Source organism: Falco punctatus, assembly GCF_963210335.1.
Source record: "Falco punctatus genome assembly, chromosome: 8".
In the NCBI taxonomy this organism is placed as follows: domain Eukaryota; kingdom Metazoa; phylum Chordata; class Aves; order Falconiformes; family Falconidae; genus Falco; species Falco punctatus.
Genome location: NC_137588.1, coordinates 61,452,328 through 61,559,294, shown reverse-complemented (window position 1 = coordinate 61,559,294; position 106,967 = coordinate 61,452,328). Strand labels below are relative to the sequence as shown.

The window sequence follows — 106,967 nt, the reverse complement described above, 5'->3', positions numbered from 1 at the left end:
TCGCCCGCTCCTCGCCAGCCATTGTGTGCGGCAGTGCTCGCTCCTAAATCTTCAGCGCTCCTAAATCTGGCAGGGCGGGGAGGACAAAGCGGGGGGTTGATGCCAGGTTCCTCCCGAAAAGAAGTTTCTCGTTCAGGGGGAGAACGAGCGACTGGGTTGGTACCGCTGGTGTGAGGCGTACGTGCTCTGGCTGCTCTCCTCCTAGCTGTACAACAGTGGCATGCTGCCATTTTACAAGGCCCCAGATGGAGCTTTTGGAGGAGTTTCTGCATGGGACACGTGGATGTCCTTGAGCACACCTTGCCGGGTTGGGAGAGAGGGGCTGCGAGGGCCTCGTGCCCACCTGTGCTGCCGGCAAATGGGGGAGTGCACCCCTCACCGCCGCTCCTCACCTGCCTTCTTCCAGTTGCCTTCCCGGCCGGCTGCCCATGGAAGAGGGTGGCTGCTACGGCGGGTCTTGGCTGCAGGACAGACGAGCCATAGCAGATTGGCTCTGTGTGTTTACAATGATGGGACTAGAGGCAGCTGGCATTCTGAACGTCATGGAAGACTCCTGCCTTGCTAACGCTCCCAGACTCTTCTGCTACTCCCACCTGAACGGAGCATCCCCTTTCTTCAGTGCCCAAAGTGTGACGCCAGCCCAGAGCCTCTTCCTTGGTGTCCCTTGCTGTTCTTTCACAGCTAGAGCTATGATGGCTGACAGTGGCACTGTCATGTAATATCGTTGCAACTACCAACAGCTACTAGAGGCAAGGAGTTTCTCTCTGTCCCACTTATCAACCGCCCTGAGCTCCAGCTCTCCTTACTTTGCTCAATATCAGCACATATTCACAGTACCATTGCCATGCACAATAGAAAGAGAGAAAATGGTTTAAAGGAGGAATGAAAAACAGGGGACTGGGGACAGCCTGTATAAAATGTGGGGCTGGTCTGAGAAACATCCCTTCAAAAAGTGTTTCTGAAGTAAGGAGTAAAAAGATGTAGTATGCACATGCAATGCATGTGGCCTACAAAAGCAAGGTCATGTGCCAATTCCACTAGCCAAGCTCAGGCTTTATAATTGTGGTGTTCTCATCCATATAAATGGCCAGGTCTGGTCTGTTTTTTAATGCAGCCAAACTCTGTGTCTCCCAAGACATCTCTCATTATGTTTCTGTGCAGCACAGGGTCAAATGGAACCTTGGCCTGACTGTGCTCCCCGAGTGCTAATTGTAACCTGAATGCTATCCAGACACGCAGTTTTGCCTAACAAAAGACTCCCCAAGTAAAGTACCCTATAGTCCCTGACTGCCCACAACCCGAGGATATGGATACAGTACTTATTAGGCCAGCTGCCATGGCTCGTTTACACAGATGAGGACACACTCTGCTTCCCCTCTGTTCCCATCCACACACACCATCTCCCTCCCACTTCCTCCTCCTCCTTGTTCACAGCACAGCGGAGCTCCGCTCCCTTTTTCCTTGCTGGTAGTGCTACCCACACAGTAACCCTTCCCATGTGCTGTGCAGAGCAGTGAACAGAACCGGTCCTCCAATGCTTGGCTCTTCCCACTCTGTTTTGCTGTCACCCACGCAACTTTTATTTAAAAAAAGCCCAAACCAGCAACCCCCAAATACCTCTGTTGACATGATGAGCTGTAAAGGCCTGTGTGGAATTTAAAAACCCCACATTTTCAGTGGGGTTGATACAAGGCTACAAGGTGAAGGGAGCTGACCTACAAGGGCAGCTGGAAGGAGTCATCTGGGAAAACAGTGTGGGTCACTTCCTATGCTTTTCTACTATCATGTTCATTTTGTCTGGTTTTTAAGAGGAGTCTCTGGATTTTATGCTTACGAAGAAAGCCTTTGAAAGGCAGTTGGTGAGAGTTTCTCAAGTGAGAGCTGCCTGAGTTTGCAGAGGGCCTGAACAATTTTTCTGTGGAATAGGATGCTAGCATGGAGACTGCGGCTGATGATTTTAATGCTAACATTGACTGGCTCACGTCCCGCCAAAGCACAGATTTACCATACCGAACATCTACTGGGTCTGCCAAGAGTGCCCATTTTGAAAGCGCATGGTATGTCACGAAGGTCTAGAAGGGAGCATTGCTACAAAGGTCTGTGAAACTACACTACATAAGCTACCTAAACCAAGCCTTGGCTTAGATTTTATTCCATTTTCCAGTTTAGTGATGTATTTTTTTATATATAGAATGATAAGAAGCACCTTTCCAGAGCTCTGCTGTCTTTATGATTAATATAAACAGTTCATATTTTTACATTCCTGTATTCTTACTTCATTTTGACACCCTGAATGCATCATCAATTTTAGCCACCTCACGGGACTATTTGCAGAAGATAGTTCTGAGTGATTGAGAATATAAACACCTAACTTGTTTATGCAGCATAGGTGGCGGAGAAGGAAATATTACTTGGGAGGGGTCAGAGTGTGGGAAGGGTTATGGCTGATGCTAATCCTCTTAAACTTAGATAAGCGTTTTCACTTTGAGATAGCTATCTTAATTCTGAATGCCTCACCTCATTTGTCATTGGTGTTTATTTGTCATTGCGTGTTTATTGAATATTGAGAATGTATGTCCTAAATTACTTCAGTTTGCTGAAATATCTCTTCAGGATGCAGTATGCCCAGCCAGCAGATGCTTGCTGTTTTCCTTCCACCTTCACATGGTCAAAAGAAAGTACAGATTTCTCAGGTGCAACCTACTTCTCTGAAAGGGGCTATCTGAACATCCTTCAGCTGCTTAGTAACCTCTCTTTTTACAGACTATATGACTAATCCGTGCTTCAGATATGTACCTGTAACGTGCATAATGCTATTGACTTTTGTGCATTCTCCATCAGATGTGCACAGTGACCTTGTACCAAATCCCGTCAGTGTTCATCATGCTCTTAATGCAACCCACCGAGCTAGTACCTGTCCCAGCAGAGTATTAACTGTGATTTCCAGAGGGCTGACACTGGCCTTCCAGCAGATTGCTGTAATCCACTGTGGTTGTTACCATATTGAGAAACTACGCTCTACAGTACTTGAATGTGTGTGGGATAGGTCTTTGCTTTTCTTTCATTTTGCCCTGGTTTCCAGCCACCATAAAGATATGCAGCTTCCCAATTATTCAAAATTATCCCATCAAGATCAGGAGCTTCTGCACGTGAGATCAACCACAAATTGATGCTGGAAACATCGTGTGTTTTGATACCTGCTTTCTACAGGGTTGGAGCTGTTGATCTTAATGATCCCTTTTTATCTTTGTTATCTAGACAAACAGAGAAGTGCAATTTGGTTTCCAGCACACTTCAAAAACCGACAGCTGACTTTGACAAAGTGAGCTGCTGTTTTACACTCAGCCTTTATCTACCACAGGTGAACAGAATTAATTCCATTTTCAGACAGTCACTGTTTGCTTTGACATCCAAGTCATGACAATTGTGAGGATATTCCCCCTCTTCTGAACATGGAAAACAATAATTTGTTCCTGCCGTAATGTTCTCAAGGCACTGTCGACTCTATTAATTGCCAGGCATGTTGCTCTGTAGCAGAAGTGCCAAGTGGTGCTGATATGTTATGGTGAGATTAATACTTCCAGGGCACAAGAAGTGGATGCCTGGGATTCATTTCCCAGGCTGGTAGGCAGAGATAAGTTAGTACAGATAATTTACTACTTCTGTTCTGAATTTTTGTAGGCAGTCTACCTCTTATTTTCTTCCAAAAATGAAATTCGTGCCAGCCAACTTTTTGAAATGTGTATGCTGTTTTAGTAATTCCTTTCTTCTAGAATATCAACTATGGAAATCTTTATCAATTATGTCCCCTATCAAAAAAATGGTCAATTACTTTGAAAATGCTTAAAATAATGTCATTTTTTTAAAAGAAGGCAAACTTCTTCGGTTTTAAATCTCAAAAATGAGAGCCACTATGACAATTGCACTTTTTAACCCAGGTTGTGAAGACATTCATACAGCTAATGGATGCTGCTGTGACTCAAAAAAGTGCCAAAGTCTGTAAAATCGTAATTAATCTGTAAATTAGGGAGACTATTAACCTCCAATATAAAGCATTTCAAAACCTGCTTCTTCCAAATAAAGGCTAAATGCTGTTTATTTTAGGATTGGTAGCCCAATAGCAGGATGACAGTGACATCAGGAAACGTAAACACTTGTTTCCCAGCAATGTGGAAGAAGCGTGATCTAAAATAAGACTGACGCACCCTGGAGCACACAGGGAACAGGCACGCTTGTCTGCCTCTCGTGCAGTCAGCCTTCTGCTCTGAGCATAACCTGATTCCAGGTCGTGCATTAAGCAAGGCAGTTCATTCTCCTCTGGTATTCAAAACAGCTTCTTGCGTGATTGCATTTTTAATGTCAAGTGGCTGGGGAAGGTTCTGTGTTATTGTGCAAAGAAAGTATTAAATCTAAGAGCTATGGTATATATTATTAAGTCAGAGGATTCAAAATTACATCCCATGATGATCTGCTCAATGGTTCCTGGTAGCTGGTGAAAAGCTTGGCCAATAGTCATGTAGTAATAAGTCATATTTCTTATTTTTCGTTATTAAATCCCATTGCTTCCCCAACATTAATTTTCTATGTAAGCAATAACTGGTAGTTGCCAGAGGGATTTTATATAATTGCAGATGGTAGGAGACATAGCTGGTAATTGCAGAAATGTAGAGGGAGATGTCCAGGAGATGATCTTCTATTAAGATGTGGCTGTTGCTATGGAATACTTTACTAACTGCTGTTCTGCATGAGAGTGCTATGATACATCATTTCAAATAAGAGGTTATTTTTAAAGCAGACCCATTTCTTCTCCTGCAGAAGCAAAATCAGATCACCTCTCTGAGGAATATTAATTAAAAAAAACTCCTGTGCTGGACAACAGACATTATATAGAATATAGTTCATGAAGCAGTCAAGAGAATTAGAGTCCACCATAATACCAGTCAGCAATGAAATCAGGGACTTTCATATCCATCTCATAAGACAAACTTGACTCATTAAATTAAACAAAACTTCTCTTGCAGATACGAAGATCACCATCACAGCAAAATAAAGCTTACTAGAGGCTAATGCCCTCAGTTTGAACGGAACTTTGTAAATTCACTCATATCAGGGAGACCATTATTTGTTCTGTTTATTTTGAAGTATGCTTTCTGTGTGAAGAGAGGGGTACAAAATGAAGAAACGATGGTGCTGGATGTTTGTGAGGGACACAGTACGAATTGTACCTGTGTGCTTGTGCCAAAAATAGTGCCAGGTGCCATGGTCAGCCTGGGCTTTGCTGACGGACCCCAGGAGCGCTGGGAACGCAGTAGCTGTCCCATTGCTTCGTAAGAACAGCTTCCATCTCCGCCCCTCCGGGCAATGTTATAAGGATAGGTTAAGAAAACCATGAATTGTTAAGTTGGTAATGCTGGCTCAACAATCAGCAAGTCACTGCTGCTATTCTGTAGCAGTGTAGCTTTAGCTCCTTGTGGAGTAGTAGTCAAAAGAAAAGCTGTCTGTCAGGACAATGGAAAAAAATTAATTCAGTGATAGACACGAATGACAAGTTCTAGTGCAAGCTTTTCTCATCTTAAAATCCACGTGTTGGGAAGTGGCCGTCCAATGACTGGAGCACGTGAAGTTGTTCACATGGCAGGGACAGATGAAAACTTTAAAATCAGGAAGAAACAAAGCAACATCTCCCTCTACGGGAGTCACCTGTACCGCACCCCAGGCTCTGGGCAGCTGAAAGCTCCTGCAGGGCTGGCTGCCTCTCTGGTGGAGCAGGCTGCGTTTTGACTTTTTTTTTGGTTTTCCTAAGGGCTTTGCAATATCATTGTGGTTACATGTGCTGCTTGTGGCGGGGTAACCAGCATGCAACTAACCAGGTGAACAGATCCATCCTTCGGTGCTTTGGCAGTCCAGCCCTTGTGCATAGTCCCTGGAAGAAGAAGAAACCACGTTGGTTTACCTGTTACAGAGGGAGGAAAACATCACTATGCTGAACCCAAGCAAGTCTAGAGGTGTGAGACATCTGTCATCTGAAGATTATGTCACAATAAGAATAACCAGATGCCTGTGACACATAGATACTTCTTTTTTTTTTTTTTTTTTTTTTTTTTTTTTTGTGGACAAATATTCCTTGTTGCTTTTTTTACATAAAGCCCTACAATTCATTTTGGGTTATCTTATTTCCTTGCACTTGCTTCTTCCTAATTCATCTATAACATTTTTGTCCATAAGAAATGGCTTATGGAAAGCATTGAGGTGAATATCAGTGAGAAATATGCCAGGATATTTGTTTGGGGGTGCTTAGAGGGTCATTCTGAATCTTATGGATCAACCAAGCAAGCAATTAGTCTCAAGTGTCAGTTGACCTATACCACAAATTAAACTATGGAAGGTAAAGCATTCTCTGGGTGATAGTTGTGGTGAATACTTTCCAAATGAGTCATACAATAGAAATACTGTCACATAAACTGTTTATTGGATAACAAATGAATATGAAATATGAATATGAAACAAAATGAAAATCTAAATCTTTCTTTGTACTATTTTGAGAAGGAGGTAACTTCCTGAATGTACTGATTACTGTGAATAACCCCCGAATATGCCTCTTAAATTAATTTTTGATTTCCCTCCATGTTATGCACTGAATTCTCAGAGGTTTCTGTCTCATTAATATCATAACATTTCTAAGTTTTGGCCAGTTTTAAGAAAGTGAGAGATGTGTAGTTTTATGCTAAATTACCCTTATCACACATGGAAGCATTTACCAGTGCACAGCATTTCTCCTGAATGCACCTCATACTCTTAAACTGCTCTGTAGATTGTTTTTCCACTGAAGTTCCTTTTTAGGTACTAAAATAGAGAAAACAAAATCCTAATTTTATTTCAATATACAGTTTTGTAAAAACATAGGCATGCAGGAACCCCAACAGAAGTAAATGCCAACTTTCTGCAGCCATCCCATTACCCTTGTTACCATGCATATGCATCATGTTCTGCATGTGTATGTACAATTAGTGAAGTCCGCTGTTATACAATGACTTGAAATGTATCTCTGGAAATTGGATTTGGCAAACAAAGCAATATCTGGCACTCAAACCACTATTTCAGGCCTTCTTCATGAAATGGATTCCACTTTTTTTTAACTGAGGGGACATTTGTTGATTCTCCTTGGAGCCATGTGCATTTCAGATTATTTCTGGGCTGTTGCGACCAATTTTTTCAAACGTGATTAGTGACTTTGCAAATCAGATCATTTAGACATGTCTTTATTAAACAGAGCTATAGAGATCATGGATCACTTTACAAAGTCTTGCCTAGTACTTTTCTTAATGGGATGTATCATGAGGTCTTAAGCCCCTTACCACTGAAAGGGGAGCATCCTTAAGCACTTTCACCATCTGTATGTGAAGACATGATGCCATTAAGGAGCTCAGCCAGCAGGTGGAGTTTAAATTGCATTTAAACAGCAGAACTTTAGACTCTGATTAAGGCTTAGCTGACTGTGCTACTGGAAATGCCTCTTACTGACAGTTCTGGAAGAGCTTTGGGTCGTAAAATCTTCCATTGGCTGTCAGACCATTTATATGTAGACCACATTGCTAGTGCAAAGATAGCACATACAGTTTATTAACTTGCTTGTGTTGACTTTGGAGTAACGTAAAGGAGTGCTAAATAATTGTCACTGTATACATTAATTAAAATTAAAAAAAAGTCAACTGTCAATTTTATAGAAACCTGAACAGACACGAAGGGAGAAGGAGCACTCGGATGAACTGAATTATCAATTTAAGCTTTTTTATTTTTTGCCTCGATGGCAAAAAATAGGATTAGGATAGGATTAGGTTAGGATTTGATGGCAATGCCTCGCTAGAAGCTGCATTAAGCATTGAAAGAGAAGAGAGGGTCAAGAAATATCTGACAAAAATCATAACACTGCATTGGTAGCAATGGGAGGTAGATGAGAGAAGGGTTTATTGCATCTGTCACTAAGCTTTATTACGAACCTAGTGCTGAACAACAGCCAAAGCAAGAGAAACTAGAGCTGGCTGACTGCTCTGTGCAGGATATGGCTATGGCTGGCATCTGCCCGGGAATGAAGCCAAACTCCAAGGCTTATACCTCCATCTTAGAGATGAACTGCGTGGTCTGGCACCACTTTATCTTGCACTATGGGTTCTGGCTTAAGGTTAAAGGCAAAATCTGATTTATACATGCTGCAATGATAAGCTATTCTGCTCTGGAGGCAGTTTCTGCTGTTCTCCAGGAATTGGTGTAAGCGTGTAAGACTGTGAAGAAAAACAATGATGGGATTTGCTTTGGCTAATAGAGATGTAAGCAGTACTGGTATCCAGGGAAGTCCTTATGTCTCAGTTTTCAGGGGGAAAAAAAAAAAGAAAAATAAAAGGTTACAGCATGCTGTGTTGTGTTGAAGCGTGAAATTTTGCACCTTTCTGACAGGAATGCAGAGCCTCATGGAGATTCAGTCTGTAAAATCTAAAGTCATCCTGGACACAAAAACAGGCAGGAACATGTGAAAAGGAAAGGGAAAGTGAACCAGACAGGCAGATCAGGGCCTGCCAGGTTACCCTGACTTCCTCAGAGCTATGCAGGAGAAGAAAGGGAATTGGCAGCTTTTAAAAGCACATGATGACACAACCTGATTGCTGCAGAGACAATGCAAATTACAGGCAAAACACAAGAAAAATATACAGGCTGAAATTTCAATTGTAGAGGCTACAGAAAAACTACTCCTTTACCCTAAACCAGGTCTGTTTCTGAACTGGTGATACTAAACCTGCGATGAAGGACTCAAAGGAGAGATGCAAAGCACCACAAAAAGCATCTTCACAGCAGATGACACAGATTGCAGAAAAAACGCTGGAGAATGCCCAGGCATTTGGAGGACTGAATGTCTTTCAGGTCCTTACACCTGAAAACACACTCGTATACCCAAATCAGTCAGGCACCTGCTCAGCAGAATGCCTGAGAAGGGAGAAGGAAAAAGAGTGAGCTATAAAATGAGCATCTCAGCACCCGTAAGGGATGGATGCAGCAGCCAGGGAGCAGCTGGACAAACTGCGCTCGACCCAAGTAACGTTAAACAAAGCCCTAGCAAGAATTTACTACCAAATACCCTCAGTTCAGTGAATACATTTCACCTGGCAAAAAGGAGAATTTTCTCCATACTAAGCACCAGGAAAAGGAAAGTTGGCAACTGATGCTGGAGAAGGAGAGCTGCCGTGGCCGCGGAGGCTGTCATAAATAATGCTGGGAAGCATTTCAGGAGGCAGGCCATCCCTGCCTGGGTGGTCTCAGACAGCGAGCCCTGGTTTATTCCTGCTGTCTCGCTGGCTGCAAAAATGAACAGCATTGTCATTGCCACCTTAGAAAACCTCAGTAATCTAAAGGCCTGGATGATGTGCTTTCTGCCATAGCAGAAGATTGGCTTTGCTGATCTAAGGATCTGTTCCAGTTCTGGGTCTAGTGTTTCAGTTTCACGTCATCACTCTCTCATAGCTCGCCAGGAGGCAATGCTGAATCAGCAGCTCACTCCACGAAGACTTCTGAAAGAAAGCTACAAAAAGCAAAGAAAATATATGGTGTTCCACTCTTGAAATGATTTGCTATAAACTGCCTTCCAGTCTCCCGGTGCAATGCTTCATGCCTGATGTCAGCATACTTGTGTACTTCGGTGCTTACAGTCCCAACATTATTATACCTGCCAGTTGGAAAGGAGTTGCAGACATAAAGGAAGAAAAATGTGCAAAGGATGAAGGCTGCAACTACTGGCAAGCTATAAACTTCCTTGCATGTATGTGTATATATATATATATATATATAAAAGTGGGAAATTCTGCCAAGATCAGGCTATTTTTTTAATTAAATAAACTTTTCTTTTATTATTTTTTTCTTCAGTTTCTGAACAAAATCTAGCTGCCAGTGTATGGGGTGCGAGGTCAATGGCATGTACCTGAAATCAGATGGGATCTCACTAGTAATGTGCTTCTTGGATTCCCACGTATTAACTGCAATATTTCCAGCACACTGATTTTTATTTCAGACATCAAAAGAAATGAATAGGCATTAAAAAAAGGGAAGAGGGAAGGAATTCAAAGTCAAGCATGGTGATTTGCTGTATAAGATAAAAGAAGGGATGCTGAGGTGATACATGATCTTGCCTTTTGAGTTGCATCTGCACCTCAGTCAATCAGTTCTGTGATGAGCTCCAGTTTTACTCAAATTTGCTGTATATATTCTGTGATCTTGTTCTTTACTCCCAACATAACAGCTGCTGGCAGAGAACTTACTATTAGAGTATTGCAAAACCAGCTCTATTGTAATGTTTTTCAGTGAGAGTCAGACTAAGTTTGAGGGTTTGACATTTGTCAGGGGTCAGGAGTGTTTGGCCAGTCATCTCAAGACTGTCACAGAGTCTGCTAGAAGAGGCCAGTGGCATTTTATGTATGTGCCGAAAAAATGGCAAATTGCAGTGAGGCTAGGGAGAGCGAGCTTTGACTTCATTAGTCAGTAAATTACAACAGATGGTTTTAAAATTACTTCATCAGCAGTGAGTTTTTGTTTTCTGCAGAAATCCATGCCATCACCTCAATCAGAAGACAAAGCAGAGAGTGGATGTTTTATTATTATCACATCTTTGCTGACTTCTACCAGTCAGAGGGAATGAGGAGGGAGGAATGTAAGATGGGGAACTGGTCATGGGAGGGTATTATAGAAGATCATCACCTTTGGTTTCTAGGAAACTCATGGGTTTTTTTGTTAAAGGGCCCTTGTTTCTGTGCAGGAGCTCCTGCTCCTGCATCATATAGCTTTAAGCATGCAGGAGACCTATGGTAGCTCATCACCAAGGGCTATTGGGTTTTTTTAGGTTGTTCTCCTCAACATGTGTTCATGAAATGTTCACCTCCTGCTGCAAAGAGCAGCGTTTGTTACTGTCACTGCGGCATGCATGTGTGCAGTTCCTTTGCAGATGGCTGTGCTGTAGTTGCTGTGAGACAAGCACAGCCCTGCTTTGCAATGCTCCTTTCTTTAAACCCAGGAAAGAGCTCAATGGCCATGAAAGGCAGTTGTTCAAAAAGCAAGAGGAGCCCCCCAGTTTCACTATCTGAAGTTAAAATGAGGATGTTGTGATCAGTTCGCAATGTGTAAGGATTGCCATTGACTGTTTAGAAGAGGGGATTATGATGTGAGAAGCTGATGGATGTAACATTGCAGCTGCAATGAGCAGGTTTAAGCTATTGAGGCTGCAAGAAGATTCATCGGAAAACAGTTTGATGATTTCATCAATTAAAGACCTCTGTCAGATACACATCCTGAAGATGTGTATTTTCTCATTAGGCAGTACTTGCAGTGTACTGTGTGAGGTATTTATTATTTTGCTTTATATTGTTATTTGCCAGTGCTCTGAACTGTGTAAAAGACGCTGGAGTACCATGTTCTCCCTGGCTTCTGGATTCCTGCTACCCAGACAGCATTAGCTTGGCTATAGCTATTCCTCCAGAAGGCATACAGAAGATGGGTACTGTATTAAAACACTTAAATGTACAACCCCAATGACCATATTTTGATTGTCAGACAAGCTAACAGCTATAAAAGCAGAGTTAATGTAATTCAACAAAAAATTCAGTGTTAAAATAATACAGAAACTTGCAGGGAATGCAGCACAATGTGAAGACAACTTCTGCATGGGGAAGTGATGTAATATGATTGTGTCTAGGACTTGGTCTGTACTTCCAAGAAGAAATAAATCCTGAATGTGACTGCAGAGCTGCCAGGGAAGTGGGAACGAAGAGATGCTGAAATGGTTTCTGCAGGGTCCAGCAATAAATAGCAAGAGGGTTACAGAAATTATGAATAAGTACAATATTTTACTGCAAGTTTAAGGGTGCAAGGGGGGGAGAGTGGCATGACAGGAGGTCATGTCCCATGCACAACCAGCATGACAGGAGGTCCCAGGTTTGCTCAAGAGCTTAAAACAGTTGAGTCCTGCTCAGCTCTTTCTCTTTTTCTGCATGAGCACCAAATCCAGAGGCCTCACTGCAGGAGGTTTTGAGTTTCATCCGTTTCATAGTCCAGTTGATGCCCATATAAGAAAATCATGAGGAATGTGAGCTGATGCTGTCCTCATCCAGCTGGTGAGTAACAGAGGTGGGACTTCTATTTCTGGGAAGTATCAGCCTTTCTTCATGAGCCAACTCAATTCCAGCCTGTGTATCTAATGTTTTCATCAGAGGTTCAGATGCAAGATGGATCTAGTGCCTTTGGCATCCCAGAGACACTCATTACGGTTTTAGGCAGCCGACAGCAGGATAATGTGTATGCAGCAAGGATTTTCATATAAGTACGAGGAAAATACAGGGACAAACTGATTTGTTAAAGAAGCAGGTTTAATTTGAGTCTTCTCTTCATAAACCTCTCAGCAGTGCTGTCATTTGGAATGATAGTCTAAAGCAAGTCTTTCTCTGATGCCAGGAGGGAAACTAAACGGCATTTTCCTAATGAGAAAGTCATCTCTTTTGTGAATCTGTGAAGATGTGTTGCAGTTCCACCCTTTGGGAAGCAATGGTTTCAAGACACAGCCTTTTTTTTTTCACTGCGGGTTGACAGTCTTGCCACACATTATTGTTTTTTTTTCCAGTTTGGACTCGGGAAGACTAAAGTAAACCAAAATAAATCTGGAGAACAAGGACATTGTCTTTTTCTTTTTTCTTGGCTCATTCCTTCCTAGAGGCATTTATCATGTTCTGTAGAAACAGCAAGTTGTAGCAGAGAGCTAGCACTGCTTCAACTTCAAACAATTAAAGGCCTTTTTGTGGCAAGCCAGTACCACCATGCTGAGCACTCACACGCAGCAGTTAGCTGCCTCAGAATGCCACTTGAGCATTACCAGAAGAGTTACTTTATGATACATTACTTCAGATCAAATTTGACCCCCCAAGGAGACTATTAAAAAACTTAACCCCAAAACATGCCAAGGTTTACAGTAAATAATGGAAACAACTGAAAAGCAAAGCAGACCAACATGAAGGTTTTCTCTACGTGTCTGTAAATTAATGCCCCCGAATCCAAATGACTGACCAGATGTGCTGTCCAAGAAGTGGATCTCTGCAGTTTGACTCCAAATTTTGAACACATCGAAGTCTAAAGCTGTTGTACAAATGGCGATGAAAACAACTTTGTTTGGTGTGGTCTCATTTTCAGGCTGACAGCAAAGAGAATATATACAAGGAAGAGAAAAGGACAAGTTTTAAACTGTCTTTAATGAATATGAACTGGCTTCAAAAATGCAAGTAAGCAATAGACGCTAATTGGAAATGCATGGCAATGAGTTGTCCCTTTGGGGTAAACCAGCACAGCTCCACCAAAACGATGCTGCTGCACCCTTTGACACCAGAAGACAACATGCCCAAGGTATTTTGCTCCGGTGAAACTCTGAAAGCTTGCAAGCCAGCCATGTTAAGGAGATGTTCTATGCTTAACATGGTGAGATTGCAACTACTCCTATCTTTGCTTCCCATGCCTGACCTACAGACACTGTGGGTTGGGTCCCCTTTCAGTCACGTTTATGAGTCCATCGCTGTGGTATGGAGGTGCTGGCAGTGCTGTACATTAGCTAGTAGGCATCAGTTCTCTGAGAAGAAAATTACAGCTGTGATTTTTATTATCGCTTTACCACAACCTCTTTTTCTATGATTCATATTGCCTTAAGAGATTAGTTTTCTTTACCGTTTAACCTTTCTCAATATTGCTGCCTGAACCAAATTTATGTCTAGGATAAAGCTATGTCCTCTTTTTATTGAATCCAGGTACTTTTCATAATGAAACTAAGGTCATGTGATCTTCGATTGTGGTACTTCGAAAATTCTTTATTGAAAATGTATATTATATATTTTTATGACATTAATTAAATGTCTCAAAATAAATGACAACATAAAAAATAATTAATGTCTCTGTTTGGCTCATTATCTCTTAGGATTTGATTTGTGTTCGGAGAGCTGGAAACTCATCTGACCCGTATAGATTTAGATATTTGGGAGGGCTGCCTCATGGCAAAATTTAGGACTGAAGAGAAAGGGCTCATGTCATGAGTATGGTACTGTATTTTTTTTTATTTGCTTGCAAGTTCCTTGGCTAAATTGCATTCTCATCCATACAGGATGTTATTCCACCTTCATCACCAGAGAGTATCTGAGTGCCTTCCAGCTAAGCATTATGTGATCCAGCTAACATCTGCCATCTCATTCTCTCTTTCATCCTTACCCAAGCGTGTGCATGTTTTGTTGTTGATTTTAGACCTACATGTTGCCATGTGTCAGTGTTACAGAAAGTCATATGTGCATCAAACACTCTTCTAAATAACTTGCATATTGATACTGCAAGACCCCCCTGGTTTATGGCCAGAGATTCAGAAAACTGAAATGAGGGTATAAAGCTGTTGTAATCTTGCAAGACAGAAATAATTATAAAATCCATCAGGATTTCATTATCTTTATGTATATATTTATATTATTCCAGCATCTTGGAGATCTTTAAGCATGAATTAGATGATGTATACTAGAAACTGTACAGTTTGTACTTTCAAGTCATTTACAATCTAATGATAAGACAACAGATCTTGTCTTTTCATACAGTAAACCTTCCTATTATAGAAAAAGGATGCAATTGCCTATTAAATCTCATGGAGAAGTTCTCAATGTCAGCAGAACTAGGCTTCTGTGAAGTCTTACAAGTAATTCCTATATGGTTACTATGGTTAGTACTGGTTTTATTATTCTTAAAAATGATAGTGTGCTGTACAAGCACACAGAACTATGTCCAAAAGGTGTTTAAAAACTCTCTCTGGTGCACGGCAGGGAGTTCAGATTCCAGTTCAAGCCCTGCTTAGGGTTTCATGAAAGAAATGATCTGAGGAGGAGGTATTTGCAGTAGAATATGGAAGTGCTTGAAAGACAAGTCCAGTGTTAGCGGACGATTGACATTTATTGACTTCCTGCACCATCTAGTGGGGATTAAAATTAATTGCTCTCATTTTGTGAAGACTCTAAACTGTTTCAGAATGATCGCGGCTTCCTTTCCCATGCCTTGCAAAGAGCACTGGAGGACCCGGTTCTCATTGTCCTTCACACAGCAGGACCAAGCTTCATTGGCATAATCAGTGTCACCCAAGACAGCATCCAACTGTTACTGGAGCACATTGCAGCCAGCAACACATAGGAGTAAATCTACTTAAATTAAGGCCAAGAGGACCACTGGGAAGGGCAGACCTCAGGGAACATTACTGGGGTGTCATCGAGCCGTGGGTGTATGCAGGACCTTGGAGTCAGGCTGGTCTCCTAGCTGTGGGGAACAGAGTCCAATGAGGACCTAGAGAATGTAGCTGCAAAGGGTTCCGATGGGCTCGTGTTGTGGCTGGGGCAATGGGATGAACTGCAAGAGATCTGAGTGTGATTCTTCCCTCTCTCTCATGACCTGGTTGGAGTTACAGGTCCGAGGGTGTCCTGACTGGCTAGGACTTAGGAGAAACATTTTTCATCAAACATTAAGTTTTTCAGGTTGCTCAGGAAACCACAGAGGAGGAGCCAAGATCGGACTGTGCAGGTGGAAGCAAAACCCACTGCTGTAAGTCAAGGCATTTCCTTGAAAATAATTTGCTTAATTTTCAGTGAACAGGTGATTACACTCCTGATTTTCTCCTCAGGAAACAGCAGCCAGCTTTTTTTCTGTTGCTGGGCAACCCAGTTATGCTTTGAAATTTGGTTAAAGTTATGAGTGATAAACACTTTTAAATAGACATGATAGCACTACAGAGACAATCCTAATTTCAATAAACAGCCAGGAGGCTGGAAAATCCCACCTACAGAATATAGTTGATGAACTAAAAAAATTCCCAGGCTGACTGAAAGGAAGGAATATACAGAAAAGCTTGAAGAAGTGGAGAGAGATCTCCTCCCCTGAGAAAGAGCGCTAATTATTTTCGTATGATTGTGTTTGTTATTTCTGGTACAGTCCTTGTTCAGTCAGCCCATTGCCCTTCCCTTCTCAAGAGTCTGTTTGTTGGACGTGGTCTTCTATGTATACATGTATCATTATAACAGTAATGAAAAGCACACTCTGCCTGGGAAATTGGCATGTCATAGGCTGGAAATTGGTCTGTGGAAAATGTTCTTCACTGCAGATGTTCTCCCCTTCAAGACCAGGGCTTGTCTTGACCTGTCATGTTGGCAGGTTTTGGCCCAAGTAATGGGGACCAAGTGGATTTGAAACGCCACCCTTGTGGTCTGACACATCTTCCTTTGGCTTTGCTTGAACAAGGTCCCAAGGAGTTAACTGACCCATGAGGTGCTGGGCCCTACAGAGGCATCTGCTTGAGACCTTCCTCCTTGTTCAGTGGAGGTGTAATTCAGATGCGATGGTGACATTGACTCTGGGAGGCTTTCCTGGCTGTGGTTAGCTTTGCTGTGGTAGCACGACAGAAATCAGAAAGTATAAAGACCTGAAATGTGGTGTCTGCTTTGTTTTCTCCTTGTAAGTGCAGGATTCCAGTTTTCCAACGTGCATTTCATGCTGGCAGAACATCACTCAGTTGTTGCCGTAATATCTCATACTGTTTCCTGGTTTGCAATGGCAGAATTTCCTATGCCTTTGTTGTAGATTTATTTTTTATCCTTTTTCCTTTTGGTTTGATGCTGCCTGTCACTGCAGGCACTGACGCCTGCTTTGTTGCTTTGTCTCAGGGCTTGGAAAGATCTCAGTTGCCTTGCACTGACCTGGATGTGAGAGGCAACTGGTATGTAAAATTTGTTACTGAATCACTGAAAATAGATGTTCCAGCTGCCACGCTGTTGCTCTTCAAACATAAACAATATCACTGTTTTAAAATAGTGTTTTCTTTCAAAAGCCCACATTGCAACATGTCGGAGCAAATTTCTTCCTTGAAGATGCTACTGCGTTCACATTAATAACAACATTTTTCAGCTCAAAATAATTACAAAGCTGATCAAGCAAAGCTGCATTTCTCTCCTCCCCCAGAAGTCAAAGGGCCTCCCACCACAGAAGTGTGCCCTTACATTTCTTAGTGGTTGGGATGCTGGAGATGCAATACTCCAGCATCAATTAAAAAAAAAAAATATGTCGAAATGCCTGACTCATGGGTCCTGCCAATAAAACCTTACATGGCCTTCGCTGGGGAGGTCTCTCTCCTTTGGTATTGACAGCTGTCTGTTAACACAACCCGTAAGGCTGTTGTCCCCTTGCCTAGTGAGGACAGCAAGCTGCCTGGTCTTAATAGGCTTCAAGTGTTTCAGGAAGCTGTCTAGCAAAGTGTCTTCTTAGGATAAAGAATCTAGTTTTCATAGGCATTTCTGAATATTCATATTTAGATTTATTGAGAAGTAAAAAGGACTGTCAGTAATTTTGGGTGGATCTTCTCTTGAATTCAATTATATTCTTCCTCTTCAGTTTTTGTTTTTTTTTTTTTTTTTTTTGTGGTAGATTTTGCCAAAATATCCTTTAATTGTGTGTGTTACTCTGATGGATGTGGCAGAATTGCAAACAGAAATGACTGCGGATGCTGTGCTGAGCATGTAAAAATGGAAACTCCATGAATATCCCTCTTAAAAATCTGGCTTTAAAGACTTGGTTGACTTTTATTTATTTGATTAATTAATCCAGGTGATGAGAGGCTAAAAGTGCTGGTTTGAAGTGCCCTCCTCTTGCTTTCCTCCAGACAGCTCTGCCCACATGCCTCAGCCCGGATCACCTTTTCCAGTTCACATCTGAGCTTCTTTGAGGAATAATGTCACATGGTTTGAACTCTCAAGATATTTTTGCTGCTAAGACTGTTGACCACAAGGAGAGGTGACAAAGTTCATCTCTAGGCATCCTCGCAGTGAGCACTGTAACCACTTTCTGAGTGAAAAATAAATCAAAGATCCCAAACGTGCCTTGTTTATACTTTGTGTTTGAACTTGGGAGATAATCCTGGCATTTTTGTTGTTCATTGCTTTCCATGGTAAGATTGTCTGTGTAGCCTTAATGTATCTGTCGAGTTAATACCTACAGACATTGCCTTCTTTGCGTCTCATTTTGATTCTGATCACAATCACAGAAAAGTGCCTTTCTGGAACTAGATGGGTGTTAATAACTAATGGGACCCCAACAAATCGCCTGAAATACAAAGGTGGGTCAGATGAATGGTTCATATAAAAGTAACTCCCGGTGAACCATCAGGTGGGAATTAAAATTTAATTTAGAATGTACTATCACTGCTGTGGTGGTGGTGGTGGTGATTTACTTGATTGACTGCTGGTTTCTTTCACCTTTGCAAGCCTTAGGTTTTTACTATCTGAGGAAATTAAGGCTGAATTGCAGCAGGAAATTCCTTGTACCCAGGTGTTTCTGGTTATCCGATGAATAACTCGGCTGGTGGGGAGGCAAGGATTAGGATGGGATGGTTTGGAATCTAAATGATTCTCATTGCTTAGTACCACACATTGACATTCTGGCAGCCGCTGTATTTGTTCTCAGCGAAGGATGGGAAAATCCTACTGAGCTGAGTAACAGGTCCAGCAAGCAGCGATAACTTCATTGTTCTTTTTCAATAGTTAGGGTGAAAAGCTGGTTTTATTAGGTTGTCCTGATTTAAGGCATTGAATTTAAAAAATACTGTTGAATTCTGCTGGGTCGTGATTTGAGTTGCTTTAATAATGCAGCTGGGTACTCTGCTGCTCCCGTTCTCCAGCCTGACTTGTGCTCATTTTCCTTCCCAGACTAAAGCATGAAGGGCCCAACCTCAGTTCCACTGACTTGCTGGGAGATGGATCAGGCTGGAAAGCCTACAAATGGCTGAGCTGCTCTTTTGCAAACAAACACAATCAAAATCAGCTTTAATTCAGTGACTGATAGCCCTGTGCTGGACCTAGATGGTGGTGATAGACTTCATAATTTAACAAAGCAGAGAAACAAATAGCCTGGATGAAAATAGTGCTTTCTGACTTTAATATTCATTACGCAATGGATATGCTGTGCAATGGCAGGCTGTCTTGATTAGCATGGAGAATACACACTACCTTCCTTTCCCTGCAAGGCTCTGGGAATGCAGCTTGTCCAGTGCCGTGGTGATGTGACAGATCTGGTCCGTTAGCTGGTCCCGTGGCTGCTGTGACCTCTAGGTGCCTGTGCACTGCGCGGCCCGTTCCTGCTGTATGCAAAGGTTACCCCAACGCAGGCTTTGCCTTCTGCCCTGGGATCCAGAGCCCTCTGGATTACAAGCCCTTGGTCAAAAGATTCCTCAGCAAGAGTGGCAGATTCAGGAATAAACCTCCTAAAGCCTTGATACATTTCTTGAAATGTAAATTATGCTCCATACCCACTTCAGCTGCTCATGAGAAATAGAGGGATTAAAAGAGACTGAAATGTCCTTTCCTTTGCCCAAAGCTGGGGAAACCATATTTCATTTACTGCAGTGAAGCTAAACAGCTGAATCTGTGGGACTGCTGTGGATGTGCAAGCTGGCAGCCTGGCTTGTAAAAGAAACAGAGAGAGAGAGCAAGCGAGAGAATTATTTCCTCAAGCCTTCAAAGCTCTAATTCCTGCAGACCCCTGGGCTTGGTTGCATTGTCAAAGCTTAGTGGATGAAAACAGGATCATTTCCCTTAAGCAGTCATTAAGAAAAACAACTTCAGATTATTCAGGGTTTCAGGTACTGCTACAGCAGCCTAATGGAGTGATAACCAGTTACATCTTCCTGGACCGTACCAGCAGACACAACCCAGGTTTTACAGTTTTGTAAAACACCAAAGGCATCAGCTCTCCTCCCCGGTGCCACAAACTGCAAATGAAATAGCCCCAGAATAGAGAAATGCTATGCAAACCGCCTTTGGTGCCAAGTGGAAATGTAATTTGCAGGCATGTGTCAGCGGAGAAAGTCCTTTCCTACAGGAGAAGAAATTCAAGCAGCCACATGGAAATACTTTAATTTCAGCATTAACCATCAGAGGAGATGGCTGTTGCAGATCATGGGAGCCAGGTAATTTAGTTCTGAACTTTAAATATGTGCAACGCCAAGAAATATTAGGGGATGTGGAATGTTTAATGCAGCCCTGCACCGTCAGTGCTGCAGAGTCAGGAGGGGAACCGGAGCAAAGCTCTTGCTGAGCTGATTGATACCTTCACTGGAGCCACAGCACAATATTCAAACTGAGAGCTGGCTCTGAAAAGCCTGCACTCTCTGCTGTTTACTTCTTAGTCATGAGATATAAAATGAGCCCGGAAGTTGCCACCTTCTCCGTGGTGTGATTTTGACAGCTGGCAACCTGTGTCTGCCAGTGGGTGAAGGATGGAGCTGATGCCCCTTCCAGCCTTCAGCCCTCCCTCCCTCGCTCCAGCATCCCTACCCCCAAACCTGTGAATCCAAATAGCTCCAGGGTAGGTGGATTTTCCACCCCATTCCAGGTCTAATTTCTCCTTCAAACTAGTACCGTATATCTTTCCCCACCTCCCACTTGTCACTTTATGGCTTGCTGGATCTGTTTCCTTTAATGCTTGAAAATATACAGTTAAAATCACCTTAAAATTTACTAATATGCCTTTTTATTTGAAAGGCTTATTTCCCTGAAAAGCTTTCCCAGTCTTATATGAGGGCATGCTCTCTAATATTAAACATTTTTTTTTAAAAATGGGTGCACATCTGTTTGATATTTAACTCGAAACAAATGGTGAGAGTGGGGAACATGAGCAAAATTACGCTTTAGATAGCTATAAAAGGTCATTTTTGCTTTAAACTACAAAGGATGAATAGGGGCATATGACACACATAATAAAGTCAGAGATAGGTTTAAAATGCCCTCAGGCTACGCTGAGGTCAGCTGCTAGCCTACAAGAAAAGACACATTCTGCCCTCCTTTTTTTTGCCATCCAAAAGTGTGGTGTAGCAAGCTGGGATCTGTGTGCACGGCAGGTCACTCAATCTCTGCTTTAAAACCCATCACATTTTTCTGTATGGTTTTCCTAAGGGATACTGAACTCCTAAGCCTAATAATTAAATAATTGCCTCCAAACTAACCCCTCGTTCTTCCTGGCTGAAAACTGATGAAGGGTTTGGCTTGTCTTGCTGAAGAAGCCATTGCTTGTGCACTGCCCCTTATGATGAGAAATTTCTCACTATAAGACATTTAGGTGATCTGCAAAAAATACATGTGCCCCTTTCTGACATGGACAGAAGGGTTTCTGCCTGAGATGCTGAAAACAAACAGAACTCGGTCTGCCCTGCAGTGCAGCAGCACTGGGCTGCGTAACTGGGTTTTGCTTGTGGTTGCGGATTTAGCCTGTGTTGGGCTTTTTGGTCAGGGCTTCGTTTGAAAACCAGCAAGCACTCCCTGTGAATTTTGAAAGGGAAATGAAGCGGGAAATGGGCCATTTCTCATTTAGAGCTGGCATGGGACCAAACCCATGGGAGCAGATGAGATTTCCAATAAAACCTTCCTGAAAGGCAAAGGAGCGTAGAGACAAGATGCTGGTTGTAATCTGTCTCCAGCCATCTGCTCCAGGAGCACTGGAAATGCAGGGCAGGGTATGACTAGCACCTTGTCGATAAAAGTGAGATGGAAACTTCAGCTCAAATTTGGTCATCAGGTGGCTTTTGCATCTGCCAGAACATCTTTCCTGCTGTTAGATACAGATTAGTGAAGAAATATGGAACAAGAAGGTCAAAACCTTACATGGAGCTCCATCCCTCTAAGGCTTGTTTGAAGCCTTGTTCTCATTTCTGTACTGAAAGGGCAAAATTTGAGTCTTACTGTTTCTTTGCAAAGTAATGCAACTGTTCAGTTGATTTTCCCATTCCTCCCAAAACACAAGCAGGTCCTTTATCCTGGCAGAAGTTATTCAAATCCTTTCCACAAATTATGGGCTATTTCTAATTTCAGACATGAGATATGCATGCACATTTAAAATATTTGGAACAGAAACTCAATGTATTTTCTGAGTATTCATGAGCTTTGTACTCCAGTCTGCAATCACTAGAAAGCAAATTGTCCATAGCTCCATCCCATAACATGTAGGTTATTAATGGGAACCAGGTATCCTCCTTCAAAGGAACAGGAACACCAAGAATCATATCTGTTTCTCGTGTTCTAGAAAGCATTCACAGTTTTAATCATTATTCAAAGAGGTGAAAAAAGCTGGACAATAAATTCAGGAGCTAGCTCGGTTACAGAAAGGTACAAAGACATCCTCTGGCTGAAATGCCTCTTATTAAAGCCTGATATGCCGCCCTTTATCATACCAGGCACACGAGCTTCCAGCTGCCAACATGAGGGCACACTGGCAAACAGCCGACCCAGCTGCCGTGGTTACAGTGCCATTTGTAAACTTTATTTTTTATACTCAGCATGCATTGAGAGTGATCCCTTTGTTCCATATGGCTTCCATATAGTGACACTGCATCCTGTGTAGGAGAGGTCAAGGAGTGGATTATCAGCAAGTGTTTCAAGTCAAGAATGAAGGGAGCTGGCAGGGCAAATCTGCACAAAGCCTGTTCTGTGCTTCTCATCGGTGCAGTGACCTCTGGGTTTCGGTGCCTGTATGTTCCCCCCCTTCTCCCTTCATGTGCTGAGCGCAGCCCTGACTAACGTGTTAGCACAGCATTTCCCTGGCAGGTTTTTGGAAGCAAAGAGAGAACAAAAGCAACCCTGAAAGCCTGGCTGAAATGTTTAGCTACAAGCAGGGAGGCCAGAAGCAGGGAAGGAGCAGTGCAGAGAAGAATCTGCTCCCATCTGCTCCCATCCCCATCTCCATCCTCATCCCCAGCCTACTGTCCCACTGCCCAGCACCCTTGGAACCAGGCATCAAGCTGCAATTGCTGGATACTCCCACAGGCATATTAACCCTGCTGTGGTCAATGGTGAGGAGAGGGAAAGGCTTATAATCCTTCATGATACTTCTTGTCATCCTGCTCTCCTCAGAGCATCCCTGATCCTTGGGGTGGCATCAGGAGTGACCTGTGCTCTGCGAGAAGGTAACTTGGCTCATCTCCCTGCATCTCTTGCTCGAGGTCCAAGCCCCAGCAGAATGTCACAGCAGGGAGAGCATGTGGGGACAGCCAGGCAGGCTCATCCACATCAGCCACAGCGCTGCTTCTGTCCCTGCCCCCGCCCCAGCCAGGGATGGGGGTGAGCATCATCCCAGAGCTCTGTGGTTTCTCTTTCCAGCCCAGCATTGCTGAGACCTTTCTCTGGATCCCGAGAGCAGGTGGCAGGTCCTGGTCCTGCTCTTGTTCTGCTGAAATTAATGTTCCCCACCAAAAATAACTATAGATAGTTTTGGGTCTCTTTCTCCCTGATTTAGAGCATGCCCAGCACCAGCAGGATGTGACTCCATCCCCCGGCTGCCCAGCTGGCTTCTCACCCGGGGACAGCGCCCGGCCCGGCCACCAGCGCCGGTTTCCTCAGGAGATGCTGCGGGAGGCGCTGCCAGAGGCTCTGCTGAAGTCTGGGCAGACATCACCCACAGCCTGGTCCCCCGCCAAGCAGCGGGTCACCCTCTCATGGCAGCAGGTCAGGCTCACGGGGCAGGAGCCGCCTTCCATCACCCCAGGCTGGCGGGGCCCTATCCCCCGGCTGCCCTGCCTGTGCCGCGCGGTGGCACTGGGGGTGAGCTGCTCCGTGGCCCCCCGGCACCGAGGTGGGGCTGGCAGCCTGTAGTGCCCCGGGTCCCTCCAGCCCTGTCTGTAGGTGGGCGTCACGCTGGCTGACCCCCGTCACCGGGACCTCCCCGGTGCACCGGGGCTGCTGGCACGTGATGGAGAGCGCTCGGTGAGCACTTCTGCCAGCCCCCTCGGCACCCTGCGGGGGTCCGGCTGCCCCACGGACTCGCGTGTGTCTCAGCGTAGCAGGTTGCTGACCATTTCCTACATAGGTAGGTATGCAAAATTAATAACTACATTTTAATAACTCATGACCTGTAAGACCTGAGCAGTTACAAACCTCATAGGGTTATTACCCACCAAGTAAAAATTATATTCCATTTAAACATTCCTCATATAATATCCCCACTGCAGTCCGCATTTCAAGAAAAACAGCGTTACCACTGCTGTTTCTCTGGTAGCTAATGAGTTAGCTTTGGCTGGGGATCAGGAGCTTTTGAGGGGTGTAGTTTACATTGACCACTCAAAGGCTTTAGATATTCTGGACCGTACCTTGTTGTTTAATGATACAAAGTTAAATTGGGGCCGGGGGGAGCGTAGTCAGCTGGTTACGGCAATGCTGGAGAAAGTGCAGTGTAACCCTCAGCCCTCCTCTGCAGGAGCAGCATGGGTGCCTGGGGAGGGACGGGGCTGGAGCAGGGTTGGGGACGCAGGACTGTGTCCCTGGCAGTGACAGAAGCCATGGGGCAAGGACCGAACCTCTGCTATGACCCAGGGCGCTGGGGGTTTCAGGGATGTTTGGGGGGGACTGCATGGTGACACCCTCCCTCTTGACTTCCACAACATCTATCAACACGGAAAATAATTTCTCCTTCAGTCTGAAAGTCCTCTGAAGTTTGTAAAAAGGTGTTTATGAAAACGCCTCGCCTCTGGGATGGGAGCCTGGGGACGAAGGGTGAGGAAGGGCTGTTGCACCCATCCTGTTTTAGCAGCAACACCGAGGTGTGGAGGCTGGTAACCCTTCCTGAAGGAGAGATTTCAGACCAGGAATGGTCTTGAGAGCAGTGATCGAGAGAGTTGGGAATATGTCATTGCCACCATAAAAAGAAAGGCTAAACAGAATGGCAGGGGCAAGACAAATGGCGTAGGGAACGATTAGTCCTTTTTGTCCGTGACAAAAGGAGGGAGCAGTCAGTGAAATTACAGGCCAATAGCTTCTGAACAAACAAAAGTACAGCGAAATCCCAGCAGCAGTCCAGCAGCTCGGCCAGCTGGTGGGACCCCCGCTGCCCTGGGCTGGAACCTCAGGTCAGAGAACCGCACACATCAGCTCGCCTGAGCCAGGAGAGGAAGCTGGGGTACATCACACCGCGTCCATCCTCTACCTCGTCGCTTTTGCAAGCCTGAGCACCAGCCACTGTCAGCTAGTTCATCTTTGGTGTGACCCATTGCACACATTCTTACATACTTCTGATTGTTTTTCTATTTTACATTAGTTCTTTGTTCGCCCCTGAAAATGGATTACCATTCTCTGTAATTTTATGTGTCAGGAGGAACAGATGCCAGCAGTGAAAACAAATCCAGAAAGTTCTTCCCTTATGCTCTATTTACACCGGATCGTCTTCTGTCTGATTTGATTTCAGTATCAATATTTTTCCTTTTAGCCTTGTGCCGTGCGAAAAATGGAGATACTAAAAGGGGTGGCATGATTATGTTCCTGTAAATAATGCGTTTGTAAATAATCCCGTAAATAATGTTGTGTTGACTCTGCTGTGTAGGGCAAATACTTAATTTGGGTTAAAAAGAAATATTATTGACCATTTCTGCCTGACAAGTCTGAAGCTCATTTAGAATCATAAAACCCACTTTTCAGCTGAATGTCCTGGAGTATTTAACAGTTCATCTTTAATGGTGTGGCAAATGAATCTCAGAAACTGCGGTTATTCAGTGCCCAGGTGCTACAGAAAACCCTGACAGTGGACTGTGCCTTTCCAAGTGCCTGAGTGCCCAGGTAGCTTACACAGCATTCAGCTTGGCAAGGGAATTAAGAGTAGAGGAAAAATGTCTTTTTCCCCTTGCTGTACCTTCTTTGTTAGCTTCTTTAGAAGGAATTACAGAAAAATCCTTAGCAGGTGGCATTTCACTCTATTGCTAAAATATATCAAGTTGTTCTTCTACCCTGACAGTGTTGGCTCCTTTCCTGTGGACAACAAAACTGAGCTGGCTGAGCTGTCGCGTGTGAGAATATGCAGAACCAGCTCATCCCATTAAAACAAAGGAAAGGTTGGGAACCTTGCACTGCGCGGGGGATTAGTGCCTTACCACCGTGCAAATGCCTAACAGCAAATACGTAAGAGGCATCAGTCCTGCGTAAAGTATTTGATTTGCTTAATTTAAGCAAAGACCTCAGATATTTGATTCAGACTTCCTGGGTGAAACTCTGCATGGATTTTTGTTCGGAGATTCATGGCACTGGAAGCTGGAAGCACATTAGATTAGCTACAATTCATCTATCACGGCCCAATAAATGTTGCCCAGCTCATTTCTGTTTGGAACCTCATAACTTCTCCTTTGCCAAAGTGTATCTTCCCAGGAAGGCATCCTGCCTTCGTTTGAAGACCTCAAGAGACAGAAAATCCAATTCTGCCTTTCGTAATGTGTTAATCATCTTCATCACTCAGCGTGTGTTCTTTGTTTCTGGCTCAATTTAGCTGACGTGCAAACAGCCATTGGGTCTTGTTAGCGCGTTGTAACTAACGGGGTTTTGCTCTGAACACATTTGGACTAGACTCTCATTTTCATGAGTGTTGCCAGTATTTTAGCAACTCAAGTTTGTGACGCTTGTCTGTGTGACCCTAAAATGTTTGCAAACTTCCAAAGAATGGTGAAAATCCGTTGGTTTGTCTGGGAGCACACGATAGTTAATTTTGTTCAGACATACCACTTGTTTCTTGGCCATAGTTTAACAGAATCATGAAAATTTCTGAATTTTTCTGTATCATGTCAACATATTAAAACCTGCAGGATCCAGAGCATTTCTTTATTATTATTTATGGTTATTTGTTATTTAACTTAAAAATGCCATCTGGATTCTGATAATACTCTCACTTGTTGATTCCAAAAGAACTTGATGCTTGCTTGCTATCTAAACCCGTGATTGTAAAACATAAGAATAAAATGGGAGCAATTTATTTTCCAGATCAAATTTTCTCTCAGCAGGATTAAAACTGCCACAGCAGTAAAGAGTTTACAAACTCACTAAAGAACTGTAATAACTTCCCTTCTCACTGCCGGGTCAAGGAAAGGTAATACATGTTTCCAATCAGCTTTGAATTGAACTCAAATTGTAGGTTTTATTTCACTTTAATCCATATGTGAGTTCACGTTAAAGGTAAGAGAAATCACAGGACTGCAAACATGGAGTAGAGTTAATTAAATTCTGCAGCTCCTTTTGGAAGAAGCCCTGGCTTTGCTTATGCGTGAAGGCTTCCAGGGTTCTTCTGAGGGCAAGACCAGGTGGGAAATGGCTCTTTACTGGTGCAGCAAGGACAATGGCAAATGAAGCTGTAGTAACCAAGTGATGTACACCGAGAACAACCTTGAAACACTTGGGAAATATTTCTTTTTGCTGAGCTATTTAAAAAAGAAAAAAAAAACCAAAAAACTTCCTGCTCCCCCCTTCTCCTCCCTTCCCCAGAAAAAACATACAGCCGCACAGCTGACAGGCACCGGGAGGACTCCGAGGAAACACGGCGTGTTCCCGGCTCAGCCCCAGATGAGACCCTTTTCCAAGGCAGTCCCTGCTGCAAACACTGCTTTTAGAAATGATAAATGCTTATTAGTCCTCCTTCTCTGTTTTCCTTTTATTGTGGGAATTGGTCTTTTTTTTTTTTTTTTTCGTTTCTGGTTTTCTGTCCGATCTTTTAAATGTGTTCTGGAAAAGAGCTCTTACTAAGTGGGGGAGACTATTCACATGCTTAAAGTAAAGTCTGCATTTCACTGTCTTGCTGAGCTGGGACCTGAGCTCTGGCCACTTTGCAGAACTAAGTGCACTAAGCCCTTGCTTATCCTTTGGCAGGTCTTGCTCAGAGATGCAGCGTGCAGAACTCAGCCCCTGGCTTCATGCACCTGTGAGGAGATTCATCTTGAAGCAATAAATGCTTATTTAATGTTCTTTTTTTTTTTTTTCTTTTCTCTCCCCAATCTCCAATATTGACAGCAGTGTTTGGTGCAAGTCAAAATGATGGTTAAGGCTCACTCAAGATCTGTTCCTCACTGGAATCTTGTCTGAGGGACACGTCAGATACACACAGCAGCAGGGTCTGGGGATGAGAAATGGCTGGTGATGACAGAGGAGGCAATGCACCTTTAATTCTGCATGTGGACATGAAGCCGTGTCCTTACCAGTGTGCCAGGCTGATCAACAAGGTACAAACCCCAGGGAAAATGGGTTTTGAATGTATTTTGTTGAATGGTGCATTTCATTCTTTGTGAATGGTTTGGAAAGTTGAGCGTTCACCAAACCACCCAACAGAGAGAGCTCCCTTGGTGCTGTGGTTTCTGGTTGTCGACACTTCTATCTAGAGTAACAAAGTGGAAACTGCATCCAGGGAAACAAATTTTTCTTCCCACATGAAGCTGGCACTGAAAGGGTTTTCTGTCTAAAAATGAATCGTGTTCCAGAATGAATTACATGCAATATGCAAGATTCTGGAAAAGCAAGCTTTCCTCAAGCACTAAAATGTGACATTTTAAAATCTGAATTTTAAAATAACGCACCATGCATTCATTTTGCTTCACGTAATAAAAGTCTCCCTTAAACAAATTTATTATTCTTAAGCTTCCCACAGAATATCAATGAGAATACGAGTCACTTAAGCATCAAATGCCACATTCAGTGTCTCCTGAAGTGTTTCTTCGTCTTGGATCAGGCAATGAAAGATCATCTACAGGGATGCCAACAGCAACTGGCCTTTCTGTGTAGGATTGGAGCTTCACCTTCTGCAAAATCTCGTTCACTCGATAAAGGAGTGCTTCAAACCTCTCTGAGAAAAAATGAGTTCCTGCCAATGATTTTTTCAGTTTGTCATAACCATTTTAATAGCAAGTTCTCATTTTCCTGTATTCCTCTGCTCACATACTTGCAAGAGTACTTGAAAGTTATTTGTCCTCAAGGCTACAGATACATGAAGAGGCTGTTTTCATAGACGTGCCTAACAGCCTTTCTGCCGTTTCCCACCCCAGCTACTTAATTTCCCCTCTATACAGAAATGTCCTTGTCTGTTCTGAGGTTCTGTTCCCTGAAGTTCCTTTGTCTGCAAACTCAGATGCTGAAGTGCTCTGTCCTCAGTGTTTAGGGGTGATTTCAAAGTATTTCACTGCAATTCTTGTTTTTATACAAACACTTCAAAATCACTTCAGTAAAACAAGTTTTGATGATGATGAGCTTGTGTTTTGTGCATCCAAGTACCTTTGACTCAGACGGTGTTCTTTTATGCAACAAGCTTTTCTCTCTTAATAATTTCCTGACTGCAAATTCAAGCTTTTCTTTTGGACAAATTTGGAGATATAAACACAGTCCCAATTTCTCTGTTAATACTTGAGTGTGTTAAACAATTCTTTTCTCACAAGCTCTCATCTCAGGATTAGCCCGGTGAGTATTTTATGTTGCTTTGGCCTGTAGAAACAAAACTAATTCAGATCTCGCTAGTCCAGCTTTTATTCACACATATTGATTTTTGATTTTCTATCAGTTGCCTCTGTTTTAGCTGCATTGATCTATCAGTCCAGCTTTGAGGCAAATCAATTAGTTCCAGGTTTGAAGCAAGAAGAGTCTTTTGTGAAAACATCCATAACTACATCCGTCATACCTGGACTCCAGGAACATGCAGTCCACCACCTAATTGCAATGACAGTCTCTCTCTTTATGCTGGTGACTTGCCTTGGTCACATTTCTGAGGTCAAACACCAGGAGAAGGTTAATATCAAAGGGCTCAAGGCAAGTAGGCTGACTCCATATCCTTCAACCTGAAATCGTATGTGCTCTTGCAATGAACACATCATTAAGTTTGCAAGGCAGCTGCTGAGAAATGTCTTGAAATACTTCGGCTCTCCATCAGGGTGATAGCAGCTCATTAAGGCCCAGTATCTGAGCCCTCTGTTCAGAGAGGGTTTGGAGATCGCTGCTGTTTCTTCTTTCTGTTCCATCAGAACCAGGAAGGAAGTAGAGCTCGGCTGGTATTTTATGGCTTTGTGCAGAATGTGGTGACCTCAGAGCTGAAGCACTTGCAAAGACATCCCTGTCCTGTACAAAAGAAATCAGAAAATACATTACCCAGCACAGGAACCTCAGTGCACATTGGGTTAAGCTGGAAATGGACTTACTTTCTGGGAGCTGCATTAGGAAGATAAATCTATGACAGCTATCTGGTATTTTGGTATTCTTTAACAAACTAAGATTCAAATTTAAACTAGCAAAATCCATCCGTTTATTCCCTTCTCCCCCACCACTGCTGCAGCCTCCTGCACCCAAGCCACTGCTCCTGAACACATCACTTCACATTAGTCTCCCCATCCAGGAAAGCCACACAAACAGCTGATGAAATTTCTCTTTATGAGCTGATTATAAGTTTTGTCGTTACCCTGAGCTGAATATGTCCATATTTTTGGCATATGTTTGATCCAGGCTGGACCCAAATCTTTATAGATGAGAGTTAGATGCTGATGTCTGCAGTGCTGGCTCCTGAGCTTCCCCACTGGGAGGAGGAGACTTTCCCCCATCAGTGGTCCCACACTTGTGCACGCAGTGGTTTATCCCTCTTACTGGTTATGAACAACAGAGATTTAGAGGAGATTTGCCTAACGGTCACAATGGGGTTCCTGGAGGCAAAACCTAAGAGAGAAATACAGGCTGTTCCATGAAGAAATATGGCAGGATTGCGTATGTGTCCAATGAGTAAAGGAAAGCCCGTGAATGTGTTTCCCTGGGGCATCTGCAGGAGCTAAATTCAGCCTTGCTCCTTCTCAGGGGTGTATGAATTATCTGGGATGTAGCAGGTACATCTTGGACACAGCTTCCAGTTGCCCGTGCTTGGAGATGTGAGCGTGGTCCTTTGTCTCTGAAGGGTCCATGCTGCCATTCCTGGGGGATGAGGAGCTCCGGGGGTGAGGGCAGCCCTCGCAGCATGCAGCTGCCCCCTCGTTAAGTCAAATTTCACACCCGCAGCCAGTTAGAGCAGAGCTCTGGGATCAGCGTGGCTGCCAACAGGTTTCTGGGTGGAATTCCAGGTCTGGAGCAGAGCCTGCAAAGCCTTAACCATTTTGTGACCTGGGTAGTAAAGAGAGGGAAGGGGAGAGGCAGCTCCTCCTCCAGCAGCAGTGAGCGTGGAGGGGCTCCAGCTGCAATCCGTGGTGAGTGGGGGGAGGAGGTGGCAGGCATCCCCGCTGCAGCCCCCTTTCTGAAACGTGCTTCCTCTCATTTGGTCCACCAGATTTATTAAACTCGCAGGCAAGCTGCAAGGACCATCTGTTTTCCAGGGACTTTAGGGATGAGTGGAGCAGGGAGGAGAAGGTGGTTTAAGGGGTAATTGAAGGTCTTGCAAGTGCGTCTGGTTTTCTTTGAGGGAAGAGTGGTTTTAGGCAGGCTTTTTGTCTACAGCTACAGATTATAAGTGTGGTATATTTTAATGCATTATTGGGTGGTCGGATGACATGGTAAGACCTGACAAAGCTTATTTCACAGATCATGCGAAGATGTAGTGCTCCTCCTGCAGCACGGGTCTGTCAGAAACAAGGGGGAGAAGAACAGCCAGGAGAACAGCACAAGGCTTGGCTGGGCACCAAGGAACTCGCCTTATGGGTTTTTGCCATAAGCAGGATTTTTTCTGACTTTAGATTCCCTCCCTTCCCTGCTCCCAGGCTGACATGTGGTTAGAAGGAAGTAGAGCAAAAACAATTTAAAAGCAAAAGGGGTGACATGATGCTGAATTTGAAGGGCCATAATGGACAGAAGGAACCTAAGAGCCAAAGAAATGATGACTTCAGAGGCTTAAAAAACATTTTTTCTGTCTAGTCTGCTGCCTCCAAAGATGACAGAGGAGCAGAATCTGAGCTGTACCTCTCTGTTTGATGAGACTATTGCCTTATGGAAGGTTGGAAACATATATTGTATCAATTTTCATTTTGTTTTGTCTGAAATGACTTGAAATATGTTTCTGTAACCAACCAAGCTCATTCTTAACTCTGCCTGCTACACATTCAGGAAGAATTTATAGGCAGTGTTAGAGGTATTCATATCCTCGCCTATTGTTCGTGCTGAAAGCCTCTGTCCTGGAAAAAGAATTGCACTTACTAATGCTCACCCACAACGTTGTAAATCAGGAGCCAGGGTGAGCACACACGCATCGTCTCCTGCACTGGCCATAATGTTCTGTGTATGTTTCTTTTTATGAGTAAGAGCTACTTCTCTTATCTTGATCCTTCAATTGTCTGGGGGAAGATTTGGTTTGGTCCCTAGGTGGAAAGATCTGCAGAGCTGAGCAGATGCTGTGGGATGTTTCCAGAGCCAGCAGTGCCCCTAGGCAGAAGCAGCAATCCCAAACCATACCCCCAGCCATGCAGTCAGATACATCCCTGCCACAAACAGGCTGCAGTCACATTGTGAAACTCCATGCAGACACCCTGCATCCAGGACGTGATGCTGAGGGCTGGGAAGCAGCTAGGGACCTGCTCTTGGCATAGTGCAGGAGCGTGGGGAGACACAGCACAGCTCAGAGTCTCTTCTGCAGCCTGACCTTGTGCTTGCGCTGCCTTTTCTTTATTTCCTACAGTACCTGTTATCTCTAGGATGTGAAACTTATCTGATAGGATTGTGGCTAATGAAGCAAACCTTGGGTCAAGTGAGAAGAGAAGGTAATCCAGTCTGTGAGGGCACCATCAGAGCTGCAGTTCCCATCATTTGTGTTCAATTGCACTGGGCAGGGAAAGGACGATTCTGTTCTCAGAGAAACTGGAGCAGCTCCACTGAAATCTGCTCATTCCAGATTTACCTTGATGTATTTGAGTGCAGAAACTGGCCTGAAGTATGTATAAAAATTTATTAAAGCTTTGGGACAGATTGTGCTTTGCTTGAGTATGTGGTAGGGGGAGGGAGCAGGAATTTCCCTCTTCCTTCCCACAGGAAAGTGCTGTAGTCTCTGGCATTAAAAAATGCAGGACTTAGTACATTTATATGCCCAAGATGACGTTATTGAATAGCTCAGTGAAGGTCAATTTGAGCAAGCTGGAAAAGGGATAAAGCAGTGTTCAACCTCTGTTCCCCAGCTGCTGCTTCCATGTGTCTGAGTGTTGTGAAGAACATCTTGCCCAGGCCCAAAAGGTGCAGAGCCTCCACCTCCTCACATGTGGGCATCACATCTCTCCTGGGAAAGCCAACAAGTCGATAGCAAAAATGCACAACTTGCTTATTTGAACATAATTTAGTACATCCAGGATCTGATCCTTCCTCAGCTGCAAGCACAGTTCTTCCAAATCCAGCAAGAGCTACGTCAGGTCCTTGGTCTTCTTTGGCCAGGAGTATGATAAAAACTCATGGTCCTCTGGCCCTAATGGCTCATACCAGTCATCCCACAAGGGGTAAGTGGGAGAATGAATGCTGCTTTTCCAAATACATAGAAAAGAACTTAAGTATCGTTCCAAAAAAAATATATATGAAGACAAGAAAATGATGGAGATGACGAGTAATTCCCCTGACATTGTGGCACCTGGCCTTTTGGCTGATCCTTGTTTGCGCCAGAGTCCCTGGCACTAGAATTACAGCAGCTCTGCTGGCACTCCTCGCTCCCTGGCCCCAGTGGAAACACACCGGGGATGATGCTGGCTTTCTCCAAACCTGTCCCTGGAAGAGATTATGAGTTATGAAGGGGACACCAAGCAGGCAGTGCTGTGGGCATCATGCCTGTCCTCTCTGGGTGTGCAAGTGAGGGCTGCGATGGTGACGTGGGTCCGTGGGGAGTAGGGCTGTGCATCAGCCGGCACAGAAATAGGAATACAGTCACCCGGTCTGTCACCTGCTGGAGGTGTGATGCTGTATTTAGTGTGTTAAATAACTGTTCCCTGCTTTCTGCCTGGAGGCTCTTGCATGGGGAGATGTGGGGAAGTGTCAGCCTGCAGCACCCGTAGGTGCTGCAATGGGATGTGATCCACAGATGCTTCAGGCAGCAGGATCTCCATTTCTGTGCAGCGGGTTTTGAAAGCCCTGAGGATAAGCTGAGCTGTAAGACTGCAAGAAAACATTATCTGTCCATGCAGGAAAGCCATGTGAATTCACACAGAGGTGCCTGCACACTCTGCTTGGTGCTGGGACATAGTATCTGATTAAAAATAGTGACTGAGTTAGTTTTGCTAAGAGATTTAGTATCTTCTTTACGTTGCTGATTTACTTCCTGAGGAGTAACATAACACATGCTACTCTCCTATTTCATGGTAATCCTCACCCTTTGTTGTCAGAATACAAGCCAAAGGTGCATGTTTTTCAAGGAATTGTTTGAATTACTTTCCTCATCCTGATTACTTTTCTTCACTTTTTCCTTCATCAGCCATCCTTTGGGTATTAACCTTGTATTTATGCTCACATTAACCAGGGTCAGCATCAGAAAACGTTCTTGCTCTTGCTTTTGCACAGCCACCTGGAGAAACAGAGAAAGGAGACAGTACCAGACATACACTAATTTCTAACATGTGTTTCCTGCCAGCACTGGCCTCAGCAGCTCAACCACATAAGTCACTGTGGGAATAATTGCCATTTGAGTACAGTCTTTGGATGTGCACGAGCCTGAGAGAGCTCTGCCGTGGAGTGAGCGTCCTGCTGAACATCAGCAGGCTGAAAGCAAGAAGGAAGCCAGCTTTGGTACAGCTAGTACTTGGTGGTGCTCAAAAGATTCAAAGTTTGGCTTCATCTGAGCTACTTACAGAAGCTGGTTGGATAATAAAAGGAAACAGCTGTAAATTGGGTTGAATATTTACATCTGAGGTAAAACCACCCTCTATCTGAATATTATAAGAGAAGCCTGGGAGGCTGGGATTCCTGCTGTCCACACTATTTCCAAAGACAACCAGCAGGATCTGAAATGGTTTGGGTTGCTTTCAGGGTTTTGTTTGCACGGAGAGAACACAGGAGGCTGCACTTGTGGACGCTGGGCTCTTGCTGTGCCCTGGGAGCTGCGGTGTGTCCCTGGCTCTCAGCACACGTGGCTTTTGGTACCAATAGCCTAGTTCAGCTCCAGCGATGAAGGCTTCTGACCCTCGGTAGCTGGCACCCAGTGGCCAGGGGTTTGGTGGCCTGGAAAGGATGCTGTCGAGGCCTGAGATAATTCTGTGACTTATTTAGTTAGCCTTTGTCTGCAAGTGGATAAATGATATCTCGTATGGGAAAACCACAGATCTCTTACCCATTCACTGCACCTCTGTAATTTTCATCGCCATATGTAATAATTCTAATGTTTAGATGGATTGGGGTTTTTCCAAAGTGTTTTGCTTTGGCACAGCTTTTGCCCTTGCTGGAGTGGAGGGGAATTTTGCTGTTGACTTCAATGAGAACAAAGTTTGGGCTTGGAAATCCCAGCAAGTGTCCCGTGACAATTAGGTCACGGCATGTGGTAGAGGCTCTTTTGTGCCTGATGAGGGAGGGACCTGTTTAAGGATGTGCCCAGTTCAAACTTGTTGGAAGTCCTGATGACTTCAGAGACAAGCCTGGCCAGGAACACTGCTCACAAACGAGACCATATTCCTGATAATCTTGGAAAGAATAATGCTGTGGAAACTTTTCTGCCATTTGGAAATGAAGGCAGGGCAGCCCCAAGCCTGTTTTCTCATGGAAGAGAGCTTCCTAACGCTCATGTCCTTCCCCATGCCTGCCCTCTCCCACCTCTCCTGTAACTTGTGAATTTATTGACCGACTTTATCCAAAGTGGACAAACAGTAAGAAAAAAATTCAGTGATAATTAAATTCTTAAAAGGCTGTGAGAGTAGAAAGCAATGTATGTTTATACTGACTGAGAAACACTACGGCACCAGCTTACGCAGAAGATACTTTGGAGTCCCCATGTGTGACCAACCCCAGAAGACTCCTGCTTCACCTTTAAAATCCATTGCGTGAAAAAACAGGGTGGACAGATCCAGGCTCTGTTAGTTTTTCTGTTCACAGACTAAGTTGCTGTGTTAAAACTCACAAAGACATCAATATTCTCATTTCTAGCTTCTTTGGAGGGGAAAGCAAGGTTTTTAGCAGTGGGAATTTGGTTTCTTCTAAAGGCTCTGCCAGGTCACTGGGACTGGAATGCCAGAACCCTTTGCTATTGCCAAGGTAGAAAGCTGCTGGGATCAGATGCGTCCTTTCCAGCAACAACAAAGCCCCCAGACAAGGGATGCAGTACCTGGTGAGTGCCTGCCTGCTCCAAGAGCTTGTCTCACACCCATGTCTCCTTTTGGAAACTTACTGTGTGGACCAGGAAAACCAAGGGCTGAAATTCTGGGGCTCCATAGGGGGAACCAGCCTTGCCAGGTTTTCCGTTATGCTGTTTGTTACATCTTCTCTCATTTCAGTAGATGTGAAACCTTTTTCCAGAGGTAAAAGGATACTGTTGGAAACATGGCATTGGAGGGAAGCCCTTCCCCACCCAGCTCTGCTCCCCAAGCCCTGGAGCAGAGGGGATCACGAATCACTTCTGACTCTATTTCTTCCATGCAGTAATTCCTGAAGAAGTGACTCTTCTTTAAGCTGCCTTTCTTGCTTTTGGAGTTTCACTCCTCCTTGCTTCACTGCAGGGACTATGAAGCCATTTTACGGCTTTTCTTTCTCCTAATTTGAGTTTTGGCCAGCGCTGCTCATGTTGTTTTCCCCAGGCAGCTGAGCTCTGGTGTGAGTTCTGCTGCGGCTCTGTCCCAGCTGCCATAACACCCTTCCTTCACTTGTCACTCTCTTTTTCTGGAATTGTGTATTTGGAGGACTGAAGGAATGAGGAATGTAGACTGGGAGGGGACCTCAAGCCTATCAGGTCTGCTCACTCTTTCCATCAGCTTGCTGGGCTTGCCCGGCCAGTGTGGCTCCCAGAACAGCTTTTTTCTTTCCCCATTTCCATAAGCCGGGAGCTGTAGTCCCAAAGCCGCAGCTTTGGTTTTCCTGCAGTTGTTGTATGTGTTAGGTGCCTCACAGGTGTGTAGCAATCCTGAGGGCTAATTCCTGGGCGGTGGTCTTCACCAGCAGATCTCCATGTGCTTTGCAAAGAGGATTGACGTTGTTGCTCTGGTTCTTGGTGGGGAAACTGAGGCATGGAGCCAGTCTGTGTGAAGCAGAGGCTGACCTGGAGAGTGAAGCAAGGTGTCCTGCATGCCAATGTCATATACCTCTTAAGCCACACTGGACAGAGTGTATGATAAAGTCCCTGCTCAAATGTGCAAACCTCCTCTGTAGGTGGAGTGGAGCTGGTGGGGCTGCTATTAGCCAAGGCTCGCTCTCGATTAACCTTGTGACCAAGGCTTGCTGCCCACTGAAATCCTCGGCCATTTTTTAAATGCTGTCTGTCAGTTATTCTTTATGGGCCACCAAGCAGGGCTTTCCTATGTTGGGTCAATTCTTAATTAGCAAGGTTTAATAGGACCCGGTTTTATCAGCCAGAAATAAAGCTTTGCTTGCAGCAGCAGCAGGCACCCCATCCCTGTCTGCTGCAACAGGGATGCGCAGGGCTACTGCAGGCAGCCATGGCCCGGGACGGCAGCGGGAGGCTGGGCAAAGGTAGAAACATTAAATACACTCAAAATAATTATCTTTTCACCTGCAACCCTATTAACATAGAGCCTGAGCCAGGGCTGTGCTGGCTCCCCGACCTGCGGAAGGGCTGATACAGCCAAACAGCTGCACATTCCTAGCGTGGGTTTAAGCAGTCACTGGTCAGGATTTTAAAGCCCTCATTTCAAGGCATATTCAAACCTACAGTTACTCTTTTATGTCCCAGCATCTGTCTGCGATACGGAAACGTCATTTATCACTTCCACAGCACTCTGGTGCTGCCATAAATGCCCAGCACTTCATCCAAGCCTTTTTCTGGAGAGCAGGTTGCCCAGCCCTGGCTGCCCCTGGGGCAGTGACAGGCTCCCTGGGGCCGCTCCATGCCCTGCGTGTCTCCAGCTCTCCAGCGCTGGGGTTTTATTTCATTGCAATCCTCCTACGACTCAGCCTTTAAAAATCTTCCTTCCTACTGCACTATTAATGAGTGACACGATTACATTTTACTCTAGTTCTCTTTTCATGTTTCAGCCTATTTTGATAACCAAATAAAATATCAAATAAAATATAAAATATGAGCATCCCACTGCCTGCATCTTCTTTAGGGACACTGTGCTGCATCCCCTCAGTGATATCCACACTCATTTCCCTGGGTGTGGACGTACAGCTTTGTTGTCCTGGGCTTTTTCTCACCTCCTCAGGCTGACCCCAGTAATGAGAAGTTAATCATTCCCAGTGGCAAAAGTTAGGTCAAAAGCTGCTGCTCCCCCCAGGCGTGATGCTGCCCCACGACACCCACGGGGCACTGCCCTCAAACAGCTCTGTGTAGGTGCTGCTGCTGCTATTTAGTGATTTGTTTCTCCTAAAATTTATGTATTTTTATTTCTTTATATATATGTATGTTCCTCAGTGTTCACCCAGGAGCAATCAGATTTCCACTGCTGGAAATTCAGCCCATGGATTCCCACTGCAGCAATTTATCGCTGGTCACAGAGGAGTTGGGAGAAGAATGCTTTTTGCTAAAAATAAACGCAGGAAGGCTGGCTATGAAGAACTTTTCTGCCTTTCATTGCCAGATTAGAAGGCTCCACCTCGCATTGTCCTTTCGCCTCCAGGCGCTGCCAGCTGTGGGATGCTGCCCTCCCACCCAAAGACCTGGCCAGGTCGCTGCTTCCCATGGTGCCATCCCTCTTGCCTTCAGTGGTCCCTGATGTCGGGAGGGACTCAGTCCCAGTGTGGCTGCTGGGTTTCTTGGGCAAATGGAGACACAAGAGCGTATGTGTGTGTTTTTCTACTGTGCCGCACGGCTCCGAGATCAGGAGTGCTGAAGTGATGACACAAAACTGGCAGCTGAAACGTTCTCGCTCCAAGGATCCAGGACCTCTACGCGGGCTTTCCGCACAGCCCAGGGATTTTCGTTTCATTTTTACTGTAACTACCTTCTATGGTCCATAAACTATATTGTTTTCATTTAATTCTGGGAACATAATGAATTTCTGTGGGCTTGTTTCCTGTTCAGTGTAATATCTTTGCTAGATGTGAGGTTTATTTCACAAGCTAGTTATAAATTTACTCAAACTCCCAATTGTTTCATCTTGGGAGCAATCAATAAAAAGAAACATGAGGGAGATTTTAGACCCTTCACATCCACTGAAATTCAGGGATGTAAATCTGTCGTCTGACTTTTTTTTTTTTTTCCCTGAGTGCTGAGTAATGTAAGAAAAATGTTAACCCTCATCCGAGTACCTCAGTGTGCCTATGTAATGGCCGAAGTGTGAAATTCTCCCTTCTTTACCCCCAAAAGAGTCTTCAGCATAAAAAAGCGCATCGAGTTTTGTGAAGAGGCAATGAAAAACTGCCAAAAATGGAGGGTGTATCGGGGTCGGGGTCCGTTCCCTGTACGATTGCCCTTCATGTCATGCCCTTACCTCAGCTCAATCTGCGCTGCCTTATCGCAGCATCAAACGGGTAATGTCTCTTTTTCCCTCAGTTCCCTGAAAACTTGATGAAGGCCATAGGATAAAAGCTAACCTTCCTGTAGCTAATCTGCAGCTGGCCCTTCAGTGCCTTCTAGCTGAAATACCCAGATTAAAGCTAACATCTGGCTATCAGCAAATAGATTTAGAGCAGCAGATATATATTTAATTTTCTAGATTTATCCCCTTTATTTTTTTGCCAATAGCAAGAACCCTAGGAGCTGCTGAGCGCTCTTTTGAAAAGCTTGCCAAAAAAATGCCTAATTTCTCTTCTCACTTATGCAGACCAGTTGCAGATTGCTGGTGGTGTCAGTCTGGCATAAATAAAAGGAAAATCAGCCGCAGGCTCCCCAGGTCACTGAGAGCCGCCTGGGAAACTCCCCGGCATCCTGGTGGTTTTACACTCAGCCTGAGGTTGCTGCTTGTGCCATCAGGTGCTGCTCAAGGGGGAGTAAAAATCTGTCATCATCCAGCGGGGTTCCCCCCTTACGGCCATGCTTCCTTGGTTTTCTTCTCAGTATTATTTCTAAAGAAGTTCACAGCCCTTTTATCAGTGCAAGTGTGTGTGCTTAGGTTTCTGTGAGCAGGGCTGATGCTTGGGTACCGGGTACCCAGGGGATGGGATGGGGTGCAGCAGAAGCAGCCCCGTAAAGCCCCAGCAGGTTTCCAGCAGCCTACTCGCTGCTTGTAGAACCCACTGTGGTGCTCAGAGCCAACTGGTCATTGCAATTCTTCGTTCCTGTTTTTCTTGCTGCATTTGCGCAGGGCCACCAATAAATGAGTGGTGAATTGTGGCTAGGCTAAATTTTATTTTGTTTGAAAGCAGACCCCAGAAAGCTTGTTCTTTTTTTTTTTTTTTTTTTTTTTTTTTTTCCTGGAGGTTATTTTGCTCTGCCTTCTGTCTCCTTTGCTGACTTTGAGCACTTCTCTTTCCCTGTATGGCTGTGGGCTAAATGCAGAATCAACAGGACCTGCTTGTGAGATGCAAGAGGCAAGCACGGCTTGTGAAACAACAAAAGCTTGAAAAATCCCTGCTCCCACTCTCTTGAGATGTTGTGATGGCTGTACGAGTGCTCTTCATCTGTTCCAGTGTGGAGAGAACTAAACTTACATGAGCCATTACTGAAGCAAACTATTGAGTGGGCGAGGAATTAATTTGCAAGAGCAAATTCTGCATCCAGGTGTCTTGCCAGCCCTTTGAGGCTTTCATAATAAACCAGGTCTTGCTGCTGAATTCAGGTATAATTTAGGGCATGGTGTTGTTAGTTAAAAGTAGAGAAGGCTGGTATTGTACCCCTAACACAGCAGATAAACCAATTCATACTGATTTTGTATTTTTTTGCCATCTCCTTCTCAGCCTGGTTTAAAACTCCCCACCCTAATGCTTTGTGATGCAGCAGCAACCTGAAGTCGCAGGAGCTGGTGAAATGTGGATGCTCAGGGTCCAGTGGCTGTAAAATTTCCCAGTGCAGTTGCATCAACGGCCTTAGGGGGTTTAGCTGACATAGAAAAAGGGCAGAGATCCTGAAGACCCAGCAGTTAGCATTGGCTTTCAACCTCTTCAAGCAGCGTAACCTCCAAGCTCACTCCTTCAGGGAGGTGCTGGGATGAGGTGAGGCAGGACAAGGCAGAATGTGACCCTGCTGCTGAGCACGGGGCTGTTAGAGGGTGAGCACCCAGTGCTACGGGAGTGTGATGGGTGCAGGTGGGAAGATGAAGATGGAACTTCAGTCTTGCAGTTTAATTGTTCTTTGCCCCCAACACATGCTCCTGTGTCCTGCGCTGCTCTCTGGTTGCTTGGCTTGGTGCTGCCCGGGAGAGGGATGAGGGGTGTCTGTGAGGCTGCTCGTGTGTGTGCAAAGTCTGGCACGTGGATTTGCACACCTTATCTGGAGAGCTGTGGAGCAGACAGCCCCCTGAAACGGAGATCCAGAGTAACTGGGGGGAGAGCCTGGGTGTGAGCACAGATGTGGAAGCGTTTCATTCTTATTTTCTTTCTTGACTTTGGTTTGAGGCATTTGTTATCTCAAGGGGCAGGTGGAAACCAACAACAGGCTCACTCCTTCTTGTTTTATTTGTGCTCAGGAGATGTCCCAGCACACAAGCTGTCATGGAAATGCGGAGGAGCGTGAAGCAGAGCTGGCTGCTGGGCTGCATCCCCAGCATCGTCCCTGTGGTCATGAGTGGCTCTCGCTGGGGACCAGTCCTGCGCTGCTGCGGCGCGGCGGCTGTATGGGCAGGCGAGGGGCTGCAGCTCCCCTCATCCCACCCAGCTGGTGGAAAGGGGCCTCGTACAGCTGCACAAGACTCCTCTCGGTGCTGCTCCTGCCAGAGAGGTGACAGATTTGTTCATTTGCTTAAAAAATGCTTATTAACTGGAGGCGGTGTGAATCTTGTGTGCCAGGTCTATGCAGGCAGGATTTGTTCCATAGTAATTTGTGCTCGAATTAAAATCACCAAAACTACAAACTGGTTCTTTATGGTGAATCCAAGGAAACCAAACCCTTTAGGAAGCACATTTGGAGGACGATTCAAACCCACTTTTGTGCTCAGCTCTGGCTGTGCCGTCTCACCCTGCCAAAGCGGTCTAGAAACACAACACTGTTCCCAGGGCTTTGTTCTTCCCAGCAGTTGAGGAAACTCCATGGAAAAGCTTTTCACCTGGTGTTTTCGTGCTTCCATTTCCAGTTCTGTTCAAGACACATGAGAGGGAAGGTACATGACAAAATCACTGTGGGAACAGACCCAGAACCGTATCAATTGGATGTTTCAGTGGAAATTTGGACCTGAATCCTTATTTCCCACTCCGATGTGGGCTCGTCTTCTGGCTGAGTTTTCTTCAGCGTTTGCAGCCTTTTTTTTTTTTTTTTTCCCCCTGCTGTTTTTGGCCTTTTTTGAGGGGGATTCTTTGTAACCTGAAATTCAAATCCCAGCCCACTGCTCTGCAGAGATGCTTGCACTTTGCAGTCCAGAGGAACTGCTGCCCTGCATCATGTCTTCTACCTGGGGCCACCCATGCAATGCTACTCCATGAGTATTTAGAAGGAGTTTGCTCATGGAGAAAGCTCTTCCCCACCTGTAATAATTAAAGGTCGATTAATGCCCAGAAGAGTAATGATGGGCACCATACTTTCCCGCACACCAGTGTCACATCCTGGCCCTACTGATATCAGTGGCAAAATGCTCTTTCTTACCCTGTGTGTGTTTCATCCCCACTTTCATTTCTTACTATTCCTCGTCCAAGCCATTAATTTATTAATCTTCTTTATTCGTACTCAACTGCTTTCTCTTTGGACCCCCAGTACGTTCGTTTTATGCATTTATGCCCCCGATCTGGTTGTGCAAATGCCTCTTCTGTTTATGGCGGGTCCACAGTAAATCAAACCTCCAGCTGCGAACATGGGGAGCTTTGTGTGGCAGCGGGAAATTTGGGTCCTTTCTCCCTCCCCCAGCCTCCGCCTCATTTATATCTGCAAATCTGTGATCTTGCCTTGAAAGAATCTGTAATGACTCATTGCCTCTCCTGGACCTACTGCCAATAACACAGTTAGTTATAACCAGTTAATTAACTGGAAAGTCTAATTACTTAAAATTCAGCCCTTTCCTGGGATTTCGCTGTTGCAGGAGAATGCCAAATAATAACTGTGCTTTTCAATATACCCTCGTTTTATTTTTCTTGGGGAACATACAAAAGTTATGTGTAAATATTTCTTTCTCCAGTGAGCACACTTTATTATCCCTTTTCCTTTAGCTTTCATTAAAAACTGCTCCCACCCCTTCTTTAACTTGAACATATAAATAAATAACGCCTGATTCAAACAACCTCAGCCATAAAAACCTGCTTGAAAAGAATCTCAGGCAACTACCACATCTGGAATAATAGTCAACATATTTTAGAAAGAGACTTCATTTTTCTCACACAGGATACTAAATCATGATGGCTCTATGTGCCAAAAATAACACAGTGGGATATGACTATGGGAGGACGTGAACCTATAATGAGGTTCAATAAAGTACTAATCTTATGGGGTAATGCAATCTGGTTTGCTTTTGCTTAAAAAAAAAATGCCTGTGTGTGTGAGAGAGTGTGTATGTGTGCGTGCGTGTGTGTGCATGCACGCTGGTGTGCTTTTTCAAATGGATTCTGGTGTCTTCTTTCAAACTCTCTTTGCTGTTTTGCAATGCAAATAAATATTTCAAAGCTCATTAGTTTTGTCCCAAATTAGCCGCATTGCAGGAAGAATGGTGGATTCCACCTGCCCCATCATTTCAACACAGGAAAATCTAATGGGACAATCTACTTTTGTGAGAGAGGAAGAGTTTTACCATTTACTGAGCATCTCCAGAGATGGTCGGAGGTGCAGCACAATTTCTTCAGGTTTGGCGTGGTCCCTTCTGCTCCAGTTCATCCCCAGTTAGAAAACAAACCCCTAATTACAGGGCTGGGTATTAAAATCATTCCTGAACTTGGGGAAACAAAAGATGAGTCCCTTTTTGCACCATGGAGCTGGGGCAGAGATGAAGGTACAACAGGAATGAGAAATGTGGGACAAAACTAACCAAAAAGCAACTCTGAATTACAGAAAATTCTTTCTAAGGCTGAAAACCCATAGCCTGGAGTTGCTAGAGGAAAAGGGGGGAAAATCTTACTCCTTCAGATATTTTTCTCTCTGTAGGGAGGAAGACTGGCAGGGGCGGTTGTGTGCCCACCAAGGAGTGACACGCTTTGTCCCCATTTTTTTGGAAACCCATATCCCTGGGAATATCTTCCACCACCCTATATCTGGATGCTCCAGGGTCCTGCTGTGCAGCAGGCAGGATTTCTGACCTGAGAAGACGGTGCCAAGGTGGTCACACACAAACTCAGGATGGAAGATCCCACCTTCCTCTTCCTCCCCTTCCCTCGAAGGTCTCGCAATCCCAATAGAGGAGGCACTTCGCTTCCAGCTGATGTGAAAACTGTGAAACAGCTTGGCCAGGTCACCCTGCTAGGCAGGAGCAGAAACAGGAATGAGACCCAAATCTCTGGAGCCCCATCTAATTCATGACTGGACATTTTTAGCCCACAACATTCTTCCTTCCCTTCTCTGACTTTATCTCCAGGAGGCTGGTACAAATGTTATCCAGCACTTGGCTTTGTTGTGACACAAGAAGACATGACAGGTGGATGCTTTGGCTCAGGGAATACTGTCCTGGGCAGCTTTTGTCAAACACAACACTTCCCCAGACATCTTGATCGCCGATATAGTGCCAGCCCTTCTAAGCAGTCTATTTACTATGCTGTAAATAAATCTAGCTTCAACTGATATATTTTTTGCCATGTAATCAGTCTGCTTTCATAAAAATTCACCTCTCTTGGCATTCATCCACATGTGCCTTACAAATGTGCACACTGTATTGAGTCAGATGTGTGGGAAATATATATTTTTTCCATATGGATCCTAATATACCATAAAAGGTTTTTCCCTGCCCCCCTTTCCCCTCCTTGCAGTCTCTTGAGGGCATATATCATAACAATTGAAATCTGATGAGAAAATGAAAAAATGCTTGGTGTTCATATCTTCCAAGTAGTTTTCCAGAATCCTGCTGCTGAAAGGGACATAAATCATTAGCAGCACTCAAGCGACGTTGTTACCTGAATATACAAAACAAAACACGCTGAATTTCTTGCTACTGGAAAGAGGAAAGTTTTGCAGCCGCATAAATAGCATGAAATTGTTTGTCATTCAGGTTATATTTAACCGGAGAAGTCATGCGTGCCAGAAGAGAGAGCAGCCAAAAAAGGGGGTGCAGCCCATCGCAGGCATCTTCCTGGCATGAGGAAGGAAAGCTGGAACATTTTGGTGCTTTTTACTCTGGGTGTTGTCCAAACTGATGTGGCGTCACCCAGCCCTGGATGAGTTTGTGCACTGGCAGCATCCCATGGGATAGAGCAGGGGTGAGAAAAGGCCCTCGCTGTGCTCTGCCTGCTGCCAACAGATGCTCCCTCTGCACCCTGGCACCGAGGGAAGGGGACGGAGCAGCCAGCAAGAGCCTTCTTCAAACAAAAAGAGTCTCCAAAGTCACAGCACTGAAGCTTTCCAGTAAGCATCCTGCTAGGACATGGCCTGGTCTAACCTGTCCTCTTGACAAAATAAAACCAGTAAAACCAAAAGTAAAGCAGTAAGAAGTCTCTCACAAAAATGTCACCTTTTTTAAATGTTATTTTTGTAAGTGAAACATCTAAAAATGACAAACCAAAAACCTGCAGACAGTCAAAAAATAGGTGATAACTGTTATGAAAATATTGTCCAAATCATTCACTTCCCCCCCAAATTTTGAAGTTATACTATGAATCAAAAAACCCAAGTGCTTTGAAAATATCCATCAGGTGACTGTGTGTGACGAACACATTCCCAGAAACCACACCCTGCTGCAGGAGGTGCCGTCAGCTGGGGAAGAGGATAGGACCTGGCACAGGATGATAACCTGTGAGTGAGAGCAGCGCGCCCTGTGCAGCGCTCCTGCTTCCCACGGCAGGCAGGGCTGGCATCCCGCGCTCCCGAATCTGTCCCGTCCAGCAAACACAGGGACACCGGCTGGTTCAGGGTCTTGTGCTGGGCTGGAGAAAATCATCAGCAGAACCTGGATAAAACCCGTGTGTCCCGATCCCATCCTGCTCACTAGCTGTACATTCTTCCCCTGATGTGGTGCAAGGGGTTGTGCAGCAGAAAAGAGGAAAACCAGTCTCCTCCCATTAACTGTGGGGCGCCCAGTACCCCGTGGCACCTGTTCTCCCCACGCTGTGCCATCTTCACCACCGTAGGTCAGCTTTTGAGAAGGAACAGGGTTTGCTCCTGAGCGGAGGATAAGGTGGCTTTCCCACGCTGCAGCAACTACTCCCGGCTTTCTGGCTCCATCTTCTGGAAGTGAGACAAAATCGAGATTTATCAGAGCTTGAGCTTTGGAACACCCTGTGTCGTGCGCCCTGCAATATGTCCGGCACAAACAAATCTCTTTCGTAACTCACAAAACTTGTAATTAACCTCTGTAAAATGCCTCTGCAAGAAAAAAAAAAAATACGAAAAGAGGACATCAAGGTGTTTAAATGAAACCCAAGCTGCAGGTAAGGAGCAGGAGGTTAAGGATTTCAGTGCTAGACCATGCAGGGTAGCCATGGGTTTTTTGGATAGATCAGGCAACACGGCCAACAGGGAAACAGTATTTTCTGTCTCCTTTTTCATTCATCCCCCATTCGGTATGGGAGAACAGGTGGATCCAGTGTGTAAAAGTGCTCTGGCCACTCAGTGGCCTTTCAGTTAGAAAAATGAAGAAGAGAAATAGCTGAGAAAGGATTTCAGAGCTTGGCTGGGCAGGGTTTAGTGCTGGGAGCCAGTGGCAGTGACATGGGGACAGGACTGTAACCCATCCTCTCTGAGCAAGCCGATCCAGAAATCCCAGCTTTCCCGATGCCATCGGGCTGCTCAGCCTCAGCATGTGGAGGATGGGGCAGCCCAAGTGCACAGATCATCAGCCCAGGACTGTTGGTGGCATTTTCCCCCCAGCATCAAGATGGTGCCACCCTCCCCACAGGTCAGGCTGTACTGAGGTGTGAAGAGCATCACAGATGGAGATTCTGGCTCTGGAATGCTGCTGTCAGTGTTGCTGTAGGGCTTGGGGAGCAGCAACAAAGCCTTTTCTCTGCTGTTTAACCCAGGGAACTGCCCCTTTAGGTGGCAGAGCTGGGATGTGGGGGGAGCAGAGGGATGTGGGCAGTGGGAGGGAAGATGTGCTGCTCACCAGCCTGGTGCCCTGGGCCAGGACATCTGCACCCGTGCTCCTGCCCGTGTCCCAGGAGCAGCACTGCCTGCAGAAAGGCATTTAGGATACAGACTTTCCACTGCTTTATCCTTACTGTCTGCAAAGCACACTCCTCTGCTACTTGCATTTGGGTTTATGCTGCTGAATTTAGGTTCCTGTGCACTGGGCTCCTTTGGCTGTGGGTGCTGCTGTGTAGAGGAATTACAGAGGAATGAAGGCAGGTTAATTAACATTGATAATATACAGCTGTGGGCTGGCTTCAGGGGCGGTGGGTTGGCTGATGTGGATAAAGTGCAGCTGTGGCTGGTTCCTGCTAAGTAGTTAAATAGCTCTAAGGGGTATGGAAGAGCAGTACTGGATGAAGAGGGACCTGGAAGAAATGAGACCTGGAAGAAGCAGAGGGAGGAGAGAGTGTGTGCGCCCTGGGTGTAGGAGCAACAAGGAGAGGCCCTGGGAGAAGAAGGGGGTCTGGAAGGGGAGCGGCTGTCTGGAAGAGGAGTCTGGAGAAGGAAGAATCGGGACACAGCAGAGGCACGAAGCAGGGTGGATTGGCCTGAAGAGGATGAAGAAACAGCGTGGGCACTAGATGAACCTTTGAACCCTTGTGGGGGACCGGTGGCTGTACTGGGGCAAGGTGTGGGAACAACTTACTGAAGTTAACCTTGTATGGGATGGTAAAAGCCTTGTTGCAGCTGGTGAGTTTTGGTAGTGCTGTGACACCGCTGCAGCTGTGTGGGGCAGGCAGTTGCCTGGGATGCTCCAGCTCTCTTGTGAATACTGAGGGTGGCATTAAAAGGTTCAGGTCACTTCTTTGTTCTGGGGGTGCATCTTGCCTGCAAAGTCTAAACCCTGCCGATCCTCTTCGATGTACTAATTAATTGCATGTGGCCGCTAGAATTGCTCAAGAGCATCTTTCCCACTCCCAGGGCTGCAGTGTCGCGCACAACCCGCCTCGGGGCACTCGGCAAAGAAGTTTTGCTCATCACGGAGAAAAAGCCTTTTCCCCATTCCCCCTCTGCTTTAGCTTTGTGCCGGAGGGTGGTGCTCGAGACATGCTTTGCTGCTCCCGCTGCCGTTGCTGCGGAGTTTGGGCTGGTACCCGGGGCAGCGGCTGAGGGCAGGAGGTGGCACCGCCGGGTGCCCGCCCGCTCTTCCTTCAGAAGCCCCAACAGCCTGGGATGGAGCATCCTGCGAACAGTCAGGCTAAACTACCTCTGAAAAACCTCATTTTGAAAAAAGCACTGTGTACCTCCAAAAAGCCAGCCCTTGAGGTGGAGTGTGCTAAAAATTAAGGCATAAACAATGGGAACCTGTTAATTTCCTTTATGCCACCTGTAATGGGCTACTTACCATAAGCGGACATTGCTGAGGTTGGATTGTAAAGTTTCTAACGTCTTTACTTAATTTTCTTTATTTGTCATGATGTTCTAGCTCAAATTAATCAAAACTAAATTTCAGGATATATTTGATATAAAATACCTTCAGGATTATTACTTCAGGTTTGTAAACTTTTCAGTGGTTAAATACCTAAATATGAAACAGGTCAGGGGATGAGGCTGTCGTGCATTAGAAAATTTTCTTCCCTTCCTGCGGGAAGAGCGATGGTGCTTTGTGGCACGTACAGTAGCTATGGGAGCAGATGGGCTCCCTGGGGAGTGCGGGGTCTGCTGGCTGCAGGGTACAAAGCTGCCAGGCACAGGCCCACTGCATTCCCTGCCTCCTTGCAGCCCAGCAGCATGCTGCTTCTGCAGGACTGAAGTCTTGAGCAAACCAGAACAACTTCAAGCACAGCAGCATTTTTTCGAATTTCAACTGAGACAAAGGTGGCCACAGGAGCTGACTTTTGGGGCCGGGAGCTGTTTGTTTCCCTTACCAGCAGCATTTTAGTGGCTCCAAGGACATTCCCCCATCGCTCTCTAGTAGAGGCAAAAGCTGCCACATAGTCATGAAACCTTATTATACCCATCAGAATAATTAAGTAGTTTATTAACAGTTACCTTACTTAAAAAGCAATTTTTACAGTGAAACAATTGACACCCCAAGCAAGTAGCAGTGGGCTTCCATGGCTATGCTACTGCTACACCACATAAATGTTGGTTCTGAGCCACAACAGGAGACGTGTGAGCAAACTGAAGCACATGAATGCTGATGTTCACTGGAAAAGCTGCAGAAGGAAATGCTGAAATTCCCAAAGGTCCCCCCAAAATGCGCGCATTGAATTCCCAACCATTTTAAATGGCTATGGACACCTAATCCCACAGACGTCTTGAGAGTCTCACCGCTTTTCTCTACTTCCTTGCCTCTCCACATATAAATCTCTGTCTCTGGGTTTCTGGTGTGTGACTTATGATTTTTAAATGCTTATTTTGGCAATGCGCAGTGGTGGGATGTTTCGGCCTTGCCTGGAGGCTGGGGTGGGGCACTCTCCTTGGAGATAAGTCTAAATGTGAGGGACTTGGCCAAGAACTTCCTGGTAGAAATCGCTATTCTCCATAGCAGGGCTCTTAAGGAACAAGCCAGGAAGCCAGTTTGGACATCCGTATGGTTTTTGACCGAGATAATTGTAAACCATGGGATAGTGACCTGAGCAAACAGCAAAGCAAACCACAGATGATCTGATTATTTTTCTGCTGTGGACATTTTATCTCTATGTTCAACACAGAGTGAAAGAACATTCTTCAAAGCCCCAAGCGTCTTTGGGGAAATCTTCTGTCATTAGTACCCATGGTGATGTCAGTCAAGCCATACCCCAGCTCCGGGCAGAGAAATCCATACCGCGTCCCAGCCAGCCCCTTCCGTAGGTGAGGGTGAGCAGCTTTCTGCAGGATGCTGGCAGCAGAGCTGATCGTATTGCGGAGCAAACGTTCACTTGCTGCTGGAAGGCTCTCTGGAAGCCTCTGTCCATCCTAGGGGTAGGAGGGCTTCCCTCTTCTAATTGCATTCCTGGGTAGATTTGGGAGTCTTGTAGTCTTGGAGGGAGATTGTTTTTGTTGACACTAAAATGCAAGGGTACTTAAACATTGATTCTGGTCATTATGAATAATAAAGTGAGGTAGTGAAGTGGGAATACAGCATGACATTTCAGCGCCTAGAGATCTGAGTTTGGCTATGGCAAAGAGTTTTTAATGTCTCTTAGGCATGGCAATGTAACCCAACCTGACGTGACATGGTTGACTGCAGCAAGGTTTGTGCATCGTCTGGGTACAGAGATTGAAGGTTAGGCTCTTTGAGTCCATCGTGGGATAGTAACACTTCCATTTAGCATTTATTAAATTAAAATAGCTTTCTAAATTCCCAGCAACCCTTTGGCAATGCAATAGTGGGCTTAAATTTAACATGAGTAGTGTTTGCAACATTTAAAGGTTTTCAGCATTCAGGATCTGAAAATGACGTGGGATCGTTTTGCTCCCCTGACCTGCCTTGCTTTTCATCCACAAACCACAACTGCAAGGAAGGACAAGAGAGATGGGAAAAGGCTGAGCTTTATGGGCTGCGAGTCACAGACTGCCTGGTCATCCTCCAACATGGGCAGGTCCTTCTCTGCACAGGTTTGCTTTCTCTTGAAGGGTGTTATTTTGTTTTTTATCAGCACCAGCTTCACTTTTAGTTTGCTTTCAGAGGCAGTTATTGCCAAATATTCAGAGTGATGCATTGAACAGTGTGCTGCACCACAGCAGCCTAAGGACACCAGCTTATTTCCAACAGTTTTCAGCTTTAACTTCCCTCCTTTCACTGGTGCCTGTCCTCTGTCATGAACCACATCTTCTGAGGTCACCTATTTTTCCCATTTTAGGAAGAAGTTGGGCAAGAAATAAATCTTAGACTCAAATTTCAGCACCTTGAGAAGTTGCTTGGTTCGAGCTCAGCTCCAAAACCATAAGCCCATCTTCTTTGTATGCAAGGGCAGGCTGGAGTTTGGTGTGGCCCCAGGAAGATCCCATTCTGACGGGTGCCATGACAATAAACACGTTAATTAAATTAATTAATTTAAAGGGGCAAAGGTTCAGTGGGCGGGTGGTGCTTTTGTATTTCCAAACCAGTTAACTCGGTTCAAATTCAAACCTGACCAAGACAGATCTGCTTTCACTAGCAAAACCAAGCATGCTGCAGAGACGTAGCCGTGCTCTTTGTACGAGCCCAGCCCCTGCCAAGCCTCGGTGGCTGGGATGAGGCATGTCCTTAGGTTAACAGAAACGCAATAAGATATCAAATTAGTTGGGGCTCTCTGTTCTTTTTGAAATCATTGGGAGAATTGTGATGCGCCAGGGTGCAGGGTGCTATTCTTCCTATCTCTTAGCTCCATTGTGCAGGGGTGAACAAAGCCAAGAGGTGTAATTTAAAGGTGCTGTGACCTCCCATGAGCAGCTCTCCCCATTGTGCTGCCGGTTTTGTTTTCTGTATGTGTTTTTTTTCTCCACTGAGATCTACTGATCATAAATATGCATGAATAAAAGAGCCAGGGAAGAGGAGGGGAGGGGGGAAGGGGGCTCATAACCAGCTTGGATAAAGTCCTTTTCTGAATTTTCCACTCTTGGCTTCCTGACGTCGAATGAAATAAGGGACCACACTGCCGGATTAGCTCAGCCGGAATTCCTATTTCCAATTGTAAAAGCAGAACCCTGGCATCATAACAATCATTATAATTATCACTTACAGAGGGGTCTCATCATATAACAGCTTCTTTTTATTCGGGATGGAGGGGGATCGAAGGGGACTGGGGGAGATAATTCCAACCACAGGGGTTTGCATCTTCATTCATCGCTTTCCAAACAAGCCACTGGAAAATTGAAGTCCCTGAGCAATTTACAGATTACACCTCTCTCCTGGTACAGGGACACGTGTGCGCACACACACACGCTTGCTCCAGACATCAGACATAAACCAGGTACGCCTTGGGTGACCATTGGAAAGAAGGAAAAAAAAAAAAATCCCCCCGCCCTGCTTTTCTGCTCCAAACTCGGGCAGAAACGGACGTAACCTTCCCTTTTAAGCCTAGCAACTCCAGCCCGGCCGCACAGCTCCTCCTGGATTAATCTTTCTTTTTTTTGGCTCAGTGAATTGTGGTCAAGGCCATTGTAACGTGAGTGCTGCCGGGGTGCGGATTGGCTGGAGGAGGCTCAGAGAGGCCCCTTTTCACAGGGGACTAATTGCTTTAGACCACCAGTATTTGGGAGCTACAGATGTCTTCCTTAATTTGCCTAGAGAGCACAATCGGCCCCATCTGTTGCATTTTTTTCCCCCCTCTGTCTCTCAAGTCGCCTTCTTCCCCCTGTCTGCAAAGGCCTAAATTGAAAACTCATCAAAAAGTAATACAAGAGCAGTTTGGCTGGGAAGCTGCTGCCGTGGGGCTTTGCCTTTAATAAAGGCCCCCCTGCTACTTTTACACATGGGCTGGGGAGCAGAGAAAGGAGGAGGAGGAAAGCAGAAACAACCTAGAAGGGGGGGACAGAAAAATAGCTAAAACCTAACAGCCAGATGGGATATTTGGAGGCAGGATAATTTGATGTGTCATGGCTGGAGGAGAACAAGGGGCAGCCCCTTGTTTTCTGTGTGTACACACAACAAAATAGATGACTTCTGGAGGAGGGAAAGGAGAGGAGCCGGGGGGCGGCCGGGGGCTGCCGATCTCTGCATCCTGGTGTGGCTGGCGGGGGGAGCAGGCACTGCCCGGCGGTCCATGACTTCCCAGCAACACACCTCCAGGGATGAGGGAGATGGAGAGGGGTCGGAAGGAGGGAACGGGAAGAGAGAGGAGATGAGCCTTTACCCTCCTGTAGGGCTGGGAGGTTGTCTTGGCCCAGAGTTGGCTTGGACTATATATTTAGGGCTTGGACTGGGGGTGCTGCTCTGCATCTACCCATACACGAGAAATCAGGAGAAGGTGTTGCTTTCTCCTTGCTAGATCAGTGCTTTGACTCCAGAGTGTGTAAAGGAGCTGCATCACCCACAGGCTTTTCCTCATGTGTCAGCTTCAGGTCAATACCACTTCAACTCAAACTCAACTCTGGGCAGAAAGAGAGGGCAAGCCCAAAAAAATCTCTTAAAATATTAATTGGGAAGGTTGTGGGGGAAAATATGCTTCATCTTTGTTCCAAATCCCCACCACAGCCCAGCCTCAGTATGCACAGCTGGGGAGAGGGTCATAAACCCCCACACTGTTTAACATGAGTAGAAGTGGCATTTCCTTATGGCAAATTTGGCGCTGGTGCTGTGGGGGGACATGGTGAAGGCACCAGCCATCCCTGACCCGGTGTGCGTGCTTGCTCTGTGCCCCTGCAAAAAGCAGTGCATGTGCTCACAGCCCATCTGGGAGAGAATAGATATGACTCCTTCCCATGCAGCCCACAGTCTGCTTGAGCCCACTTTGGAAGCTGTAAGATGGGAATGAAAATCTCCTAGTCCCAGCCCTGTGGTGTAGCCACAGGGACATCTTCTGACAACGGCTGCCTGGGCCCAAGGAAACAGCCCACTTCAGCCCATCTGGACATTCAAGATTTTCCCCTACTTTCTTCTTTTGCCTTAAAATAATCGTGTTTGTTGCAGTGAGTCGAAGGGAGTGTGGCGGGCAGGTCATTTGCACTCCTTTATGCTAAAAGACAAGGGAGCTCAAGTGATGGAGAAAGCCCCTGGCATCCTCCCACCACCCAGCCAGTACCTGCGCCAGCTACCCCAGCTCCTGCCTTGCCAGGGGTGGATGCTGTGCAGTGGCAGGAAGGTTTTGGCGACCCACTGCCGAGGAAGGCAGGCAGCTGCCCGTGCAGGCAGCACACTGTCCGGCAGCTGCTCAGGCAGCACAGATGAGAGGTGCCTCATTACCAGGCTCTGTCCTGAAACCTGAGCCCCGGTGCCAGTGCCGTGGCGGTCAGCGCTTGATCGATCATTCCCATTTCCTGGCTGTCCATCAGGCATCTCTCCCTGAGTCCTCGGAAAGGTTTTGTTTAGATGTTCAGTTACAGAGAAAAAAGATGTCCATTTATCTTGGAGGAGCCTCTCAAAACAATACGAAAGGAATCACCGCAGTAATTTAGTGCTACTGCTGGGAGTCCTGCAAGGACCAGTCTGGGGGCTTGGGACCTGCGGGACTGAGCTGGTGGCTCCCACATCTGCTGTGGGACAACTTCCAGCCATCACCACCCATTCCCAGCTTGCGTGCACCATCAGCAGCTGCTTCTTAGCAAAGGCTTCCTAAAAAGAAGGGAAAAGAGCGCTGGCTTGCACCTCTGCCAGCCGAGGTGGAGGCGTGGGACAAGGTGCACGCCCCGCGGACACGCACCCCTGGGCTGGGTAGAGATGGTGAAACCCACAAGGGCACTAACAGCTGGTTTCCACATTTCATGCACTGCCATTCTGCTTGGGAGTGGGGAAATTCTCCCTCCTGGGAATACTGAAGGTTGATCAGGCTCAGAGGGGCTAAATGAGGTCCCAGGTCCCCTCCAGGGCTGGGGAGGTTTTGGAGAAATACCCACCACAAACAGCCTTTATTTTTTCACTTATTGCTTTGATTATCACTTACTGCTTTGCATATTACTTTTTGCTTTTCCTTGTGTACTCCTGGTTAAAACCCATGTAATTATTACTTCTCTGGAGGGGGGTGCCGGGGTGTGGGTGTGGGGGGGAGAGCAAGAAAAAAGCCAGTTTACCAAACTGGGAAGATCTCAAAAGTGTTGGTGGAGAACAAAGGCTGCAGGACTCGGGCTTCACAGTCTGGACTGTGTCCCAGGAGCACTCCGGTGACCTGCTCAGATGGAAAGCCCACAAGCACGTCTCTGTGCTGGGGCCGGTTACTTCCCAGGGCAGCCCTCTCCTTGGGGAGAAGGTGTGAATGGCTTCCTTGAATAAGTCATTGGATAGCCTTGGCCAGGGCAGGCTGGCTGCTGCTTCCCCTAGGTCTCTGTCTCACTACTTAAAAAACAGATACCCTGTTGTGACATTTATTTTTCCTCCGTTGGACTTCAGAAAAGAAAACGGCTGTGTGCAGGCCAGCAGGGCCGATGGGGAACAGCGATGCTGCAGGCTGTGGGGCGAGAGGAGAGTTGTGGGTACCCATCTCGGCTGCCTGTGTTTCCTGTAGGGATAAAAATAAGGATCAGCAGCTGAAAAATTTTAGAAGAATATGGCAATCGAAAAAGGGAGCTCTAGTTCTTGGTGTTGAAGCAGCCCAGAAACTGTTGAAAAGCCACTGGAAAAGCCATTGAGCTTTTGTCTAATAACTCCTGTGATAATAATTAGCTCAGCCAAGGCAGATTTTAAAGGGGCTTTAAAATTCTTGTTCAGTGGCTTGAAAGAAAAAAGGCAACCAGAGGCTCCTCTCATCTGAACATCAATGTGAATCCCACAAAATCCCATTATTCCCCCTTTAGATCAGCAGTTTGATCAGTTCAGCCTTTTCCCTCCCCAAGGCAACAACTTTCCCCCTTTGTGCATCTTTTCCCCCCAGCGCCTCACTGTGCACCGCGTGATGCTGTAGAGCCTGGTCCCCTTCTCCCTTGGACCCTTGCAAGTGGCAACCACCTGCTGTCCCCACCACAGCAGCAAGGGTGACAGAAAATGAACGGGTTGAGGTAGAGGAGGGAAGTCTGTTTACAGACTTTGCAAACCAACATTCACCAGGCTATTTTTCTTAATCTGAGAAGAACTGATTTGTTGCATTTCAAAGCTTGCTGATGCTCTCAGGCTTTGCTTTCAATATGCCAGTGAGGCTTTAGCACCTGACAGTTGGAGGCAAAACATGATGGTCTAAAACTCACGTCTTCATCCAGAGCTAGGTCTAGCTACAGCGGAAGGTAAAATTCACCTAAAAATCAGTGGTTTGGGTGATTTTTTGAATGAGCCCTCCACACAGGAGTGGAAGAAGAAATGTTGACAGCAGCCCAGATCTGTTAATCGGAGACCTTGCTGCGCTTTGCCTCTGTTGGAGACCTTCCACATGTCCCCCTTCCCAGGTTCACTGACATTCAGAGCAGTTCATGGGCAGCCCTAACTGGTGCTCAGCAGGACTAAGCAAGGAGTTCTGGCCACAGGACTCCACCCTTGCAGCTGAGACACTGGAGAAGCCAGCTCACTGGGACATGGATCTAATGGGATCATGCCAAGGTGAATGCACTTAAAGACAGGGACTCAGAAGCAACCTGCTGTGCTTTTTGCATTTCCAGGGGACACTAAGGCACCTTTCTCAGGAAAAATCTGTAGATCTCCAAAGATCCATAACCATCAAAAGCTCTATCTGCACAGCCAGGTGTGAAGATTTGATGTAAGAGAAGGGATGGGGAAAGGAGGTTGACTCAGCTGAGAGATGGAGGCACAACCCCTAGGTAGCTGGTTTTCTCCTAGCTCAGTACCAGCTGAACACATCCATCCTATGCAGAGTTTACCCCAGACCCTCATTCCAGTTCAACACAGCTTCAGACAAGAATTACAGAGGCAAAACAGGTCATGAAGCAGTTAGAAGAGGGGTGACACTGTGCAGTGCCTGACAGACTTACACCGTGTGCCACAGTGCCTGGAAAGCCTTTCCAGGCTGGAAATTGGTGCTCAGGGCTCCCCAGCACCTGCACAGCCCCGGCCAAGTCATGGTCCTGCTCACCAAGAAGGCTTCCTGGGTTTAATACCAATGCAGAAGAACAACAGTTTGGAGCTGAGCAAGAAAGCCTCCAGCAGGGAACACAAACCCTCCCTCAGGCTGGAGCAGCTTGGGTTGCAACACCCCAAGAAATGGCCAGTTCAAATACAAAAAAACCTGCTTTTCCTTAAAAAAATGTCTCTTTTCAGTGGACTAGAAGTGATGTTGAGCTGAAAGCAAGTTTTGCTAGTAAAAGATGCTAATAAACTGCGTTGGAGTCTCATAAGCTGTGGGGTTTTTTTAATGGCAAATAATAAAGGAGTCTAATAAACTGTTGGGGTTTTTTAATGGCAATTTTTAAGCGGCTGGAGCAGAGATCAGGAGTTCAGCCTCTTTCCTTGTTCTGTTTGTGGTATATTTATCTTCATGAAGAGAATGGTAGCAGGGGGATTTATTTTTCTGAATGAATGTCTCTAAGCCCCCCATACCTCCAGGGCTTATAGTAAGGTTGGATCCAATGACAGGAGAGTCAACATTATAAGCCCTTAGAGAGGGCTGAGTGCCTTGTAGATAGTCTCAAGTGGATGCGCTTTCAGTGCGCCGTTACCCCGGCTTACATTAGCGGCTGAAGAGACTTTGTCTGTCCCCGATGCCCTCGGGTGACCCGCGACCCCTGCGACTTTGCTCCGCCGAGATCTGACGCTCGCGCGAGCCCCCGGCCGAGGAAATGGAGAGGTGCATTGTGCCGCGGAGAAAGAGCAACACAAACACGGGGTGTTCTCAAAGGAAACAAAAACCCAGTGGAAAAAAATCCTCCCCAAATTGGCAGCGAGGGGCAGCCAGGGAGAAAGAGCAGGCACACGCTCTGCCGGGCAAAGCCGCCCAGGAAGGCTCGCTGCTGGGGGGGTTCTGGAGCTCTTTGGGCTCCTTCTGCTGTGGGGTCTCTGCTGGCTTTAGGTGTGGCTGAGCAAGGTAGGGGGTGTGTGTGGAAAGTGGGTTTCCCCGTGGGTTCTGCATTTCTAAATATAAAAAGAAAACAGGCTTGTTTTGCTTTTGGGGAGCGCTTGGTGAATGTGGGGGAGAGTTACACTGGGGAGGTCATCTGCTGCATCCGTGCGTCCCAAAGGAAAAGAAGCAGAGCGAAACCCCACTTGTGTCTGCAGAAAATGCTGAAACTTCATTCAGAATGTCAAATGTCAAAAAGCAGGTGGAGCGGCCCAAGCCCCTGTGTCATGGAGGATGCCAGGCCCTGACCTGTCCCCCACAGGGGGTGCAGCCACCCACACATGGGTCAGACGGCCAGGCTGGCACCATCCCTGGGGCTGGCACCGTCCCTGGGGCAGGGAGTGGTGGTGGGGGCAGGTAGACGGGGCAGGGTCTGTAAGCCAGCGGGGTTGCTGCCATCGTTGTTATGCACAGCCAGTGCCTGGCTCAGAACAGCTTCTAATGCCCAAGAGAGACCACCCTGTCCCAAGCAGTGGCGCCCTGCGGGGCGGGGTGCTTCTGTGAACCGCTACATCCCTCCCAGGGATTTCGGGTTGATTTGGGGGTGTTGAAGGTCAGCATCCTGCCTGGCCCCAAACCCGTGCCCAACTGCTGCTTTCGGCCTAACCGAGACAGCAACGTCTTCATACAGCCTCTGGCTACTGCACAGCGCCCCAAAGAGTGGGGGATCTGCCACAAATCACAGGCCGGCGGTGATGGCATCATGTTCCCATCTCCTCTTTTGAAACCTGGGCTTCCCCCGCCTGTGTCCTCCATCTCCACTTGGCTTCAGGCCTTGCTGCTTTGCTTTGGGCTTAGACCCTGCACTTTGCAGCACGTCTGGGAGGGCACAGGACATGTCCTCCCTCTTTAAATAGGTGCTGTAGTGGGGTGGGTGCAGCCGTGGGACCGACCTGGGCAGGGATGGGGAGGAGGTGACAGCACAGCATCTTCCCCATTACCTTGGAGAGATGGTAGCCCACCCAGTGCATCCAAGCCTGGCCCACGCATGGAAGCATTTTCCAGATGCCAGTGTGTGTTTGAAGGTTAAAAAGATGAGTGGAAAAGCCCATGTCATGAGTGCCTGAGCTAGCAGGAGAATTCCACCGGCTTGAGGGAGAGTATTGTCCCCAGAGCTGCGAGTGGATTTGCATGCTTAATTCCTGCTAAGCATTTTTGGAGGAGTAACCTGATAAAATCTTCAACCTGCTGATAGCACAAACTCAACCGGGTGTCCCTCCTGAGGAGCGGGGGACCGGCAGCCCCGGGACACGGGGACCCGCCGGTGGCCGCGGCCGGCTGGGTCCCCGCCGGGGCAGAACCCGGCGCTGGCCGCAGGCGGCCGGGGCGCGCAGCGCAGCCCTCTGCGGCGCAGGACAGACGGAGGGGGAAGACGACTTTTATCCCATTGTTTTTCCCTGTGATTAATCCATCTAAAGTGCTCCTCTGAGCGTAGCCAAGGGCAATGTAAGAAAGAAGCGGTTTGAGCTTTGTGGGGCTCTTTTTTTCTCCCCCCCTCCCCGTCCCTTTCCAAGTGTGCTTTACAAACATCCTCTCCGCTCGCCCTCTGTATTTGCAAAACCGTCTCCTTCTGCCCATGGCTCCTGATGAAGTCCTTGCAGAGCTCCTTGTCCACCTCCAGTCTTTTCAGCACGTATTCAAATTAACCCTTTTGTCCCATTCACACCCCCTTTCTTTGGCGGATATTGTGGCTTTGCCAGCAGCGATCCAGCAGCGGCTATTCTAATGTAATTGCATTCTGGCAATGCCTTGAGAACCTGATCAAGATCATCCCGCAAATTTAATCCCTCCAAATTACAAAATGTTTACTATCAATCACCTTTACGCAGCTTTCTTTCGGGGGGCTTTCTTCAAGGAGCGAGCGGGATGTGTGTGTTGCCAGAGATGCCCCTTCACGTCTCCAGCTGATCACCTCAATGGGCCCAGAGTCAAATGGTCAAGGCCATATGCGTATGAAAGCCCGGGCTGTGCTGCCAGCTATTCTCTCTAGCTCTGCATGGATTTCACACTTTCTATCCTGTTAGGATGCCTACCATTTATTTTAGCGTTGATTTTTTTGTTTCCCCCGTTTCTGCCTCTTGTGTCATCTGCATTTAATCTAGTTAGCAGATTTTCTGCCTAAAATTGCATTGTTAAAGGGAATTGTTTAAATGGGGAGCGGTGGAGAACCCTGAAACCCTTGAAACTGGGGTGTCCCCCCGCCCGGCACTGGCCGCACATACCTCGGCTGCTGCGGCCCTTGGCTTGGTGCAAGGGGCTTGGAGGTGGCTTTGCTTTCTTGAAAGCATCCATTGCTATTTTCAGAAGCACAAACAGATGCAAATGTCTCTGCAAACATTGCACAATGAGATACAGGGAGAGGACAGCCTTTCAAAATCTCTGAATAGCCCTTCAAAGCAAGTCTAATTAGGGTAAGTAGAGGTAATAGGCCCACTTGCGTTTTTTACACTCGCATTTTCCCCCCTCAAAGCCTGCAAGGCTCTTTTTCCCCTGTGGCTGGGGTGGGGGGATGGAAAGAAGGGGAAGAGGTAGAAGGAGGGGTGGGGTGGGGGAGGAAAAATCAATCATTTGAAAAGTCTCCTCTCAGTTTTTTTGCCTGGCTTTTCCCGGTGAGAGAGATAGTGGCAGAGACAGCAGCATCCCGGCTGGGGCCGGGGTGCGGGGCAGGCACCAAAGCAGAGGCTGCAGCTCGTGTCATGTGGAACTTCAGTAAGTGAAAAAGAAAAGCAGAAGGTATGGGCTGAATACTTGGGTAAATCAGTAATAGAGCTAAAGGGCATATGCCTGTAGGGAATATGTTGGCATAAAAGAGCTTTAAGAGGGGCCATTCATACTGACAAAGGGAGATTTGAATTGCTGCCTTCACAATAGCATGAAAGGATGGGCTTGGGGTGTTCTGAAACAAAGTGGAAATCATACTGCCCTGAACGGCTCTAATAAGCTTTTAACTATTTTACATTATGGCATTACCCCTTTTTTTTTTTTTTCTCCCCCCCTTCTTCTTCTTCTTGTGAGCCGAGTGCCAGGCCCACTTAAAAGTGTGATTTATACTTTTTTGCTTCATGGTAACTTTGGAGAAAAATAGACGGGGACTCAAAGGCAGTAATTCAGCTTTTTCAAGACGAGGAGGGGGAAATGCCATCATTTCTGAGCGTCCCAGAAAGCACACCCCTGCGCCAAGCTCCCCAACCGCAGCCAGCACCCTCGCCACCTCGCGCAAGCCTGGGCCAGGGATGCTGGCTCTTGCACCTACCACCCATCCAACATCTCCCACCTAATTGTGCTTATTAAGAGCCGTGCAATCAACCAGATACCACCGTTCGCTGCCACTCAGGTTACTGTGCTGTGCAACTCAGGTGGGCTTCAGCGTGCACTCCAAAAAATACAGCAATTGCTTGGCAAACCCCCCCACCTTTCATTGTCCGCAGAGGTTCAGCATCTCAGCCTGTATTTGGGGGTCTCGGGGGGCTGCTGCTCCCACTGCCTGCCTGGGAAGGAGGCAGTTGCCTGGCCTGCGTGTCGAGAAACGCACGCTGGCTTTGTGTGTGCTGGGGCTCCCTCCCCAAGCTCCCCCCAGATGGTGCGATCGCACGACTGCACTGTTAAAATAGAGCTCGTATAGACAATTAGCCAATTACTCACTCTGTCATTGCACTTTCTTCTTGTAACTGAGATGCAAACTGGACTATGTCTTCTTTGGTAGCTTCATTCATTGGCAGCATTATTTAATGACACTTTTGTCAGCTTTGGGTCTGCCCAAAGATTTCTGAACGTAGCTTTATGAACCTAGAAAGGGCGCCCTGTGGAGTGAAAGCGGACTTTGAACCTACAGACGATGCTAAAGACAATGAATTTCCCAAAGTCAGGGAAAGAAATCCAGAGCGTGGCTACCACAGGGCATGTGGCTCAGCCCCTCATTGTCAGCAGCAGAGGCTAGGGAGAGAATAGCCCAGTAGCCCAAATGGGTTGAGCATATGGATGCACGGACCACTTTGCTTAAATATCTCAGAAAAAATAATACTACGAGTGCTGCCGGGCCCTTTTTAAGATGGGAAGGTTGAGTGGCTGGAACAGCTGTCCTGGACCGGTATCTCACCCAAGGTCCTCTCTGAGAGTGGCCAAAATTAAGTTTCTTTTGCTTTGATGGGTGTTTGTCTCAGCCACAGTTTAGCTTCAGCAGAGCTCTGTGGAGCTGCAGCCGGCAGGACCAATGTAGTGGAAACAGTGAGAGAAAGAGGTCTGGTTTTGCTCCTGGCATTTTTCAGGGAAGAACAAAAAACTCGCCTACTGCCTAATGAAGGAAACTCCATTCCTCTACATACGTTTCTCTGAAACAGGATAATGCTTTTATTATCCATAACTTTCGGCACCAAGCGTTGTTAGTGTCTCTTACCTCTGAAGTTCAGCCCTGTACAGGTGCAAGGGTGGCTGCTAAGTTATCTTTAAATACACTTTAAAAAAAAAAAAAAGAAAGAAAGAAATCCCATCTGTTTCTTCCCGGAGGGTAGAGTTTCTGTGAGATTTATCTCGTGGCTCCTCCGAGCTTGGTTAGCGTGAAGCATGCACTGGACACACGCACACACCCACACCCCAATCCGGGCTGTGCACAGCTGCCACCACCTTCCCTCAGCTGACAGTTCCCTTCCCTGCATCCCATATGGCTCCGTGCATCTCCCGGCATCCCAACAAGTGCTTCCCAGGAGAGTGGCGCAGGTGACAGCCATGCCGGTGACAGCCACGACAGGTCAGGTAGCCCAGACCCTTCTTCCCTGGGACCACAGACCTCATTAGCTGCCACTTGATTTATCAAGAGAGCATTATGGCTTTGGAAGCTGACATCTTTTTGGATTGCAAATAGGAGAGGAGGAAACTGTACCCTGTGAAAAGATTGATTAAATACTAATTAACCTCTTTTCTTAGATAATGAAAACACTTCAGTGAGCTGGATAAACACGATGCGCATCAGTTGCTCTCCTGGCGAAGCAAGGGGTAATTGAGAGAGCAATATCCATTACTGATGTTGTGACAGGAAAGGTTCTCCTTTCAGATTACAAAAGACTTGCTGCAGGAGAGATGGTACTCAAATTGGAAGGAAAAAAAAAAGCCATATTCTTTTATCTCAGGAGTTAAATCCTCTCAGTTTGAATACTCCTACCAGTGAACTAGAGAAACAACTTGTGCATTTACAGCTAGGGACAGCCAAGTAAAAAAATTAAAAATTGAATCACGTTACTTAGGCTTTGGAGGGAGGGACTGACTCAGCTGCATATAGCTGCTGGTCTTTACTGGTAAGGTCTCTAGCTTTCCTGTGTTCTGGGCAAAATAATCTAGAAATATTGCCTATTTCTCATGAATCCCAGAGATCAAACTGGAAAATCACGGGTGAAGAAGAGATGCTTTTTCTGGTCCATGTTAAGATTACATCCTAAGGCCATGTGCTGTTTTTCCACAAGTAGAGCAGCCTTGCCAAGGAAGACATTTGCTTTCTCAAAAGTGAATATTTCTAAGGAGAAATTCAGGTGGGAAAGGACTGTTTAGTGCAGTTTGTTCAACTTTTACGTGCCACTAGTCCATTCTTTCTGATCCTGCCTTTGAGACTCTCTTTTCTGTACATTATCCTGAAGGCCAGCATGGGGAGTCCAACATGAATATGAAAGCTGGGAATTTTGTCTTCCTTCCTTTGCTTTTTAACATTTGCCTTCTCTGTTTGGCCTCATTTATCTAAAGCAAAGCTTTCATCAAGGACTCCTTAATCTCTTGGTCCCCACGGGACCAAGACAGGGACCAAGCTCAGGGACAACCTACTGAGTCCATGGCATCCCTTGGGCTATATATGTCCCCTCCCCTGCCACCATCAGAAGTGGACTAACACTTTCTTAGGTATGGGATTTTGTGTACGCATTTTTCATATTTGAAAATGTTTCTTCAGGCTTCTCATCTCAATGGGGACCTGCAAGCTGGAGAAGCGCGATGACCTGTTGGGTTTGCACAGGGCTGCAGATGCCAGATGCTGTAGGCAGTCCTGCTGCAGGTACTCCTGGGTATGGTTTTGTAAGGATTGCTGACATCTGCCATACAGAGAGGAGCACTACAAATTGTTTGTTTGTAGAAATAAGTCCTATTAACTCCTACAGATGGAACTTAATCCATTATTTGTGCAACAAACCATTATGGTCCCTAATCACCTTGGACTGCCATTAGACAGCTTTAAGTGCCTTCCTAGAAGGCAATTTTGTGAAATCTTCAGGTTAAAAAAAGATTATCCTGGAATGTGCAGAATGTAATAATCCAAGAAAGAGACAGTGAAGTCCTGAGGACTCTTCCAAATCCCTGTTTAGGAAATAGAGGCATCAGTCCCCTCACATGCTTCAATTTGTAATTAAGCACATCTCATGAGCATGAAGCAAGGGGGGAAAGGAGACCGTGTGCTGACACAGGCTGGTCTTTCATTGAAGCACAATGCAGCTCCTGGGCGGAAAGCAAGGAATGAGCTCAGAGCAGGGACGTCAGTGAGATGTTCCAAGCGTTTTCTTTCCAGTTACAGCATTAGAAAACTCACTTTCTGAACTCGACGTCAATGCTTCCATTGGCACAGTGCACGCAAGAACCCATATGTGGACCCTTATTCACTATTACCCAAAGAATAAAGCTAATCTCTTCTCTAAAAGTCTGGCTTCAGCAAGTTTTTACTCTGTGAAGAAGTACGCCGCGTGCTCCATCCCATTGACCTTTGCAAGTCCTACTGTCCGTCAACAAGTCAGACAAATGGGGTGGGAGCTGAGCGAGGACTGTTTCTTGCACCTGCAGTGTCAGGCACATGGCACAGGAAAGGGTGACATCCCTGTCCCAGCCTCTCTAATGCGATATTTCTCTTTCCTTTTTGAACCATCAGAGTTTCATAAGGTTTTTGAACAGCAAGATGGGAGGTACTAACAGATGCTGCTGCAGGGACAGTCAAATAGATGCAGAAGTGGGAGACCTGAATAACAAAGAGTGCTGTGCCATCAGCATTTCCACGCTGGCAGAGAAGAGCGTTATCCATTGGGAAGTCTATTCACTCTTGTCCAGTGGATCTTAAACTGGAAGATTGACAACTGAAAAATAATAGTAATGATAATAGCGGAGCGTTGCTCGACCTGCGGAGCCTTGATCCGGCACCAGCAATGCCTCACGTGAACCCTTTGCCATCTCTCCCGAGGGGACAGCAACCTCCACAGAGAGGCAACGGGGAGGAAAACCCTATTTCCAGGGGGCACAGCTATTTCACCCTCAGCCTTACACTCCTCATTGCCCTGGTGATTAATAACAGGGCTGGTCCCACAGGTCTTTTAAAAGGATCTGCTACTTCACCGTGGCTCTATGGCATCTGTGATATCTTCAGTATTTTTTCAAATTGACCATTGCACCTTTTGGTTGAGGAGGAAGAAAGAAAAGGGATTAGTTGATCATGAGCGCTATTGCTGGGCTGCTAGGTATAAAACTAATTTTAACAAGTCAGTTAATTTGTTAATCTAGATTAACAAATGCTTCAGTAATGTTCTTTGAAGACTATAAAAGTAAAAGTTCGGCAAAGCATCAGCTGGGAGTATTTTATGCAGTATTTTGGCATCTCCATTCTGCAGTATTCACATACATTATGGTTAGTAAATCTGCTTGGTCCTTAGCAGCTCTGCTCCTCCAGCTGATTTCTTTTAATTGCATGTGCCACCAATAAAAAAGCTCCTGAAAATTAGTTCTCACCTGCCGCTGTTCTGATAATCTCTACATACTATACAAATCAGTCTTAATGGAGCATTTGAGCTCCAGAGATCTGTAATTATAGTATTAAGTTTCATGTGCTCACAGGTAGTAGCTCAGACTGTATTTTACAGATCGTGCACAGAGTTAAATCAAAATCTACACCAGATTGACACCCAGTAATGAAAATCCTTCTGAGGATGCTCTTGTTAATAACTAAACCCCAAGCATTGTTTGAGCCTCACCCCAGCAGGGATGACAGTAAGTAGGGCACCACATGGCACGGAAATCACAGAAAATACTTGTTATCTAAAACATGTACAGAATTTTGGGTTTGCAGCTATTTGCTCACTTTTTGAGCACAGGTAATTCACAGAGACTCTCTAGAACTTCAGAGCAGTTGAAAAGGCTGGAACAGAGTAGCCCCAGCGCTGTGAGGCTGTTGTGCGCTCCGTCACCAAAGCACACGAGCATTTTGTAGTAGGTAATGGACTGTTTCCCCATGGTAAATCTCAGCAGAGAGAAAGTGGGATAATCTCAGTTGTCTTTTGAGAAAGTCTGTGCTGGAAGGACATTTCCCAGCTAGCAGGGATGCCCTATCTATGGGGCCATCTCAGACTTTCTTTCCTAACTAAAGGGGAATTAAGTGAGATCTAAGGGCTTGCAGAACCTCCTGGCAGAGGGTCTCTAATGCCTGCATGCCCTGGAGGTGGCTGTTTGGATCCAGCAAGGATAAAGGATTACCAGTACCTATCAGCAGATGTATGAGAAAATGTACGTGCATGTGACGTGGTGCCAAGGTTCAAAATCAAGCTGTTTCAGTTGTTTCTGAAGTCAGGGTCTTGCCGCTGGTTTCAGTGGGATGGAGATTAGTGCCTGTTTACAGAATTTTTTACCATGTAACTATCTATATTTCCAAAGAATTTGCCATTGATTTCATCAGACAGCATTTAATCCACCTCTTCCACCACCCCCCCCACCCCACCCCCCGCCCCATACTAGTGCAAGGACATGATTTTAGTGCAATTAAGAAAAGGCGCCTGTTTACAATCAGGGAAGCCTGTTCCAGCTCCCTGTCAATTCACCAAACCATTTTTTGATAAAAATAAATACAAACCCCCTTGTTGTAAATGGGGGTGCAGGTTGGTCCTGCGGCCTCTGAATATAGGCATTCCATCTGTCCCGGCGGCAGATTTGTTCAACTATGTCTGAACCTATCACCGCTCGGGGGAAAAACTGTTCTCTGACTCATGTTAATGTATGAATCTAATTGTATCCTCACGCAGTTTGCAGTTTGCAGCTTTCATTGCCCATTAGGAACATTAACATCATACACTGTGTCCTGGTAGATGTATGCTCTTTATACACTGCATAATGTCCACAGATCTCTGCTTGCAGCTAAGAAAACACAAAAGAATAGAAGATATTTTGAAGTTTTGTGGAGCTTTTTTTTTTTTTTTTTTCTTCTTCGAGATTGAAGTCCAGTGTCTTGGGACCCAGTGACTTTAGATGACCTTCCGTCTCCATGGACTGTACTAAATTTCAGCCCCTGGAGGCTACTCCATACAAAACCTCCTGGCTTTCAAGGGCAGGTGCAAGCAAAGCTTCACTGCGTCACAGATCAAGACCTGTTACTGCCAGAATTAGATTTCACAAATCTCTTTTATTTAACAGGACATCATTAAGGAACTGGCCTATACTGGCGGATGGTGTCTTTAATTAATATAAGTATTATGCTGCTATTAGGATCCCTGAACAATAACATTTCCTTTGCAGCATTTATACTTACTGAGAAACAGAGGTGGATGTGTGTGCGTGTACAGACAAGCATATGAAAACTATGTTAAAGAAATACAAAGACTGCAGACTTGGAAACTCAAAAAGGAGGAAATGCTGACACTGAGGTGTCTGTGCAAACTTAATTCAGCTCCTCTCCTAATTTTTTGTGGCAATTATATGATATATATCAAAAATAAAAAATTATATTTTTGATAATATGTCCACCTTCCTCATGACATGAGAGGGTTGGCTTTTAGGCAGAGATTTTGCTGGTGAAGAGCTTCTCAGTGTTTTGCCCGATGTGTTCAGTGTTCGTCCCCTTTTCCCTGACACAGTATATGATCAGTGTCCTGAGGACTGAATTTCTTCTTGGGCTTTTACAGCAGTCCTGTGCTCTGAAAGCTCTGCTTCATGAAATCATTACATTCACTGATGGTGTAAGGGGATGGTGGCCCCCCAATCGTACAGATGGGAAACTGAGGCACATAAAACTGAAAGCCAATTCATACCACTAACACTGGGCCACCCCATCTCAGATGGGTAGGAGCTGACTTATTTGGGCTTGTACGACACCAGATATCCAGGAATCCACCTCCTTTTCCCACAAACACCCCGTTAACTGCCCAAATGGCTCTGATTCACCAACATTTTGGAGATGGCTGGAGAGACGTGGCTGAGCTGCCTCATTCCCACCATAAAACAGGGCAAAGAGAATAAAAGTGTTGCTTTTAAAGGGTGTTTGTGTGCCTAGTGCCATATGGGAGTGTTGAGCGGTGCTGAAGAGGGGGAGGATGGAGACTTGGAGAGTAGAAGCCCTTCAGCAAGGTAGGGTTTGGGGGGTCACAGGGCTCCCCCATCGCATGCAAATGCAGGAGAAAGGAAAGGTTGGGGGTTCCCAGCAGAGAAGCACATTTTGTGGAGGTGACGGCCCCTTTTGACACCCCCAGTCTCTAGCTGAGAGCCCGAGCTGTGTCAGCGCTGGTGCCAAGGCCATGCAGTGCACCTCTGGCCACCCTTTCTCCTCTCCCTGCACAGGACCAAGCAGGGAGGGCCTCCATCCCACCTCCTGACCTAAGAGGGACAGCTCATGACAGCCAAGTCCTCCCAACAGTGCAGGTTCAGGCAAAGCTATGAGCTCTGTACCCTGTTCAGGGGTGCAGCACCCTCTCCTTGCCCCAAATACCCCAACACTTTCAAGCTCCCCTTACGGCCCATGGAAGGACAGCCCTGACCATCGCTCTGCTCCTGCTCTCTTCCAGCATCTCCGCACGGGTTCCTAATCCCTTCTCTGTGAGACTGGGGGACCAGCTGATGTTTGCAGGTAGCTGCCCGTGGCCATGGCCGGTGTGGGTGTCAGAAACACCGGCCTGGCCCGTGCTGAGTGTTGCCTTTGGGCGAACCCTTCCTTTCCACCCCGGACTCCTTCTGAGGTGCGACACCCCCCCCAGCTTAAGAAACAAAACTCCAGAGGCACTGCTGAAATTCAGTAAAAACGTTAAAACTTTTATTTACAGGGTAAAGTACCATTTCTTAAAAAAAAAAAAAAAAGCCAAAACAAAAACCAAACCCACTTTGATAAGAGGCATAATAATAGAATAAAGCTCTTTATGTACAAAAATACAATTTTCATATGAATGAACATCTTGAATAAATTAAACCGCTCTCTGGCCCAGTGGCTGAATACCCCGTGTCTGCTCCTGCTCTAAAGCAAGACCGCCGCGCTGGGGGTCAGCATCTATAATGCATGAGCCTCCCGCTTGTCCGTCGGGCGCAGGGTCCCATCGGGGCCGGTGCTGGGGCCACCCCGGGAGGGGCTGAGCCGCCCCGGGAGCAGGGCAGGAGGGATGCGCTGAGCCCCGTGCTGCGCCCCGGGCCGCATCGGCCCCCTAAGCCTTTTCACGGCATTGTCAGGGCGTTCAAACCAAATTTTCATGCTCGTTTTTCTTCGCTGGAGAGCTACAAATTGTAAAATTGACTTTTCACCTCGTCTGCGGCAGCAAATCTGTCGCTTTTCTTCCCGGTTTTTGGAGTCGCACGGGAGGCGAGGCGGGGGTCGGGGGGGAAGGGGCTGGGGCGGGGGGGGAGAGCGCTGAAAAGTGCAACGAGAGGAGGCAGCCCGCCCCCCCCGCCCCCGGCCCTGGGGCAGAGCCGGGCGCGCCCCGCGGAGCGGCGCGGAGCGATGCGCACCGGCGGCGGGGCGGAGCGGAGCGGCGCGCACTAGCGGCAGGGCGCGCCCGGGGGCGCGGCGGCGGGCAGCCCGCGGAAGCTGCGCAGGCTGTCGGCGGGCGCGTAAGCGCAGTCCTCGGAGGTGGCGGGGCTGCTGGGGCCGGAGGCGGAGGCGCAGAGCGAGGGGGCGGACGGGGAGGCGCTGGACAGCCAAGAGCCGGCGTCGCTGCCCGGGCTGGGGGGCGCGGCGGCCCCGCGGAAGGTGGGGGGCGGCGGGAGGCACTGCTCGGCCAGGCGGAGGGTCTCGGAGAGGGCCCAGATGTAGTTGTAAGCGAAGCGCAGGGTCTCGATCTTGGTGAGCTTGGTGTCGTCGGGGAAGGTGGGCAGGACGCTGCGGAGCTCGTCCAGGGCGGCGTTGAGGTGGTGCATGCGGTTCCGCTCCCGGTCGTTGGCCTTCACCCGCCGGCTGCGCTTCAGCGTGTGCAGCAGCGCTTCGGTGCGCGCCCGCGCACGGCCGCGCCGCCTGCGCCGTTCCCGCGGAGCGCCGGGCGGCTCCGCTCCGCCGCCGCTGCTGGCCGCCTCGGCGGGCATCCTGCGGAGAGAAGGAGCCGCCGTCACTGCGCGGCCCGGGCGGGGAAGGCGGGGGGGGGGGGGGGGGGCGAAGGGGAAAGGTGCGAAGCGGCCGGGGAAGGGATGTAGGGGGGGTGGGGGGTGAGAGAGGGGAAAAGAAAAATAATAACTAAGCGGGGTGGAGGTGTGGGAGTGCTTGGCACGGCGGCGCTGCGCCGCGCAGGTGCCGGCTGCCCCGTACTCACATGGAAAGGCACTCCCGGGGACTCGGTTAAGCAATAACGGTATAAAAATAATAACGGGAAAAAGCAAAGCTTGCCGCTGGAGGGGGAGGCAGGGCGGACTTCGGTGCGGAGAGCCCTCCGCGGATGGGGGTGAGGGGGTGACAAAAAGAAAAGCCACCTAAAAAAAAAAAAAAAGGAAAGAAAAAAAAAAAAAACCAACCAAACCACCAACCACCCCAAGCGAGCGGCGGGGAAAGGCGGGGCGGGGGGACACGCGACCGCTCTTGTCTTTGAAGTGCTGCGGGCCGCGATCCGCTCGTGTGAGCGGCGGCTGTGGCACACGACGGCGCGGCCGCCCGTACTTATAGCGGCGGGCGGACAATGGCCCCGTGGCCGCCCCGCGGGGCCGCGCCGAGGCGGCAGGTCGGCCCCGTGCGCCGCGCCCTCCGGAGCGTGCCCGCAATTACCGCGGGCAGCCGCGCATCTGCCGCGCCCCCGCGGGGGAGGGGGGGACCGAGCCCCCCCCCCCCCCCCCCCCGCGCTTTTGTCCCCTGTGTGCGGGGAGCGCCGGACAAAGCGAGGCGGGGGTGGGGGTGTCACCGGGCTCCCGGGTGGGTTTCAGCGGCGGGGTTCAGAAGCAGGGGGCTAGTGGGTGCCTCCAGGGGTGGGCTTTGGGGCTTTGCCCTGCCAGACCCCGGGGGAAGGTTGCTGCAGGTTTTCTGTGCACCTTGTGGGCCTGCGGCATGCTGCCCGGCAGAGTGGAACCCTCTGGAACAGTGGGACTTGGGTGCAAAGCAGGTCTGGTCCCACCTGCGTTTCAGAGGGGAATATCCACTTTGGTTTTAGTGTGCTTCACTTTGAAAAGGGTTTTGCAGGTGTTCAGAAAGTTAAAAATTCTAAATTATGTTTATTTTGTACGCTTCAGTGGCTGTGAGTGTATATATAGGATTCTTCTTTGTCCCTGTAGAAAAACAAAGAACTGTGCTGGTTTTATGGTAAAGTCCGTGCTGCTAATCCCCATTAAATGCCCAGGTATCCCCCATTTAACACCTTGGGAAGCCACAGGTTTGTACGTGGTTAAGAATTTTCTTAATTCTGACATCTGGCTTTTTGCATCCTGCCCTGGGTGCTGTGGGGAAGCCCTATTGCCAGCACCCAGGTACTTGCCTCTCGGGAAGGTTTCCCGTTTCACCGTCCATGGAGAGCCAGTTTCAGACTTCTGTTCCTAAACTCGTGTGGACTTACATGACTTCCCCTTACATGAAGCATGGATTCATTCCCCCGCCTGTGATCTTCTCCTTTGATAAACAGGGAAAATTGGCAGTGCAAGTTGCTGGCTTTATCTCTCCATTTTAAGTTCATAGCGACCATCCCTTGCTTGAACCCAAGAGAGGGGTTTGCCGTCAGAGTTACTCCTGCATCCCACCCTCCTTGCTCTGAGATGATCCCGACACCAGCACGCTGCCACAAGCAGCCGCCTTTGTGCCATAAAGATCACCCAGAGAAGTGAGCAATCCAAAAAGCCCTGGGTGATGAATATTAACGAGTCTCAAACTAGAAATAGTTTTCCAGTGGCTGAGCTTGCGGGATCGGCTCACTTTTGGCTTTTTAACATCTTCATACGGCTACAGACGGTGGATGCGCGCTATAACCCCGCAAGGCCAGGGGAGCGGAGCTCCGACAGGGACTGAGCCCTCTCCATCACCGGACCTACCATCAGGCTGATGTTTTTAGGGCCCGTGCATACGTAAGTGACTTTCTGCGCTAAGTAGTTCCACTTCACTGAGTTACTCATGTCCTTAAGTGACAGCACGATTAGAGGCCTCGTTGTCAGGCAGAGCTCGGCCCTGGAGCTTCCAGCGTGAACCAGGAGAAGGGCAGAGGGATGGAAATTTAAAGGTTATCGGAAGCATATGGCAAAAATTGTTAAACTTTTGTTAATGTGCACCTTGTATATAGTGATATAAACTCCGGTGTTGTCCGCAGCGCTTTTACTGTCTTTTGTTTAGGTGTCTTTGAGCAGTCAATAGTTTATTCATTAAAATGTTTATGATTCCCTAGAGTTTCACAGACTTTGGCACAACCGATCACTTGTCTGAAAGTTTGCAGTGAAAGCACATTATTCATTAGTCCTTATCCATCATTTGCAGTTTGTCATTTGTTATTCTCTTGTTTTAAAAGTTTGTGCTCCAATCAAGGAGGGGAGAGAGCACCATGTGTCTCTGTGATCAGTCACAGCCATGAATAGCCGGAGCTGAAGTGAATGTTTCACAAACAACCCATAGGCTGAAATTTGTTTGCATAATCTATTCACTGCGTACTTATGAATAACGAATGCATTCACAGAACCAGAATTGTTTCAGGAAGCCTTCGCAAACAGAAAGAAGTGCTAAATATCTTGGATAATTTATTCCCGATGAATAATTCAACCAGTTCTATCGCAGGCAGTCTACTAATTTTGCAGATAAATTATTCAGCCGACACAGATAATGGCTCTTACACCTTATGGGCCTGCTCCTATGGAAGTCAGCTGCTGAAGTTTTGTCAAGTTTTCTGGGACTGGGAAAGAAAAAAGTCCCCAAATGAAGCAGGACCTTTGATTTCAAGGAACACAGAGTGCGTTCCCAGCATCTTGCTAATGGCCTTATTCTGATTTTTACCCTTTGTTATTAACTTCACCTTGGCGTGAGTCAGATGGGCTCGTGGATGTTATTAGTTACATATTCTGAGCTCTAAGGAAGCTTGCCATAAATACCATTTGCCTTGAGACACCTTACAGCTCTTCAAAAAAAAGGATGAAAACAAGTTTCAAATGGTGTTTTTTACTATGGAAGCCATAAAAGCACAGCTGGATCGACCCATCCTTTGCCCATCCAAAACTGGAGAAAACAATTGTGGGCACGTTTCCATGCAGCACGTTTATCACTTGGTGGGGCCTCGGGCATGAAGCTTGCTCCTCCACCCTCATGTTGAGACGTCTTGTGTTGGGTCTTGCTCGTGGCTGGACTCAGAAAAAGTGGGAATTAATAAATAAAGGTGGAAGAAAGGCTGTTGGAGATAGGTGCCATAGGGCTCCTACGTGCCGGCAGTGCTCGCAGCGAAGGCTGTGGGTGCTCGCTGCTGCTCTGAGTGCACTGTTTCTAGCAAGGGAAAGGTGGGTCCATGAGAAGATGCTGTTCCCTGGGAAGTGTTTATCATACCTTGTGAAGGTAAATGAATCTCCACGTTGGAGGTGAACCTCGCATTTCAAAAATTACCGGAGTTACGGTCATTACAGCGGTGTTAGCATCACTCTTCTCCCCAAGCATGGAAATAAGTGGTTCGGTAAAACTACTCTCACAATTGGAAGATGTCTCAGAGAAGTTAGAGGTACTTCATTTTTACTTTTTTTTAAGGCTAAAGATGCACATCAATACAACAACTCACTAAACTCTGTTTTGTTATGTTGGTCCGTGAGGGCTTAAACTAATGTTGGGATGAGCGTCAAAATGATGTGTCAAGCAGAATCTTGCTTTTTTGCTCCCTTGTTGTTTGAAAGCATGGCCAGGGCAAGAAGGCAGAGCTTTCTGTGGAAGATGCTTTGAACTGAATTTGGAGAAGTGACATGGCTGGTGGCAAGGCCACCACCCTGGGAGCAGCAAGCTCAAGCCAGCATCTTGCAGGAGTGAAGAGAGAGTCATGCTCACTCACCCCTGGGGATGCCCAGGTCGATGCACCAGGAATTTTAAAAACAGATAGAAAACGAGAAGATGGCTTGATGGGCCACTGACGTGGGCATGATACGGAGTGCGGCGGCTGCTTGTCCAGCCTGGGCTGGGGACAGTAGCGCAGCGAGGGCTGGCGGCATGGGCATGGGTGTATGGGGCACGGTCCTGGGACCCATCACCCTACCAGTCAGCTCCCAGCTCCCAGCCCGAGGCTGCCAGAGGGTTCAGGGGTTCAAGCCTTGGCTGCTGACTAGTGGACAGCCCTGTAAGTCCCATATTTGAAAGGGATCTGAGCCTGCATGGAGGCAGCATGAACCCCTTCTGGAGCAGGAGCTGGTTCTCCTCCTGGGGAAGCGCCTCGGGAGCAGCTCAAGGGCTTTGTCTCTAAAGGATTTAGTCTCATCTCCTACCTGCCTGCAGGCAGCGGGAGGCCTTGGGCCACGTGCTGGGGGCAGCGGCGGGAGGGGAGCACGGGGGCATCGCAGGGAGGGTCCCCGAGTACCGGGGGGTCCTGGCCTGGCGGAGCAGAGTTTGCTACAAAATCCTGCACAAGTGCTTGGGAGCCGCAGCCAGGGCTCAGCCCCTCCTGGGGCTCTGCAGAAATAGTGGGAATGCTTTATTTTCAGGTTTTAAATGTGTGATGTAACGTTTTCCTTCTTTTTGGAATGGGAGGGGGGGTGGCGAGTAGGTAAACGATTGTTCCATGCAAGCACAAATGTATTTTGTTTGTTGTAATTAAAATGTTTTAATGAGACAACCATAAAATCAACCATTAATTATTTTTTTTCAAACACTTCTGCTTCCTTTTGAGCTAGGTCTATTTAGAAATAGTTTAGAGAGTAGCCTGCAGTTTTATTCTTTCTTCGGTATTATACACAGGAGTGGAGAAGTCATTTATAAATAATTACACAATGTTTTGGGTCTTTGGGTTTGTATAATATATCAAAGCGATTAGTACACGCATTGTTCCATTGTAAATGGTTTTTTTCCCTTCCTTTCAGTTTCACTTGCCTTGTCTTCTATCTAAACCTTTTTCGTGAAATCCTTTGTCTTCCTCATTCTTTTAGCTTGTTACAGTGCAGGGACATTCTTCTTATTCAAACACTCACAGCATGAGCAAAGAAAGCTACTTCTGTCGCATCTTAAGTTTTACCATAACTTTCTGGCATTTTCTTTTCTTCCAGTTTTCCCAGACTACTGATAGGGTAATGAAGAATTATAACATACATCAATTATTGGTGCTCACGGTGTATTATGCTCCTGAATTCAAGGGGAGATAAAGAGGGGAAGGAAAAAAAAAAAAAAAAAAGCGCCACTTTCTGTGGTTTTGAGGCACATGAGAGAGGACTCGGCGCAGATTATTTATAACATCTTTCTGAGCATCAATTATGTTTGACTCCTACAACCACTTCCTTGTCCCACTGGTTTTATGGCCAGAAGGAGTCATTTTTGTGTGTGGTAGCTGCGGCATTTAACTTGTTTCTTTTATGAGGAGCCCAAACAATGCATCTTCAGGCCAAACAATCTATCTCCCCGAATAATAGCCCGAATGTCAGTCAAGTGCTGAGGGCTGGGAAATATATGATCATGGTAAAGGGCCACGGGAAGAAAGCGTGGAGATGGAGGGGTTTGCGCGGGGTCCTCGCATGGCTCCCCGGCACCCAGTACCCCCGGGGAGCTGGCCTGGACCCGGTGTGGGGCGCAGGTGCCCGGAGATGTGACCGGCTGCCTGAGGTTTCAACACCCCGAAGCTGAGTTATTCAAGGAAAAGGGCCAAAGCCTCCTGGTGCAGTCACGCTGCTGGGGCACGCTCCCCACCTCCTGGCTACCACATTAACTGGGAAAAATGAGATTAGGATGTCACCTCAGAGAAACGAGCCCTTTTTTTTCCCCCCACCTTATTGTGCGAGAGGTTTTTCTTCTCTTTATTTTCCCCCTCCACCTTCTCCCGCCCACAATTCTACCTCTTTTGTTGATTTGTATTTTGTTAATTGAAGCTAGAACACTTATCCTAAAAGAAAAGGACAAAATTCATTGACCGCCCTGCGGATGAAATCCCCCCAACAACGTGCAAAGCGGGAAGCTTAACTACATGCTGAGATGCTCAGGTTTTCTTTTATACCTTCCATATCAATAATTCTGCTTCAGAGGGGCTTTTATTTTTATTTTCTTTTAACTGCAATGAAGATAACTGGAAAGAATTGCAGCACCATAACGGTGGAATGAAACTGAGCCTGAGCTCTTGGGGGGGCTCTGGAGGTCGTCCCCCTGGTTTTGGGGATGGAGTCTTGCAGCCGGGGGAGGATGCTCGGGGACCACTGGCAGCCTGTGGGTCCCCACCGCCCCGCTGCAGGGGCCTGGGGGATTTGCTGCCATTTGCATAGCAGGTGTTGGGTCCTGAGCCATTATTCCTTAAGGGAGTTTTAATATGGGATAAATTACTGGGAATTAGAAGGAGGCAGGCGACAAGAAAAGTGCCTGTGGAGTCTTCTCCCGGCCGTGGCAGGGGAAAACAGAGAGAATAGCTAAAGAAAAGGAGAAAACCCCAAATGCAGCAGCTCCTGCCCCAGCCTGGGGAGTTTGGGGTGCGCAGGGGTTGGGGGGCAGCTCTCATCGGCTTCTGAAATTCAGGTTTGAACTCCGGAACGCAGTAATCCCAGGGACAGTAATACGATTACTGGCCTGAGGATTTTTGAGTGAGTAGGTCTGGTAGGGGAGTTTAAAATGTTAATCCCTGGTATAATCCCTTCCCTGGCATTGTACGTACAAGGCTTGCACCCGCAGAGGAATTGCCTGCTTCCTTCCCTGGGCTGCAGGGCGGGAGGGCAAGGCTGGGGAGCAACCCTCACGCTGATGTGCACACACAGACCCATGTGTGTACACACGCACACCTACGTGTGTCCACCACATACGTGCATACATGTGCACACAGCCGTGTGCCCACATCCTCATGCACACTCACATGTGCGCACACACACGCAAGCACATGTGAACGCACGTGCATGCATGCAGCTCCTGTGCAGAGCTTTACTGCTGTCATGGAATCATTTAGGTTGGAACGGACCTTTAAGATCCCAAAGGTGTCTTGACTGTCCTAAGAACTGCAGTGACAGCTTCCAGGGATATTTGTAATGCCTGTGGCTGTCGTACCTGGGGTCATACTGGCCTGTTTGTCGTGTTTTTGCAATGCCTGGCTCTGGCCACAGCTAAGGCCAAGACAAATTGTTAACAGCAGTGATGGTACCGATTTTTGCACACATACATAGGGGTATATATACATCTGCACACAAAATGGGAGAGGAAGGCTGGATCATCGGTGTTCCCAGGGGGTCTTGATAAAAACTTTGTATCATGGCTCAGACAATGCTTTGCCCTGTCAATTAAAGTAGACGTACACGAAAGAAAAAATGAGATGCTTCATGTGTTTTTAAGCAGAGAGTTGTCCTGAAATGGATCCTCCTGCAGGCTTTTGTTGCAGGTGGGAAAGGTTTGCCCTTAATTTTTGTTTTGGCCCTTTGTAAAGGGACATCAGTATGAAACCATCCAGATGCTTTTCACATCAAAGGAGGCTGGATGTATTATGTATAAATAGAGGCCATCTATAATAAAAGATGATGAAGTGAGGAAGAAGCTTCTATCTCCTCAATAAAAAATAAAAAAAATAAAACAGGTGGATTCACCCCAAAAGTGATGGAAGAGCTGGGCAGGGACCCGCCGGTGTTTGCCGGAGCCCCAGCACCTGGGAAGAGCAGGGCAGGTGGGAAAGGCGAGAGGGCAGCTCCAGCCACTGGCCCTGGGCTGTGCCGGGCAGAGCCCCCCACCCTGACCCCCGGGGGGGCCACCTTTAGGGTGCCGACCCCGCAGCCCTGGCCATGAGAGGGCCGAGGGTGACACCCCAAGGCACAGCGCTGCAACCTCGGCGGTGCGGAGTGAGGGGCTGGCATCTCCCGGGGCTCCAGAAAAGCTCCTGTGAATGAGGCTTATTTAGCAAAGCAAAACCTGCTCTACTGACATAAACCCCTTGCTTTCCTTTGGGCTTATGCTGTCATGTTATTGCATATATTGCAAAATATGTGCTTTTAATTATCTCTATAAAGCTGCATATACTGCAATACATATTGTAAAATATATATTCTTTTAATTAGCTCTATAAAGCTGTTAGGTGACCTTGAGTACAATTGCAAAGATTTCTGAGCAAGAAAAAGTGACACAAAGAGCTTTTCCTGGCTGAGGGCTGGTGGCTCGGGGCTGTCCTGGCTGTGGCGGGTGCTGAGTTCTGCAGAGCCGGTGTCGGGCCCCGGGGAGGTGGGCAGGGCTGGCCGAGCAGCGGGGACCTGGGTCAAAATGGACTTTGCAGGTCAGAGGCCAAACAGCGAAGCTGGGCTGTGGGCAGGGCAGAAGAAATTTAGTTTGGCTTAAACAGATTATGATTTTTAGAAATGTCAAAATGAAACATCTGGTGGCTTTTGAATTAAGATGCTTAGTGAGAACACACTGAGATGGTACCCCAGCTTTTTTTAAAGTCACTCTTTTTTTTTTTTTTTCCTGCACCGACTCAACTTTTTGAAGGGCGTCCACTGTTTTTCAAACAAATTTCAGGAAACTTAATTGAAAGCAAACAGTAAAAATCTTGCAGATCTACTCTGCTTTCTGGAATTTAAAGGAGTACCTTACACCGGCTCTGGCTATCCGTTTAACTGGGCTGCTTTGCAGTTCATTACCTTAGTATTATATGTGCAATATATCCTTTATAGTTTCCATTCTTCAGGGACAAAACCACAGGTATGAACGTCTTAAATTCTAGTCTGAATCACCCCCCTGTTAGTGTGAGCAGCTACAGCGAAGGTGAAGGACTCAGTCCTGCTCTTCACCACGCTGACAGCCAAGTATCATCTCTTTATGATGATGTCTCTGGGTATAAAAAGAAAAATAAAAGCATAGTGTTAAACTATAGGTGTAATGGCCCTTGAAAACTCCTGGGCAGCATATGGGTCCCGTGTGCTGCATTGGCTGGGACCAGTACCTAAGGATGCAGCTGAACTGGGCAGAGCACCAAGGGAAAGGTGCTGCGCCTCGTGCCTGGAGCGGGTCCAGGAGGCACCAGGGCATGCAGGTAAGCTGGCCCCACGGCTGGCTGGCAGGAACAGCTTTCAGGGTATGTATTAGCCCTTGTAAAGACTGAACTTTTTTCTACTAGGGTAGCTTTAAGTTTTCGGTCTGCTACTACATATTTCAGAATGGCTTGAAGGGGTGAAATGCTAAATAAATACCAAGTGCTAGTGCTAGCGGTCAGGGAATTAGAAAGACAGTGGAGTAGCATGATTAAGGGAAACTAAATGTCATCCTAGGTGAGGCTTCTTTTTTCCTTGGGGCCGTATGCACTTGCACAGTAACGACCTCTGGCTAACGAAGGGAGGAAGGTTTGGCTGATGTGTCTCTGCTGAGCCTCTGCAGCCGTTGGGGTGCTGCTTTCTTTTCCAACCTAAGTGTGTACTGAATTGCAATGAATTCTGCTTTCACAGATAAATAGTAAAATAAGTGCAATTGCTAATTATTAAGGGAATGTACTCCTTCAGACTATAGGTATCCTTTGTATTTAACCCTCTTGGATAAAAAAGTATTGTTTTTTCTTCCACCTTGGGTTTAATGCACTGCAGGTTTTAAGCCAGTTTCTGTTTACTCTGGTAGGAACTAGAGATAATTTCTCTGGAGTTGGTACAGGTACACTTCTCCAAAGCGGCTGGCAGAGGCAGGGCTCAGCCTCTCACCCCACTGTACAGAGAAGGGGATGTGACAGGGCTGAAAAATCACAGAGAAATGTTGTTCACAAGATTGCTTTTTTGTTGCTTGTCTCATAGGCCTTATGTATATGCAGATAGTACCTGTCCTAACAAGTTGGTGGTTTTTTGGTGTGGTTTTTTTTGTGATTTTTTTTCCCTACTCCCAAAGAGTATGACTTTGTTTTTTATACTGTTTAGGGGCATTTATCTTTGTTAACCTACTAATGACCTCAGACCCACACATCACATGCCAGGTGCTGGGAATTTGGCTCTTTAACTAATAACTCCACCCACAGCCTACACTAGAAAAAGAGATTTCCCCCCCTCCCCCGGCTTGTAAGTGATGGGGACAACCACAAGATGTCAACCTCCACCAAGCTGCAGCTCGGAGCCAGGTCTGCGCTCGGCTGTTGCTGGGATGGATAACACTGCGCGGAGGCTCTGCTGGAAACCTCTGCTTCAAGTAAGTGGGAAAAAATCCCCTAGAACATGGAAAATTGATTGCTTTTACCGCTATTCTTTATTTCTATTTGTTTTCTTTTGTTTTTTTCCCCTGCAAGCTGTAGCCAAATTCAATGTTCTTGTCCCCATGTGTAGGAAAGGGAATGGGACTTAGAAAGAGCGTGTTATCCATAAGAGGTAAGGTCAAAGATGGGTGAAGAAAAGGAGTATTATCAATTCCATGTTATATTTCTTTGTATTTAAATATATATATGTGAGTAGTGAGTGACTGGGGTTCCCTGCCCAGCCATGGGAGCTGTGCACCCAGGGCTCCTCTCCCGCAGGTTGCAGGATGCTGTAATTGCCCTTAAAACAGAGCAGCTGGCATCCAGCCAGCTACTTGGGTTGTGATGCAGGCAGCATAGAGCTGAAACTCTAGGAAAACAGGAAGGAGATTGGTTTTTCCATAGCAAACCATGTCATTCAGTTTGTGTTTCAACTCCAGATTTCAAGCTTGCTGCTTTCCAGCTTCTGTCGTCAACTTTTACAATAAAAGCAATCGAACCCCCAAGCGATGACCCTTCTTGCTGATGTGGGGTCAGGAGGGCCAGCAAGGGGTTTTGGGCTAGGACCCCGATGTGCTTGCTCAATGCTCCAAGCCAAGCAGCTGAGGTCAGGTATGGCTGCTCTGAGCAGTAATGCTGCTGACTTTGTGTCTTCTCTTCTGGGCGCTGTGAAGGTTTTGTCCTCCATCCTTTCCTCCTGATCTTGAAGAAACACTTCCCAGGTCTGACAAACCCAAGAAGTTCTTTATTATTTTTTTTCTTTTAAAGCTGTATTTGACTTTTTCCCTTTGCAGATCAGCATTTCCAGGCAATGTTATCCAGTATTGTTGCTCTGTGCAATTGGAGTGTTGGGATTTTACCTTCTGGGCAATGCCAAACCTCCTCTCCTTCCTTGCAGGTGCTCCCCTTGGGGATGCAGTGCGTGGTGGTCCTGCTCTCAGCCTAAGGTGTGCCTTGCTTATCAAGTGCGGTGGCTTTCTGCAAAAGCCCTGTCTCAAGTGCCTTCAGACTCAAAGTAATTCTGAGGATTTTTTGCTTTTATTTACTTTTTTATCCCCTAGCTTCACAAAGCCTGTGCAGCCTGGGCTCAGCAATGGCTGCAGTAGCTCGTGGGCAGGTGGCATCACTCAGAGGCAGGTGTGATGATTTAACACTGATTGCTGTAATGAGGAAATGGATTTTCCTGGCAGAACTGTTTTAGCTGTTCCACAAAAATAGAGAGGGAAACACCCTGGCAGTCACTTACAGTTTGAATTTGGGAGGTAGCACTTGGCAAACTGGTTTTGCTGGGAAGGAGTGGTGCTTGCCTGGGAATTACTGGTCTGAGGAGGGAGCTGAGGAGCTCCAGGTTGTTTTTTTCTTAATGTAGTTGCAGAAGTGATAAGTCCTCTAGACTTAAGAGAGGAAGCTGAAGTAAACCCCAAGGAAGGATGTAAATGGTGCAATTATGAAGGTAATAGAAATGGAGAAGTATTTTTATGCAACACAATGGAATGGGCAGTAATGAGGCAAAAACGCTGAGGGATGAAGACAAAAGACACTTCTTCCGGGATTAGAAGTGAGCTCAAAACTGCCAAAGCCTACTGGAAAAGGGGGAAGAAAAAAAAAGCCTGTTGTGGCATTTCTTTTCCTTTTCCTTTTTTTTTTCCTTTTAATAAGCTTCTTTTTCTGGGAGTCCTGAGTGTTCAGAGGTAGCACGCTTAGTGCCTAGTAACCCAACAAAGCTTCGATTGGTGGCTCTGCGGAAAGATTTTCTTTTCCTTGCAGGTTTCTAACCATGAAAAAACACTGAGATCAGTTGCTTCAGAATCCTTAATTAAACACAACAAAGAAGGGCAATTAGAGCTGTGTTTTGCTTCTGTCATCCAGCAAATCTTGCAAACCTCAAACTGCTTTTCTTGCCCCAAGATTTATGATGGGAACAAATCATAATTATTCCTGTAATTATCAGCCTTAAGCGAACACCAGCAGGATTTATTTATTTATTTTTCCTTGGGGGGGAGGCTCTGAAACCTATCCAAGAGGAATTTGCTAACCTCTTTTGTTGTGCAGGAAGAAAAACAAAAACACAGGCGTGGTGATTTTTCCCAGGCCTTGGCCGCCTGCCTCCCTGTCACTTCGTGTCATGTCATTCCTCCCTCCTGAGCCCTGCGTGCCTGCTTGCAGAGAAGCAGCTCCTGTTGTGCTGGATGCCCTCCATGTGTGTCGTCAGGGCGGTCTTTGCCCAAAGAGCTGATGATGCAAACAGCCAAAAGATGAGAGAAAAAAAATTCTAAGAGGATTTGAGTGCTTCAGAGGTTGGCAAAAGGGCCAGAAGTAGAACCTGTCACTCAGTGTTCAGAAAATAAATGCTCCTGCATGGTGCATCTCTACAAAGCATTTCCTCCAGGGATCTTGGCTTTGTTTTGGTGGTTGAATGAAGTTGTGCTCGTGCTCAGCAAGAGGGACCAAGTTCTCCTCCTCAGGCCTCTGTGTGGGTTTTTTTTGCTGCTGGGAAGTCAGATGGTCCTGTCCGAGGACAGGACTTGAATGTGATGCCTGGGGAATGGTGCCGCATGGGGTCCTGCGGGTCCTGGGTTTGCTGGTGGCAGGAGGGAGAGCCACTGGGTAAGGAAGCAGAGCGCCTTGGTATCCTGGGCAGCAGCTCTTGATGGTTTTAAGGGATTTGGGGCAGGTGGTTTGGGAATGAGTCTTCCCATGCTGGTGTTGCAATGCAGTTTCCCATGGTGGTGTGATGGATGTGGCTCCTGTAGACACAGTGGCAGCCAGGTGTCCTCTGCCCTCAGCGTGCATGTTCCACATTAACAGGGTAATAGGACTGTGTAAACTTCTGGGCAGGTTTCCCAAAACACAGCTGCATTTTCTTTGCTTGGGGGTTTTTTCCCATACCCAGATAAGGAAATGCAACAGTTGAAGCTTTTCTTGCAGAGCTGGGGAAGAGCGTTCCCAACATCAGCAGTGCAGTGAGCAGTCTCCAGGCTGATTTATAATGCAGCCGGACACAGGGCTGTAGAGGTGTCCCCAGGCTGCCTGGGAAGGTTTGTGGTTGCCACTAGATGTCCTTTCAGCCCTGCTTTCCTCCAGAGCAGCCATCCGGGCTGGGATCTGCTGGCCATGGCCCAAGAGCCACCGAACACCAAAGTGCTGTGGGGCAACGGGGCTGAATCCTGGGCTGCTGGGGCCTCCCCAACATCCCTTTGGTCTCGCACAGCTTTGTCTCATGTAGTGCTGGCTAATGGAAATGAAGATGCTTTGGTTGCTCAAAACCCAACTTCTGGATCTGTGCAGAGCGTTAAATCTGTCAGCATCTCTAGTAGGACTCGGGGACTGTTACTGCATTGCTGCCTGGCCAGGGCCACTGGTTTGAAGGGGTGATGGCCAGAGGGGGCAACCTTGGAGGGTAAAAAAAGATGACAACTCTGGTAGTCATCTCTCATGTGAAACGGAGACAAACAGTGGCCCAATTTTGTGCAGGGTTTTAGCTTTCTTTCTATGAAATGGTAGCCCACATACCTTTGTGGGCATGGTCCATCAGAGATGGAGGGTCGGTCTTTCCCGATGTGTGTGGTGTCAGAAAGCAACAACTAATAGTGCTGTGGGATTTTCCAGGATGCCTGAAATTCAGCGAACAATTAAGATTTCTGTAAGGTGCATATCTATACCTACAGGCACCAAAAATCCCTGTAAGCATCTGGAGCTCTGCTCGTGAAGGCAGCTGCAGCTGCTGTTCCTCAGGCAATGGCAATCCCAGTTGTTATCCTGGGGTGGGTTATGTCAGGTAAAAGAATTAGATGAAATCTGCTTTGGGGGACTCTGCCAGAAACATGTGCTGGCTTTAAGGATATCTGGGGGCTCATGGGGTGCAGCCTTTCAGGGCAAACCAAGCACCCTCCTGGAAGCCGTCAGATCTTTGTGGTTTAAGATCAGAAGGTAATAACAGACATGGAGAGTTTCTGGTAGAGCAAACACAGCGTCAGTGAGAGCTGCAAACAGTGATCCTCAAAAATACTGATTTCCATTTGTGACCCTGTGCATCCCAACCCATTGAAGGGAACAAGCTGAACAACAAGTCCTGGCACGAGTGCTACGTGTAGATCTACAGGGTGCCAAAACGGGGAGCTGCCCTGGCATGCAGTCAGCGCGGCCAGGGCTTTCAAGTTGGGCTGGTGTCCTGGGTCTGAAGCCCAAACTCAGCCAACAGCCAAAACCAGCTTCCCTTTTTCCAAAGGTGCTGAGAATCTAGCAGTAAGTGAGGTCTTCAGATGCTGTTCACAACTGCATTTAGATGCCTCACTTTTAGATGCTGGCTTTGGAGGTAAAATAGCCAAAATACGGCTGGTGTTTCATTTGACCTCATGGGAGGTGTGTTTTGGAGCGTGGAAGCTCTGTCTGGGTTTGCATAAAGCCTGCTGAGTGATGTCAGGTTGCAGGGGGGGCCTTTACCCTAGGACAGGCACAGCTCCCTGGCTGTGGGTCTCGGTGGGATGGTGAGTTGAGGGAGCAGTGCCTTTTTATTCACATTTGTTCCCGTTCTCCACAAATGTGGGTCCAGAAGGTCCCTGACTGTTTAATTAGCTCTGAGCATTTGTGTTGCTGTAGCACTGCCTGCAGCTTCCCACCCAGGGCTCGGGGGTGACCAGTGCAAACCCCCAGGCCTCTCTGATGACTCTGCCATCGAGTGCCACATTTGCTCCCACAGCCCTGACAAAACCTCGTTAACGCGGGGTCAGCTCTCCCACCGCCTGGATGTGGTCAGGAAAGGTCCCCATGCGTGTAGCAATCTGGTGTGGCTTTGTGTCTTGATTTAGGGAGCCTGGGGGGAGCTGGGGCACAGCAGGCAGCTGGACCCGCCGAGAGCACCACACCACCTCGCATGGACCACCAAGCACCTATCGCTTCTTAATAAACTTTTTGGCCATTGCTGACCTAGAGCTTATATGAACAAGTGAAAGGCAAGTGGTGAAAGGGTCTGCGTAACATTACTAATCCCACATAGCGCTCTCACTGAAAAGGCGAGGCAGGTCTCCCTGCTATTGTGTCCTTTCTCTGCAGCTGTTTGGTTCACCCTCGTGCTTTTATTAAAATCTGATCGTGCCATTTCTGAATGGGTGCAGCCTGTGGATACCCAATGCCTGGGGGAGGGATGCTGGGGGGCACGCAGAGGTCTCTGGTGCAGGGCTTGGTGCTGTGTGTCTGTGTGCTCCTGCCTGCAGTGTGCTGGGGGGCAGCTTTGCAGGCTGGGTGGGGGGCTTGGAGGCTCCACGAAGGGTTTACGTCCCTGCGATGTAGCATCAGTGCTTGAGTAAAGGAGCTGTGGGGTCTGCTTGTGCTGCTCCTGCACCCCAGGATGAGGCAGGGCTCCAGCTTACCCTGCAAGTGTTCAAGCCCTTAGGATAGTAAATTGGTAACTGTGGTGAGCAGCTGGGGCTGGCTGCTGCGTGCTCAGACCATACCTCAGCAGCTTAATTTTTCAATCTCAAAGCACAAATGTATGGTCTGTACATTAGGGAGGTTGGACTGAATGGTCTCCTGTGGCTTTGCAAACTGCAATCTGGTGGGGAAAACGAAAGCAAACCTTAAGGCTGCTGCCAAATCTACATGGAGGAGGTACCTACCTATATATATGTACACACATATAAACATTTTAGCAGAGAAGCTTCAGTCTGAAGGGAAGTGGTTAATGTTCTGTGTGTGGCAGTTACCTTCTGGCACCCTGTTTCCCTTTACAACTGTAGTATCGGGGATGGTGAGGGATGCTCCTCCTGTTTCTGGGAACTTGGCAAACCTGCCTGGAGACGCAGTTTAACAGGCTTGGGAACACCAGCTCAGAGTCACAGATTTTTGCCTTCGTGGTTTCAATTCCTGTTTCCAAGAGTTGTTTTGTTGGGAGCACAGATTTCAGGTTAAAGGGAATACAGGTCCTGAGCCAAACAGTTCTTTTTCTTCAGTCTCCCATTCTAGCAAGTGAGGGGAAAAAAATTACAATTGCTTTCCTCTGTTCTCGGTTTTTGCTGGTGGTTTTGGTCTGGCAGACAAACCAGAGCAAAGAGGCATTTGTACAGGCTATACCATGTGAGGTGTGAGTCAGAGCACTGCGTTTGGGCAACTGGAGCCATGCACAGCATTCCCAACGGAGCATAAATCGCCTCTTGTGCAACCGTATCAATACTTTTCCAGGAAATGTGTTGCCCAGTAGTCACTAAAAAAACATAAACCTTTTCTTGAAGTCTGGTATGTTGAAATCAACTCTCCTCAAGGAAAAACTACTGGTTTTGTTAAAATGTGACTCGAGGGGAGAGGGGCAGCTTGGCTAGCCCACGGGTCTGGGTTTGCCTGGAGATTGGGTGCAGATGCTCAGCCTGAAGCAGTGCCTTGTGGTCGATATCCCCAGAGGTTTAATTTCTTAAATACGCTGGGATCTTTGTCAAGCTTTTTACTAACAGGCATCTGAAGCTCATAGCTCCATCCTTGTGCAGAATAGGAAAACACTTTGAAATCTAACACCTTTCTCCTTCAGCTCTGCCAGAGTCTTATCACAGTAAATAGTGTGTGTATATATATTTTTTTTTTTTTTCCTGTCTGAATAGGAGGAAACCCTTGAGCTGAGGCCAGGCATTGCCTTGATTATGTAGTGTAAGGTCACTGCAGGAGTTGTGCCGATCCCAGCAGCAGCCCTGCGCGAAGATGTCTTTGCACAGCTGGGAGCAGCGCGGAAGGGAAGCGGTGCTGCTCGGGGAGCCCCAGCAGGTTTTAATGCACTTCAACTCTTGCTGGCTCTACCCTTCCCATCTGTTGCTTCTCTTTTTAGCTGGGGAGTGGTATAGGAGCCTTGCTGGGTGCAAAGTCCCTTTGAGCGAGCACAGAAACTGCACAGAAAGAGAAGGGGGTAGCTCACGGGTGTTTGGTGCTGGACTTCCACTGTGCAGCCTTCCCAACCGAGATCTTGTCTAAATCATGGCATTTCACTTGTCTTTATACAGGTTTATATGGGTTTTTTGTATTGACTGGTGGATTTACATTTATTCAGTGTAACACTAGACTAGTGGCTGTAAGTGCATGGCATGTAGCAAGGTTCCTCAGTGTTTGGGTCAAGTCCAAATCCTAAAATGAGAAAGGGAAGTAAATCGGACCAGAATAATGTTTTGTAATATAGATACCATACTTCTAAATAGGCTTCTCTGATTCATTGTTTTTCCCCAAACCAATTCATCCATTCATCCCCCCAAAAGTGTTATTAGAAGAGGCTGGAGTTCCCTGATGACCTAAGGAAATGTAAAAGGAATTTTCAGGTTTTTTAAATATATTTTTTATTACTTTTTTCATTTGTCTTAGAAAGAAATATGAAATCTGCATGCAACCTTCTAAATATTTCAAACATTTAAATAGCATATGATAATTTAGCAATACAGTACATTATACAGCAAGATAATATAGGGAGACTTCCTATAGTATATTTACAAATGAAAAGGTAGTTTTGTTATTTTAAAAAGAGGAATGCACTGCTTAACATCGAAGTATTACATTCAAAATAATGAATATGTGGTATTGTGACTAAAACATATATAGGTATTTGTTTGCCCTAGCGTATTTTTCATAAAAAGGTACCTTTTTAAAGGCTTTTTTGTTGCTACAAATCTAGGAAATCATACACAATAGTCTTGAAGCTTAAAATGTCTCAATACTGAAGCCACAAACTTTCTGTAAGAGCTTCAGGTGGAGAAAAAAATAAACATTTTCTTAGTAATAAAAATGACCTAGAAATGCTTTCTAACACATGAGATGTTAAATGGGAGATATGGTACGCTTCACCTTGCAGCAAGACCTCAAGTCCGTTAAAGAAGAGGTACACAAGTGATGTTCACGCTCATCTGACGATGTGCTGAGGGACCTCACTTCTGCAGCTACAGCCACGATGGTGCAGTGGCATCTTCCCCAGCAAACTTATCTTTGGTCCCCACTTTGCCAGACTAAGGTAGGGGCTGCAAACATGACAAACAACCACAGCACCAAAGTTTTCCCACTGCGAAAGGGTGAGGGACATGGCTGTAGAACACCTTTACAAGCATTACTGTTTGTCTAATGAGCTTATAAAGCTCGATTGCAATCATAGTGAAGTATGAATGAGTAACAATAAAAAAACAACAAACCCCAAACCAACCTCTTTAAAATGAAAAGCATGAGACTTGGTACAGAGCAGGCGGGTATGAAATCTGAAGTGCAACAGATGCTTGTGAAATCTGGAAGCCTTTTGCAGACGGCTATAAAATGTAAAAACTGACCCTTGGTAAAAAGTGCTTTATAATAATATAGAATTTGTGGTTTATGTCTGTGAGAGAAATAATCTTCTGCGGAGCCTGGTCCTTCACCAGCCAAGGGAGTCCTCTCCATTCCTCATGCTGCTTCCTCTTATTCTTCATAAACCCTAAACAGAAGGAAAGCCAAGAGCAAGGTGTTTAAATCACTACTGAAACAACTCTCTTCCTAATAATATAAAAATAATAAAAATCCCACAAAAAACCCAAACACCCAACCAAAACCAACAAAAAAACCCTAGAAACCAGATTTTTTTTTTGTCTCTGCTTAAGTAAATTGGAAAGTAAGTTATTGATTTCAGCAGCCACCAGATTGCTCTCCATGAAGCATGTGTGACAAGGGCTGGACTTTGGCACGGCTGCATCTTGCAGGTGTGTGGGGAGGAACAGGCTCTGCCACAATTGTCAGGATGCATGAGATGGAGAAATCCACATCTGCTAATATGCTTTAACCATTGTAAAATCCCTCTTGTATACAAATGTTGAAGTATATCACAAGCTGGACGTAGATAATAAATTCACAGTATCTGTTACGTTTGGAATAATATTACACCCTATGTTGTTTTTCTAGCGATGTCCTAAAAAGACTGCTTGGCAGGCTTATCTGCTGGAAACTCTTAGTTGTGCAAGCTGTCTTCTATGGCATGGGGAAAACCAGGGGCAATGCTATTTTGTGGAAGAGGTTCATGTTTGTACTGTGTAGCCTTGACTTTTCCTGGGGAGCAGCACAGGGGTTTTGGGACAGCTGGTGCTGACTATTTATTATGACGACTGGGTTTAATTCAGGCTCTTTGTCTGCAGTATTGACTTGATGCTGCGGTAGCTGCAGTGTGACTTGGCTAACTGGGCAAGCAGGGCAGCGGTGTCAGGGACCTGCTGGGTGCGATGCAGGGGTGGCATGTTGCAGCGGGGCGTGGAAGCGAAGGTAAAACCCCAGGGGTTACGCTGCATCCCTTCTACACACCCCAGGCTGGCAGCAAAGCCATGGGGATGCTGCTCTCACCGTCCTTCCTCCTCTCCCTGGCAGCAGGGGCAGCCTCCCTCCCCTGGTTGCACTTTGAGGAAGCCTTGAGTGACCCTTATTATGGGCTGTGGTGGGGACTGCAGGCAGCACTGTTATCTGCAGGCAGGACCCTGACCCTCAGCCTTGCTTAGTGCATCCCTCCACTCTGCCTGCTCAGGGGAGCCCTTCGTGTTTCCTGAAAGCACAAGCCTGGGGCTGAGCATCCTTTGTCATTTTAATAATGGCCTTGAAAAAAACCCAAGCAGTGGAAGAGTGTAAATATGTGGTTTTGCAGTGGTCAGGGTTTCCCCACGTGCTCTGGTTATGAAGCAGCTGCGGGAGCTGGCAGGGAGCCATGGCAGACGGCCGGGGGTCTCGGCACCCACCGCCACTCGCATCGCGGGTGCCACCGGGCGCCGCGTGGCTATGCTGGAGCTTGCTGGTACCCTGGAACCTGCTGGGAGATGAGGCTCGCTGGCTTCATTTGAGCTCAATTTTGGAGAGCAAATTCCCCATTGGTTGAGGAGAATCGGGGTTTGGTGGGACTGTACTGCGTGTGGAGGCTCTTTCCTGGCCATGGCTGGAGAGGTGGTGGGAGTTGGGCAGCTGCCCCTAATTACAGATAAGGGACATCATTACTGGCCATCAGCCATCAGGAATGCATGTTTTTTGCTGTGTCTCTTCTATCTATGATGGCTTGCAAAAACCAAAAATTAATAAAGAAAAATCCTTTTTCCAAGGGAGAAGGTAGCAGAGACCTAGCAGCAAGTTACTGTTTTTTTCTGTGAATGATATGCTAGTTAAAACTGGCAAATATTTGCGTCATCAGATATTGATGATTTTGAGGTGGTGTGATTAAAGTGTGTGACAGGGCATTCTCTCCCCAGCTCTGCTGACTGCTTTCCTTGTGACCGTGTGAAAGTGATTTATAGCTTTTCTTCTCAGCTTTTTACCCATAGAAGGGAGGTGAGTGTATGTAAATAACTGAGAACATCAGCTGATGAATAGTTTAACAGAAAATAATTACTATTTATAGTCAGAACAGCCTAACCCTAAAATAGAAGTGAGGACTGCATGTGGCAGGAAAGAAATAACATCAAGAACATCCATTTATCACTGTAATTTTGGTAATGAAATACATCCTCCCTGCTGGATAGAGCCTTTGTGGTGTATGTGCACGTTTTCCTGGCCTCCCTGTGTCTGAATGCTGCTAACTGCTCAACCTGCCGCTAAAATTTTTCCCCTTCACCCGTTCAGCAGCTTCATACTTACCTGCCTTTCTCTTTCCATACTCGGTACCACTTCAGCAGCCTCACTGTGTTTTGGCGTTTGGGGTTTAAGCAGTGCTGCTGCTCGCCCCTCACCCGCGTCCACAGAGTCACGCTGCAAGGCAAGTGGGCACAGGTTACAGGGGTGGTGGGAGACACCTGTCCTCTGCTGCTCCTCCAGGGAGATGCCAAAATCGCCCGGGGGGGCTCTCACCCAGGTGGGCAGTGGGAGGCTTATCGTGCTCTGTGTTTTATGGTAGTTACTTGAGTTTATTGCAATAATATCGGAGCAGATCTTCAGCTGTTATCAATCAGTGCAGTGCAATATTGTCTACTGTTATACTAGGTTGTACCAGATGAAGACTTACCAGCTGTTTTTAATCAGAGGATTTGCTCTGCCTGTCTGTTAAATATTGTCTTTTGAGCTTAATAGCTGATTTAATTAGGGCTCATTCTGGCAACCACAAGGTCTTTGCGTGAGGAGATGGTTTCCTTGCACTCCAGAATATTGCATCAAAAAGAAAAGATCAGACTTGTTTCATTGATAATTTTTTACTTTTTTTTCTGATTTTTTTTTAGTCCACAATTTTTTAAATACTTGCACATGGCAGAGTACCTGTGTGCCCAACAGATGAGCTCTGAGCCCCAGCATGCAGTCCTGGGGGCTTCAGCCTCCTCTGATCCCACTCTCCTGGCCAGCAGCAGCGGATCAGTGTCCCCTTATTGTCAGGACAAAGTGTGCTGGGAGGCACAACATGGCAAAAGATTTCTCATTGCTTTAGGTTTCCTCCCAGAGGGCTTAGTGCAGCCATCAGTGGTTGGTCTGCCACAACCAAGGTGACACAAGAGCTGCTTCCCAAGGAGAATGGCTTTCCAGAAACACCACGCCTGGCATCACTTCTCAGAGCTCAAAATCAAAGAGTTTTCTGTTTTGGTAATTAATTTTGCTATTTAAAAGAACCCAAAACAACCAACCACGGTTTATACTGGAATTATTAGTTTTCTGGAAAAAACATCCTTAACAGGGAAACACAGTTTTTTTGATTTATGTAAAATACTATAATGGAATTATTTAAATGCTGCTAGAGACAGGAGTAAAATGACACCAGAAATCCAGAAATACCTGTACCTACTGATGGGCTTTTTTTAAGGCTGGTTCAGAATGGAGCTGTTTGTTTTCTAACACAAGAAAGTGCCTTGAATTAAAAAAAAAAAACCAAAAAACTTTCCCAGCTCACCCACCCTTTGCAGTGGGGATGTGCCTGACAAAGTGAAACGCTGCATGTTGCCTGCATGATCTTAGCTAAGGGTGTCACCACATTTCCCATTTCAAGGTTATAAGAGGTGTTCTAACAGTTCTTTCCATTTGATTGACTTTCTTCACTGCTCCCCTTTCTGCTCCACCTGTATCAGGTGTAAGCTAAAGTCACAAAAAGATAAGGTGTAATTTTCAGGTGGTTTTCTGGGAGGATGTGGCCCTTTCCCCCAGTGTGTGAGACAGTGGTGGAAGGTCTCAAAGAGCCTCTGTGGCCACAAGCATCAGAAAGGGAAAGGTAACCACTAAAATCTATGGACTATCTTGTGTTCCAAGGGTGTTCTCAGCAATCCCTCTGGAGATCAGTACGTGCGCGGTGAGGGGAGTTTTCCTGTAGCTTTGAATGGGAGTGAAAACAAACCTTCACCGAAGGCAGAAGGTATGCAAGTTTTTAAGGGACCTGATGCCAGTGCAAAGTTTCTCCATCCAGCAGCCACCTCCTCAGCAATGCTGTCTGCACTGGCTGATGCCAGACCTTGGCTTGGGTTTCTCTTCTGTCAGACCATAGAGGGTATTTCCAGAAAGTGATAGACAAGCTGAATTGCAGGGCAGGAGCACGAGAGCCTCTGAAAAGCAGCAAGCCCTGCATTTGCACCAGAAGCAGACACGGACAATTCTGCATTTAGAAGAGCCTGCAGTCCGAGGAGGAGAGGATGCATGGTTTGCCTCTGAGGTGAAGTGGGTCTTGTCTCAGGCTGAGGTGTGTTGCTTTGGCATCACATGAAGGTTTTCTGCTTTAATGCTGGAGGCTGGACAGCAGAGGAAATATTCCCAAGGCAGCTTCAAGGTCCTCTGTGGTTCCTGCACAGCCCTGATGCTGTGGGCACAGGGCTGGGTGGCATTTTTTGGGCATGACCTGGCTCTGCTCTTGGGGATGCTGGTCTGGCTGATTTGAGGGGACATGCCTAAGAAGAGGCACTGTAGGAGCTCATACCCCAAGTAAGGAATTGTCTGGATGGGCTGCAAGTAGAGGTTGAGGGATGGAGAAGGGGCTCAAGCACCAGAACTTACACATCCAGTGAGATCCTGCCAGTAGGATCAGAGACATGAGCTGGTTCCAGGGGGATGTGTGTGCTGAGCTGTCCCTTAGCTGTCCAGGGCTTCGTGGCTGGAGCCTTCACCCATGGTTGTCTGTGCCAAAATCCTCCCCAGTATCTTCATGACTCCATGGCTGCAATGAGCACCCTGGATCAGTTTGTAACCTCCAGCACCTTGTGCCCCCATGCTTCTTGTCTGCAGGGGTGGTGGGGCTGCACCTCTGCCCACGAACACCCTGTCCCCAGGGGCACAAGGATGCTGGCTCTCATCCTTTCACCCCAGGCCAGTGCAGGGACTGCCATCCTCGGCTGTCCCTTGGGAAAGGTTCCTCGCAGTGCCTGTTTCCCATCAGCTGTTCTCGCCCTGACACAACCCCCCTCCTTGGGATGTGACAATACGTGGAGGGGGGTTGGATCCTTTCAGGCAGGCAGAGCTAAACCTCCCTGCTATTTTCCGCTGCTTTTCCTCATTCTGGGAGACAGATACACACACAATTACTGCTAGATGTACCGTGAATCTTGATAGGTTTTGACTAGACTGAGGACTCTGTTTAGCTGTCTCTTACTCTGTATCACAGCTCTGCTGGGGGGGGGGGGGGGGGGAGATTATCGCCAAAGACAAATTCCTTCCTAAACCGCACCCCCATACTTGCTGCTTCTCTGCCAAACATAATTTCTATCCCATTTCTGCTATATGAAAAGATACAAGAGCTTTTCAGGAGGGCAGGAAGGGACCCAGCTTTAACAACTCATTTTAGATGATCACTGCAGCAACAAAAACACAGTTGCAGGAATTTAGCTCTTCTGTGCCTTGTCCAGAGGCTCTTGGATCAATTGGTTCTCTGAATATTAATTTCAGTTTGCTTTCAATGCTGGCTTCAGACTGCAGGCGGTTAGCTGGGATGGCAGTGGGTTAACCCTGACTGCTCCGTGGGCAGCAGCAGTGACAGGAGAGTGATGGGACAGATCCGTCCCTGCAGCCGCTGCAAGCGCAGGGCAGCCCTCCGAGCTTCAATAGCATTGCTCGGCACTGCATAGCTATCCAGCTGGGGAAGGAACCACTCCTGCACAGCATTCAATCTTTCCCGACTTTCTGATTGGAAGTGAAATGTTGCATTAATGAGATTTATTTTATAACCCCCGGCCACCAGCTGCTTTCGGGCAAATGCCTGGAGCGCGATGCGAAGAGTTAGTGCTCCTCTACACCATTGCTTTACTATGGAAAGGTCAAAGCAAACAAAGTAAAGCTGCAAGGAACTGATTCAGGCAGTGATGCTCTACAAGCATTTTTCTGTTCAGGTCACCGTCAGTGGATTTGGGTTTCAAAGAGGTGGGTCTGATGCTCCCTGAGCTAAGTATTGCTCACAGTGATGCCAGTGTAAACCTGGAGGAAGCCTAAGGGAGCGCAGCTTTCCATTCCTCCTCCATACACCCTCCACCAAGTCTGGCGAGCCATTTCTGTGTGGGCAGGATCAGGCTCATGTGGTATCTCCTTGTTTGTGCCAGTCGGATGGGCAGCATTTGGCCCCATGGGCATTACAGAACGCTGGAGGTGGTATGCTGTTTGGCAGGGCAGGACTCGGATCCTGCTGTTAAAGCACCTTTCTAAGAAAAGCAAATGGCAAGTGCTCAATGAAGGAGCACAAGCACTGGAGTAAATCAGTCCTTGGTGTTTTGGGGTTGTGGCTGCTCTTGGGACCCTTTTTCCCCTCTTAGGTGGCAGAGGGGCTTGGCACGGTCTTCTTGGCTAATCTGCTCTTCTGGTCCTTACCCAGCCCCACGTGCTAGCTGACCAGTGCTTTGTTGGGGGGAATCTTAAGATATCCAAACAAGGACAGATACACCCCCCCACCCCCCCCGCAATCACTTATATTTAAAATCACAAAAACTCTCTCCTTCTGAGCCAGTCATCAGAGATGTCAAAAATTCCTGTACCTGCCTGCATTCGGTTAGTGACTACATCACTTTGAAATTTCACGGCTTGCAGGGAAACTGGGAGGAAAGCGCTTTCTTACATGCTAGGTAATCCCACTAAATGCAAGGGGATGGCTCTGGTACAACGCAGGGGAAAATCTGACTCTGGTTGGGAACACTCTTCCTTGCAGAAACCACCACTGTGGACCAAACTCTACTTATTTTCTTATCCTGCATGCTCAGAATAACTTCAGTAAATAGTTCTGGATTTTACATCAGGCAGTTCTGAGTAGGATTTGTCCCTGTCTTAATTTGAACTAACAATTGTCCTTTTATCACTACCTGTTCTGTAAATATTTCCTTGAGCAGAAAAAAATAGTGTCGAAAAATGATAGCTGGGTTTTTGGTCAGAATTGCACATTTTATTGCATCCAATACAGCAAATGACTATTCCCAGAAATTAGCATGCCAGGGCATGAGGAAAACAAAGAACAAAGCAGGAACTTGCAGTATAAGGTAAAGCAGTTTAGCTGATAGGGAAACAAAGCAATAAATGAAGGAAAACTTACATAATCATCTCTTCCACACAAAACGGGTACCTCGGTTTTATTTCCAGCTTCCGTACATTAGAGAATCTTATTTTAGGACCTTTTCTCGAACATTTGCACTTTACGCCTACAAGAGAAAGCATTTTCTGATGTGTCTGCAAAGCTGCCTGCATACCAAGTGTCCCTTCCCCACCAGCCTGTGTGCGCACAAACTTCAGTGGGGTCTTTCAAGCCTTGGTGGGAAAAGCTGAATTTTGTTACTGCTGTTGAACTTCAAAAGAGCAATACTTTCTTTGCTATGTCACAGGAAAAGCTAGTTGACTCTCTGGGAAAAATGGCTGAGAGCACTATATATGTTCTGAGGCTTTGTAAATATGAGAGATTTTTTTTAAAGTGCACCTGCTGTGATTAAATGTAATTGTATTCAACAAAAGGAAATGAAAGAGTCAGAATTGGCTTTAACCTGAGCAAGTGAGTGCACACCTTGGCTACTTTCACGTTCGCTCACATCTCTCTTGGACTTTGTAGGACTTTGTCGTTTCTCCTCGCACGGGTGCTGTGGTGCATTCGCAGCCAGACAAAAGCTGAGCGTTTTCTAAACCACCGTGTTTCTGCACGGCAGGGAATGCACACGGGCACGCTCGGTCATATTTGTGCTACCGCATCACATCCAACTCTGTAATATTTGCCCTGCAAAACCCACCCTCGGTTTCGAAGGAGATATTTGAGCTCTATTCCTGAATAACAGAGAACATGGCATGACCTCCCACACGGCGGGCTGGGGTGCCTGCCAGTGAAGACACAACTTTGTTGCCTGTGTTTTATCTCTGCTTCCACCCTTAACTCGCAGCTACCTGACCCGCAGCTTCCATACATCCCTCTTTCCCAACATGCAGGGGACAGCCAAACGCAGCTCAGGGCTATCAAGAGGCAAACACGAATTCCTGGGAAAACACCCCCCTGGGAAAGAGGTTTACATGGGAATAAGCAGAATAAACCAATTTACCTTCCGCGCTGGCTAAGCACATGGCGATGAAGAGCAGAAGCAAAGCTGCTGTCAGGAGCTTCATGGCGAGACAGCAGGTACCTAAAGAGACGCCGGGGGTTTAAATGTGCGTGCCCCTTGGGCTGGTCCCCCGGTGCCCCCGTCCCCGGGGCGGGATGTGGCGGGGGGCGGACAGCAGCGAGCGGCTCCCGGCGGTGCGGGCGCTGCCTGCCGCTGCCTGCGCTCTGCCGCCTGCTGCCCCTCGTCCTCCTTTAAAACCGCTCCCGCTGCCCTGGCTCCCGGCTCATTAATATGCAGAGCAACTCCGCGGCTCCCTCCGCTTCCTCAGCCCCGCCGGGGAGGGAGGGGACCGGCACCCCGCGGCCGCTGCCCCCCCGGGGGGGGAATCCATCCCCCGCCGCCCCCTGCATCCCGGGGGCGGGAGCGCTGCGGTGGGGGGCTGCCCCTGCCCGCTGGGACACCCCTCACCGGGAGGGTGGTTGCTGGAGGGGTATCTGTGAATGGGGCTGCTAGGTGGGACACCCCCCCCCCCACTCCCGCCTGCCAGCGCTCCAGGGAAGCCCACTCTCCGCAGAAATTCCCAGGCACCTCGGAAATAAGATTTGGAGAAGTGTCGCCTAGGAAGGGGTGTCACCTATTGCTTTAATATTAATTTTCTAGCTTTAAAAGGCTTCTAAACCTAAAGTAAATCTTTGCGAATTAAGGGGGGGGGGGGCGGCGGAATATTTCTAAGTGCATTGTTGGGTGGGTTTGGCATGTGGAATGCTTTCAGGAAATAAGATCAATTTGGGTTGCTTTAATGAGCGCTCTGGCAACGTCCTGCTTCGTGAAGAACAGGGCAGCAACACGCAGGGACTCTGCGGGTGTAATACGTGTTCCCTCTCCCTGGCTGAGCCCGTTCCCGATTTCAGCAGCAGCGAAAATAGCATCTTTAAAACCCAGATTCCAGATTTTTGCCTAAGTGAAATGGGTGAAGATCAGGGTTGTGTCTCTAATCTCCTTTGCAGGACTGTATTCAAAACACATTGCAGATCAATGCCTCTGCCGAGCCCCGCTTCATCTCACCCCCCCAGCATACCGGCCCCCGCTCCCCACTCGCGCACCCATCGGCGTTATTAAAACCGACCGAACCCAGCCACCCTCCGGTGCCGGCAGCGCTTGGGAAGGACACGCCACGCACTCCCGGCTCCGCTTGCATTTTAAGTTTCCCACATGGCTTCGTTCCTGCCGGCTCCCACTGGCAGCGGCCATCCCGCTGTGTTCCCGGCCCGGGTGTTGGCAGGCAGCGAGTACAGCCCTACCACACACAGCCTGCACGTTGCGCGCAGGCAGCTGCCTTGTTCCTGGCCCTGGGTTTCATGCGAGACGTGCCGACACGCCGAGAACAGCCTGCCTCTGCTGCCCTGCATGGGATGGGGGAGCAGGGGTGGGCGGCACGTTGGGGACACGGCTGGGGGGGGGGGGGGGGGGGGGCTGGCTGACGTGGCAGGGGGCTTCTGGGGTGAAAGACCAGTTCCTGGGCAGAGCTGGTGTGGCTGCTACTGGTGCGATGGGTCAGGAGGGGGGGTGTGGTGGTTTTTGTTGGTCTTTGGGCATTTGTGCTGCACAGCTGCAAACCAGCTCCTGAGGTTCTCGTTGCACCCTGCTAGGGGTGTGCATTACTAAATGTCAACAGGGCTGAAAAAAGGGTTTTTTTCTACAGCACAGCTTGGTGATAAAAAAAATGGTATGAGGTATGGCAGATCTCAGTTCAAACCTTTGAAATAAATTGTCATTATCCAATTCCTTACGCGAGGAAGGAAAAAAACCCCACAAACCTGCAGGAGAGTGCAAAAGGCTCATTTCAGAGTCACTATTGGTTGGGTGGTGAGGATGCTCACTGAGCACTGGTGAGAGTTGGCTTAAACAAATCCACATCCCATCCAGGGCTGTAATCCTGCCCTGCTGTTGCTTGGGGTAATTCCCTCCTTGTAGCCTCCTCTGCCGTGTGCCAGAGCAGTCTCAGGGGGAACTGTGGGAAGGCAAAGCTGTTTTCCCTCCCTCTCTGCTAATAAAAATTTGGGTGAAGCTTTAGCTGACGGCAATTTGAACTTCCCCCAAACCAGGAAACTTGTGTACGGGCTGGAGAAAAATTGAAGGAAATTCTTGAGCTTTCCAAAAACGAATCCCTTCTTCTTGTATGACTCTTGCTCATGTTGCAAGAGCCAAGCCTATTAGCTGTTGAATAGGCGAAGTGCTGCTTTAGTGCCATTTTACACGTAGAAATGGATGTATTTGAGGGGTGTGTGTAAATATGGTAACTGCTCACTATGTGCCCGAGCAGTTTGGTGTCTTTATGCCAAGCGCTGGCTTTGATAGTAATTACTTCTGAGAGCTCAAAGGTGTCTCTTGCCTGGTGTGACAGATTTTGGTGGCCATGTACAGCTGTCTCTGACACCTGCTGTATCTCAAAATGATGACCACAGAAGAGGAAGAAGTTTTAACAAAGGATTTGAGGGAAAGGAAACATATATGGAATTCACCACAGTCTGCCCCCCCCCCCCCCCGATAATCCAGATACATTTCCTTTGTCCAAGCATACGCTGAGCTGCTCAGCATACACGGGTGCTTTGTGAGCCTGCGGTATCTCCAGCAGATCTGCTAAACCTCAGCAAACGTGTTTTGGCAAGCAGCCGGTGTTTCACGTGGCTGGGGAGGGGTGAGCTGTGGGTGAGCGCTGCTCGAAGCGTCCATTTCAGCCCTCACAAAGCCATGCGACTGCATCATAATTAATCAGGGCTTGGGTTTTGCTCCCCACAAAAGGAGTGTTTCCAGACCAGGCGTAGTCATCCAGGTCTGGCTGTGGTCCTCAGCTCTGCAGATGGGATGTGCTCAGAGAGCTGTGCCCATCCCCAGGGGAGCACAACCATACCTGTGCACATAGCGTATCACCTGCTTTCTCTGGCTAATTAGAGGGGCATTGTCACTGGCAAAAGGTCTGTCATTTCATCTCATTAACTATTCTTTTCAAGTCTCTGCCCCAGCTTAAAGCTCCCTGGCACACCAAGGGTGAAGCCTGGCTTTGCCTCTGAGGGTAAGACCTGGTGATTTGTCACCCCCAGGAGAGTGGTTTGCAGCACAGAGGGCAGGGATGAGGGGTTGTCTCCTCCTAAAGTAAGAAAGATGAGTTTTAGCAATGAGATTATCATTTGAAGTGGAATCTTCATCATTTTTGACCACCTGGAAGCAGAAATGTTTCAAGCTGAGCAAGGCATGTAGCTTAGCTGGAGCAAAACATTTGCACTTTAAGAGATGGTGACAACCCCCAAACACATGTTGCCCTTCGAGGGGAGCAGAGAGGCTTACCCCCAAAATAGTGTTGGTGTGAAAATGGGAGGGTTCCAGAGAAGCCATTGGGTCTGCCAAGGTAAGGCATTTTGCGTCTCTATGCCAAAACAAGATTTGGATGGGGTCCATGCCCTGACCTGTCCTCAGGTGAGGCTTTTCCTCTGGCTGCAGGTTTGCGCAACATCCCAAGCCACCACAGAGAGAGAGTCTCTTAGATATTTCTCTGCATCCCAGGGACCAGAAGATACACTATTATAATTGTTACCATTATTAGAAATATTTTGGTATTGCTGGTTTTGGTTATGCTATTTATTTCAAGTGCAGCGTGAGCTATGATTTGGATTAACTGTCCTCCAAAATGTCCTGGCGTTTTGTATGAGGAAGTTGAAGGTGCCAGCCATCATGAGAAATCTTTGTAAAACAGCCACGAAACTGAAGCTACTTATTGCTGTTGAAGCAAGCTGATGTGAATGGCTCATCTGAGTTTGATGTATAAGAATATCCCAATCAGCCCGTCGAGGAGAAAGATTAAGCATTTGAAGTGACGTGACATAATCCCTGCATATCATGCCAGGAATTTAGGAGAGGAATTAGGCTTAAATGCTCACTAGAAAATTCAGCATTAAGGTGGAGGTGCACAGATGCAGTGTATGTTGTATGGAGCTTTTTTCCTCTGGGTGCTGCACTTCATTATTTTATGCCTTTTTTGGTGTTGTAACCATTTTGCATTGAGCACCAGATGTGATGTGTTACATGGGAGAGGTGGTGTGAGCCTCCTGCAGCACACGGGCCCTCAGCCCTTGCAACGGAGCAAATACAAAACTCAATCCCAAGCTTGAAGTGAGGGGAGAATTGCCTCAGATTTTGGGAGGGTGTCGCAAGCCCGCTCCCGCGGTGCCGTCCCTACTCAGCAGAGGATGTGCTACGGGCTATGGTCAAATGTGTAATTTCACCTTTAGCTCTAAGTAGCCTTTTTCTTTCCTCAGTAGCCCTGAACAGTAGTTGTGTCATCCTTGCATATGTTTGTCTATCGTAAGTTGAAAGTCAAAGCTTTGGATTTCATCTTTTGTTTCTGGAAACATGAAACATATTTCAGGGAAAACAGCTGTTTTCCCTTCTGCGGAGTTTCACAATGGATGAATTCTGCAAAATAAGGCTTGTATTGTTGTTGCAGTCGCAGCTTTCTTTTGATTTTTTTTCTTTTTATTTTTATTTCCATGAACAGATTAAATTCTAGACGCTGCTCCTTCTCTTGGGAATAGTTTTAAGGCAGCGCTCTTCATAGACCTAAATTATTCACCAAGAAGGATTTTTTGCTGAGATGAGAATGAGTAGGTTGAATCTGGGACTGTTGTCATGGCTTGGAGCTCTTTGAAGCTCTCCGTCATGAATCATTAAAGAGGGCTGCAATAACATGGCAAAACAGAGAACCAGCTCTTTGTGTAGGTGATCTGAGAATCACCTTTAGATATGCACAAAAGGATTAATCCTGCCTGTGGCTTTTTATGTTGAGAAAATAGTAAGTTGTGTTTAGTTTCCTACTGACTCATTTCCTTGCATGCTACAACTTACCATTCGTTTTCAGATGCAAGTACAGATTACACTTGATACAATTTTCTTAATAGGCACGGAAGCTGATGATGGTTGTAGGTATTTATTTTGTGCTTAATCACACAATGAGTTGGATGGCTTTTTTGCTATCCACCCCGATGCTTGCTATAGTGTAGAGGGAATAATGCGAAGGAAAGAAAGGGAACTTGTCTGATCTGAGTCACTCGTGTTCCTGATGGTGCTGGCCAAAGCCCTGAGAGGTTTCCCTGGTGTCAGGTGGGATGAGAGCTGCCTGGGACAGGGATGGGACGGCACTAGCCCCGTCTTCCTCATTGTGTTCTCCCTTTCCTGATCGTTTTTTGCTTCTTGATGCTGGATTGAGAGGGCTTGGGCAGGAATGCTTTGCTACTCCCCAGATGTGCAGTTAGAACGTTACAAGGGCAACTGGATGGAAAACCTCTCCTATTGCCCCAGGATTGGAAGCATATTGTGCTGTCCTGATTTTCTCATCACATTGCTTTTTGTGTGTGGGTAGTTTTGGGTAATCTATGGGTGCCAGATTTTCAGATGAAAGGCTTTTGGGATAGGATAGGGTGTTACTGTATGTAATAAACTGCAGCCAGCCTCTCTCTTGCTATTAATGCCACTTCTCTGAAAAGAAGGGGCTCTGCTGCCAACCCATCCACATTCCAAAGCCCAGGGAAACTGAAAAGGGAACCACAAGGTGTTTTATTTTTGCAATAGAATAGGACCAAATGAGATCACCTGAATAGTTTCTAATCCAGTCCCAGGTGTGCTCTTATTGAGATGGAGGGCTACGGCAGCAGGAACCAAAGATGGTCAGGCATGAGAAAACCCATTCCTGACCCTTCTTCTTCTCACAGCTTGGCAGAGCTGGGCATAATTTAAAACCCTTCCAGGGTTGGCAGGAATGTGCTTCAGCACCTGATGCAGGGACTCAGCACATCTACCTTCAGCACTGGTCCCTGTGGGATGAGAGTCCCTCGGGAGAGCTGGTGAGCATGAGCCTGCTGCAGGTGCCCACGTTGCGATGGTTTTATGAGCCTTAATTCAAGGAAACCGAGATTGTGTGGGAGAAGGCGGTGATGCTGTGAGCCGTTTGTGGTGTAAGGGGCTGTTAACCACAAGTTGCAGCGACAGGAGCAGAGCCGCTGCAGTGGTGACAGCCCTGTGCCGGCAGATGTGGTGGCAGGGACACACTTGCAGCTATCGAGGGCTTTTTCTGTCATCTTCTAGGAGGGCTTGTGCCTCAAAAAAATGAAGACATAAAATATCTGATACATGCAAAATTGCAGAAGCAGAGCCATGCAGTGGGGTCAGGTCCACCTCAGTGTGCCCCTCCTGCCTGCCCTCCTTTCCCTGCTGGGGGCCTGGCTGGGTCCCCCCTGTGCTCTGCCCCTCTCTCTGCAGGTTCACACCTGCACAACCCCCCTTTGCAAGGCCACACTGTGCTGTCTCCGTGCCAGGAGCACCTCACAGCCTGATCCATGACCTGGCTGGTGGCATCCAGGCAGGGATCTGCCCTGGGGACTGCATGTATGAGGGAATGACTAGGAAGGGGATGCCTTCCCCACCAGGCAGAGCCAATGACTACTGCGATGCATTTTATGGTTATTCCATCTCTGGTGGCTTCTGGCTTCTTTTTTTGGACTTGTGACTTCATGTTTCCAAAACGGAAAAAAACCCAAAACTCTGTGGGTGTGTGAATGCAGCACTCCACGGAGGGTCTCCTCTGCAGACTTCGGGAGGTTCCTTTTCCAGCTTGCTCTTGGGTAACTGTGAGCTGTTCACACTTGCCCAGTAACCACAGCAACAAAACTCCCCAGAACTGAGAATTAAAGCCATTAGATAGAAATGCCCATAATTTAGAGTGATTAAGCATGGAGGTAAATCATCTCACGGCATGTCCTGTGATGGCAGGCAGAGGAAACGTGCAGGAGTGCCCGTGGTGCAATCAGAGGTGGGTGCATGCAGGCGCAGGGGTGCTGGGACCAAGCATTGTGGCGGCACCCAGTCTGGCTTGGGCACCAAGCTGCAGCATCTGTAGGTGCCTGTGGGGCCCTGCAGGATTTCCCCATCTCGTTAGTGCTTTCTGTAATGTGCAAAAATCCCTTGCAAGCTTAACGAAGCCCTGTCTCCTGTAGACAGGCTAGGTGCTCCCCATCTCTGCTTGTTTTCTGCTGAGCTGTGCATTAGTAACGATGGGAATTTTTCATATGGTGATTCCCCCCCTCCCCTTGGGAGAGAAAACATACGTAATATCTTTAAAAATAAATAAAATGAGTGACCTAACAATGCAGACTTGGAATATTTGCTGGAAGTTTAGTAGGCTGCAATCAATCATAAAATTAAGCTTTTCTTCTGAGTAATAAATATGTTAATTATTTTATCTACTCAGATAAAAGCGTAATTACCATAGCACTTGTGGTGGTGCGTACTTGTTATGCCCAGTTTTTCTAAGAAAATCAGTTAATTCTGCAAATAAAACAACCAGCATTTCTGCAAATAAACCATGTGACGCCCCTTCTGGCACAGCCTGAGCCTGGCTGCAGTGGGGGCTCTTTACATCTTCCACCACCTCCCCCTGGCCGGAGGGATCTGCAGCATCCCCCTTCCCAATTTAATCCGGCTGTGCACCTCTCCTGGCAGTGGTATAATCAGAAAGGACTTGGAGAGTGCCTCACTGCTCTGAGCCCTTCTCAGGCTGGGTTTGCCCACTTTTTACAGGTTTCCCACCTGCTTGTACGGTCAAGTGTGACTCCTTCAATGCTACCCGTGTCTCCTTCGCGTGTGGGCTGCAAAAAAGCTGGGCCAAGCAATTCACAGCCCAGTTTGCCAACAAATACTCTTCAGTCCCTTAATCTGTAAAAGCACAGGGGTTTGGCCAGGCTTGTGGGTCATCACAGGGTGAGATTGGGAAGGGGAGCAGCAGGTCCCGCTGTGCCGCGTCCCCTCCTCACTGCACCCTGGTAACCCCGTCTGGCTTGGCTGGTGCTGAGGGTGCCTGCACCAAGAGTAGCTGAAGCACAGAGAACTCACTGTGCTTTACCACGCTGTCATACCCCTGAGGAGCTAGAGGTGAGCTTTTTTTATTTATTAATAATCCAAAAACCCACACAAAGGTGGCACATTGGAGAAGTGATATGGTGGAGAAGCACTGGGTTTTGTTGTTGAAATTAAAGGAGAAGTCAGCTAGCCAGCAAGGCAGGGCTGATAAACTCTATAAATGTCAAGCACGAAAGATGTCATGGGGCTGTGCACCAGCAGTGGGACTGGGACAGGGACTGGCAAACTGGTGGTGCAGCCTCTGCAAGCTGCCTTAGGTGTCTCCCCCAAAATTCAGGGCTTTGCCGCTTTCACTCTTGGGGACAAAAATATGTCCGGCTCATGATTCTTTCCAAAGGCCTTTGGCAGCCTCTCCTGGCAGTTGGCTGTTTCTGAAAAGGCAGGCAGTTGTTGCTAAAGCGATTTGGAAGCAGAAGTGGTGTGCTGGAGTCCTAATGCTGCCGGAGAGGATTAGTGCCCGAGGTTGTCCCTGTTGCAGATGGGGCTGGCTTTGTGCTAGCAGCTCATCTTTGGAAGGAGAAGCTGGGAAGCTCATGACTGTGCAGTACCTCTCTGTCTTTCCCTTCATCCCCTGTGTTGGAGCATCGCTTTGGTTCCCAGGAAAATTTTGGAGAAACTCAGCATCCAGCACTACTTTGGATACATGCTGAAGGTTATGCAAGTATCTGTCCTGTTTCTGAGAGCTCCCGGCATCTCTGTGGCTTGAAAGAGAAGTTTCAGAGCAGATGAATTTTATAGAACTGGATGTGGCTTTATGGATTCTCTCTGAGATTAGGGTACCTAAGAGTTAATAAGAATTTCAATCAAGAAGACATTAAGAAGGGCAGAGGGAAAACAGATTAGCTGTCCTCTTGCCTTGCTCTATAAGATGATACAATGAGAGAATGTGATGAGATCAATGGAAAAATAAAAGGAAATGAGAAATCAAAGGAAATGCTGCTTTACAGGTTATTTCATATGGTGAATTGGGAAATTTTCCCTTCAGGGGATCAAATATTATTGTATATTTTTAACAGAGCTGGATAACTCATGACTGCAAAGATGAAACCCGTGATAGAGGCTGATCCCCCGCAGGGATTCAGAAGGAAATGATCCATTTCAGGTACAAGTGGTGGGACGCTGCTGGATGTCCCCTCCCTTGGTGCTCTTCAGAAACCATGCAGAGCTGTGGCATCTGCCAGAGTGTGGCTTCCCGCAGGGTTCAAGGTCCAGGTTATCGGAGCTGTGAGCCCAGGCACATCATAACAGCTACGTCAAGTGAACAGTACCAGCATCTCATAGCGGCTGAGCTGCAGACACCTTCCTTTGCTAGGCCTGTCAGCAAAGCAGCATTGCAGATGCTCAAAGCCAAGATAGAGAAAAGGATCTCCATCCTTCCCTTTCAACATTTCTGTAACGCCTCTGGACTCACAGTCCTCATGTCTTTAAACAGATTCTCTCTGCGACTTCAGATTTGCTGTGGGCTTTGGCATTTCATGTCCTAACCGACTTGCTCTCCGAGAAATAAATACTTGCCATGAGGCCTCATCCCCAGCAGTAGCTCTGCTCCCCACATTTCCCTGGAGGCCAGCTCTGGTTTTGTTTCTTCTTCTTTCAAAGCAGATTGCTGTGCCGACCCCATAGCTCCGGGGCACTGCTGTGCATCTGTTGTACACTCCCACGGCTGCTTCTGCAGCCACCAAACCTCTGCCCAGCTGGAAATCAATGAGAAAAGTCTTGCACTGGAGACTGAAAAAAATAATCTCCATGTTTTTGGGTAAAGGAGTGGCTGCCCTGTCCTTTTGGCACTGGTAGTCAGCGGTTAGTGGTCGGCTCCAGCCAGCGCTGGCCTCCTGTGAGCAAAGATCGAAGGTTTTCGCAGCCACATGCTGCTGCCAAAGCCGCCTTCTCTCTGTGTGAGCACACACAGGCTGGTTTCGCTCCTGCCCCGATGTACAAGCCCCTGGTCTGAAGTCTCGACCAGCTGGCTGGGAGCAGACAAGTGCTGCCAGAGGTCAAAATGAATGATTTATCCTTGTGCTACTGTCAGAGTTTCTTAGGACTGAGGTCTCTCCAATTAACTCTTTCACCTGTATAAATTCTTCACCAGGATTTCTATCTCTGGTGCTTTGCACTTATTTGTTGGTGATACCAGCTAGATTGGACATGGTTTCCCTTCCGGGCATCTTAGTGGGCTTTTCTTTCCTGCTAGCAATGACTTTGGCTGTGCCATGCAGCATCTTTTCCCCTTGCCATAGTGAAATTTCCATAGATATGGCACTTTGATGACATAGGAGCCACACTTTAGCCGCAAGAACACCTTGACTTCAACAACAGGCAGTTAAAAACTCCAAAACGGAAACTCTCCACAAATGCAA

The 106,967-nt window shown here is 47.1% G+C and overlaps 2 protein-coding genes across 2 annotated transcripts; both read right to left on the bottom strand.

The window, feature by feature from the left end:
* Positions 1–29,340: 29,340 nt before the first annotated feature.
* NEUROG1 (neurogenin 1) lies at positions 29,341–87,423 on the bottom strand. Its single transcript, XM_080398528.1, has one exon. It carries the CDS (start codon positions 70,044–70,046, stop codon positions 69,507–69,509), a length of 540 nt encoding a protein of 179 aa, XP_080254654.1. The 5' UTR covers positions 70,047–87,423; the 3' UTR covers positions 29,341–69,506.
* A 101-nt stretch (positions 87,424–87,524) lies between these two features.
* On the bottom strand, positions 87,525–96,924 carry CXCL14 (C-X-C motif chemokine ligand 14). The gene is made up of 4 exons (XM_080398529.1): positions 96,646–96,924; positions 95,661–95,766; positions 90,830–90,940; positions 87,525–88,664 (listed from the first exon to the last, which is right to left on the bottom strand). The coding sequence occupies exons 1-4, from the start codon at positions 96,707–96,709 to the stop codon at positions 88,649–88,651; spliced, it is 297 nt and encodes a 98-aa protein (XP_080254655.1). The 5' UTR covers positions 96,710–96,924; the 3' UTR covers positions 87,525–88,648.
* Positions 96,925–106,967: the final 10,043 nt, after the last annotated feature.

Coding starts and splice junctions, on each gene's coding strand:
- NEUROG1 (XM_080398528.1), bottom strand. CDS start 70,046: ATGCCCGCCGAGGCGGCCAGCAGCGGCGGCGGAGCGGAGCCGCCCGGC.
- CXCL14 (XM_080398529.1), bottom strand. CDS start 96,709: ATGAAGCTCCTGACAGCAGCTTTGCTTCTGCTCTTCATCGCCATGTGC. Junction 95,767..96,645: donor GTGCTTAGCCAGCGCGGAAG/GTAAATTGGTTT, acceptor TTTCTCTTGTAG/GCGTAAAGTGCAAATGTTCG. Junction 90,941..95,660: donor TGTGTGGAAGAGATGATTAT/GTAAGTTTTCCT, acceptor CTTGCCTTGCAG/CGTGACTCTGTGGACGCGGG.